We start from the raw sequence: 144,179 nt of genomic DNA, 5'->3' as shown, positions 1-144,179 counted from the left end.
TAATCGTGCTAACGACAATTTGGCAAGTCATCTACCATCTTTAGAATTTAGCTCCAGGGTCATCTAGGTGGGGCGGGGAGGACAAAAGGGTGGGTGCATCATTTCCATATCGCTCTTCAGCCTGGGTCTTGAATATTTACATTTCCGATAAGAAGTGTGTTTGAATCGATTGTTAATTTGGTTGGTAAACCTATGGCAGTTGATCAAGAACAAAAACAGGCATTATGATTTGTTATCAGCCGTAGTAGCTAGCCATCTGTACACATTTGCAACTGCACCTGCACATAGTCACGAATACAGTCTATTCAAGGAGATCACCATGACAACGAGTCCACCCTGTGCCATGCCATTGTTCAGAGCAGAGATGGACACCCTCACTGAGAGAACAGAGCAGTTCAACATCTGTCTGCACTGGGAGAACATCTGGGTCTGCAGAGGACAAATTCATTAGACACAGGATCAGTCTGTTGAGGGGAGAGGGAGAAAAAGAGGGGAAAGGAGAGGGAGAAAAAGAGGGGAAATGGAACACCTTACAACACCAACAAATGATGATGTCCTGTGTGAAAGGCAGCTTAGTGCAGTTTAATATTCAGGGCAGTTTAAAATCAGCTAGCTCTGTACATTTCCATATCTGCCATGTTTGTTTCCACATCCCTGGAATCGCTGATCAGTTGTGGTGAAACACCATGCTGGCCCCTCACACTTACACCACTCTTCAGTTATACAGACTGTGCTATTAAAGCAGAGCTGTGTATTTCATGTTAATGGTCGCTGAGAACACGGTTACACAGACATAACATAGATGTACGGTAGAGCATCCATGGCTCCCTCCACCACCAGGCAGATTACTGCGATGCCTCCTGGAATAATCGGTCTCTGACACGTTCTTTTCCCCTCTTGACAATTCAGCCGCGTCTCCTGTGGATCTGATGTGGCACTCTAAACACTCCCAGCATGCCATCCAACACACCTTCACTAAGAGGCACATAAGGCTTTTATTCCTTGCTTTCTGGGGATGTGCCGATGCATGTGTATGCCTGTGTGTGTGCACAAGTGGGGGTAAGGATGATACATACATACTATTTTTAGCTGTTGTCAGTAAGAAAGGTTATGCTCCAGTCTGCTCTCCTTCCTCCCCTCCCCATTTGGGAAAGGATCAATCTCATCCAATATGGATTTCACAGCTTCTCCTGCCCCACAGATTCAGCATGGTTCAAATTCACAAACCATGCAAGGGACATTAATCTCAGCCCAGCATGCCAGAAGACAGACCTTGCTTATGTATGAGCACTGAGTATATCACTAAAGGGGAATCACTGAGGGTGATGCTTCTATTCTTCACAGATCCCTAGGATATAAAGGTTCAGCATAGTTCAAGTGTAAAGACCTTACACTCATGCTCCATTTGTACCTACTGTAATGACAGTCATTTGTTTGATATTTGCAAACACGGATGACCCCCTCAACACATGCAAGTACCATAAACCCAAATCTGAAATCTCACTACTGCTGCTACACCTGGGGGAGATGGTGGGTGATCGCAGAAGAAGAGTGATTGCCTGGAGATTTACAGAGCCATTCGAAGTTTGACGACAGATTTTTAAAAAATAAAACCATCCCATTACAGCAAGCTAAGCTCTCTGAAACTTCCACCTGAGAGCTCCATTTACTGCAGAGTACGGCAAAGCCGGAGAATCTTACCTGAGCTTGATGAGTAGAGGTATGAACTGACGGGGTGTGCAGCCCTATGGAGTCCTTCGAGGATGCAAACCTGTGCTGAACAATTTAATTTCAAACTTGTTCTCCAGATGTTCACTTGATTTGCTCTGTTGATCTCTGTTTAATGTTCAGTGTTCTAGCTCCACTAGGGAGAGCGCCTGCACCTTTGTGCAGCCTCTCTGATACAAGACTCAATGTGTCTTGGCCACCATGACAATTATGTTTTGTTGTTTTCTCCCTTTCTCTCACTCTTCCCTCCCTCCTGTGCCTGGTTGTCCAGGCGACAGTCAGTGAGAGTATCAGTTCTTTCACTCTCCCAGCAGCTCTTCTCTCATGGCTTTGTTCAGGCTTCTCTCCTGACTGGCATACCGAGGGGAGGGTTTGCACAGCCCTGGGCATCAAGGACACTACATGTGATGGGATACATCTCATCACAGCCAAACAGGTAATACACAAAGAGGGCTGACTCTGATTCCAGCTCTATTTGGCAGGAAACACGTGTCTAACGTGAAGGTTTTGCCAACAGACTGCAGCAGATTCCCCCTTGGCTTCGAGAGGAATTGGTTGGTATAGTCTGGCCGGGGCTCTGCAAGGAGGAAAGTGGGAGGGGGTAGTTCAGGAGGTTAATCAGAGAAACTGCATACAGTTGAAGACAAGGTGTAGGACATATCATTTCAACCCCAGGAGTCTGAGCCCATCAAGAATGTGTTATTTTTTGTTCCCCCAATCCCCCCCTGCATTCACATCTAATACATTTTGTTAAAGGGACTCAGAGCTATCATTATTCAACATGAAATGTGTAGTTATGATTGGATAATATGGTTAGATAGGGCTGCTTGTGGTCACATCACTTTGGTTCATTACGATACAGTGATGATTTGACATATTCTTCACTGTTTACACCCATTGTTCCATGGACCGATGTACTACACTGGGTGTAGACCTACAGTATTGCAATCTCCTTAATCATATTTCTGTCATGAATGAGTGGTTTGATAATGTTCTAGTCTTATTACATACACTCCTGTATTCTTTTTAATCAATCACTTCATCATCCATCTCAAGCTTTCAAAACTAATATACAGTAAGTCTTCGCTCAGCGTGTGCGTACGCACATACACACAAACATTCACACAAGAGACGACAGCCAATCCATCATTGCTAAATGGAAATATTTTAGATAAGGCTGAAATGTAAATTCCTGCTGGTTTTCTCAATTACAATGGGTGTTGTTACACTTACTAGGCAGGGAGAATGGGGTTGCAGACAGGGCCAGGAGTGTGAGTGCAAGTCAATCTGTCTCTGCAACATGCAGGCCACTTTGTCATTGTCCTGTTCAAGATGCTGCATAGGATACCATCTTACCTCAGAATAATCCTACATATCTACATTGATTTCAGCTCACCTGCTTAGTAGGAACAGAGGGAAATGACGACAGATACCAGACTGCTGTGAGTCATAGCAGCCATCTGGAGGACTGAATGGGGATGCATTGGACAACTCTGCAGATCTTAGCAATTATTGAGGACATCCTGCAAAGCAATCTCACAGAGACCAGACTGTTGTTGTTAGGGTTTAATGAGTCTATCGAATCTGAACAGACATCATTCCATCAACTTACATGTATCACAAATATTGGCATACAAGCACTTTCAGGCAGTTTGTAAAGTCGAACATGTACAGTTAAATAATAGGAACGCACACAAGCACATCCTCTCATTCAGATAGACATTCAGACATGTGTACATGCACACACACAGCCATACTGTCCCTTCCGAAAGACTGAACAGACACTGTGCTCTCCCTGATCACACAGAAGTTAGTGTTTCTGCTCAGATGGTGCTTGTTGCCTGTCTCTATAAGGCTAGTCTTTCAGAATAAACACCATCCTTTGGGAACTTTTCCATGACTTGTGGCTAACAGAACAGATGCGTACTTACAATGTCAATAATTAAGAGAAACTTTAGAATCGCTAATGCTAAATGGATGGAGGGTGGGGAAGATGCACTAACGTCACGCAATGCTATTAGTACCGAATCACAAATTAAGGGCTGCAGTTGTATGGGCATACTCCACTTGGGGATCTACATTAAAAAAATGAGAATACAATTACAGGTGCATGCATGAGTTCAATCAAAAACCATGTTAGTCTCTCACACCAACATCCCTGTCATCTGGGTAGGACTAGATCTAGACTTCTGAAACTGCCTCTATAAAACACTGCCTCTATGAGGCACATTGCATACATGGGGTCATTTTTACATGGGGTACAATATTTGAATGCATTCTGAGATATGGACGGTAAAGGACTGCCTAAGGACAGTAAAATCATTTTGCATAGTGGCTTTCTACACTTCATCGCTATACTCCTCAAATCAGTGTTGGACTCAACCATAACTATCCTGCATTTCCTGAAAAGCTAGCTGTACAACACACACACACACACACACACACACACACACACACACACACACACACACACACACACACACACACACACACACACACACACACACACACACACACAGTCTTTGTGTCTGCTACTCATAAATGATGTAGTCTCAGTTGTCCAACAACATGTGAAAGAAGAGCCTGACTAGTAACTTCATATTGAGAAAAGAAATGCTCTATTCTGTTGTGAACATACGACTTCGCTATGGGACTAATATATGCACAAACACAGTACAAATGTACAACTGGAATGATATGTAAACATGACACGCATCAAGAACACAAGCCTGCTCTAGCTCTAGCTCTAGCTCTAACTACTGTACCCCTCCACCCTATAGACCAGGTCAAACCAAACCTCTGCAGCATCCCTGAAGACCAGGATCATAGTGCATAATGTTTGGTCCTCTCCCGCTGTTCATCTTTACAGAATGTCACAAAGAAATAAAAAGGAGAAACCAATAAAAGGCTGATTATAGTTACTCGGCGCACATACTTTCAGAAACTGGGATCATGGTTTGAGATCACTCTTCCATAAATAGATACACCAATGGAAACAAACGTAGCAGTACATGCACAACCTGTGCCATGACGCAATAAAGACCCTAGAAAACAACTTAATACTGCACATTATAAAAACACATTTCCAACCACAACCAAAAGACCCAACAGACATTTAGACAGACGATTGTTGCACTTACTTTGTTTTTGATCATGGGTGTCTCACATTATGGCCAACTCAATACAATGGACCAGCTCTGCCTGAGACACAATGGTCAAAATCCTCCAGCCAAGAGGCCAGTGGACAGACAAAAATGTCAGCTGGATGTGCTATGGTCAGTGTGAGCTCAGTGGTATTGCCATACAGTACTTACATTCTCACCTACACTCTCAAAGACATGTGATCAGTGGGGAAAGGTCAGTTGCATTGGGCTACCACAGGTGTCTCCCGAATATCCGAGATGATGTTGTTGCTGTCTTTTTGGAGAGCTTGAGGAAAGAAATAAATAAAAAGAGGATACCAGTGTTAAAGGGAGAAACAGAAAGTACAATATAAAGTGCATGAAAGTCTACACCCAGTAAGTAGGGATTCTAGTAGCACCCATACAGTACCTCCAGCCACCTCTGTCCTCTGTTGTGCTGTATCCTGGGACTCGATGAGCAGCTCCTGCAGCAGGTTATGTTTGTACAGCTGGCCCACCAGCTCACTCTGCAGATGCTACTTCACAAAGTTCACCAGGAAGTGCATCACTGTCTTGGGCACACTGCAGACACACAAGTCCTAAGACACACAGTTAACTAACACACCAGGACAGGCAAGGCTCAACTCAACTCACCACTAACTGAATATATAAATAACACCCCTAGGTGCCCTGGTCTCTGAACGGTCCTGAATGCTCTTGCGGACGATGAGGAAGTAGCAGTTGATGAGGCGTTGGATGACCTCAGTCTCTCTGCTCCCGGGTACTCAGCTTGCGGGACGCCAGCACCGCCTGGCAAACAGAGAAGGGGTCAGATGTTACAAAATGTCACAGATTTAATTTGATACAGTGATGCTCTACAGGCTAGCGCTGGGTCAGTTCTGACTGCTGATTCCACTACTCACTGTGTCCAGGAGGTTGATGGCCTGGCCCTTCACAGGGCTGCTGAAACCTGCCACTTGTGCATTCTCCTCCGCCATTTTCTTATTCTTCCAGTACTTCTCTCCATCCTGCCAGCCCTAAAATAGGTGGAATGAGGGTTTCAATTCAGTTTGTCTGTTCTAGTAACATGTTAAAAGTCATTCAAGTAAATTTCACAACTGGCTTAGTGAAATTCCTTAAAAGTGAAGTCCATACTGGCATGAAAAGACAGCATCACACTCGTGCCCTCTGGTCAACATTAGGCTCATCTACATGCATGAAAGCAGAACATCTGCTTTCAGTTGAGACAGAATTCCCTGTTGACAGATGCAGAGACCTGAGCAGCATCAGTGAATTCTGGGTGCTTTGTGTTGATGTAAGCAAGCTCAATTTGAACCAAGTTGTGGACCTGCTCGGAATCATCCACAAACACCGACAGACGGCCAGTAAGGAATAGCATTAAATTGTAGAATAATTACATTCAGTAAGATCTGTATTCATTTTTTTTTAAAGTAAATCACAAAAATGAACTGTCTTACCATGTCATTAGTAATGGGCAAGCACTTCCAGAGTAAACTAGTCACCACCTCCACAATGGAGTCGTGCAGCTTGGGAAACCAAAGGAGCTCCTGACAAACACACAGCATGCCAGAATACAATTATATTACAATTTGCTTCAGGGTTGTCATAGCTTTAAGTGAATGTTTTGTAGTATGTGTTGTGCAGTGTGTAGCGTACCGGTGTGCTGTAGGAGGAGCAGTGCTGTATGATCCTCTGTAGCTCCTCGTGGACCAGCTCCACACAGCGCAGGCTGGGATCCTCCAGGCGCTTGATCTGCCTCTTCACTAGCAGCTCAAAGGAAATCTCAGGCACAAAGAAGGCCGGTTGCGGACCCTGAAGCACCATACACACAAAGCCCTCTGTTAACATAACTCATGTGCTTCTCTACATCCATTAGCTTTAATGGAAAACTATTCAAAAGATCTGTTTAACCTACACACAGACAATTCAATTGGAGCTGATATGAGATTGGAGCTGGTGGTTATTATTGCAGCATTGCGGATTGCAGTGAGAATGTCAAGCTCCGTTAAGCCTCCCAGGGGATCGATAGACTGAAGAGTGAGGCCAAAGGTCTCATGGAATATGTAGCAGATACGAGCCCCTCTGCACCTGACAAGAGAGGAGGACAGAGGAAGCTGTGTCAGTGGCGGTGTGTGAGGGATGTCAACTTCAGATGCAGTCAGTAAGACTGAGTCAATACTTGCTTCACATGCTTGAAGAAATCAATAAATCAGTGAGTGGTACAAGAGCTATTGAAATGAAGCTGCAAAATATGAAACGCCAATTCATGAACACCTACAAAGTTACAATGAGCCCAAAAAATACAATAAACGCCTGCAACATTTACCTGAAGCTAACTCTGCAGATAGCACTAATGGGTGATTTGAAAAGTCAGTCAATCGATCAATAATATAATAATACATTAAGTAAAAATATTTATTTAATTTATAATCTGTAGAAACTATGAGAGTAGAAAGGTTCAGAACTTTTGTGAAACAGCACAGCACAGTTGAACAAAACATGGCAAACAGAACTGGATGGTCTTCGGAGATAGACAGGAGGGGTTGAGAGTAGCTGAAGGATGGGATTAAAAACAAAACAAACGATAACTAGTGTAAAGTACATTGTGTCCATAAAATGTAGAATTTTAAGTATTGCTGTCCATTAGTTTACTCCAATTAGGGGAGGGGTAGTAGGGTCAGGGGAAAATAATAAAGGAAAATATATTATATACACACACAGTACCAGTCAAAAGGTTCGGACACATCTACTCATTCAAGGGTTTTTCTTTATTTTTACATTGTAGAATAGAAGACATCAAAACTATGAAATTACACATGGAATCATGTACAAAGCTGCCATCAAGGCAAAGGGTGACTACTTTGAAGAATCTCAAATATAAAATATATTTAGATTTGTTTAACATGTATTTGGTTACTATATGATTCTATATTATTGTATTATTATTCTATGTTATTTCATAGTTTTGATGCCTTCACTATTATTCTACAATGTAGTGTTAGGTTCTTATTTTTCAGAGTAAATAACTCACAGGCACTAGGGAAGCGTAACCAAGTTTAATTCTTACCAAAGGGTCTTAACAGCTGTAATTCAGACAACAAAACATTTCTCATCATCACAGGTACATACAGTTGAAGTCGGAAGTTTACATACACCTTAGCCAACTACATTTAAACTCAGGTTTTCACAATTCCTGACATTTAATCCTAGTAATAATTCCCCGTTTTAGGTCAGTTAGGATCACCACTTTATTTTAAGAATGTGAAATGTCAGAATAATAGTAGAGAGAATTATTTCTTTCAGCTTTAATTTCTTTCATCACATTCCCAGTGGGTCAGAAGTTTACATACACTCAATTAGTATTTGGTAGCATTGCCTTTAAATTGTTTATCTTGGGTCAAATGTTTCAGGTGGCCTTCCACAAGCTTCCCACAATAAGTTGGGTGAATTTTGGCCAATTCCTCCTGACAGCACTGGTGTAACTGAGTCAGGTGTGTAGGCCTCCTTGCTCTCAAACACTTTTTCAGTTCTGCCAACAAAATTTCTATAGGATTGAGGTCAGGGCTTTGTGATGGCCACTTCAATACCTTGATTTTGTAGTCCTTAAGCCATTTTGCCACAACTTTGGAAGTATGCTTGGGGTCATTGTCCATTTGGAAGACCCATTGGCGACCAAGCTTTAACTTCCTGACTGAGGTCTTGAGATGTTGCTTCAATAAATCCACATAATTCTCTTTCCTCATGATGCCATGTATTTTGTGAAGTGTACCAGTCCCTCCTGCACCAAAGCACCCCCACAACATGATGCTGCCACCCCCGTGTCAAGAATCCCGCCGAAGATGGTGCCTCTTCTTGTTCGGGTGGCGCTCGTCGTCGCCGGCCTACTAGCTGCCACCGATCCCCTTTTCTGTTTCATTTAGTGTTGTCTGATTAGTTGCACCTGTTTCTTGTTTAGGTTTTGGGCCATTTAAACCCGGTAGGCCCGCCGGCTTTTGTGCGGGCTTGTTTTTCTGTTATTGGTGTGTGTGATTTTTGTGGATTTTATTTCCCGAACCGTTTCGTCCTGTTTGTTTTACACTGGGTCTTTTAGCGCCCGTGTGTGTGGCGTTGACCGATACTCTGTTGATTTGGGAATAAATATATCCCTGTATCTAACTACCCTGCTCTCTGCGCCTGACTCCTCCACCCACTACATCTAGAAGTCCTGACACCCCATGCTTCATGGTTCTTCGGCTTGCAAGCCTCCCCCTTTTTCCTCCAAACATAACGGTGGTCATTATGGCCAAACAGTTCTATATTTGTTTCATCAAACCAGAGGACATTTCTCCAGAAAGTACGATCTTTGTCCCAATGTGCAGATGCAAACTGTAGTCTGTCTTTTTTATGGCTGTTTTGGAGCAGTGGCTTCTTCCTTGCTGATGTTTGTACAGATGAACGTGGTACCTTCAGGTGTTTGGAAATATTTTTTTCTGAGGTCTTGGCTGATTTCTTTAGATTTTCCCATGATGTCAAGCAAAGAGGCACTGAGTTTGAAGGTAGGCCTTGAAATGCATCCACAGGTACACCTCCAATTGACTCAAATGATGTCAATTAGCCTATCAGAAGCTTCTAAAGCCATGACATCATTTTCTGGAATTTTCCAAGCTGTTTAAAGGCAAAGTCAACTTAGTGTATGTAAACTTCTGACCCACTGGAATTGTGATACAGGGAATTATAAGTGAAATAATCTGTCTGTAAACAATTGTTGGAAAAATGACTTGTGTCATGCACAAAGTGGATGTCCTAACCGACTTGCCAAAACTATAGTTTGTTAACAAGAAATTTGTGGGAGTGGTTGAAAAACGAGTTTTAATGACTCCAACCTAAGTGTATGTAAACTTCCGACTTCAACTGTATATCCCATTTTAAGACACTCCTCCTTCTCTCCAATCCAACCCTTATTATTCCCTTCAGGGGATCTGACCTCACCTCCTGACCACAACCCCTCCCTCACCTAATCCACAGATGTCCATCTGCCTCCCCTATAGCAATCCTTTGATCTCCTCCCATGCACCCAGCACATTCCACAGCCACTCTGTCTTTCTACAGATCTCACTCCTTTATATACTATGCGTCTGATCTATCATGTCTTTAATATCTCAATGTTCAAAGTATCGAAGTATTGCAGCTGTGCAGCATCTAGATGGTTGCTAGATATTTGGTGGTCAATGATTGCGAGTCGCTCCAATACAATATAAAATACTGAAAGATGACTGCTGCCTGGATAAAGTAGCCTAAAGCAGTTGAACTACTCACAGCTCAGATGTCTGGATGTGCGTGGCGGTGCCCTCGATGGTGTTGCAATAGTCGCTGGCAAATTTGGTGACGATCTGCAGCAGGGTGGTGCTATGGTCCTCTACTGGCTGGCCGTAGCTGCTGAGCCAGGCCTGGTATTGGGCACCTAGCACGTAACACGGGTCTTCAACTCCGGCAGGCAGTCCCGGATGTGGAGCATGAGGAAGTAGCTCAGGGTGTGGGCCAGGTAGCGAGACCCGCAGCGGGAGGCCAGATACGGGTAGTGGCACTGGAGGAAGGCCTGCTCTTCCCACGCCATGTCCTCTATGCTCTTCTGGGTGTTGACATCATGCTGGCTCCTAGAGGGGAGAAACATGGAGAGTGACACCTGGAGTTAGAGAAGACTTCACAGTGGCTCTGCGTAATCAAATAGTCACCAGTTAGCTACAGCATAGCAGGAAATAATACACCTCAATTACAGGATGAAGCACTTTTGAAATGGCCGTTACTATATCTGTAACATTTCTTTAAAACACTAATCCTCAACACTCTGGGGGAGTGTGCTAGCCTACTGACTTCAGACAGCCTTCCCTGTGAGTTGCTATGATTGACTCAGCTCAGTGAAATTGCTTCTGAAAATGACTTAACATTTCAGCCTCTGAGAAGTGAATATGTCGTTTTTTGGGAATCTTGCAACCTTGGTGAAAAATCACTCACATAACTCATACATCAGCCCTGTGCTGGAATCCAATGAGCAAGACATGGAACACATATTTCAGCAGGATGTGTGAGAACCTAATATCGATCTCAAAGTGGGGAGACAGAAATCTTTAATTGCTGAATGATTGTTTGGCAGATGCAACTAAATTGAGCTGGTGAATAGCATTGGAACATTTGTTGTTTAAAGCTTTAAGGTCTGAGGGTACCAGAGTTAATTTAACGACACAAATGACTCAGATCCATCATACTCAGTCTGATAGATGTAGTACAATGATCACATTTTTATATGCCATCTTTCACTGCTATGGAGCTGTATCTTTTTAAGCATTGTGGTGACATCATCCAGTAAAAATGTTAGGCATATATGTTAGGCATATGATATAGACAAACCTGTTGACCACTCCCACAATTCCAAGCTGCATTGGAATGACCCGACACAGTAAGACCTCCAGAGCATCTGTCCCTGCGTCCATCAGGTCCAGCTTACTGAACACCAGCAGTGTTCTACGGCCTGCAAGACACACATGGGCACAAAAGCTGGGTAAAGACAAGCCCCTTTTGTCCATGGCTCTCATATACAGTGGGGAGAACAATTATTTGATACACTGTCGATTTTGCAGGTTTTCCTACTTACAAAGCAATGAGAGGTCTGTAATTTTTATCATAGGTACATTTCAACTGTGAGAGACGGAATCTAAAACAAAAATCCAGAAAATCACATTGTATGATTTTTAAGTAATTAATTTGCATTTTATTGCATGACATAAGTATTTGATCACCTACCAACCAATAAGAATTCCGGCTCTCACAGACCTGTTAGTTTTTCTTTAAGAAGCCCACCTGTTTTCCACTCATTACCTGTATTAACTGCACATGTTTGAACTCGTTACCTGTATAAAAGACACCTGTCCACACACTCAATCAAACAGACTCCAGCCTCTCCACAATGGCCAAGACCAGAGAGCTGTGTAAAGACATCAGGGCTAAATTGTAGACCTGCACAAGGCTGGGATGGACTACAGGACAATAGGCAAGCAGCTTGGTGAGAAGGCAACAACTGTTGGCGCAATTATTAGAAAATGGAAGAAGTTCAAGTTGACGGTCAATCACCCTCAGTCTGGGGCTCCATGCAAAATCTCACCTCGTGGGGCATCAATGATCATGAGGAAGGTGAGGGATCAGCCGAGAACTACACGGCAGGACCTGGTCAATGACCTGAAGAGAGCTGGGACCACAGTCTCAAAGAAAACCATTAGTTTAGTAGCATGGATTAAAATCCTGCAGCGCACACAAGGTCCCCCTGCTCAAGCCAACGCATGTCCAGGACCGTCTGAAGTTTGCCAATGACCATCTGGATGATCCAGAGGAGGAATGGGAGAAGGTCATGTGGTCTGATGAGACAAAAATAGAGCTTTTTGGTCTAAACTCCACTCGCCGTGTTTGGAGGAAGAAGAAGGATGAGTACAATCCCAAGAACACCATCCTAACTGTGAAGCATGGAGGTGGAAACATCATTCTTTGGGGATGCTTTTCTGCAAAGGGGACAGGGCGACTGCACCGTATTGAGAGGAGGATAGATGGGGCCATGTATCGCGAGATCTTGGCCAACAACCTCCTTCCCTCAGTAAGAGCATTGAAGATGGGTCGTGGCTGGGTCTTCCAGCATGACAACGACCCGAAACACACAGCCAGGGCAACTAAGGAGTGGCTCCGTAAGAAGCATCTCAAGGTCCTGGAGTGGCCTAGCCAGTCTCCAGACCTGAACCCAAAAGAAAATCTTTGGAGGGAGCTGAAAGTCCGTATTGCCCAGCGACAGCCCCGAAACCTGAAGGATCTGGAGAAGGTCTGTATGGAGGAGTGAGCCAAAATCCCTGCTGCAGTGTGTGCAAACCTGGTCAAGAACTACAGGAAACGTATGATCTCTGTAATTGCAGACAAAGGTTTCTGTACCAAATATTAAGGTCTGCTTTTCTGATGTATCAAATACTTATGTCCTGCAATAAAATGCTAATTAATTACTGAAAAATCATACAATGTGATTTCCGGGATTTTTGTTTTAGATTCCGTCTCTCACAGTTGAAGTGTACCTATGATAAAAGATTATAGACCTCTACATGCTTTGTAAGTAGGAAAACCTGCAAAATCGGCAGTGTATCAAATACTTGTTCTCCCCACTGTACATACATACCCACAATATTTGAATGGCAGTTCATTATGTCCTCTAAAATGTGTTGTGCATTTAGGAGTCACTTATCTTAAAGTTCACTGAGGTCAAACCTAAAAAGTAACATTGACCAGGTTTACTGATATTTATTTCAATGAACAAACAATACATATACACTGAAAAGACATGCAATGAGAAATGAAGCAGCATAAGTGTACAGTACGTATGCCTCAGCATCTGGGTCGACCTCGCTTTGCCAATTTAATGGCATCAGAGGTGGCCAAGTCAGAGTTGGCAGGAGACACAGAGGATAAGGGAGTTGGGATTGGAGATGAAGGATAGAATCATGTCTTGGACTTGAGCTTCTGTCCTCTGGCTAGTCTCCAACTGGAACCTTGTACATCAACAATAAATAACTCTACAATAATGTAAATAAATATACATATGTATTTGTTTTCTATGAGTAATGGTATTTATTTTACCATGAAGAACATCATAGTTCTGCATATTCAAGTAAGTGGGATTAATACACTGGTTGGTATTACCTTGGTTATTCCTGGCAAATCAACCAGTGTGAGATTGAGGACATGAGGAGAGAAAATCTTCAAATAGATGAGCTCAGGGCTGATTCCCTAGGGGTCACAAGAGGAAATACAGATGGCGATAGAGAAGCAGAGAAATTAAATCAGTAGCTCATAAACTAGAAATAAGCCATATTTACCCACAACTATTTATCCAAATCATGTTGCCTCTCAAGCTACGTTCAGTCTCTTCTTCAATCTCCAATCTCCTTGCGAATCTATAATTCAAACAGAGAGATGGAATACTGAAATATCGACTTCACCAACACCCCTAGAAGCATGACATTAGGAGATACAGTGTGTTTGAGACCACCTAAAGCGAGACCGATTCAAGACCAAGACCGGAGCAAATCGAGTCCGAGTCAAGACCAAGACCGGAGGGGGACAAGGGTCTGAGACCGAGTCAAGATCGAGACCAGAAAAATGCGAGTCCATTTCGAGACCATGATTGTAATTGTCAAATCACCACCATAATTAAGAGTTCAAAATGTCCAGTATTTCTGTGTTCATATTTCAGAACAACATATGGATTCTTTAGACATTCAGAAAAGTGAAAAAAAATGCATACTGAGGGAAATGATTACTAACCCAAAACACAGTGGGGAACAACGGGTCTTCAACGTCTTCAGAGAGGGGCTAAGGATTTATAAAATAATGATTATAATAATAATAATCATTAATTTTCAAAGATTTTTTGATTGAACCCTTTCCAACAAAAACTGAAGCGATTAACACTGAAGAGAAGAAAAATATCTAATCAAGGTTTTTCTTTGCTGGTCTCTGGGGAGATAGCTCGCTAGATTTAAGTTAGCCATTGGCTAGGTCATCAGAAGCTAGATAAAGGCATCTTCCATTGAACTGCATTTAGGGCCAAATGTTGAGTGACAGTTGAATCAACCAATCACATGTTGACTTAATGTCTGCCTTCTTGAAGGCCAACATGTCACTGCACAACAGCAAGCAGTAGTTATCCCACAGTCTACCTAGCTAGCTTTTGTTGTCGACTAGTATTTTCCCAACAATGCTTTAGTGTATGTCATGGAACGTTGATTCAAATATAACTTATTTTTAAAACCTCTTATAAAGTTGGTTTTGTAGTGTAAACTGGGAATTTAATATTTTTTGACTGATATTATGATTTTGTGTTTAATTTTTTCAAAGTAGTTCATTATTATGTCCGAGTTCATGGTCTACTTATCGTTTAAGATCATGCTGTGTGTGACTGCTGCCTTTCCATCAGCCCTATGCAGTGGTGCCTGGAGAAGTGGGTATACTTTAATTTAGGCAAAAAGTTCCCACCAAGCAAAGGAAAAGAACCCTGTGTGAAAACTCCTGTTTCCCTATGAGTTCTCCTACAGATTTTCACTCTCAAACATTTTTTTAAATAGACAAAATACCTAACTTTGATGATCTAAGTATACAACAATGCTTAAACCACATCAATATAATGGGGTGGGCCTGCCAGGGTAACCCAGTGAGTGGGCCTCTGTCCACCCACGCCCATCCATGTCTACGCCCCTGATGCAAACAGGCATGATGACAATTGCGCATTACAAATAGCCTACTAACCAACACTTCGGACAAGGCCTTCCGAGTGGTGCAGCAGTCTAAGGCAATGCATCGCAGTGCTTGAGGCGTCACGACAGAGTCGGGTTCGATCTCGGGGTATGTCGCAGCAGGCCGCAACCCGGAGACGGCGCACAATTGGCTCAGCGTCGTATGGGTTAGGGGAGGGTTTGGCTGGCCGGGATGTCCTTGTCCCATCACGCTCTAGCGACTCCTCGCAGTGGCATGCACACTGACACAGTCGCCAGTTGTACGGTGTTTCCTCCGACACAATGGTGTGGCTGGCTTCCAGGTTATGCGAGCAGTGCGGCTTGGCTGTGTCGTGTTTCAGAGCATGCATGGCTCTCTACCAATTGGATATCACAAAATTGGGGAGAAAAAGGGGTAAAACATTTTTTATGTGTTATTTATTCTTTATAAATAAATAAATACAAAACTTTTTCAATACCTTGTTTGCATACCCTAGAATTTACTGGTAGATATCAAAAATTGAAACGTCTTTATTACCCTACCGGCTACGGATGTCATTCTTCTGTGAGCTGCTCCATGTCAAAACCAGTTGAGAGCTGCACACTCTGATATTCCGCTGAAACTAAACTGTGTGGCGCACATGTGAATATATTTCACCTGCTTTGCGACTGTGTAGGCTACTGTGCATGTTCTCTATTGTACTATATCATTGATACTGTTAAGTCATATACTGCTACTACACTACTCAAATGAACTTTGATACACATCAGTAGAAATTAAGGAGTATAAGCAATGCCCACTGAAAAACAAGTGGGTATACGGTTTTTAACTGCATATACCCTACACGGCATAACTGGCCCTTTGTGTTTCACAAAAAGTACACTCTCCTACATAAATGCACTGGTCTTACAGTTGCTGTCCTTTCAGAATCACAAACTTGTCACACTGCGCAAACATGTCTATAATAAACGCTGTTAAGATAACCATGTTTCAAGAAAGCAGTGTATATATTTAGCCTGGCGAAGCGGTTTTATGTGCTGACTGGAAGCTGATAATTTAGTTTTTTACTCCACTGTTCTCGGGAAGAAATTACGAGTCCTCACTGTCCGAGAACGAGTCAAGACGGAGTACAACTATATTCGACAAGACCGAGATGCTCAATATGTGATTGAACCTTTGGTCTCGAGACCTGTCTAGAGTACTACAACACTGGACATACAAGTACCAAGACTTTCTAGAGTACTACAACACTGGACATACAAGTACCAAGACTCTCAGACAATGCAATGCTGTTCTACAAATATGGAAACCCTCACAATGTGCATTGCAAAACAGCTAAATAGACGTGCATAGCGAATGATGGTGTCACATACCTGGTTCTTGCTGTGAAGGAATGTGCCCCATTCCTCAGCCTTGATACCTTGACAAAATATAAGGGAATGAGTGTAAAATAATGTGCAAACAAAGGAAATATTCATATCACATATAAAACATAGACTTGGATGGGTTTATCAGTAAAGAAGGCAATATGACAGAGACAGAGTTTGTTAGTTGATGTGATGATTAGACAGAGTAAATGAAAAATGATGAGGATCACAAGATGATATTAAGACGAATGACAACACAACAGGTCCATGCAGATAAACTATGGAATTAAAGACCTGGGTAGGTGTTTGCGTTTAGTTTTACCCCATTTCCTGAGAAAAGCAGTGAAGGGAAAGTAAATATAATGTTAAAAAAGAGAAACAAAATCTCTGAAAGATTTTTATCCAGTGAGTAAAACTACATGCATGCGAGATAGAAAAGAGCAGAAGTGTGGAACCTAACCGTTCAGACCACAGTCCTACCTACATACAGGTTATGGACAATTTGCTCTTTTAGTTTGCCCAGTAAGTTTCTTCTAGGAGAAAGCAACAACTACTAGCCACTTTAAACAATGCCACTTAATATAATGTTTACATACCCTACATTACTCATCTCATATGTACATACTGTACTCTATACCATCTACTGCATCTTGCCATCTTTATGTAATACATGTATCACTAGCCACTTTAAACAATGCCACTTAATATAATGTTTACATACCCTACATTACTCATCTCATATGTACATACTGTACTCTATACCATCTACTGCATCTTGCCATCTTTATCTACTTTAAACAATGCCATTAATATAATGTTTACATACCCTACATTACTCATCTCATATGTATATACTGTACCATCATCTCATTCATACCATCACTCATTCATATATTTTTATGTACATATTCTTATTCATTCCTTTACACTTGTGTTTATAAGGTAGTTGTTGTGAAATTGTTAGGTTAAATTACTCATTGGTTATTACTGCATTGTCAGAACTAGAAGCACAAGCATTTCGCTACACTCGCATTAACATCTGCTAACCATGTGTATGTGACAAATAACATTTGATTTGATTTGATAATATTGAAATTAATTGAATACATGTCAACTGGACTGGGTTTGGTTTGAGGAAGTGTGTCCAGTGTACTGTATGCCTGCTAGAAGTAACACGAGATTGGGTTTAAAGTTACAGTCAGGTCTCTGTTCTGTGTCAAATCCATATCCTTTTTCTTGCAGAATCCTCTCCATCAATGGGGGCACATTAACCAGCTGTAACACTAGGGGTCGCCGTGTGACTATCCCTGTTCCCCGAGGCAAAAAAAAATCCCTTCCAACCAGACTCTCGAACACAGAACTCTTGGCGCTGCTCTGTAATGGGAAGAGAGGAGATTGATTTTAGAAAGGCTTTGACACTTTGCTACATTAATGATTGATTGCTATTATTTATGCTTTTTTCATCTCCCTGGACATTGATCTGTTCATTTCAACAATAGCACAATTCTCCAGTGTCACAGGTAACAGTTGATTCTTGCATTTTGATTATGTAATGACCTGAGATCCAACCACCACTATCTGAGGCAGCTGTATGATCTCTGCCCCCATTGTCATGAAGACTTCCTGGAGCCGGTTGATGATGGGAATTAGAGCCTCCATCGCTCAGGACTGGACACTATAGTTGGTAATAGAAAATGAAAGAAGCAATGGTGAGATTAAACACAATATTGTACTCATCAGTCTCTGTATTCCCCTACAAAACCAAAAACAAGAGACCTCTTACAGATATTAGATAAGCCTGTGTACAGGACCAAGCAATAAACACGTAATAGCTTAGTGTTTATTGTTGTGATTCATAAGCTCTCGTGATTATAGCCAACACATTACATAAGAAGGGTAGTCAGATATTGAAAGGGAAAGGAAAGGAATTCAGGCCCTAATGAGAGAAAACTGGAATCGTTTGGAGTTGACTGTTGATTTAGTGGCCACATATAGCTTGCTTGCTAGCTACTGTAGCTAGCTTTGAAGATAGCATATATAGTCTAGCTAATTAGTTAAGGGATCCGTCCCCTATTCCCCCCAATTTTCGCATAAAATGACATACCCAAATCTAACTGCCTGTAGCTCAGGCCCTGAAGCAAGGATATGCATATTATGTGTACCATTTGACAGGGAACACTTTTAGGTTTGTGGAAATGTGAAAGGAATGTAGGAGAATATAACACAATAGATCTGGTAAAAGATAATACGAAGAAAAAAAACATTATTTTGTCGTTTTTTTGTACCATCGTCTTTGAAATGCAAGAGAAAGGCCATAATGTATTATTCCAGCCCAGGTGTAATTTAGATGTTGGCCACTAGATGGCAGCAATGTATGTGCAAAGTTGTAGACTTATCCAATGAACCATTGCATTTCTGTTCAAAATGCTGTATCAAGACTGCCCAAATGTGCCTAATTTCTTTATTAATAACTTTTCATGTTCAAAATTGTGCACTCTCCTCAAACAATAGCATTGTATTATTTCACTGTAATAGCTACTGTAAATTGGACAGTGCAGTTAGATTAACAAGAATTTAAGCTTTCTGCAAATATCAGATATGTCTATGTCCTGGGAAATGTTTTTGTTACTTACAACTTCATGCTAATTGCATTAGCCTACGTTAGCTCAAACGTCCAGTGGAAGGGACACCGATCCTTTACCCAGCTTGCTTGTGAACCTCTGTGACCCTATCATGCAATAATGTAACGTTAGGCCTCATTTCACAAGCTAGACAGATTTTAAGCATGGCCAAGTCTGCATATCTTTCGCAACATGATTTTGCTATGAAGGGGAACAAACAAAGATGCTGCTGGACGGACGTCCTACTAGCTTAGCCGAATCAGGCCAAGATGCTCTGTCATGAGGAAGCAAGGAAAGTGGTTAGCTAGCTGTTTCCTTACCGGAGGAGGACACGGTGAAGGCTTTCCTCCAAATCCAAGAACGTTCTACTTCATACTGTAATGATAACTACAGCAACTGAAGTTGTGTATTATCTACTATTTAGCGCTGTCTGCATTTTCAGCGACAACAAACCGGTTTGTATTCAAGGAGTGATAGACAATTGGGTGTTCTCGCGTAATTTTAAAAAGAGTTGATTGGTCATACAACGTGTTTCGTATACATTTATTTCTTAGCTGATTGGTTTAAATAAAGATCTCATCATTTTTGACAACGCCCTCCACACTTTTTTTTTAAAGAGGAATTTAAAAAATGTAAACAACGGGTGCATTTGTAAATTCACTCTGGAGTGCCAAAGAGCGCTCTGGGCGTTCGTAAATTCAGAGCTTTGTCAGATTGTCCGTTCGTAAATTCAGAGCATTTAGAGCGCACACTGGACGCTCTGGCGGAGGAGCAGGGTTGATCCGAGCGTTCTGACCTCTCAACGTCAGTCAAGCACCCAAGCTAACTGGCTAAAGTTAGCTACCTTGCTAGTTACAGTACTTCCAGACATAAATGAGAGAACACATCACTCTGGCCATTTTACTTGCCCTAGCAGAGCTGGTTAGGCTGTTTTCATGTTATACAGAGGGTTGGTGACTAACTGTGCTGCTGGTAACAATTTAATTAAGCTTTTTTGCCAATGTTTACTGACACCGGCCATATTCAACTGGGTGTTGAGCTTTCGTAAACTCGTCAGTTATTCTGAGCTCAAGCACTCTGAAAATAGAGTAGATAGCCAGGGTGAATTTACGAACACGCCCTGTATAGAACAGAGTATACAAACAGTCAGGGGAATACAGACAATACATTATATATAAGACCTTGTATGGCAGTTCTATCTTTGCGGAAAATGTTATAGTTAGGGATGGAAATTTCAGGGTTTTTGGTGGTTTTCCTAAACCAGGATTCAGACACGGCTAAGACATTCGGGTTGGCAGAATATGCTAAAGCAGTGAATAAAACAAACTTAGGGAGTAGGCTTCTAATGTTAACATGCATGAAACCAAGGCTTTTACGGTTACAGAAGTCCACAAATGAGAGCACCTGGGGAGTAGGATTAGAGCTAAGCACTGCAGGTCCTGGATTAACCTCTACATCACCAGAGGAGAAGTAGGATAAAGGTACGGCTAAAGGCTATAAGAACTGGCCGTCTAGCACGTTCGGAACAGAGAAAAGGGAGCAGTTTTCCGGGCACAATAGCATAGATTCAAGGCATAATGTACAGACAAAGGTATGGTAAGAAGAGAGTACATTGGAGGTAAACCTAGGCATTGAGTAATGAAGAGAGAGATATAGTCTTTAGAGACGTTTAAACCAGGTGATGTCATTCCATATGTGGGAGGTGGAACAACATGGTTGGTCATTTCATCTCGAGTGTTCCACTTATTCAATATTTTAAATAATGTGCAGATGTATAATGTGCAGCAACCCAACAGGCACAAAATGTACTTGGCAGCAACTGAAGAATGAAATATGAAAATATACTTCAAAAAGGTAAGGCATAATTTCATTACAAGCAATTGTGATGTTTAGCCTACCCTACCTAATTAAACAGCATTCAGCGGCTATATTCAACATGTGATATATTTAAGTAGTTTAAGTAAGCTTTTTTTCTTAGAAAATTTCACTTTCAGCCATCCCAACACTACCCGTATTTAATATGGTCTATTTGAAAGTAACACCTGAATGCCTTTGTACATACAAATCTCCAAATTTGTGCTTATTGGACATGTTCAAATTTGACCTCCATTATAGCCAATAGAACAAGTCTGAGGGTCAAAAAACAACTCAGAGGCTGAAGAGATGGCCCTCAGTCAAAATAGTGGGTGACCTATTGCTGAAGGCATCTCTGGAGGAAGCTCATCTGAAACAACTACCCCCCTAGGACAAAGGGCCTACATAAAAGGTTAGTTATTGAAATTAATGATATATGTATGTACAGACAAAGGTATGGTAAGAAGTACATTGGAGGTAAACCTAGGCATTGAGTAATGAAGAGAGAGATATAGTCTCTAGAGACGTTTAAACCAGGTCATTCCATATGTGGGAGGTGGAACAACATGGTTGGTCATTTCATCTCGAGTGTTCCACTTATTCAATATTTTATATAATGTGCAGATGTATAATGTGCAGCAACCCAACAGAAACAAAATGTACTTGGCAGCAACTGAAGAATGAAATATGAAAATATACTTCAAAAAGGTAAGGCATAATTTCATTACAAGCAATTGTGATGTTTAGCCTACCCTACCTAATTAAACAGCATTCAGTGGCTATGTTCAACATGTGATATATTTAAAAACAACTCAGAGGCTGAAGAGATGGCCCTCAGTCAAAATAGTGGGTGAACTATTACTGAAGGCATCTCTGGAGGAAGCTCATCTGAAACAACTCAAGTGATCTTAGACACAACTTGGCACACTGATTTTCTTGTAGCGGTACAATTCTTTGTAGTTGACTGTTACTTTTTCAGATTCTTAGTTGTCCTTCAGACATCAATCTATTTTAAGGTGACTCAGAGTTATATATTTGAATAATTGTGACATGGCCTGCACACTGTTGTAAAAACATGTGGGACACTTTTCTGAGTATAATAAGTTATAATTGAACTGTCTAATCTTCATCTTCTACCAGTTACTGATGGTGTAATCTGTCTGGTGGCGCCTTCTGCCATAGGACTTCCATGCAGTTGTAAGTACTCTTAGTACTAATTTTTCATAATGGGTTAGAGTAGAACACCTAAATTGTTCATTTTCATTACAGGAGGATGATGAAGACGCCTTGTCAGCTGCCACAGAGAGGGTAGAGAGGCCTATTGAGGTTTACACCTTAAAAATAACATCTAACAGTTGATAGTGTTGTGCCATAATAAAATGTGCACATTTTTCTCTAACAGAGCAATGCTAGAAATTACAATGAAGAGGGTCCATCCACCTCCAAAGCACAACTTACAGCATTAGCCCATGAATTACAATGAAACTAAGTTGAACTTGCACTGTGAAATTCAATGTAAGTTATACTTGCAGGAAATAAAGACTTCATAAAAAGGCATATTGTGTCTATTTGACATGGGGGAGGTGATGGGTGAATCAGAAATGATGGTAGCATATTGTCTCTAACTGCTCTTCCATCTCGTGAGTCAGTGTGTGGTCAGGATTGTTATCAGGATCGTTCACTGCTTGAGTAGGACATTGTTCTCCTCTAATTGTGGCAATGTTGTGGAGAATCACACATGCCACAATAATGTCACATGCCCTTTCTGGGGTGACCCTGAGCCTACGAAGACACTGGAACCGGGCCTTGAGCATCCTAATGGTCATCTCTACCCTGGTTTGTGTCCTGCAGTGAGCCAAGTTATGTTTCTGCGGGTCGGGATCAGGATAAGGGGTCAGCAATTAGGGCTGCCAGGGGTACCCTCTGTCACCGAGCAGGTAACCATTGAACTCTCCTATTATTTTTTTATTTTACCTTTATTTAACCAGGTAGGCCAGTTAAGAACAAGTTATCATTTACAACTATGACCTGGCCAAGATAAAGCAAAGCAGTGTGACACAAACAACACAGAGTTACACATGGAATAAACAAACGTACAGTCAATAACACAATAGAAAAGTCTATATACATGATCATTTGATTACACAGTTAACATTTTCAGTTGCAATAGACGGAAACAAAATATTGATTATAATAGGATATATATAAACTCACCACAGGCAAATTTAGCGCTCAGTGTACTCATGAAAAATGTGCGAGTCATGCACAGACCTGGGCCACTTACAGTAGCTTCCACGTTGCTGATGATGTGGGCTGCATCACATATGATCTTCACAGTGCAAAACAGTAATTAGCTGTATTGTGAAATATCTTTCACTTGGAATGCTAAAGACTACTATTTAGGTCTACCTGCACATTATTACTGTGGAAAGACTTCCTATTGACAATCTCCTTCATTTACTGATAGGAATATGAGTGCAATCTATGCAGCCAATCACACCTGGAAACCCTCAAATATATCAAATTAACTTATTAGTGCTTCAAGTCTCAAAGCTTCATACTAATATCAATTATTGCTTAGACTGATACCTGCAATTCTGTGGAATTATTTGATGAGTCTTGTTGGTCTGTGACTGGGGAACACCACAAAAGTGTACAGTAAATGTTTCAGTGGATAAGCCACATTTCTGACAGCCCGATGATATATAGAAAACTCCTGTTGGCAAAAAAACGAAGTGCAACACATAATTTGTTCCGAACTGAGAGCATGTCCACAATGCGTCATATGAACGTTATGAGGGCTGAGAATATTGTTCAGATGAATGATCGATTGTGCAGAAAAACGGAAACACTCAAACAGAATCACCAGGGAATGATAAATCATCAAAGTTGGGTCTGATCACCCTCTCCCAACAGAGATTTCTGTGGAGTATTTGTGCTTCAATATCAACTGGCTCTTCAAGAAAAGGACACACCATGTCTGACACCTGCTTCAGTCTGCAGGCTTCAGCTAAAGAGGAGAAACTCAAGGTTATTTGAAAACCTGCCAGCGAGCAGGTTAGCTTCACTGAGTATGTTGCCATAGTAACTGACTCAGAGTTAAGCTGAACTGGCTTTGTGAAACCAAAAACCCAGTTTCCTTCAACTCTGAGTCAACTAACTCTGAGTTTTCACTAACCCGCTTCCTGAAACAGGGCCCTGTTGATTAAAAAAATAAAAATAGGAGAGGATTGTGTATAGACAGACAATCCTAATCTACCAATTTCTAATCAAAGTAGTTAGCTAGTTAATGACAAATAATTATTTGAGAGAACAACAGTTTCTGTGTCGGTTAACGTTATGTGTTACGAACACCCTTTGCCCAGCAGTCTAGGGGGGATGGAAACGAGACCCATAACATATCTCATGCAAATCATAACAGTGAAAAGGAACAGTGGGAACTAAAAGAAATCCACAGACAACTTAAACCTACCGTCAAACACTTTGGGTTTATTTTAAACACATGGCAATGGGGTGGGGAAAACAGGCTGAGCTGGACCCAAGGAAAGAAATAATAAATATCCAAAAACCCTAAGCTAGTCTTACTTGCTTCAAGCACAGCTAGCTAACTAACCAATAAAATACAGTGGGTGGTTAGCCCAGTTCTAACTAGGGTATTTAGACAATGTTTTCCTACGGGTAATGTATTTCCATGGGTGACTTGGTATCCCCTTTTCCCACCAACAAACAGTCATACACCACAACAATACATGCTCACAGGATAACGGACAATGTGAGATGTGTGTGTGTGTGTGTGTGTGTGTGGGGGGGAGAGTGAGAGGAGGTCAAAGCCTGTCACACATCCCAAGCATCCTGCATAGACTTATTCTCTCATCAACACATAGCGTCTTGGAGGATGCTACTTAAGGTGATAATCCTTGGAGACTCGGGTGAGTGGAAAACTTGCAGTGTGAAGCCTGTTCATTCCAAAGTATCCTTCCCACAGATCAGTTTTACTTCTTTCATGTATAGTACAAGTCAAACGTTTGGACACACCTACTCATTCAAGGGTTTTTCTTTATTTCTACTATTTTCTACATTGTAGAATAATAGTGAAAACATCAAAACTATGAAATAATGGAATGGAATCATGTAGTATGGAATCGTGTAGTAACCAAAAAAGTGTTAAATATATCAAAATATATTTTATATTTGAGATTCTTCAAAGTAGCCACCCTTTGCTTTGGTGACAACTTTGCACACTTTTGGCATTCTCTCAACCAGTTTCATGAGGAATGCTTTTCCAACAGCGATTTCCCACATATGCTGAGCACTTGTTGGCTGTTTTCCCTTCACTCTGCGGTCTAACTCATCCCAAACCATCTCATTTGGGTTGAGGTCAGCTGATTGTGGAGACCAGGTCATCTGATGCAGCACTCCAATCCTTCTTGGTCAAATAGCTCTTACACAGCCTGGAGGTGTGTTGGGTCATTGTCCTGTTAAAAAAATGAATTCTAAATAAATCACTGACAGTGTCACCAGCAAAGCATCCCCCATACCATCGCACCTCCTCCTCCATGCTTCACGGTGGGAACCACACATGCGAAGATGATCCGTTCACCTACTCCGCATCTCACAATGACACGGCGGTTGGAACCAAAAATCTCATCAGACCAAAGGACAGATTTCCACCGGTCTAATGTCCATTGCTTGTGTTTCTTCACTCAAGCAAGTTCTTATTGGTGTCCTTTAGTAGTTGTTTCTTTGCAGCAATTCGACCATGAAGGCCTGATTCACGTAGTCTCCTCTGAACAGTTGATGTTGAGATGTGTCTGTTACTTGAACTCTGTGAAGCATTTATTTGGACTGCAATTTCTAAGGCTGGTAACTCCTAATGAACTTATCCTCTGCAGCAGAGGTAACTCTGGATCTTTCTTTCCTGTGGTGGTCCTCATGAGAGCCAGTTTCATCATAGTGCTTGATGATTTTTGTGACTGCACTTGAAGAAACTTTCAAAGTTCTTGAAATGTTCCGCACTGACTGACCTTCATGTCTTAAAGTAATGATGGACTGTTGTTTCTCTTTGCTTATTTGAGCTGTTCTTGCAATAATATGGACTTGGTCTTTTACCAAATAGGGATATCTTCTGTATAAGACCCCTACATTGTCACAACACAACTGATTGGCTCAAATGTTTTAAGAAGGAAATAAATTCCAGAAATTAACTTAACAAGGCACACGTGTTATATGAAATGCCTTCCAGGTGACAACCCCATGAATATGGTTGAGAGAATGCCAAGAGTGTGCAAAGCTGTCAAGGCAATGGGTGGCTACTTTGAAGAACCTCAAATATCAAATATATTTAGATTTGCTTAAAAGAAAATGGTCACTACATAATTCCAAATGTGTTATTTCATAGTTTTGATGTCTTCACTATTATTCTACAGTGTAGAAAAGAGTAAAAAATAAAGAAAAACCTTGGAATGAGTAGGTGTCTAAACTTTTGACTGGTACTGTAGCTCTAAGTATAAGCAAGTGCAAGCAAATGAGCTGCGATGAGGTAGGCCTATTCGTTCAGCACTTTCTAAACGGACAGCGACAAATAGAGAGATGTTAGTTCAGATAAATTTTGCAAGATGTTGAGGCCTTAACTTTACTCTTTTTTAAAGACACTAACACAGAGAGAGAGAGAGAGAGAGAGAGAGAGAGAGAGAGAGAGAGAGAGCGATGTGGAGTCAGAGGTTAGCCTACCATTTGACATTTTTTATTATGTGGTCTAAAAAGAAAGGAAAATCCACTTTTATAGACAATATACCGATGCACAGACAACGCTTTGCGCAAACAAAACAACCCTCGCCATATCAACTGGAATTACAGGGGTCTATTACTGAACCTTTTGTTGAAAAACAATATTTGAATGGGAAGAGACTGTCAAACATGTTTACAGACCCAACAACACTATATAGTATCCCCTCCCCGTGAAAAAAAGCACACACTAATAATAATAGTAAGCAAAACAATGAAATGCACCATTCTAACATTGCATAAAATGATGAATGAGATGGACCTATATAAGCAATATAACAATGGAGGTGTACAAACAATGGCATAAGGGAACGATGCGCGGTTGAGAGGCAAGCTGTAATTTCGATTAAGACATCAGCAAGCTGAGGCGGACGAGCCTAATGTATATGCCTATTCGTTGGGCACTTTTCAAATGGACAGCGACAGAATTCAGAAAATGGGCCGTTTTTACAGTATTCTCTCAGTATACCAAGTCAGAACCGCAGGATAAATAACGGGGGCACATAAGCAGACAATGAAAGCTCTTACAATATTCGATGACTACATTTCTCTTAACAGCTATAGGCTACATGTGCACCACCAAGTCAGAACAGTAGGCTAAGTTCTGAGGGGGAGAGGATTTGTAGCTCAATTGGTAGAGTATGGCACTAGTAACGGCAGGGTAGTGGGTTCGATTCCCGGGACCACCCATATATTGAGATGGACAAAATTCTTAGGGTGAGACACATAGGCTACTAACAGCTTACTACACAACATACACTTAGTATTACTTTCTTAGCTAGAGTATACATATCTCCCTTGCATATTACATCACTTATGCAGCAGCATAAAATAAATATTTTTCGACTCACTGTTGTTGTCCTGTACTCACTTGTACAGGAAGATGGCATGGTGGTCCACCTTGTAGACAAACTTGTGACACAGCCCTGCAGTGCTGTCTCACAATTGCCACTCAATTTAATGTGTGCTATAATTTTGGCAAGCACGTACCTATTCTCCTTTGTTTATTGGTTGTGAAGGTTGGGGCTTGTCTATACGCAGTGTCTAGCTGAGCCACAATTTTCCCCAGTAATCCCAGTTTAAAGGCCCTGAACAGCCATTCTGAAAAGTATTTTTTCTCTCATGGCTAACTATCGGGAAGTTTGAAAAGACAGGCTGAGTTGCCCGGAAGTTTATATTAATGAGTTGACTGACGGCTCTTTCAAACGTCTATGTCAAGCAACATGGATGCACTCAAAGAAACCAAGTTTGTATTCTGCTGTATTAACTCAAGTAATTTTTGCTCAAAGCTGACCTGTTTTGCATACCCTACCCTACCATGAGACATCCATGTCTTCATCACTGGAAAAGATAAATGGTTGAGTTTGATAAAATTAACAAATAGGGTTGTCAAACTATTAAAACATATCTTGAATGAAACATTAAAAGAAATTGTTTACATTATTTTACCTTTAACATCTAAAAACATGAACGCTTTCGCGTATGTTGTAGCTTAGACCCTATTTGACATAACCTGAGGTATTTGTGTTGTGCCCGCCATCGGTTGAGAGACGGCATACTCTTGAATGCAGTGTGGGTCTCATTTCAATCATAGACTGTACATATCCCTTCAGACCATTGCAATTTAGCTGGTACATCATTTACATTTTCACTTCCAATTACTACCATAACGATGGCTGTCGGTCAACCCACAAATGTTAATGTATATTTGATTTATTATTTCAAAAGGTTTTCTTTGTAAGATTGACAGTATAATTTAAAACTACTAATATTCCCATTCAAGTCAAAATGTTCTGTTGTGTGGACCTCCAAACATGTTTGCGCTACCTTTTACATTTTATTCCCATTTCAGTACATTTATCAGCCAAAACATGACACCCACATGCTGTGTGTCAACCAATGGCAGACACAACACAAACACATGATGTAAAATAGAGTTTAACCTAAAATATATGCAGAAATTGTAGTTTGTGCTTTTTAAACACATTTCTGGGAAATTATAAAATAGTTTGACAACCCTGTGATTGTAAGCTTTTAAATTATTATTTTAAATCAAACTCAACAGTTTATATTTTCCAGTGATGAAGGAATATGTCTCATTGGTGGGGTATCTAAAACAGGTCAACTTTGAGCACACCTCTCCCCTAAATGTTTTGGCATTCAGGTCCAAAAAGTTACTTTCTGACCACTTCTACCATGTATGGAAAGTTTCATTCAAATCAAAGGGGTGCGGTTAAAAAGGGATTGAAATCAAATGGAACAACCCTACAACTAAACCGTTTAGACTGTGCTTACACAGGCAGCCCAATTCTGATCCATTTGCCCAATTATTGCCAAAAGTCCAAAGAACAATAATTGGCAAAAGGTTCAAATTGGGCTGTTTGTGTAAACAGCATAAGGCATTCCTTTCTCTATTATGTAACATGGTCCCTTTGGTTGTCTCGAGGTGCATGTAGTGGTGAGTTTACAGTTGTTGCAAATTTCATCCTTTTTTTTTTACTAGATCTGGGACACCGCACGGCAGGAGAAATTCCAGTTGTTGGGAGTTGCTTTCTATCAAGGTGCAAACTGTTGTGTCCTTGTGTACGATATTACCGCTCCCAACACCTTCAAACTCTTGAAAGCTGGCAAGATGAGTTTCTGATTCAAGTCAGCCCTCGTGACCCAGAGAACCTCCCCTTTGTTGTGCTCTGCAACAAAATCGACTTGGAGAACAGCCAGGTCTGTGCATTTGCCCAGATGTGTGAATTATGCGAAGTTGTGCCATGTTGCATAGTTACCTCAGTTTTTGGTTTGCTGTGTGAAATGTCATTTATAAATATAATATTGTTGACCAGGTGATAACCAATCAAGCCCAGGCATGGTGTACAAGTAAGATCAGTACACCTCCTTCGAGATAAGTCCGAAGGAGGCCAATGTTGATCAAGCCTTCCAGACTATTTGCCTAAATGCTCTCAAACAGGTAGCCATATGCTGATTGAATTTAGATGTTAAACTAATGACAACTTTCACAATCGAACACTTGATTGATACAGATACAAACATGCATTCAAAGCTTTTTTTCCTTCCATTTCTAGGAATCAGAAGTAGAGACTTATGATTTCCCAGATCAGACAGAGGGATGACACACCAGCCTCCTCCAGTGATGGCTACAGCTGTTGAAGGGAGGAAAAAGGATGAATATACACAATGATGTTTGATTGAGGGGGGTGAGACTACAAACATGTACATTCCTAGCATTTTATGTCTTCCCATACGTGAGATATCAGATGAAAATGCAAATCTCCCTGTTTTTCCTCTTTGAAGTTTTTTTTTCTCCCCATGTGACATGAACGGAACATCAGTTACATCAATTTCAGTCTTTTCACCAAGACAACTGGTTTTGTATTTGATATTCATCAGTAATGCCATAACCTATGTTATGTCGGGGAGACATCCAATGCAGATTCTACCTTATCAACGTGCCTTCCATTTTAGTTGTGTTTTCTGTGCTAGCTCACTGTGTTTGTCATGGCAGTCATAACTACCATTCTTCCTCTTTAAAGAACTTGGTGTCACATTGTCATTCTCACTTATCTGCACTACTATTGTATTTACTATTAAAGGAGGTTAATAATTACGTACAGCATAATTGCATGAACAATAGAGAAGAATTGGAAGACAGTTCTGAGCTGCTGATTTGAGTGTAGAAATGGAACTCAAGTGTGACAGTAGTTGGTGGGAGAGAGGAGACAACTCTCACTTGGAAATCCATTATGATCAGCAATTTGTGCTGTATCTCTCTAATATGGACAATGCAGTCAGAGGCAAATTCCTGTTATCAAGTCACATTGATTATACAAAACTGGACATCTTGTTAGATGTGAGCTGAAATAGCTTTTCCTAGCTAAGAATGTTCAATATGCAGGCCAATGTGCACCCTGCTACCATAGATAAGGCAGACCGTCTCTCTCACACACAGACTTTATGTTTTGATATTTTTTAAACCATCCATGGGTATATATACACAAACACTGCATAGTTATGCAGGTCCTCATCAAGTCTATATACAAAATGTATAAGGTTGTAAGTAGAAGTTAAATACCCCTATAGATTTAATATAAATTGCTAAATAACGTCCTGATAAAGTTGAATAAAAAGGTGCAATTATGACAGCACTATTTGAGGTAGATTGTGCTTTCTTTCATACTAGGGCCAGGCCTATTGAGTTGTACTGTATTTAGAATTTAGGGAAAACAGTTACTTTCTTTTTTAATGCTTGTATAAACACAATATTTACAAAACATACAATGGCTGCCAATGGCTGAACAGACAGGCACCACTCACCTTCTTACAGATAGTTTACAGAAAACATACCATCACTCATTTCAAACACATTGCTTATAAATAAGAACTTCCATAATTACTCAGTGTCCTCTTGTAGCATGATGTAGCAGCCACAGAACTTTAGACCAACAGTCAAAAGGGATTGGCTCTCATTGCAGTCTTGATTTGATCAAGTGAAAATATCCTATTAATTGAACTGGAATGACTGAAGAAAACAAAGAAAATAATAATTAAGCCAGGCTGTAATGTGGAAGCTTTGCAATAAGACTATAGTCAACAGTTCATTTTATCCCCATACAATTAAACCTTTATCAGGCTGACACTGGGGATTCTCAGCATGAAGTCAATTTACACTGCAGCTTCCCTGCCATAATCTGTCAAAATTGACCCACCGCTCCTCTGGGAATGGCCAGAATACTGTCATGTCAGATAAGTAGGCCTTCAATCCATGTACGATGTGTCCATACCCTCACTGTCTGGGTGAAGCAGTCGCCCAGCCAGGCGTTCAATGTCATCCATGCTGAGTTGCCTAAGTGAACGTTCATAATCCTTAAAGAGAAAGCAGTGTTAATCAATAGCTAGAGAAATACACTGCTCAAAAAAATGAAGGGAACACTTAAACAACACAATGTAACTCCAAGTCAATCACACTTCTGTGAAATCAAACTGTCCACTTAGGAAGCAACACTGATTGACAATAAATTTCACATGCTGTTGTGCAAATGGAATAGACAACAGGTGGAAATTATAGGCAATTAGCAAGACACCCCCAATAAAGGAGTGGTTCTGCAGGTGGGGACCACAGACCACTTCTCAGTTCCTGGCTGATGGCTGATGTTTTGGTCACTTTTGAATGCTGGCGGTGCTTTCACTCTAGTGGTAGCATGAGACGAAGTCTACAACCCACACAAGTGGCTCAGGTAGTGCAGCTCATCCAGGATGGCACATCAATGCGGGCTGTGGCAAGAAGGTTTGCTGTGTCTGTCAGTGTAGTGTCCAGAGCATGGAGGCGCTACCAGGAGACAGGCCAGTACATCAGGAGACATGGAGGAGGCCGTAGGAGGGCAACAACCCAGCAGCAGGACCGCTACCTCCGCCTTTGTGCAAGGAGGAGCACTGCCAGAGCCCTGCAAAATGACCTCCAGCAGGCCACAAATGTGCATGTGTCTGCTCAAACGGTCAGAAACAGACTCCATGAGGGTGGTATGAGGCCCCGACGTCCACAGGTGGGGGTTGTGCTTATAGCCCAACACCGTGCAGGACGTTTTTAATTTGCCAGAGAACACCGTGATTAGCAAATTCGCCACTGGCGCGCTGTGCTCTTCACAGATGAAAGCAGGTTCACACTGAGCACATGTGACCGACGTGACAAAGTCTGGAGACGCCGTGGAGAACGTTCTGCTGCCTGCAACATCCACCAGCATGACCGGTTTGGCGGAGGGTCAGTCATGGTGTGGGGTGGCATTTCTTTGGGGGGCTGCACAGCCCTTCATGTGCTTGCCAGAGGTAGCCTGACTGCCATTAGGTACCGAGATGAGATCCTCAGACCCCTTGTGAAACCATATGCTGGTGCGGTTGGCCCTGGGTTCCTCCTAATGCAAGACAATGCTAGACCTCATGTGGCTGGAGTGTGTCAGCAGTTCCTGCAAGAGGAAGGCATTGATGCTATGGACTGGCCCACCTGTTCCCCAGACCTGAATCCAATTGAGCACATCTGGGACATCATGTCTCACTCCATCCACCAACGCCACGTTGCACCACAGACTGTCCAGGAGTTGGCGGATGCTTTAGTCCAGGTCTGGGAGGAGATCCCTCAGGAGACCATCCGCCACCTCATCAGGAGCATACCCAGGCGTTGTAGGGAGGTCATACAGGCACGTGGAGGCCACACACACTACTGAGCCTAATTTTGACTTGTTTTAAGGACATTACATCAAAGTTGGATCAGCCTGTAGTGCAGTTTTCCACTTTAATTTTGAGTGTGACTCCAAATCCAGACCTCCATGGGTTGATAAATTTGATTTCCATTGATAATTTGTGTGATTTTGTTGTCAGCACATTCAACTATGTAAAGAAAAAAGGTTTTAATAAGAATATTTCATTCATTCAGATCTAGGATGTGTTATTTTAGTGTTCCCTTTATTTTTTTGAGCAGTGTATGCAATAATTCATACAGTACAAAAGTTGTTGTAACTACACAAGTCTCAGGTGAAAACATTCAGTGAATTATGTACTTCAGCGAAAGTACAGAGGGATCTTTTTAAACACTTCATTGGTAATTATTGTAGCGTAGAAACAGCATTCATTGGGTGTGCATGAAAAGCAGCTGAAATACTACGAAATTAGAATAATGCATTTCCTGAGTGTTTTGTTGGTGAGCATGATAAGACCTATGGATATGGACCAACAACGGCCTACTCTTGTTAATGGAAATACTGTACCTTGACAAGCTGTTCTTGCACTTTAGCTGCATCTGCAGGGCTGAAATGTTTCACCAGGACAGTGGACAGAGTCTGCCACACCCCACCAACAGCACTGCTACTGCTAGCCATCCCAGCCACACCACTCCTCTCCCCCGCAGGACGAACCACCAAATTTAACTTGGCCTCTGGCCCAATGGAATAATCACTCAATCGGTGTTCATCTGAAAGGAAAATTGACAAAGATGTGTATAGCTTTGTAATATACATTGAGCATACAAACATTAAGAACACCTACTCTTTCCATGACAGACTGACCAGGTGAAAGTTATGATCCCTTATTAAATCCACTTCAAATCAGTGTAGATGAAGGGGAGGGGACAGGTTAAATCATTTTTAAGCCTTGAAACATGGATTGTGTATGTGTGGCATTCAGAGGGTGAATGGACAAGACCAATTATTTAAGTGCCTTTGAACAGGGTTTGGTAGTAGGTGTAATGGTGCAGACGGTTTGTGTCAAGAACTGGTTGTCATCAAGGCAAAGGGTGGCTTGCTGCTGGATTTTTCACACAACAGTTTCCTGCATGTACCAAAAATGGTCCACCACCCAAAGGACATCCATCCAATTTGACACAACTGTGGGAAGTATTGGCGTAAACATGGGCCAGCATCCCTGTGGACGCTTTCAACACCTTGTCAAGTCCAGGACCTGGCGAATTGAGGCTGCTCTGAGGGGAAAAGTTGGGCATGCAACTCAATATTAGGAAGGTGTTCCTAAAGTTTGGTATACTCAATGTATGTACAGGTATGGATGTTACAAAGAGTATTCAAACATGCAGCGGGTCAATCTGTAGCTTGGTAGATTCAGTGACTTGAGATCATCATACACAGTTGTCTACAACACCCCAGCTGTGTATGATTGTCATATGGCAGAGTCTAGGTAACTGGACTTTTCCGTTAACTACTAGCTATGGTAGTTGGTGTAGGTACCTGCAAGGGCTTTCCCTTTGTAAAGCAATCGCTGCTGATTTGCAGGTATATTCAGACGTTCAGACACCAGTTCTTTTACAGTGGATACTTTTTCATCTTCTGTGACCTGAAATTGTGACAGATTAAACAACTGACATTTAATATTCGTGACTATATTGATGAGCTACTGCACAATTTTTAGAATTGAACAAGTCTTCCTGACTTGAACGCGCACTAACGCCCTGAACCAGAACTACAACGTTAGCTAGCGGTCTTCACTACTAGTACGAACAAGAAATCTACAGTAACTAGTTAGCTAGCTGACGCTACATTTGTAGCCAGCTAGCTATCATTTCATTAAGTTACAGCCCTGTTGTGAACAAGACAGTCCGTAGCTAACGTTAGCTAGCTACATTACAAAAAAAATACACATTTCTTTAAAAATGCTAACTAGCTAGTTTCCTAACTGTAACCTGTACTGAAGCCCGTGTTGCAGGAAAACAACATTTGCAGCTAAGCTAGCCAAACATAGCCACCGGCTCTGGGCTGACTTTCGCTCTGCTTACCTGTACGTTGCACTCCTTTCCTTGAAGTGGTTTTACAGTTAAAATCATTGTATTGACTGTTTAATTAAGAGCGATTCGAAGTTATTATATCAGGTTTGTTGTTTCTTCCAACAGGCCGAACCTTATCAACAATCCATGTTCTAGTTACTTCCCTACTGCTTTTACTACTCAATATGTGCGTGCTGCCCCCTATTGTGTGGAGTATGTTCGACCGGTCACTTATTTTTTTAAATTTTTTTTATTTCACCTTTATTTAACCAGGTAGGCTAGTTGAGAACAAGTTCTCATTTGCAACTGCGACCTGGCCAAGATAAAGCATAGCAGTGTGAACAGACAACACAGAGTTACACATGGAGTAAACAATTAACAAGTCAATAACACAATAGAAAAAAAAGGGGAGTCTATATACATTGTGTGCAAAAGGCATGAGGAGGTAGGCGAATAATTACAATTTTGCAGATTAATAACACTGGAGTGATAAATGATCAGATGGTCATGTACAGGTAGAGATATTGGTGTGCAAAAGAGCAGAAAAGTAAATAAATAAAAACAGTATGGGGATGAGGTAGGTAAAAATGGGTGGGCTGTTTACCGATAGACTATGTACAGCTGCAGCGATTGGTTAACTGCTCAGATAGCAGATGTTTGAAGTTGGTGAGGGATATAAAAGTCTCCAACTTCAGTGATTTTTGCAATTCGTTCCAGTCACAGGCAGCAGAGAACTGGAACGAAAGGCGGCCAAAGGAGGTGTTGGCTTTAGGGATGATCAGTGAGATACACCTGCTGGAGCGCGTGCTACGGATGGGTGTTGCCATCGTGACCAGTGAACTGAGATAAGGCGGAGCTTTAACTAGCATGGACTTGTAGATGACCTGGAGCCAGTGGGTCTGGCGACGAATATGTAGCGAGGGCCAGCCGACTAGAGCATACAAGTCGCAGTGGTGGGTGGTATAAGGTGCTTTAGTGACAAAACGGATGGCACTGTGATAAACTGCATCCAGTTTGCTGAGTAGAGTGTTGGAAGCAATTTTGTAGATGACATCGCCGAAGTCGAGGATCGGTAGGATAGTCAGTTTTACTAGGGTAAGTTTGGTGGCGTGAGTGAAGGAGGCTTTGTTGCGGAATAAAAAGCCGATTCTTGATTTGATTTTCGATTGGAGATGTTTGATATGAGTCTGGAAGGAGAGTTTACAGTCTAGCCAGACACCTAGGTACTTATAGATGTCCACATATTCAAGGTCGGAACCATCAAGGGTTGGTGATGCTGGTCAGGCGTGCGGGTGCAGGCAGCGAACGGTTGAAAAGCATGCATTTGGTTTTACTAGCGTTTAAGAGCAGTTGGAGGCCACGGAAGGAGTGTTGTATGGCATTGAAGCTCGTTTGGAGGTTAGATAGCACAGTGTCCAAGGACGGGCCGGAAGTATATAGAATGGTGTCGTCTGCATAGAGGTGGATCAGGGAATCGCCCGCAGCAAGAGCAACATCATTGATATATACAGAGAAAAGAGTCGGCCCGAGGATTGAACTCTGTGGCACCCCCGTAGAGACTGCCAGAGGGCCGGACAGCATGCCCTCCAATTTGACACACTGAACTCTGTCTGCAAAGTAATTGGTGAACCAGGCAAGGCAGTCATCCGAAAAACCGAGACTACTGATTCTGCCGATAAGAATATGGTGATTGACAGAGTCGAAAGCCTTGGCAAGGTCGATGAAGACGGCTGCACAGTACTGTCTTTTATCGATGGCGGTTATGATATCGTTTAGTACCTTGAGCGTGGCTGAGGTGCACCCGTGACCGGCTCGGAAACCAGATTGCACAGCGGAGAAGGTACGGTGGGATTCGAGATGGTCAGTGACCTGTTTGTTGACTTGGCTTTCGAAGACCTTAGATAGGCAGGGCAGGATGGATATAGGTCTGTAACAGTTTGGGTCCAGGGTGTCTCCCCTTTGAAGAGGGGGATGACTGCGGCAGCTTTCCAATCCTTGGGGATCTCAGACGATATGAAAGAGAGGTTGAACAGGCTGGTAATAGGGGTTGCGACAATGGCGGCGGATAGTTTCAGAAATAGAGGGTCCAGATTGTCAAGCCCAGCTGATTTGTACGGGTCCAGGTTTTGCAGCTCTTTCAGAACATCTGCTATCTGGATTTGGGTAAAGGAGAACCTGGAGAGGCTTGGGCGAGTAGCTGCGGGGGGGCGGAGCTGTTGGCCGAGGTTGGAGTAGCCAGGCAGAAGGCATGGCCAGCTGTTGAGAAATGCTTGTTGAAGTTTTCGATAATCATGGATTTATCAGTGGTGACCGTGTTACCTAGCCTCAGTGCAGTGGGTAGCTGGGAGGAGGTGCTCTTGTTCTCCATGGACTTCACAGTGTCCCAGAACTTTTTGGAGTTGGAGCTACAGGATGCAAACTTCTGCCTGAAGAAGCTGGCCTTAGCTTTCCTGACTGACTGCGTGTATTGGTTCCTGACTTCCCTGAACAGTTGAATATCGCGGGGACTATTCGATGCTATTGTAGTCCGCCACAGGATATTTTTGTGCTGGTCGAGGGCAGTCAGGTCTGGAGTGAACCAAGGGCTGTATCTGTTCTTAGTTCTGCATTTTTTGAATGGAGCATGCTTATCTAAAATGGTGAGGAAGTTACTTGTAAAGAATGACCAGGCATCCTCAACTGACGGGATGAGGTCAATGTCCTTCCAGGATACCCGGGCCAGGTCTATTAGAAAGGCCTGCTCACAGAAGTGTTTTAGGGAGCGTTTGACAGTGATGAGGGGTGGTCGTTTGACTGCGGCTCCGTAGCAGATACAGGCAATGAGGCAGTGATCGCTGAGATCCTGGTTGAAGACAGCGGAGGTGTATTTGGAGGGCCAGTTGGTCAGGATGACGTCTATGAGGGTGCCCTTGTTTACAGATTTAAGGTTGTACCTGGTGGGTTCCTTGATGATTTGTGTGAGATTGAGGGCATCTAGCTTAGATTGTAGGACTGCCAAGGTGTTAAGCATATCCCAGTTTAGGTCACCTAACAGAACAAACTCTGAAGCTAGATGGGGGGCGATCAATTCACAAATGGTGTCCAGGGCACAGCTGGGAGCTGAGGGGGGTCGGTAGCAGGCGGCAACAGTGAGAGACTTATTTCTGGAGAGAGTAATTTTCAAAATTAGTAGTTCGAACTGTTTGGGTATGGACCTGGAAAGTATGACATTACTTTGCAGGCTATCTCTGCAGTAAACTGCAACTCCAAAATGTTATAGTTGGGTATGGAAATCTCAGAATTTTTGGTGGCCTTCCTGAGCCAGGATTCAGACACGGCAAGGACATCAGGGTTAGCAGAGTGTGCTAAAGCAGTGAGTAAAACAAACTTAGGGAGGAGGCTTCTGATGTTGACATGCATGAAACCAAGGCTTTTTCGATCACAGAAGTCAACAAATGAGGGCGCCTGGGGACATGCAGGGCCTGGGTTTACCTCCACATCACCCGCGGAACAGAGGAGGAGTAGAATGAGGGTGCGGGGCTGGAGAAATGTTACTCTCAAATGCATAGATGGAACTATTGGTGCAAGGATAATTTGTGCATGATGATATTAAAATTGTTTTAAAAAATGTCATTGTGATAATTTTGTTTTCGAGATAATTACACAAATGTAATAGTATTTATTTATGTTATCGAGAGTATTACACAATTGTAATAGTATTTATTTATAACATTAGGTTATTAGAAATGTTGAACCTGCTCATCAAATTCAGGAAAAAAATCCTTAGATATAGCCTTTTTGCAATAGGGCTATGTGTACCACGATGCCAATTTGTAATATGATGACATGACATGCACGATTTTACCTACAAGAAACTTTGGTGAACAAACACCCCCTTACTATTGAGCGAGTCATTTAGGCTAATTAGGTACGAAAAACACTGAAAGAAGTGTGTCCCAATTAGGTACGAGAGCAATGTTGCGCGACGCGAGAGAACAGGGAATCTGAGAGCCAAGAGTAGCCTACTGGCGAGAGCGTTCAGGCGTCATCTATCCATCGTCTTTCTGTAGCTACAAACATCCAATCTTCACTGACAGTATTGCAAGTGCCTGTGCTGCACCTGTCCATTATTTTAAATCGAGCGAAAACAGAATCGAAAACAGTCAGTGACAGATAGACTATACTGCAGGCATTCGATTCTCAGACTTTCTTGCTGATGTCCTTCAGGTAGGTAAATTATTTTACTTTGATTTTTTTTTTTTTGCTGTGAAGTTAAAGCTGAATGCATGTATACTCTTAACAATTTGACATATTTTGTTGCGTACTATGCCTATTATTTCATCAACTGCAGCCTTAGTAAGAAATTCGTTTTTGAGCTGTCTTTTCAATCAAATACAGACTAATTAGAATGTTCTGGAAATGGCAACAAATAAAACATTTGCAATGTAACACACACTCTAAGTATCTCATAATTCCCTTGCCGATCAGCTCTGCACCGCTCTACAGAGGCAATGGGTACACTTCGAGACTTGCAGTTTGCCCTGCAACTGAAGATTGAGGAGCTTCGCCAGAGGGATACACTCATTGATGAGCTGGAGCTGGAGTTGGATGCCAAGGACGACTTGATTCGGAGGCTGCAGGGTGAACTGGACCGCTACAGGGCCACCATCACTCCCCCAGAGTCTTCTGGAGCTATTGAAGGTAAAACATTATGCAAAAAGTATATCCACATTTCAGGCAATGTTTTTCTTTTATGCTCTTATACATCTTATTTATCACATACAGTGCCTTCAGAAAGTATTCACACCCCTTTACTTTTTCCACATTTTGTTGTGTTACAGTCTGAAATTAAAATGGATGAATTTGAGATTTTGTGGCACAGGCCTACTTATACAGATTATTTAAAAATGAAAAGCTGAAAGGTCTTGAGTCAATAAGTAACCAACCCCTTTGTTATGGCAAGCCTAAATAAGTTCAGGAGTAGAATTGTAAGTTGCATGGACTCACTCTGTGTGCAATAATAGCATGGTTTTTGAATGACTACCTAATCTCCACACATACAATTATCTGTATGGTCCCTTAATCGAGCAGTGAATTTTAAACACAGATTCAACCACAAAGACCTGGGAGGTTTTCCGATGCTCCACTTGAGGCGGCAAGGTAGCCTAGTGGTTAGAGCGTTGGACTAATAACCAGAAGGTTGCAAGTTCCCTGAGCTGACAAGGTACAAATCTGTTGTTCTGCCCCTGAACAGGCAGTTAACCTACTGTTCCTAGGTTGTCATTGAAAATAAGAATTTGTTCTTAACTGACTTGCCTAGTTAAATAAAGGTAAAATAAACAAAGAAGGGCACCTATTGGTAGATGTGTAAAAAAAAACAGACATCAAATATCCCTTTGAGCATGGTGAAGTTATTCATTACACTTTGGATGGTCTATCAATACACCCAGTCACTACAAAGATACAGGTGTCCTTTTTAACTCAGTTGCCGGAGAAGAAGGAATCAGATTTCACCATGAGGCCAATGGTGACTTTAAAACAGTTACAGAGTTTAATGGCTGTGATAGGAGAAAACATTGTAGTTACTCCAAAGAAGGAAGCCTGTACAGAACTAAAACAACAACAAAATTGACAAAGAAATGAACTTTATGTCCTAAATACAAAGCATTATGTTTGGGGAAAATCTAAGATGTAAAATGGGTGTCTAGTAATGATGAACAACCAACTTGACAGAGCTTGAAGAATAAAACAAATAATAATGTGCAAATATTGTACAATCCTGCTGAGCAAAGCTCTTGAAGACTTACCCAGAAAGACACTGCCAAACGTGATTCTAGCATGTATTGACTCAGGGGTGTGAATTCTTATGTAAATTAGATATTTCATTTTCGATACATTTGCCAAAAACATTTCAGGTTGTCATTATGGGGTAGTGTGTGTAGATGGGTGAGAAAATAAGTCAAGGGGTATGAATACTTTCTGAAGGCACTGTATTTCTATATGTGCCGACACAGGATACATTGTATTGAGTGTCTGAATATTATGATTTAAAAAATAATAATTCTTTATTTAACTAGGCAAGTCAGTTAAGAACAAATTCTTATTTACAATGACGGCCTATCGGGGAATAGTGGGTTAACTGCCTTGTTCAGGGGCAGAACGACAGACTTTTACCTTGCCAGCTCGGGAATTCGATCCAGCAACGCTCTAACCACTAGGCTACCTGCAAATACTCTACATTTGGCTATTTGTTGTTTTTAGACTTAAATTGTGCTCCTTATATGTTACACAAAGAAAGTGAGCAGAGAAATATATTTATTTGCCTGTTTCAGGGCATTCTGCACAGTGTGAAGAGATCCAGAGAACCAGAAGAAAGACCATATTGTCAAAGCCCCTCACTCAGGATCCAAGGCAACGTGCTTTGGCCACCTTGAAAAGCTACAACAAAAGCCAACAGTGAGAGAACACACTAAAGACACCGTTAGCCTTGGCAACATTCTCTTTTAACTGTTCCACTTGAGAAATGTGCTCCTAAAGGCCCTTAAGGCTGATCAAGTGGTACCTGCACAGACACAAACGTCAATAAGGATTTTCATTGATTTATACACACTGTATGAAACTTGGCTCAAGGCTTTAGAGCCTTTGTTGTCAAACACTAGCCACAGTGAAATTACTTATTGATTGCCTCACACACTCTTTACTCCTTCAGGTCACAGGAGCTGATCCAGACCTCCTTTTTAGAGAATGACTTTCTAAAGAACCTGGAAAGTGGGCAAATCCTGGCTATAATGGACTGTATGTACCCCACCACGGTCAACCAAGGCTGCTGCGTCATTCAAGAGGGAGACAGTGGAACTCTTGCCTATGTTCTAGAAGGTAACAAGTTAAATCAACAGTGATTTAAAAGTGGTGAGTATAGTGTGGATTGACAATACAGTCACTTCAAGGTCCAAACCCTGTTGTCTTCTTGAATTTCCATGCATAGCCCCACTCTCAAAAAGAGGACTTAAGTATACCCAAAGTTCCCATGGTATAGTAATTGCTCAAGGTGTTTTGGTGAATGATTCTTTGAGCACTTGGTTCCACAATCTAAGAGCAGGCAGCTCTTGGTCTTTAATGTATGTTGGTTGTTCGTTTTTTAAAGTTTGCTCAGAGATATGCCCAGTAAATGTTACTCAAGTACACATCTCCCCCTCCTCATTTCCTCCTCCCTCTGGCTCAAGTTGAGTTGGTATGCTTCTCTGTTAGTGCCGGCACTGCTTTCTGGCGCAAAGAGGGGGAATGTTAGAATGACCTGTTTCTGGAAGGAGAGAGGGAGAGATGGTGTTGTGCATGATAAGCGGCATACAAAATGTTTAATGTCAGACAGGGACAGGGCAAGAGGCCCATTCATGATCGGCCCTGGTTTGCAATGCTCATTGATGCTGGAGCTCAGGCATTTCTCCTGCTACCCTCATATCTGATGTGACAGGCAATCGGGCATGGTTGTCCAATTTGCTTTTCTTGTTACCTGAGCCCTAGACTGTTTCTGTTTCTGCTGTGCTGTTGTAGATGAAAGTGTCTCTACCTGACACATGGCATATCTCAGACAGCTGCGTTCATCTGATTGTGTCAGTCACACTCTCTGCAGCTGGGTGAGGGGGGCTGAGCTAACGTGTGGTCACACCTCCTCAGCTGCCACCCTTCTGTTTGTATGGACGCCTCAGACTGCCATCACCATTCTTTACCATCCTCCTCTGAAGGAGATCAAACAGCAACTGCACTGTCATACACACACACATGCAAACATAAACATGCACAAAGGTAAACACATACATGCATTCTTAAACACAAGGATGCCACATATTGCTGCAACATCACTGGTGCACTTTGATTTTAAGCATTTGTAATCTGTTGATAACAATATATTCTGTATTTGCTGCATTGCGTATTTGTGTTTAAATGGGCATTTAACAGAGGGGAAGATGGAGATGACCAAGGATGCCAAGAAGCTTCTCACAATTGAACCAGGAAAAGTGTTTGGAGAATTGGCACTCCTGTACAGCTGCACCTACACCTACACTATATCAGGTACTGGAGCGTTGTGCATGGAGTGCTGTGTAGTGTGGTTGTTCTATTCCTTTTGTAACAACAGCTGAAGTGAATGCAAAACATGTTGTCTTGAAATCTTTTCACAATTCTGCTGTGCTTGGATTGATTTTTCATTGGCCTAAAAAAAATATTGTTCAAGAGAGCATCACCATCACAGACCAGCCTATTCATCACAGCTGTGTAGATTTGGTGTTAGATTGGGAAGTTCTGTAGAATTTCATATCAAAATAACTTTTTCAAACACTACATCACAGCTTCAAACACTCCTCTCCTCTGAGATGTGCGGAATAAGAGAACACATATTTGGCTCATAAATTACCTGACTGCCTAACTCATCTCCTTTCTCAGCTCTCCTACTATTTATACCGTTTACTTGGAAATGGAAATTAACATACGCACATATGTATAATGATATATCAAAACAACACATTTTATTTGGTTATACATGTTCTCTTTATTGATTTCACTGCATTTTTCCTCATGACTGACCAAATATCCTCTCTACAAGACCTATTATTGCTCAGTGACTTGCAGTTGATTTTCTCAATGGAAAATTAAATGTGTGCTATCGTCTTTACACTGTCTGTGCCCATAGCCCACTGGGAAATGCAGCCACTGCTGCTCACATCTGACCTGCTTTCACAAAGAAATAGGTTGACGGAATGGACAGAATCAGTGCAAATGAAAAAAAAAAGTTCATTTCTCCCCCTCTTATAATGTTTCCTTTGTCATCCTCCTGTCCTCTTTTCCACTGTGCCACCATGTCCATTTTCTCTTTCAGGGCATTGCCGGTTTCCTGTTTAATTGTATAGTACATTTATCTTTCAGTCAATCTCCCTCTCCCTATCTGTTCTCACAGCAACATATACATTTATGTTCCTGGCCTTTTCTCTTTCTTCTGTATGCACTCTTCCCAACCCATTCCCTGGTTCTCCTGGCTGAATTACTTTTTCTCTTTGTTGCCATCAAAGAACATCAATAAAGCTTTCTATCCTGTAGTCTAAAATCACTGTAACAGTAAGAGGTTTAGGTAAAAAAAATGTGTTCCCTGATTTGACATTCATGGTCACACAGGATGTTCTTCCCAGAAAATGGCAAAGAGTATGACATTTAAAAGGGTTAGACTAATATCTGACATTCCAATTTTAGACTCAAATATACACGTTACAATTCCCACCAAGTGGGTTAACCCTATGGGCACGATAGGGTGTTTGCCTTTTCACGTCAGTGACATCGCTTCCCTGCCTGTCTGCCCTGCCGTTCGGTACATTGGTGTCAGAAGTGGGATGGCAGTTGTCGAGACCATCGGAACACATGATCAGACGCGTGAGGGGGCTGCGGTAGTGATGAAGCACGGGGACGTGCCTTCCCTTTCGAAGGCAGCAGTGTAGTGACCCTTGCTATATGAGCCACGTTAGAATTCCCACCAAGTGGGATAACCCTACTGGGGCAATGCGTAGACCAGCGACCCGGGTTCACTTCCCTGCAGTTCGCTACAATAGTAACCATATAAAGATAACAATGGCATGTTGATTTCCCACCGTGCTTTCATTACCAACTTAAATAATGGCATGATTGGGAGGGGAAGGACTAGATAGATTGGAGTTGTATGGCCAGTACAGGACGGAGCCTCCTGTTCGCACAAAGCCCTGCTGAATCAATTAATCTGGATCATTATTAATTTACAACATCTCTATCAGAGTTCCATTACTGTCTGCCCACAGAGCAGACAAAGGAAGAGAGGAAGGCTGCATGGGGAATGTAATCTAGAATCTGTCCTCCTTATTCTTTTATCCACAAGACTTTCAGAGAAAGGAACACAAACACTCAGACATTCCTTTTAAGAGTACAGGAAACATTTATAGTAGTGTTATGTAACTGTGTTTCTAGGAGTAAATCGTTTGCAAACCCGGCCTTGACATCTATTTATAGAGATGAAAATGTTGTGAAATACAAGACATTTGCTAAGTCCCATAGTCCCCTCTGTTATATTACAATGTAAGGCTATCTATAATACTAACAAACTGTAAGGGTAAGAATTAAAATTTCCACTCAACACACATACGGTATACTCACAGAATACATTCATCCCTAAAGAGATTTCTGTTTCTTCCTACCACTGCTCTTGACATTGTGTGATTTGGAAGATCTTCTTTACCATTCCCTGTCTTTCTCTGCAGCCCTAAAACACAGCATGTTGTGGGTTATTGACCGGCAGAGCTTTCAGACCATCATGGTGCAGAGTGGCCTCAGCAGACTGGCCGAGTTCAGAGAGCTCCTCTGCAGGTCAATACCACCCTCATCACTACACAAGGAAAATGCATATCTGTGTAAAATTGAAAATACATATTTGTGTAGAATTGACACTAATCTACAATCTACGCGACTATAGTAGAATTGTTAAAATGTAATATGTTGTGAGTCAGTCGTCCTGCTGTTTGTGTGTTTGTCTGGCTGCAGAGTACCCTTCCTGCGCTCGCTGCCAGAGGATGTGCTCATGAAAGTGTCTGATATTCTGGAAGAGGTACAGAACATGAATCTATTATACACATTCACTCCTCAGATTCACTAACCAAACATGCTGTAGAAAAGCCATGCTCCACAAACAGAATCTAGCTAGCTAATCATTTTTGTATGTCTTCAAAATAATTATTACCCATCTGCTATGCATTCTCTGTTGACAGTTTACAGGCGTATTTGCATTGCATTGGCGGCCTAATCAGGTTGGCACACCGACAAAATATCTGTGTTGATTGGTTGGTGATGTACACATGATAGGATTCTCAACATCTCACATGCTACATATTCCTTCTCCCCCTGCCGTCATACTTTTATTTCTAACTCCCGTTGCTCATTTTCCCACCTATCCACCATCTCTCACCTGTCTGTCTCAACAGAGTCGCTACAGTGAAGGTGATTATATTATTCGCCAGGGTGCCACAGGGGACACGTTCTACATCATCAGTAGTGGCCAGGTAAGGATGAGGATGGCTGAACCTTACCTTGAACTCAATAAACAAGCTTCAACTAGTGGAGGACAGAAATAGGCATCTGCAGGGGTTAGTCTGACACAACAACTGTACTGGCACAGATGGTGCTAATTAATCCGTGCATCGCCACATTTCAAAGATGGCGTGAAAGAGACAAGACAGACAAGCAGTCTCTACCCCCTCTATCTGCCTCCCGACCTAGGTGAAGGTGACAGAGAACAAGTCAGCCGATGAAGAGGCAGTACTCCTGTCAACTCTCTCTGAGGGCCATTGGTTTGGAGAGAAAGCACTGAGGGGGTGAGAAACAGTAATACATCATGTGCTTTTATCCAAATGTCTGTTATACAGCAGCTTACATTCCTACACATTACATGGCTTGATATACATTGACATACTAGCTCTCTCGTATCACAAATCTCAATAACCACTAGACAGTTGTAGTTACAGAGTAATAGAACATACATACCATTATACTATATGTATAATTCAGCTATTACTAAGCCAACATTGTCCAAGTTTGATTGACGGAATCATCTGGGCAATGAGACGTACTCTCCCTATGTGATTGCATTTTGCTCATCATGTTGTCCCTCATAATCAACTACAATCATTAGGACAGCGTGAGCTAGTGACAATATGCAAATTCATAATGGAACTATCGAGGTCAATGGATTCGAGAAAATGATAGTAATAAAAGCAACACGGGGTCTCACAGATTTCAAGAGAATATTCTGAGCGATAACATTTTCTGTCTGCATGGTGTCAGTGCTGTTGTCATTTATTGCAATGCCATTTTGATAACCTTTCAATTACAAACCTTTTGTTCGATTTCCAGAGAGGATGTGCGGACAGTGAATGTCATTGCTGCTGGTGATGTCACATGCCTGGTTGTGGATAGAGAGTAAGTGATTTGTTTAGACTATGGCATGGTTATTTGAGAATGTTGGATATTCTGCTTCAATCTTATTTGTAGAATTATGAAGTACAGATCTCCAACATGCACACAATGCCCCACCACAGTGACCCCCAAGCACACAGTGCCAGTATAGTTTTTATAAGCCACTTTGTTATGATGTGAAAATTGTTAAAAATGTTTTAAGTGACCTAAGACCATATCATCTTTCATCAGGTCTTTCAAAAAGATCATAGGTTTGGTAGAGGACAGTCATAATGTGCACAAGAGCAGCGAACTCAAAGCCCAGTAAGTAGCAACTGAAACTATAGGTAACACTTTCCAGCCAACAGGTATATTGCGTTTGTACTTGTTATAAGCATGGTATAAACCTTTATAATGTCTTATCATAAGGCTTACATGTTTTGTCTCTCTAGCTCTCTGTTTATATTTTAATGAGCCTTGATCCAAATGAACCATTTTTATGGATTTAACCTTTATTTAGAACAAGTAAAGCAACATTGGCTAATTAATCTTTTCCATGTGTGCAGGTCAGAGGAAGATTCAGCTCTCCTATCCAATGCCTCTCTCAGAGATTTCCAGGTCATCTGTAACCTAGGAGAGGGAGAAACAGGTCATTCAGAGCTGGTGAGTTGTATTAGTAGTATGTACGGGATATGCATGGAATACATCATCCAAGGAAATGCTTACTTGCAGGTTCCTTCTTGACAATGCAACAACAATAAAAAATAATAAAAGATAAGAATACAAAGTAAATGGCAGTGGAATAGAATAAACATTTTGGCATAAGTATTATACAGGAAGGCACAATTTATAGTCCAATATTTACACGTGTATTGGGGAAGGGGGACAGTGTATAAACTGAGCCATATAATAAGAGTCTGTTAGCAGCAGTTGTGTGTGTGTGTGTAGCATGAATGTATATGCGTGTGTGTATGTCTGTCTGGGTGTGTGCATGACTGAGGGAATGTGTGCTAAGGTGCGGAGAGTCAGAGCAGATGGTCAGTCCAATTCAAGTGTTCAGCAGTCTGATGGCTTGTAGATAGAAACTGTCTCTGAACCTGTTGGTATCAGACCTCATGCTCCGATACCGTCCTGTTGATGTGGATCAGGTCAACAATCAACTCCTTTGTTTTTCTGACGTTGAGGTCTTTGTCATGTCACCATAATGCCAGTTCACTTACCTCCACCCCATAGGGTGAATTGTCGTTGTTGGTTATCAGCAAACTTGATGATAGAGTTGGTGTCGTGCAAAGCCACGCAGTTGTGGGTGAACAGGGAGTACAGCAGAGGACTGAGGACACACACCTGGGGGGGCCCTGTGTTAAGAGAGTGTAATCACTTGGGCGTCCGGAGCAGTGAGAGTATTCCTGGATGGTTGGGTATTGTCTGCCTCGAAGCGAGCATAGAATGTGTTAAGCTTGTCTGTGAGGGAGACTTCGGTGGGCAACGTACAGCTAGAGTTGCCATTGTGACACGAGTCTGTGTTGTCGACCATCAATTCAAGTTTGAGTCTGTATTGTCGTTTTGCGTCCCGAAGGTATTGAGCTCGTACCTGCTTGTCTTGTACGCGCTATGCACAACCGAGTCATCGGGGTTCGTTCTGCTGACATTGAATGCTGAAATACGGGCTCTCAGCATTGTACGGATATCGCTGTTCCTCCATGGTTTTTGGTTGGGGTATGTCCGGATTATTATTGTGGGTACAACATCATCAACACATATCCTAATGAAGCCTGTGACTGACGATGTATATTAATGTTGATGGATGAGTCCTGGGTGGATGAATCTTTTGAACATATTCCAAGCATTATTCTTAAAACAGTCATGCAGCATTGAGTCTGCCTCCTCTGTCCAGCGCCTCACTATTCTCTGTGTTGGTGACTCCCTCTTGAGTTCCTGCTTGTAGGCAGGGAGTAGGAATACCGACGTGGTCTAATTGGCCGAAGTTGGGAGTAAGTAGTGGGTCAAGCTTGAAACTGTGTCAGTAAATCCCAGTGCATTATTGTCTGGTTTCCATGTTGCTTTTAATGGATTAACCTACATGTTGATGTTTTTGCATTCCTTCTAGGTACAGCTTAAGACCAACGTCAACTGCCCGTTCACCATGAGGGTGTTGAGGAAGCATCAGATCCTAAGCACTGCTCAACAGGAGTGCATCCTGAGGGAAAGACACATCCTCATGGCAGCTCATAGTCCATTCATCGTCAGGTGTGCTGTGCACCCAACCACCAGCCAAACATACCTAGGCCGGGATTCAATCCTATCGCGGTTTATAGGCATTGCGGCTTAGGCCATGTTCGCGGAGATCCCATTCACTGTATAAACGCTGCATATTTCAGCTCAATTTCTTTTTTAAAACTCAACGCCTATCACCTGTGATCGGACTGAATCCTTGCACTAATCTTAGACTGGTTGACTCACTATATGCTTATCAACTGGACAACACTTGTGTCTTCTTTGCCACTCCTAGGTTACACCGTACCTTCCGAGATGCAAAGTGCCTGTACATGCTGACAGAAGCTTGTTTAGGTGGTGAGCTCTGGAATCTACTGAAAGACAGGTACTGCTAACTTCACTAGTGTCTACTACATGTTGTTTTTTATATTTTACAGTATTGATTTTATAACTGAATTGATAGCGTTTGAATTCTTATTTTTAGGGCACAACATCAGTATGTCCCACTTTCTAATCCCTATTGTGCTTTTGCTCCTACATTTCAGAGGCTCGTTTGATGACAGTAGCACACGTTTTTACACTGCCTGTGTTGTTGAGGCCCTTATCTTCCTGCACCACAACAATATCACATACAGGGATCTGAAGCCTGAGAATGTAGTTCTTGACCAGCGTGGATATGCCAAAGTGGTAACATGACGAGCTCCTTTCACTGCATTTCAAACCCACACAAGATGGAGGGGTACATTCTTAGAATATATTATAGAAATTGTCAATTTTGCACAAGGTTACACAAAGAAATACAGTACTTTCAAAGGTTACATTTACAGTGCATTCGGAAAGTATTCAGACCCCTAGACTTTTTCCACATTTTGTTACGTTACAGCCTTATTCTAAAATTGATTAAATAGTTTCCCCCCCTAATCAATCTACACACAATACCTGGCCACTCTACCATCAGGGAGGTGACCAAGAACCTGATGGTCTCTCTGACAGAGGTCCAGAATTCATCTGCGAAGATGGGAGAACATTCCAGAAGGACAACCATCTCTGAAGCACGCCACCAATCAGGCCCTAATGGTAGAGTGGCCCACTTGGAGTTTGCCAAAAGACACAAAGACTCTCAGACCATGAGAAACAAGATTCTCTGGTCTGATGAAACCAAGATTGAACTCTTTGGCCTGAATGCCAAGCGTCACATCTGGAGGAAACCTGGCACCATCCCTACGGTGAAGCATGGTGTTGGCAGCATCATGCGGTGGAGATGTTTTTCAGCTGCAGAGACTGGGAGATTAGTGAGGATCGAGGGAAAGATGAACGGAGCAAAGTACAGAGATCCTTGATGAAAACCTGCTCCATAGCGCTCAAGACCTCAGACTGGGGCGAAATTTCACCTTCCAACAGGACAACGACCCTAAGCACACAGCCAACACAATGCAGGAGTGGCTTCGGGACAAGTCTCTGAATGTCCTTGAGTGACCCAGCCAGAGCCCGGGCTTGAACTCGATCGAACATCTCTGGAGAGACCTGAAAATAGCTGTGCCATCCGACCTGACGGAGCTTGAGAGTATCTGCAGAGAATAATGGGAGAAACTTCCCAAATACAGGTGTGCCAAGCTTGTAGCGTCATACCCAAGAAGACACAGGGCTGTAATCACTACCAATGGTGCTTCAACAAAGAACTGAGTAAAGGGTCTGAATACTTATGTAAATGTCATATTTCCGTTTTTGTTTTTATACATTTTCAAACAATTCTAAAAACCTGTTTTTTCTTTGTCATGATGGGGTATTGTGTGTAGATTGCTGAAGAAAAAAAACAATATAATCCATTTTAGAATAAGGCTGTAACGTAACAAAATGGAGGGAAAAATCAAGGAGTCTGAATAATCTATGGAAAATATCACTTTGGAAAATATATGTTATGGATCCATTGAGATACTGAACATCCATATTCATGACTTAACTGTGCTACTATTCCTAGGTGGGGTTTGGTTGTGCTAAAAAAGTGGGCTTGGGTAAGAAAACGTGGACTTTCTGTGGCACACCTGACTATGTGGCCCCTGAGATAATCCTGAACAAGGGGCACAGTGTGTCTGCAGATCTCTGGTCTCTAGGCGTCTTCGTGTTTGAACTGCTGAGTGGAAGGTGCGATTATAAGACAGTCCATTGCTCTCCAGAGTTCCATTTTTTTTGTTCTTGTCTCTGTCAGTCATTCTCGTAGATGTCTCTTCCCAATCTTTACCTTTCCAGTCTCCCATTCTGTGGCCCTGATCCTATGAAGACTTTCACAGCCACCATCCGTGGGATTGACCTTGTTGAATTCCCAAAAACCATCAGTAAGAGTGCCTCAAGCCTGATCAAGAAGCTCTGCAGGTGTGACACATTTAGAAATGTCTGAAAACAGACCTTCATTGTATCACACTTCCTCAGTTATTAGTTGTGTGTCATGATGACTCTCTGTCCTGGTCTCTCAGGAACAACCCTGCAGAGAGACTGGGGAACCAGAGAAACGGGGCCAAGGACATCCAGAAGCACAAGTAAGATGAAAGGCTGAGATGAAAACATCAGACTGTGTCACTGTCATCTATATAGCAGCAGCGTATAGTCTGTTAACTTGTTATTTCTTTCAGATGGTTTGAAGGTTTCAACTGGGAAGGACTTCGCAAAGGCACTTTGTCTTCCCCAATCATACCGAAAGTAAGTACTTGGCAGAGCTACAGTTGAAGTCGGAAGTCTATAGACCTTAACCAAATACATTTAAACTCAGTTTTTCACAATTCCTGACATTTAATCCTAGTAAAAATTCCCTGTCTTAGGTCAGTTAGGATCACCACTTTATTTTAAGAATGTGAAATGTCAGAATAATAGTAGAGAGAATGATTTATTTCAGCTTTTATTTATTTCATCACATTCCCAGTAGGTCAGAGGTTTACATACACTCATTAGTATTTGGTAGCATTGCCTTTAAATTGTTGAACTTGGCTCAAACGTTTCAGGTAGCCTTCCACAAGCTTTCCACAATAAGTTGGGTGAATTTTGGCCCATTCCTCCTGACAGAGCTGGTGTAACTGAGTCAGGATTGTAGTCCTCCTTGCTCGCACACATTTTTTCAGTTCTGCCCACAACTTTTCTATGGGATTGAGGTCAGGGCTTTGTGATGGCCACTCCAATACCTTGACTTTGTTGTCAATAAGCCATTTTGCCACAACTTTGGAAGTATGCTTTGGGTCATTGTCCATTTGGAAGACCTATTTGATGCGATATAGCTTCAATATATCCACATAATTTTCCTCCCACATGATGCCATCTATTTTGTGAAGTCTGAAAGGTGCAAATCAATTCCAGAACAACAGCAAAGGACCTTGTGAAGATTCTGGAGGAAACGGGTACAAAAGTATCTATATCCACAGTAAAACAAGTCCTATATCAACATAACCTGAAAGGCCACACAGCAAGGAAGAAGCCACTGCTCCAAAACCGCCATGAAAATGCCAGACTATGGTTTGCAACTGCACATGGGGACAAAGATCATACTTTTTGTCCTCTGGTCTGATGAAACAAAAATAGAACTGTTTTCCGTAATGACCATCGTAATGTTTGGAGGAAAAAGTGGGAGGCTTGCAAGCTGAAGAACACCATCCCAACCATGAAGCATGGGGGTGGCAGCATCATGTGTGGGGGTGCTTTGGGCAGGAGGGACTGGTGCACTTCACAAAATAGATGGCATCATGAGAATGGAAAAATCAGTCAGAAAGTTAATGCTTGGTCACAAATAGGTCTTCCAAATGGACAATGACCCCAAGCACACTTCCAAAGTTGTGGCAAAATGGCTTAAAGACAACAAAATCAAGGTATTGGAGTGGCAATCACAAAGCCCTGACCTCAATTCCATAGAAAATTTGTTGGTAGAACTGAAAACTTCTGTGCGAGCAAGGAGGCCTACAAACCTGACTCAGTTACACCAACTCTGTCAGGTTGAATGGGCCAAAATTCACCCAACTTATTGTGGGAAGCTTGTGGAAGGCTACCCAAAACATGTGACCCAAGTTCAACAATTTAAAGACAATGCTACCAAATACTAATTGAGTGTATGTAAACTTCTGACCCACTGGGCATATGAAAGAAATAAAAGCTGAAATAAATAATTCTCTCTACTATTATTCTGACATTTCACATTCTTAAAATAAAGTGGTGATCCTAAGACAAGGAATTTTTACTAGGATTAAATGTCAGGAATTGTAACGATTGTTGTCCTCCTCGGATGAGGAATAGGAAGGATCAGACCAAAACGCAGCGTGGTAAGTGTCCATGTTAATTTTAATAAATGAACACGAGACAGAGCATGTGAACAAAACAGTTCTGTAAGGTGAAGACACAGAAAACAACTACCCACAAACACAGGTGGGAACAGGCTACCTAAGTATGGTTCTCAGAGACAACGATAGACAGCTGCCTCTGATTGGGAACCATACCAGGCCAGACACAGAAATACAAAACATAGAATGCCCACCCCATCTCACGCCCTGACCAAACCAAAAATAGAGACATAAAAAAGGAACTAAGGTCAGGACGTGACAGGAATTGAGAAAGCCAAATACATTTAAACTTAGTTAAGGTATATGTAAACTTCCGACTTCAACTCTATATAGTACTAGTCAAAAGTTTGGACACACCTACTCATTCCAGGGTTTTCATCATTTTTACTATTTTTTACATTGTAGAATAATAGTGAAGACATCAAAACTATGAAATAACACATCTGGAATCATGTAGTAACCAAAAAAGTGTTAAACAAATGAAAATATTTTATATTTGAGATTCTTCAAAGTAGCCACCCTTTGCCTTGATGACAGCTTTGCACACTCTTGGCATTTTCTCAACCAGCTTCATGAGGTAGTCACCTGGAATGCATTTCAATTAACAGGTGTGCCTGGTTAAAAGTTAATTTGTGGAATTTCTTTACTTAATGCGTTTGAGCCAATCAGTTGTGTTGTGACAAGCTAGGTGTGTTATACAGAAGATAGCCCTATTTGGTAAAAGACCAAGTCCATATTATGGTAAGAACAGATCAATTAAGCAAAGAGAAATGACAGTCCATCATTACTTTAAGACATGAAGGTCAGAGTCAATCCGGAAAATGTCAAGAACTTTTAAAGTTTCTTCAAGTGCAGTTGCAAAAACCATCAAGCGCTATGATGAACCTGGCTCTCATGAAGATCGCCACAGGAAAGGAAGACTCAGAGTTACCTCTGCTGCAGGGGATAAGTTCATTAGAGTTACCAGCCTCAGAAATTGCCAAATAAACGCTTCACAGAATTTAAGTTACAGACACATCTCAACATCAACTGTTCAGAGGAGACTGCGTGAATCAGGCCTTTGTGGTCTAATTGCTGCAAGGAACCACTACTAAAGGACACCAACAATAAGAAGAGACTTGCTTGGGCCAAGAAACACAAGCAATGGACATTAGATCGGTGGAAATCTGTCCTTTGATCTGATGAGAACATATTTGAGATTTTTGGTTCCAACTGCCGTGTCTTTCAGAGACGCAGAGTAGGTGAACGGATGATCTCTGCATGTGTGAGTCCCACTGTGAAGCATGGCGGAGGAGGTGTGGGGGTGCTTTGCTGGTGACACTGTCTGTGATTTATTTTGAATTCAAGGCACACTTAACCAGCATGGCTACCACAGCATTCTGCAGCAATACACCATCCCATCTGGTTTGCACTTAGTCCCACTATCATTTGTTTTTCAACAGGACAATGACCCAACACACCTCCAGGCTGTGTAAGGGCTATGTGACCAAGAAGGAGAGTGATGGAGTGCTTCATCAGATGACCTGGCCTCCACAATCACCCGACCTCAACCCAATTGAGATGGTTTGAGATGAGTTGGACCACAGAGTGAAGGAAAAGCAGCCAACAAGTGCTCAGCATGTCGGGAACTCCTTCAAGACTGCTGGAAAAGCATTCCAGGTGAAGCTGGTTGAGAGAATGCCAAGTGTGTGCAAAGCTGTCATCAAGGGTGGCTACTTTGAAGAATCTAAAATATTTTTGATTCCATATGTGTTATTTCACAGTTTTGATGTCTTCCCTATTAATCTACAATGTCAAAAATAGTAAAAAGAATGAAAAACCCTTGAATGAGTAAGCGTGTCCAAAATTTTGACTGGTACTAAAATAATCATATGTTGACTATATATATACTTGCATATTGTATTTTACCATTAAAAATATTATTTTTTCAGTTCATCAGTCACTTGGAGGACAGCAAATTGGACCCCTTCACTGACATCCTTGAGGACTCACCAGCTGTTGAGAACTCAGACTGGGACATAGATTTCTGATTGAACAATATAATGCTGATCTGGGTTGAATCCTACACATGATCTGATACGAAAATAGTTCTTGGTACTGGAAATAAATTAAACCGAAGAGACAGAGCAATGTAATGCAATTGTGTTCAGCGTTCTTTTATTTCAACGGGTTAGAATATTTTGTAATGACCATATTTTGTGAACTAGCAAAGAAGTGAATGTTGTTAGCTGTTCCTGTATTATCATGTGATATTTCTTACTTTGTATTATTGTTTTACCAAAAGTGTTATGTAGGCATTTTCAATTCATAAACATATGAGTCAACATCTGAATATTTGTAAGTAAATAAACAAACAAATAATAATCTTTATCATGTGAATGTATTCAATAACTGGTTGTTAAATCATAGGGTGTTATAAAACACTTTCATGTTTTTTTAATCACCTCCAGCATTTGTTGAGTTGAGATATGAAGTGCTTTACGAATTCAATAGCTTTTTTTTCTCTCATTATCATTTATTTCAAGAGCAATAGACTAGCTGCAGACCTCATCTCTCAGGCCCCTCTCTATGCTGCCACATATTGGAGACCTCATCTCTCAGGTCCTTCTCATCGCTCAGGCCCCTCAGTGACGAACCGCCCAGGAAAAACGAATCCCCTCTTTCAAAAGGCTGTTGGATGTGTAACAGCATAACTTTAGACCGTCCCCTCGCCCATACCCGGGCGCAAACCAGGGACCCTCTGCACACACCAACAACAGTCACCCTCAAAGCATCGTTACCCATCGCTCCACAAAAGCCGCTGCCCTTGCAGAGCAAGGGGAACCACTACTTCAAAGTCTCAGAGCAAGTGACGTCACCGATTGAAACGCTATTTATCGCGCACCACCGCTAACTAGCTAGCCGTTTCACATCCGTTACAGATGCTTATCTATTGGCTCGTGACTACTTTCTCGTTCTATGGGTCGCAGTGGCAGCCATTTTTTGACAGGCTACTGTTCCTGATTTATATGCTCATTTGTAAGTATTTTATTAATGGAATGCCTTTCATGTCGCTATCCCAATTGTTTCATTGACGTGTTTGTTTCATTCTATTTGGGAGACAACAAATTGAACCCTATTTTGTATTATTGAAGAATTGTGAATTATGTTGGATGATGACGATAATCCTGTCTGACATGTAGAGTTCAGTTCTATGACAATCTCTGATAGATGAGAGGTGCCTGAGGATGAGGGTATGAGACATGAGGGGCCTGAGAGATCTCCAATAGGTGGCATTATAGAGACGAGCCTGAGAGATGAGGTCTCCAGTAGGTGGCGGTATAAAGAGGGGCCTGAGGGATGAGGTCTGCAGCTGTACCCCTCTCAAGAAGAGGGGGGTTAAGGGTTACACTTTGGTATGTTTGGTGTCGGTTGGTGATTTCGCTACTCTTGCCGAAGTAGAAGAACACAATTTGAAGAAAATTGGGTGACCTAGATTTCGTTTAGGTAAGAGTCGGTTGCCTCGAAACTATTTCTTTAAACTGTGGGGAAAGTTCTCTACTAGGTACAAATGAGCTAGAGTAGGTCATTGTAACACACTGGTAGTGGCACTATTGGATACAAGCGAGTGTACTCATCGTGGGGCATTAAGTGCAATACACTTAAAACCTGTTTACAATTTCCATTCGATACAAGCTTTGAAACAGGTAACGTTACAGTACATTTCTGACGATTTTGAGTTGTCCTACATAATTATGTCAACGGAGAAAGAGAGGCGTGTGTCTTTTCTAAAGATGATGCATTTTAAGTTATGTATTGGTCATGAATGGGACATAAATAAGATTTTCGAGCTCGATATTCTAAACTTTGCAATGCATGGTAAGAAATTGTCAGCTGCCATAACAGTAGGTTATCAGTTTCAAGTAAGGATATATTTCAAATAGTTCTTTATACTTGTAATTCTAGCATATGAGGTGAAAACACCCATTGCAGAATTATGTGGTCCTTCTTTTTCTCCAAACAAAGGTAATTGCTATATGGCTTGAAACCCATTGTATTTGGCCAGCTGGACCAAACACATGTATAGCTTGAGTTCTTTGGAATTCCTCCAATTGCAATTCATGCTGTACAGACATAATGTCTGGCTGCATGTACCCATGTGTCTGCATTGAGTTTGTTTTTGCAGGGGCTTTGTGCCTTTGCATTAATATTGAAGTCTATGTCTGTCTATGGAAACCACAGGCAACGTGTTTAAAAGTTGTCCATGTTGCTGGAATGCAGTCTGGGCAGGGCTGAGTTGGCATACTGTTGTGTTGCTGGTACAGTCAGATAGTGGCGGTATAGTAACACTGGGTAAAAGTGACACCTTGGACAGCTGAAGTTTGAGTGTCCATTTATGCATAGTGGGCTGTGCTGCTTTAGTGCACAAACACACATTCAAGACAGGCCCTCCTAATCAATACCATGGGAGTCTAATGATGGTGGTAGGAGTTCTGCAAATAACTCCTGTGTTCTCTGAGTGTGTGTTGACTCGAGTGATGCTGCCCTGTCTGCTCCTGGACAGTTAATCTTCCCAGCAGCCATCACCGTGACGCATACCGTGCCATCTTTCTTCCTCTCCGCCGCCTTTCCCATCCCAAAACACTAATTGTGACTATGTCTGTGTTTTTCACGCTTCATTTGGGAATCACAGCTGAAAAACGACCGTGCATTTCACTCGTTCTCCCCCTTACTCTGCCACTTACTCTGTCACTTCACTAACCTCACGTGTCCCCAGTGCTCTTCCCATCTCCATTCAGAGAACCGTTTGGTGTAGTGCTAGGCTATGCTGCCACTCAGTCCTTCCTCTCACCACCTGTAGTTTTCTGGGTCAGAGAATAACACGCCATTTGTCTTTCATCAGGGATGGTCTTCGAAGCCAACATGCCATTTGCTCACACGCGTAATGAGATTTATGTAGTGTGGTGGCTTTTGATCACTGGAAATCTGGAAAATACTGACTCTCTGCTTGGTGAAGAAATCCCTTGTCAACCACATTCCCCCATACACCTCTCTCCTGTGGAACATAGATCCAGGCCTGCAGTGACATGGGTACCCATGTTATTTTAGTACAGAGACAATGAGGATACAGATAGTGGATGCAATACTGCTCCTGATCCTCATTATTTTCCATTGGAGAGAATGACACGTGGTTTCTGCTTTGGTCTTAGTATTGCTCTGTTTTTTAATCTCTGTTTCTGCCTGCCAGCAGGAGTGAATATGCACAGACATGCAAACTGCCCTTGGGTGTCTTGTTAAATATTTGTCACTTTTGAAACTCTTAGCTGGTGCTTTATGCTACCCTTTAATGCCTGTCTTACTGAGCAGTATAGGTGATTCATTCCAGATTGTTGCGTTTAATCTATACGTTACAACACAGCAAATATATGTTAGAGGCCTACAATGGGTGTATTTAATCCTTCTTAGATATTTCATTTGCTTAGTAACTGTTTCACATGTCTCCATTATTCCCTTTGTCTCATCTCTGTTTGGGAGTAAGTGACAGGGAAGCACAATAGTCCCTGTCTGGCTCTGACAATAGACATAATGAATGGGACTGAGGGAGGAAGGGAGATAATGCTACATTCTAGTCTAGATAAAGAGAAATAGGGGAACATAGGGGGATATTCTTCTTAGCAAGCCATTTGTTATGTGTCATATATGAAAGACCATTTATTTTGTCTTTGTATACATCAATGGAGCCATGGGGACCTTCCAAACTCAGACTGCCAGTTTTCAGCAGGTGTTGGCTCGTAACTGTAGTGCAACGCTTAAGACAATTGTAGCCATATGTATTATTTTATCAGCTAAAATAATTGTAATTATTATAAATGCTGGGCACAGTAGGAATTATGTGACCACTCCAACATGCCATTTTATTTGAGTTCAGGGCAATGTATTCTGGCTAGATATTGTGCATTTGGAGAGGTCCTAGAACTTTCAAAGAACTTGAAGAAAAAGTAATGAGAAAAAGAATGATGGATCTTTGGTAATTATTTTCTCCAGGGGAGCGAACTGGGACATAGTTGGCCTGGTTCAAATACTGAAGGAGAGGGGGGTGACCACCCTTTATCCCCTTCACTTTTGAAAGAAGGGGGGAGAAAGTGGGTGAGAGGTTGAGGGGTATAGGGGAGGGGGATTTATTTGGTGATGTGAATTCCATGTGCATAAGCAGAGAAAGTGGAACTGTGGGCAAACTCATAGTTTGGAAGGACATATGAGATTTAAAAGACAGGAGGGTGTGAGAACAATGTTTTCGTAGATGTATGTTTGTTTCACATTTGATTTGGTTAACATATTGAGTCCATGTTTCTTTCTCGTACTCTGGTTTGGTTATGAGCAATTACAGACTGGCAGGGAAACATGAGGGTGGACCTACAGGCCATCACGCTGTCCCTCCCATCTCGCCACCAAACTCTGTTACTGTATGCATCTACTCTCTCCCTCACTCGCTCCCTCTTTATTATCTCCTCCCTGTAGCTCCATCTATGTTCGTAGACACAGAATTGACTAAGAGTAACCTAAGCGCATGTTTCTGGTTAGCCAATCATGATTACTTCCGAATCCCTCTCCCCTATACACCCCAGCCCATTCATTCTCTCCTCAGTCCCCTTGTCTGTCTGCTGAGCTGGAGGGCCAGTGTGATTCGGCTGGGCTTTTTAAAAATAGTGGACGTTGCATTATTTAGTTTTGGTCACCAAGTTTGTTTGTAATTTTGCTTTATTCATTTTGGGCTGCATAGGATTTGTCAGTCTCATTCCTAATTGTTCCATAAACATTTACCCGCCCCCAGCCTCTCTTATCCCTGAAACTGACATGTACAGTCGTGGCCAAAAGTTTTGAGAATGAAACAAATATAAATTTTCAGTCTGCTGCCTCAGTTTGTATGATGGCAATTTGCATATACTCCCTTCATAACAGAATGTTATGAAGGGTGATCAGAAGAATTGCAATTAATTGCAAAGTCCCTCTTTGCCATGCAAATGAACTGAATCCCCCAAAAACATTTCCACTGCATTTCAGCCCTGCCACAAAAGGACCAGCTGACATCATTTCAGTGATTCTCCCATTAACACAGGTGTGAGTGTTGACGAGGACAAGGCTGGAGATCACTCTGTCATGCTAATTGAGTTTGAATAACAGACTGGAAGCTTCAAAAGGAGGGTGGTGCTTGGAATCATTGTTCTTCCTCTGTCAACCATAATTACCTGAAAGGAAACACATGCCGTCATCATTGCTTTGCACAAAAAGGGCTTCACAGGCAAGGATATTGCTGCCAGTAAGATTGCACCTAAATCAACCATTTATCGGATCATCAAGAACTTCAAAGAGAGTGGTTCAATTGTTGTGAAGAAGGCTTCAGGGCACCCAAGAAAGTCCAGCAAGTGCCAGGAGCGTCTCCTAAAGTTGATTCAGCTGCGGGATCAGGGCACCACCAGTACAGAGCTTGCTCAGGAATGGCAGCAGGCAGGTGTGAGTGCATCTGCACGCACAGTGAGGCATAGACTTTTGGAGGATGGTCTGGTGTCAAGAAGGGCAGCAGAGAAGCCACTTCTCTCCAGGAAAAACATCAGGGACAGATTGATATTCTGCACAAGGTACAGGGATTGGACTGCTGAGGACTGGGGTAAAGTCATTTTCTCTGAATCCCCTTTCCGATTGTTTGGGGCATCCGGAAAGAAGCTTGTCTGGAGAAGACAAGGTGAGCGCTACCATCAGTCCTGTGTCATGCCAACAGTAAAGCATCCTGAGACCATTCATTTGTGGGGTTGCTTCTCAGCCAAAGGAGTGGGCTCACTCACGATTTTGCCTAAGAACACAGCCATGAATAGAGAATGGTACCAACACATCCTCCGAGAGCAACTTCTCCCAACCATCCAGGAACAGTTTGGTGATGAACAATGCCTTTGCCAGCATGATGGAGCACCTTGCCATAAGGAAAAAGTGATAAGTGGACCGGGGAACAAAACATCAATATTTTGGGTCCATAACCAGGAAACTACCCAGACCTTAATCCCATTGAGAACTTGTGGTCAATCCTCAAGAGGCAGGTGGACAAACAAAACTCCACAAATTCTGACAAACTCCAAGCATTGATTATGCGAGAATGGGCAGCCATCAGTCTGGATGTGGCCCAGAAGTTATTTGACCGCATGCCAGGCCGGATTGCAGAAGTCTTGAAAAAGAAGGATCAACACTGCAAATATTGACTCTTTGTATCAACTTCATGTAATTGTCAATGAAAGCCTTTGACACTTATGAAATGCTTGTAAAAATATCTAAAGACACTGAAGCAGAACCCTTTGAAAATTAATATTTGTCATTCTCAAAACTTTTGGCCACGACTGTGGAATACTATTGTATAAGGGAGATGAACTCCTCTTTCTTGCATACAGCACATGCTTTATGTTCTGTTTCTAAAGTACAATAGCACCTGGATGTCTTTTCACAAGTTTGTAGAGAATTCCTGGATGTATTTGCTTTCACTTTTGACTCATTATATTTCTCTCTCATTAATTCAGGCAAATACTCTCTCTCTCTCTCTCTCAGCTATGCATTTTCAGGAGTGGTTACAATCCCTTCGTACCAGTGGGGGGGTTCGAGGACCTGAAAACAAAGACTTCTGGAGCCTTGTCCCCTCTCTCCCTTTGTCGTCCTCTTTCTCCTTCTCCTCCCTCTCTCTATCCCCGTCCTCTCTGCTGGGTATAGGGGCTCTGGCCTCCTTCACTGCATACTGGCTGGTGACTCGCCCTCGGCCCATGCGCCCCCCTTGTGATCTGAATGCCCAGTCTATCCCTGTACAGGTGAGAGTATTGTGTTCTGGAAGCTTCAAGGAGCACATGAGTGTTAGTAAGAGTAATATTTATTCAGAACAGTCATGTTTGTGTGAGTAATAGTAGTTGTATTTATCGCTGTATTTTGGTTTGTAGTTATACTACTACATTAACGTTGATTACATTAAAGAGCTGAAGAGGGAGAGTTTTATGGAGTCTGTGTTTTGCAGGGAGAGCCCAATTGGAGGCGTTCAGCTTTGCTCAAGGATGATGTTCTGTTGGAGTTCTACTATGATGACACCAGGACAGCCTATGACATGTTCCAGAGAGGACTGAGAGTGGCAGGTGAGCTGGCCAGACACAGTGAACTAATGAGCTAGTTAGGAGCACTGACAACTTACCAGACATGCCAGAGTGTACCTGACTAGATTGTGTTGATGCACAGGGGATGGCCCATGCCTTGGCTTCAGGAAACCTGGGGAACCTTACCAGTGGATATCCTACACTGAGGTCTGTGGAGTGTGGATCTTTTGGTCTTTGATTATTATTACCAAGTAATGACATTTATACGGTATGCTCCGGCTCTATTAATTGATTTGAATTATTGTTGCTGTCTGATTGTCCTGTTTTAGGTGGCTGAACAGGCACAGGTGCTGGGCTCTGGGCTTTTGGGCAAAGGCTGCCAACCAAACCCTGATCAGTTAGTTGGAATATTTGCTCAGAACAGGCCAGAGGTACAGAAGGCTACACATTCCTTCCCTGCTATTCTACGTAGTGAGATGCCATGATGTTTAATCCTAAGATGTCCCTGTCTGTTAGAGCACTAATGTAGTGACCAAGCATCAGTTAGGAAGGAGTCTGAGCTCTGTCTTTCTAATAGTGATGCTCTGTCTCCCTCTGTTGGTGGCAGTGGATCATTTCAGAGCTGGCCTGCTACACCTTCTCAATGGCTGTGGTGCCCCTGTATGACACACTTGGAGAGGAGGCCATGGTGCATATCCTCAACCTGGGTAAGGCTGGAATACTCTGTTACAACATATATATATTAGTACCAGTCAAAAGTTGACAGACCTGCTCATTCCAGGGTTTTTCTTTATTTTTACTATTTTAATAGTGAATACATCAAAGCTATTAAATAACACATCTGGAAGGATGTAGTAACCAAAAAAAAGTGTTAAACAAATCAAAATATGTTTTATATTTGAGACTTCAAAGTAGCCACCCTTTGCCTTGATGACAACTTTGCACACTCTTGGCATTCTCTCAACCAGCTTCATGAGGTAGTCACCTGGAATGCATTTCAAGGAACAGGTGTTCCTTGTTAAAAGTTAATTTGTGGAATTTCTTTCCTTAATGTGTTTGAGCCAATAAGTTGTGTGGTGACAAGGTACGGGTGGTATACAGAAGATGGCCCTATTTGGTAAAAGACCCAAGTCCATATTATGGCAAGAACAGCTCAGATAAGAAAAGAGAAATGACAGTCCATCCACCATGAAGGTCAGTCAATCCGGAAAATGTCACAAACTTTGAAAGTTTCTTCAAGTGCAGTCGCAAAAACCATCAAGCGCTACGATGAGGACCGCCACAGGAAAGGAAGACCCAGAGTTACCTCTGCTGCAGATGATTAGAGTTACCAGCCTCAGCAATCGGCAATTAACTGCACCTCAGATTGCAGCCCAAAAAAATGCTTCACAAAGTTCAGGTAACAGACACATCTCAACATCAACTGTTCAGAGGAGACTGCGTGAATCAGGCTTTCCTGGTTGAATTGCTGCAAAGAAACCTCTACTAAAGACACCAATAAGAAGAAGACTTGCTTGGGCCAAGAAACACGAGCAATGGACATTAGACTGGTGGAAATCTTTCCTTTTGGTCTGATGTCCAAATTTGAGATTTTCAGATGCAACCGCCGTGTCTTTGTGAGATGCAGAGTAGGTGAACAGATCTCCGCATGTGTGGATCCCCTCATGAAGCATGGTGGTGTGGGTGTGCTTTGCTGTTGACCCTGTCTGTGATTTATTTCGAAATCAAGGCACACATAACCAGCATGGCTACCACAGCATTCTGCAGCAATACGCCATCCCATCTGGTTTGCACTTAGTGGGACTATCATTTGTTTTTCAACAGGACAATAACCCAACACACCTCAAGGCTGTGTAAGGGATATTTGACCAAGAAGGAGAGTGATGGAGTGCTGCATCAGATGACCTGGCCTCCACAATCACCAAACCTCAACTAAATTGAGATGCATTGGGATGAGTTGGACCGCAGATTGAAGGAAAAGCAGCCACAAGTGCTCAGCATATGTGGGACCTCCTTCAAGACTGTTGGAAAAGCATTCCAGGTGAAGCTGGTTGAGAGAATGCTGAGTGTGCATCAAGGCAAAGGGTGGATACTTTGAAGAATCTCAAATATAAAATATATTTTGATTTGTTTAACACTTTTTTTTGGTTACTCCATCATTCCATATGTGTTTAATAGTTTTGATGTCTTCACTATTATTCTACAATGTAGAAAATAGTAAAAGTTAACAAAAACCCTGGAATGAGTAAGTGTGGCCAAACTTTTGACTCGTACTATGTATATAATATACAGTTGAAGTCGGAAGTTTACATGCACCCAGGTTGGAGTCATTAAAACTCGTTTTTCAACCACTCCACAAATTTCTTGTTAAGTAACAAACTGTAGTTTTTGCAAGTTGGTTAGGACATCTACTTTGCATGACACAAGTCATTTTTCCAACAATTGGTGGAATAATTCACTTTCACAATTCCAGTGGGTCAGAAGTTTACATACACTAAGTAGACTGTGCCTTTAAACAGTTTGGAAAATTCCAGAAAATTATGTCATGGCTTTAGAAGCTTCTGATACGCTAATTGACATCATTTCAGTCAATTGGAGGTGTACCTGTGGATATATTACAAGGCCTACCATCAAACTCAGTGCCTCTTTGCTTGACATCATGGGAAAATTAAAAGAAATCAGCCAAGACAAGTCTGGTTGATCCTTGAGAGAAATTTCCAAACACCTGAATGTACCACGTTCATCTGTACAAACAGTAGTATGCAAGTATAAACACCATGCAGCCTTCATACCACTCAGGAAGGAGAAGCGCTCTGTCTCCTAGAGATGAACGTACTTTGGTGCGAACAGTGCAAATCAATCCCAGAACAACAGGAAAGGACCTTGTGAAGATGCTGGAGGAAACGGGTACAAAATGTGTCTATATCCACAGTAAAACGATTCCTATTTAGACAGAACCTGAAGGCCCCTCAGGAAGGAAGAAGCCACTGCTCCAAAACCACCATTTTAAAAAGGCCAGACTACAGTTTGCAATTGCACATGGGGACAAAGGTCGTACTTTTTGGAGAAATGTCCTCTGGTCTGATGAAACAAAAATAGAACTGTTTGGCCATAATGACCATCGTTATGTTTGGAAGAAAAAGGGGGAGGCTTGCAAGCCGAAGAACACCATCCCAACCGTGAAGCATGGGGGTGCTTTGCTGCAGGAGGGACTGGTGCACTTCACAAAATAGATGGCATCATGAGGGAGGAAAATTACGTGGATATATTGAAGCAACAACTCAAGACATCAGTCAGGAAGTTAAAGCTTGGTCGCAAATGGGTCTTCCAAATGGACAATGACTCCAAGCATACTTCCAAAGTTGTGGCAAAATGGCTTAAGGACAACAAAGTCAAGGTATTGGAGTGACCATCACAAGCCCTGACCTCAATCCCATAGAAAATGTGTAGGCAGAACTTAAAAAGTATGTGTGTGTGAGCAAGGAGGCCTGCAAACCTGACTCGGTTATACCAGCTCTGTCAGGAGGGATGGGCCAAAATTCACCCAACTTATTGTGGGAAGCTTGTGGAAGGCTACTCAAAACGTTTGACCCAAGTTCAACAATTTAAAGGCAATGCTACCAAATACTAATTGAGTGAATGTAAACTTCTGACCCACTGGGAATATGAAAGAAATAAAAACTGAAATAAATCATTCTCTCTACTATTATTCTGACATTTCACATTCTTAAAATAAAGTGGTGATCCTAACTGATCTAAGACCAGGAATTTGTACTATGACTAAATGTCAGGAATTGTGAAAAACTGAGTTTAAATGTATTTGGCTACGTTGTGTATATAAACTTCCGACTTCAACTGTGTGTGTATTTATTTATTGGTCCACTCCTATACCACTGTCCTTTTAATCTTCATGTTAATTTTGGCTGTTTCACCTCCTAGCTGAGATCTCCCTGGTGATCTGTGACAAGGAGGAGAAGGCAGAGTCCCTTCTGGGGAATAAGGAGAAGGGTGTGACGCCTACTCTCTCCTGTCTGGTGCTCTTCAATCCCTGCAGTGATGCCATAGTGGAGAGAGGGAAGAACTGTGGAGTGGAGATTCTTGAACTCACACAGCTCATGGTGGGAGGAGGGTAGATGTATAAAATGTAAAGAGGATGAATTGATAGAATAGATGCCTGCTTCTTTGGTTGTGATACTGGATCAACATCACAAACAAAAGATCCCATCACACACCCTGTCGCTGGGGTTAGAAGTCACCTTGAGTACCCTAGACATGACCGTGGGGGGTGTGTGTGTGTGTGTGTGTATTGCAGGAACTTGGACGACAGAACCTCAAAGATCCTGCGGTGAGTTTTTCTCTGGTAAATGTCGATTGGGTCACAATTACAGTTTTTGCTGCTTCCCTACTGTTTTTGATCCTGTTGTCATTCATCCGTGTCTGTTTGTTGCAGCCACCCCAACCCCAGGACCTGGCAGTCGTGTGCTTCACCAGTGGAACCACAGGTACCATGTGTTTTTATAGATCTCTGTGTGAGTCCTCAAGTACCCCCACTACCCTGCATGTTAATCATATACTTAAGCATTTACCCACGCTACTAGGAATGTGCCCATGGGGGCCCACTGACAACCTCTCATTAAGTTATGAGATAAATTCTGGTGTTACACAGAGCCGTGCAGTGATGCCCTCCTCCAAACTAAACTGTGTTCTGTTTATTTGACCAGGAAAGCCCAAGGGAGCCATGATCACCCACGGCAACATCGCCTCCAATTCCTCCTCTGTTATTAAGATCCTGGAGGTCTGTTCTGGCTCCCACCTCCGTCTTGAATTCAGAAGGAGTTTCATGGCTAGCTACATTTTCTCTATTTGTCTCACTCCATCCCTCGTTCCATCTCTCTCTCTGTTCTTCTCCCTGTAGTGTTTTAAGAGATGATAAATGGGATGTTTAATAGCCCTTGTGAATGCGAAATAGTTTACCCATAATTGTCCTTGTAAAATATACATCGCTGTTGTAAAATCTAGATTGCATATTTTAATTGGTTGCATGTCATATCTATTATCCACTGTGTAACTTTTTTTTAATGCGTCAATTATATCCCTCCATTACAGGGGTCATTTGTAATTCAGCAAGAGGACGTGTCAATATCTTACCTGCCTCTTGCCCACATGTTTGAGAGGATGATTCAGGTAGCTCACCCTCTTATGATTACAATAATACTTTTCTATGTCTGTCTTGGTGACTATACATGTTAGACAGTGCTCTAAATGCTCCTGTCTGCCTCAGGTGTCCATGCTATGTCATGGGGCCAGGGTAGGATTCTACCAGGGGGATATCTCCCTGCTCATGGATGATATTAAGACTCTGAAACCCACCTTCTTCCCAGTGGTGCCTCGCCTACTCAACCGCATCTACGACAAGGTCAGCAGATGAGTGCAAATCCTATGATACTGTACCAACCATACAATTGGTATTTGTTTATGTGGCCTGTACCAACCATACAATTGGTATTTGTTTATGTGGCCTTACTTCAAATTTTTTCTATGCTCTCTTCTGTGTGCATGCATGTCTGTGTGTAGATCTTAGGCTCTGTGACGTCCCCATTGCGCCGGGCAGTGCTGCACTATGCAGTGAGGAGGAAGAAGGCTGAGCTCAGCAGTGGGGTGGTACGTAACAACAGTCTGTGGGACAGGCTGGTGTTCAACAGGATTCAGGTACGTCACTGAACACATACAGTGCATTCTGAAGTATTCAGACCCCTTCCTTTTTTCCACATTTTGGTATGTTACAGCCTTATTCTAAAATTAATTAAATATGTTTTTTCTCTCATCACACAATACCCCATAATGACAGAGTGAAATCAGGTTTTTAGACATTTTTGCAAATCTATTAAAAATAAATACCTTAAGTATTCAGACCCTTTGCTATGAGACTCAGAATTTAAGCTCAGGTACATCCTGTTTCCATTGATCATCCTTGAGACACCTGTTTATATAAGGTCCCACAGTTGACCTTGCATGTCAGAGCAAAAACCAAGCCATGAGGTTGAAGGAATTGTCCATAAAGCTCTGAGACAGGATTGTGTCGAGGCACAGATCTGGGGAAGGGTACCAAACCATTTCTGTAGTATTGAAGGTCCTCAAGAACACAGTGGCTTCCATCATTCTTAAATGGAAGAAGTTTGGAACCACCAAGACTCTTACTAGAGCTGGCCGCCCGGCCAAACTGAGTAATCGGGGGGGGAAAGGGCCTTGGTCAGGAAGGTGATTAAGAACCCTATGATCACTTTGACAGAGCAGAGTTCCTCTGCGGAGATGGAAGAACCTTCCAGAAGGACAACCATCTCTGCAGCACTCCAACAATCAGGTATTTTTGGTAGTGGCAGCATCATGCTGTAGGGTTGTTTTTCAGGGACTGGGAGACTAGTCAGAATCAAGAAAAAGATGAACGGAGCAAAGTACAGAGAGTCTTGGTGAAAATCTGCTCCAGAGCGTTAGGTCCTTAGACTGGGGTGAAGGTTCAACTTCCAACAGGACAATGACCCTAAGCACACAAGCAAGACAATGCAGGAGTGGCTTCAGGACAAGTTTCTGAGTGGCCCAGCCAGAGCCTGGACTTGAACCCTCTGGAGAGACCTGAAAATAGCTGTGCCCCGACGCTCCCCATCCAACATGACAGAGCTTGAGAGGATCTGCAGAGAAGAATGGGAGAAATTCCCCAAATAAAGTTGTGCCAAGATTATAGCGTCCATACCAAAGAAGACTCAATATTGTAATCGCTGCCAAAGGTGCCTCAACAAAGTTGAGGCGGCAGGTTAGAGCGTTGGACTAGTAACCCAAAGGTTGCAAGATCGAATCCCCGAGCTGACAAGGTACAAATCTGTCATTCTGCCCCTGAACAAGGTAGTTAACCCACTGTTCCTAGGTTGTCATTGAAAATAAGAATTAGTTCTTAATTGACTTACCTAGTTAAATAAATAAAAGTACTGAGTAAAGGGTCTGAATACTTATGTATATTATTTTTCAGTTTTTTAAATTTTATATTGCAAAAATGTCTAACCTGTTTTTGCTTTGTTATTATGGGCTATTATGTATAGATTTGATGGAAAAACTATTTAATACATTTTAGAATAAGGCTGTATGGTAACAAAATGTGGAAAAAGTCAAGGGGTCTGAATACTTTCTTAATGCACTGTTAAGTCTCCCTTTTCAGAAAACTGTATTTGTTGGATGTAATTGGATTCTCGTTGTTTCTTTTTGTGTTTCAGGCTAATTTAGGAGGTAATCTGAGGTTCATCCTGACCGCCTCGGCCCCAATCTCCCCCACCGTGCTCTCCTTCCTCAGGGCCACCCTCGGCTGTCTGGTGAGAATACCTGCCTGGAGCTCAGACTAAATATGTGGGTTTATTTCAGATGGGGGTGTGAGGTTTAGTGATGTGGAATGTGCCTGCTGCTCTGTGCAGATCTTTGAGGGCTACGGTCAGACTGAATGCACAGCAGGCTGCACCTTCTCCATGCCAGGTGACTGGAGTGCAGGTAAGGGCTGACTCTGACTATGGGAAACTATGTACTTCATATCTGGAGACGACTAGTCACTGATCCCAGTAGCTGCGTGTTGGTTATACTCTGGTACTGTGTGTGTGTCTCTCAGGCCATGTTGGTGCTCCATTGCCCTGTGCCATGGTGAAGTTGATTGACATTCCTGATATGAACTATTATGCCAAGAACGGAGAAGGAGAGGTGAGGTGGTAACAAAGCATCATGGTGTTATTGTACAACATACCCAGAAAAAATGTATCCCTCTGGCTGTTGTGCATCATATGCTGTTCCTATATTAACACTGTTCCTACCTTTCTGCTGAGTTAGATCTGTATCCGTGGCCACAGTGTGTTCCGGGGATACCTGAAAGATGAGGAGAAAACAACGGAGGCCCTGGACCGTGATGGCTGGCTGCACAGTGGAGACGTGGGCCAGTGGCTACCGGTGAGCTGGGTTACAGTAGAGGACAATGATCAGTAGATCCTCCAGTCACGTAGATTTTTATGTGAATGTGTGTCGGTATGTTTTCCTGTTAGAATGGGACACTTCGCATCATCGACAGGAAGAAGCACATCTTCAAGCTGTCCCAGGGAGAGTACATTGCCCCTGAGAAGATTGAGAATGTCTACATGCGTTGTGTCCCTGTGCTACAGGTCTTTGTGCATGGAGACAGCCTACAGGTATGTGATATTCTGGTACTCTTATATTCACTCTCAGAGAATAGTCCCTTTTCTAAGAATCAGTCATTCTTTCTAACACTGTTTTATGTTTTGTTTCTTCTGTGTGAATGTCCTGTTTCCAGTCTCACCTGATCGGTATTGTTGTGCCAGACCCAGAAGTGTTCATTGACTGGGTTAAGAAGAGGGGAATCGTTGGATCCTATGAGGAACTCTGCCAGAATCCAGTATGTGACGTCACCCTGGTTCACTCAATAGGCCATCTGCACCTTTACAATGTTTGCTGTTGTTGGATTGTATCAATTCTGAAGGTACTGATTTGAAATCTTCTCTCACTACAGGATGTGAAGAAAGAAGTGCTAGAAGACATGACAGCCGTGGGGAAGGAAGCTGGGCTGAAGTCATTTGAGCAGGTGAGGAATCTTCAACATGAATACAGGCATACATTGACTTCATATTTGTAACAAATGGTGCCATGGTATATGAAGACCTAAAACATGGTGTAACAGGAAACTGAATGCAACATAAAGACATGAGTCTGATCCTTTTGCCATCTCTTTCCTCACTGTCAGGTGAAGGACCTGCACCTGCATCCAGAGATGTTCAGTGTGAGCAACGGTCTCCTCACCCCCACTCTGAAGACCAGACGAGTGGACATCCACAGGGTCTTCCAGGAACAGATCACAAACATGTATAGCACAACAGCCATCTAGAAGACCTCTATCCACTGTAACATGCTCACACACACTCATGACATTTACAGTTGAAGTCGGGAAGTTTACATAAACTTAGGTTGGAGTCATTAAAACTTGTTTTTCAACCACTCCACAAATGTGTTAACAAACTATAGTTCTGGCAAGTCTGTTAGGGCATCTAAGTAATTTTTCCAACAATTGTTTAGACAGATTATTTCACTTATAATTCACTTTCACAATTCCAGTGGGTCAGAAGTTTACATACACTAAGTTGACTGCCTTTAAACAGCTTGGAAAATTCCATAAAATGATGTCATGGTTTTAGAAGCTTCTGATAGGGTAAATGACATAATCTGAGTCAATTGGAGGTGTACCTGTGGATGTATTTCAAGGCCTACCTTCAAACTCTGTGCCTCTTTGCTTGACATGGGAAAATCGAAAGAAATCAGCCAAGACCTCAGATTTTTTTTTTTTAAACCTCCACAAGTCTGGTTGATCCTTGGGAGCAATTTCCAAACACCTGAAGGTACAACGTTCATCTGTACAGACAATAGTACGCAAGTATAAACACCATGGGACCATGCAGCCGTCATACCGCTCAGGAAGGAGACGCGTTCTGTCTACTAGAGATGAGCGTACTTTGGTTCGAAAAGTGCAAATCCATCCCAGAACAACAGCAAAGGACCCTGTGAAGATGCTGGAGGAAACGGTTACAAAAGTATCTATATCCACAGTAAAACGAGTCCTATATAGACAGAACCTGAAAGGCCACTCAGGAAGGAAGCAGCTACTGCTCCAAAACTGCCATAAAAAAGCCAGAATACGGTTTGCAACTGCATATGGGGACAAAGATCATACTTTTTTGGAGAAATGTCCTCTGGTCTGATGAAACAAAAATAGAACTGTTTGGGCATAATGACCATTGTTATGTTTGTAGGAAAAAGGGGGAGGCTTGCAAGCCAAAGTACACCATCCCAACCGTGAAGCATGGGGGTGCTTTGCTGCAGGAGGGACTGGTACACTTCACAAAGTAGATGGATCATGAGGGAGGAAAATTTACGTGGATATATTGACATAACATCTCAAGACATCAGTCAGGAAGTTAAAGCTTGGTTGCAAATGGGTCTTACAAATGGACAATGACCCCAAGCATACTTCCAAAGTTGTGGCAAAATGGCTTAAGGACAACAAAGTCAAGGTATTGGAGTGGCCATCAAAGCCCTGAACTCAATCCCATAGAAAATTTGTGGGCAGAACTGAAAAAGCGTGTGTGAACAAGGAGGCCTACATACCTGACTCCGTTACACCAGCTCTGTCAGCAGGAATGGGCCAAAATTCACCCAACTTATTGTGGAAAGCTTGTAGAAGGCTACCCAAAACGTTTGACCCAAGTTAAACAATTTAAAGGCAATGCTACCAAATACTAATTGAGTGTATGTAAACTTCTGACCCACTGGGAATGTGAAGTAAATCATTCTACTATTATTCTGACATTTCACATTCTTTAAACAAAGTGGTGACCCTAACTGACCTAAGACAGGGCATTTTTACTAGGATTAGTTTAAATGTATTTGGCTAAGGTGTATGTAAACTTCTGACTTCAACTGTACATGAACTGTCTGCATATCTTTGTCCAGTTACAGAAAACAGTTTGTTGGATCTCACTATAGCACTAAAAACTGAGCATGTAGCCATGCCAATAGAGGTTATTGCTACAGTACACCGCTCAATACGATCAAACACAATTGGTATGGTTTTCAGGGGATTCCATACTTTTTAGATCTTTGGACATACATCAGTATGTCAAATGTATTTTCATTGTTTAAATATCATAGACAGTAGGAACAACATTAAATGGGACCAAACTATTTTCCTTGCAGAAAACCTGGCCATTTTTTAAAATGGTAGAGTGAGTGGGTAAGTAGACATTAGGTGAGCCTGATATTGCCCCCCTGGACCACACTTCCATCCTTCTGACCAATACGTAGCATCTAAACCTCGGGAAGCTGTTTCTTACAGTGCAAAATAATTAATATTCACTTGTGTATTCTCTGATTCTAGAGATGATTTAGTGTTCTCAGTGAAGCTGTGGCTGAGATACAGTAGCTTTGAACAAGATATCTGCAATAAATCATTCCCATTTACTGACCACTGTCCTTTCTCCAAAGTTATATAAGGGATTCAACTGAAACATTACCCTTAAAGTTCTGGAGCATGTCTTTTTTTTAAACCTCCCGCTTTGGGCTGGGTGTGTCAATGTGTAGTTCATACGACGAGCAGAATTACCATCTTCTCAATTAGCCATTACATCCTTAGTTTGAAAGGGTTTGTGCTGTGTCGTTTTCCCCACATGGGCCAGCCCCTAGCAATTCAACATGTAGTCAATGAGCTTCGGCCCCTCGCCATTTGGGTGACCGCTAGAAAGATGCATACACAGTAGAGCCCGAGAAAACACAATGACGTGGTGCACATATGGCATAACATTTTCGGGGACTATTTTTAAAACTACTGGCAAGACATTATACAAAAGTACTGGAGAATCTCTAATATAATTTATGCAGTTGCCATTAAATAGTGAATTTGTAAATGGGAAGAACAAACTGAATATTGATGAGATATGTTCACTGGACACTATTTTGACTAATTCCCAACAATGTAGAAATATTATTGTATGTTCCTTAATAAAGAAACTGATTATCAGTCAATTTCATTTAGTTGAAGTGTATGACAAGGCAGATCACTGAAGGAGACTCTTCTTACATCCATTTATTGCATGGTTGTTCATAGAAAATGACAATGGAAGAAGCTTTACTGAAAACAATGTCTAAACAGGATGGTAAGTAAGAGCTACAAAATAAACAGCTTCATAAAGACCATTAACATAACAGATTACAAGTCATGTTTCTCACTCAATAATAATGGTAAATAAGTTGAACTAGAACTATTTTTTGGATAAGATTTTTTTTTTTTTTAAATACACATTTAGTCAATAATGCATTTTGTACATAGCTGTCCACAAAGAAAAGGCACATTCATTGCATTGTTCATAGAAAAACAGTAAACTTGTCATGTTGAGGGAATTCTAAGGAAGCATTTTCCATTAATAAATATGCAACAAATGTGGGTATAATAGTTAAGTGATGTACTTAAATCATATGCATGACCTCACCTTAAGGCAATAACTGATAGTCCTCTCCTAGTTTTATTTGATCTGTTATGTAGTAGGAACATTTACTGGAGAGTTTAAATCAATAATTCATCTGAGGACAAACAATGGAACAAAGAACCACTTCGATAACGGTCAAATGAAGGAAAGCTATGGGAACAATGAACAGTAAGTGTCACTAGAGGGAGCAAGAGCGTTGCTTTTGAAAGGCAAGTACTCTAGCTCGACTTGTAAACCTACTGTACGTGAAGAAGAACAAGAGAAGGGTACAAGGACTATCTGTCAGATTTAGTAGGGGACGATTAGGGAACAAACAAACATTTTGACACGTTTTATACAGTCACCATCAGAGGTCTGGAGTTGAGAGTTTGACATATATCCATAGCCGGGAAGCTGGAGTGGCTAGTGTTAAATATTACTTTCAATATATCATTTTTTTACCCCAACAAATAAGCTCCTGGACCACAATGCACAGGCTAGATCACTGTGCATAAACCCTGAGGGAGGGAGAAATACAGAGATTCAAATGAATGTAGCTTTCTGACCTATACTTCCTCTAGTCCGATAACATTTAAATACTAGTGTTCAATACAGTACCACCAATTTGTTACAATAAATTCCATATTGGTACGTACCTTGATTTGGAAAAGATTACAAAACTCAAATGATCAAAAACAAGTATGCAGCTTTGAGAAGAAATTGTGATCCACAGATATCCTACACATCTATAGTTCTATGTGTAATTCTATGGTGTGACCCACAAATGAGTTCTTAGAACGGTTTCATTCCATCGTTTAAAAAAATATATACATATTGGCTTATGATAATAGCACTTGGCTGATGGCTTGGCGGCAGGTAAAATGCTTGGAGTTGCTATCAGTGTTTCTTTAGACGTGAGGAAAGGGTCAGATGAGAGATGTGAGAGAGGTGGGAAGATGAGTGCAAGAAACAGTTGATGATTAGGATATGACCAAAGCTGTCCATTTGCACAGTGAGAAGGATTCTGAAGAGCAATCCATTCACTGAGGTTTGAAAGGAGTCAAGGCCAGAGGTATAGAGCGAGCCCTTCCTCTCCTTGGTGTTCTCTCCCTCTCTCAGTCATCAGCGACAAAGGACAGAGCACGCAGCTCACTCAGCTTGGCTTCATTCTTCCTCTCCCTCTGCTCATCACTCAGCCCTGCCTGGTCGATCTGATCCGTCAACTCACTGAAAATATTGTGCATCTCCGTGAAGTACACCACCTGAAAGAGAGAAGGAAAGATAATGGTGAATTTACTGGGGTGGAAAACTTTAAGACGATGAGGGTCTTACGGAAAGAGAGCAGTTAAAGTTCAAATCAGAACCCTGCCCAGTCCACCCCCACAATCTAGCTACAGTTTACTTACAACATGCAGAGGCTCATGGTCCTATAGCCCTTCACCTACACTAATGAGAAGCCATTCAGAAGTAAAGGAGCGAGCCCGTAGAAATCAAACAACTAAAACAAAGCCCAAACCCCAGCTCTTCAGTGGGTAGTGACCCTGCCTTTTCTCTCCCAATCTGAACATGAGATAGAGAGTGTTCGCTGAAAGCTTTCTTGACACATCCCACCCCTGCTTCTTCCCCCAGTTCATGAGTCAGGATCCCAGGAGAGATGCTTTGATGATTAATAGACTTTAATCACATTACAAGACTCCAGAAGAGTGGGCCGAGAATGAAAGTACTGGGAAATACAACCCCTTGAAACCCACACACATTTCAATATTTATTCATGCAGCGATGCATACGCTACAGTGCACTTTAGGGGGCATTTCAGACTTATTTGGAAATGCACACGTGTGTTCTGCATAGCGGCTGGAATAAAAGAAGAGCTGCTGGCAGATCAAGGCATTGAAGAATAGAGAGACAGGCCATTTCAGATAGGAAAATGAAGATCTCTCTCTTGGGTAGGGAGAACATGCAACTATAAGAGATTTGTCACAGGATGCATGCTGGTAGAGAAATGATCATGTAGCCATTTTCAAAGAATTACATTTAAACTGTGATTAACTATCCAAATGTCTATTCCACATGACGTGTTCCAGCTTCAGTCCAGTTATATTAACAGAAGCTAATTGGTATACCCAGTGAACCCAGTTTGAAAAGCCTCTGTGTTTATACCGAACTCTGTCACCTAGACCACATGAGTGGGCCATGAGTATTGGGTTACCAGTGTATGTGGGGGCAAAGCGGATATTTTTCATTTAAAAAATGGCTTGGTGAAAAAGCTATGGGATACATGTCAGTTATAATGTACACCAGATCACTGTGTCCGGTCTGGGGTGAACATCCTTTATGTCATCCAATCTCTACAATTAGCCCAGTAATCATGTGCCATAAACTCCACGGACCACCTATGAAAAGGAGCCAATGGCCAAATGCATAATTATTTATATTACCTTTTTTAAAATATATATATTTTTTAATACAAATAACCAAATACACACCCTCGTCAACCTGGCCCTGATGACTAAATATTTATTTAGACAGAGAGCTACACCGACTCATCTGACCTCAACTCTTTATTTCACTAACAATATTTAAAAAACATACAGTACATGAGATCATTTTTTGGGGCATCCAATAAGATCCCATCTCTATCAATCTGGTCTATCAATTGCCTCAGGAGAAGTGCAATATAACTAAATCATTATGACAGTAGCGTGTCAAAAGAACACATTTCTTTCTGCTAGTACAAGCAGTACAGAACACCCTAACCAAGAACAACCACAGGGAATCCACACTCAGACAATGTCTCAATTATCCAGCATCTGTACAGGTGGACAGGCACATCCGATCACAGCAGAGCATTGCGTCCCATTCATAGCCATTTCATGAAACTCCTGCTAGTGGTGCTAGAGCTCAGAACAAAGGGAGGCATTGTGAGGGCGCCCTGGGAGCCATGCAGCAGGTCCGGGGGAGTGGGAGTCCAGACCGTGCATGGGCTGCTGTGCTGACTGACCACCCAGGAGCGGCTGTGTTGGAGGAGTGGGTGTGTAGAACAGCCCAGCACTGGAGTCTGTCCCTCTGGCCCAACTGCGCACCCCCCGCCTCCATTCACAGTGTTCTGGAGTTAGAGATGAGCTTTTGAATTTGAGTCATCAGCGCTTTGCCTTCAGAGGGCCCTCATTACTGTTTCAAGTCATTCTTTGCAGATGACTGAGTACAGACCTGCTCCAATGTCCATAGAGGACAGAGCACTGAAAAAGGGACACTAACAGTGGGAAGGCCCAAAATCTTCACCCAATAGTTTTATATCCACAACCGGTCTTTATTAAATCCTTATCTTACAGGGCATTGGATCCATGTTTCTACAATCATCATTCTAGGGAGAGGTGATGTCCAGTGTTACATAACAGAGCTACTATGGAGGAGATAATCCTGATCAATTAACAAGATTACCAGAGACCTAATGGCAGCTGCCAAGTTTATTCAGACTGCCTCCAGTGACACCATCTCCTGAGCTGTGCAGATCAGGCTACGCTGCTGTTACACAAGTCTGTCTTTACTCAGCCAGCCCAGGAGGGCTCCATTCACTTCCAGTCTTCCAGTAACAGTCATCACATGCAAGCCTACCCTCTTGTTGTAATCTAACAGAAACACAGAGAAAGTAAAGAACTCTGTCACGGAAGACAGAACTATGGATAGATCAAAGGGCGCAAATATCAACTTCCTTTGAACCCCCTCTGGGCTTGCCTGGTTGTATCAATGACTAAATGTTGTTTGAGTCTGATAGGCAGCTTTCGGTCTGTCAGTGTGTTTGGGGGTGGGGTGCCAGCCTGGCCTAGTGCCAGCCTGGCCTAGTGACATGGCCACTACTCAATCTGATTAGGCGTGTGCCAGTCTCTATCCCAAAAACAAAATGACATGGCTGGTGTGCGGGGGGGTAGGCGTGGGTGACGGTTGAGGGTGCCCGGCTCAGCTGCTAGTCTGGTTAAAGCGAGACGGGCTTGCAGGTTAGAGGGGCTGGAGCCAGACAGATAGACGGACAGACCTGGGCCTCCTGGGCTAATCAGGGAGGCGTGGGGGGTTAATCACATTAAGACTATGTGGAGGGAGACAGGAAGGATTACACTCTCTCTCCACTCCACTACCACCCTCTCTGCTGTTGGTCAACAGACAGCTGGGGGCAACACAACACTACAGATCAACAATCTACTAAAATTACGAATAAAACCCATTGGAAACTTTTCGGCCAGATGTGAACAAGTTTTGTGTATCAACTGAATGCTCATACATACCTAGGCCTAATAATTCATAACTGTGCATGTATATATGCATTACAAAGATGGCTCACGGGAGTAAAACTGGGTACGTGTGCACCCAGCCACACTATAGCTCACCTGTGCCCGGATGAGTGACTCAAAGCTGGGCTGAAAGTAGTCGATGCGGCTGTGGTAGAACTTGGGCATCTCATCCAGCAGCTGTTTGTTCTTGGCTTCAAAGTCCTCCCTGACTGGTCTCAGCTCCTCCCTGGCCTGGCCGGGGGCAAACAGAAGACAGGTCAACACTTCAACAAAAACACACATCATTACTATGGAGTCTCAACAATCACATTCCAGCTTCGTTCTCAGGAATGTCATCTGTCAATAACCATGAAAAACAATAGGAGAATGAAAATGTGTTCTGACGCAGAACAATAGAGAAAAAAAAGAAAAAGACTAATCACGACCACAAGTGAAGAGGAGTGGGTTATGTGGGAAGACTTGGCTGTGTGCAGACCACACCACCGCTGATCAGGATGATGTGTGATGTATTAGTACGTAGTCTATTGGTGGGCATAAAGAAATTATATCTCAACGAATATGTATGATTTAGAGTGCATGATGTGTGTGTATGTTCGTGGGGGGGGTGTAACAGCATCACCTGTGAGCACTCATGTTTATCTTGAGAATCTACTCTGTGTGTCCGTCCTTAGTGAGTCTGTTAAAATGGTGTGGTAGTGTTTTGTCAAGATCATTTCTCTAAGAGCTGTGAGATTCAAAGACCAAGGAGATAGGGGGCCTGTTTAGGCTTTGTGCCCCTGACAATGCTTTTTTCAATGTGTGTGGGTGGGCAGCCATGTGAGGGTGTGAGCCCAGGCAGCACTGCATTGATATCTGTGAATGTGTGTGTGCTGCTGAAGAGGTCTCTGTGAGTGTGTCTACAATACTCAATTACGTGCCTGTATATGTGCAGCAGTGTCTTTTCTAAAGGCTATACTTCTAAAGCCTGGTAGCTTGTGTGGGTGAACAGAGAGCACATGTACAGTATGCATTGCGCTCAACTATTTTTGTTCACAGCCAGTCAACATTTGTACCTTGTTCACTTCTTGATTGTATTGAACACACTGACATCATACTAGGACTTCTGCTGCCCAACAGAGAGATGGAGTGAGAGATGAAGTGGCAACACGTGCCAGCAGAAGCTGTTTAGCACTGTTCCGTTACATTGAAAGAGCAGCGTACCTGGTGCAGTTTGACCATGGTGGGGCCCGTCTTCTCCTTCTCTTCATACTTCTTTACTTTTGACTGTAACCACTTGTAGTCCTGTAGAGCTTGCTCCCTTCGTTTCACAGCAATGTTGAGGCTGGGGAACACACTGCTGTACCTGAGACGCACAGACAGAGACACAGTGAATCAGAACTGACACACAGAGGCAGACCTTGAGACACAGAGAGACAGAGCGACAGATACCAAAGAGCCAAAGTGACTGCTTTGTACATGAGATGTGGACATAACGAGACATGACATTGCTCTGTGTACATGGACATACAGACAAGAGCCTGTCAGAGGAACAGCTGCCTATTGACAATATGAATGAAACTTCCTACATATTGCAAAGTGCCCGCAATTCAGACCAATAAATCTAAACAAATCATGCAAAAATGAACCAAAGTTGTCTTAAAATAATAAACGTGCATTGAAAAAAGTATTGCACTTTAAAATCGAAAGTAAACTAGACAAGAAAGAATAAGCTTTCTCTAAACCACTGACAACTTGTTGAAGTGCTCATGTGAGGTCTCGTGGATCGATAGCATGCAGCACAGAAAAGTGCTCTCAAGTAGGAGACATCTTAGTGTAGACTGGAGTCACTTTCAAACAACCAAGGAGGCCAATTTTCGGTCAAACCGACTCCAATTTTTATTTAACTACTATAGCGCAAATGGCATGAAACAATTCAATTGTTTTCAATGATTTTATTCAAAATGAAAATACAATCTTTCCGAAAGAATCCTTGTCTCAGGTACTAAAAATAGGAAACACATTTGTAACTTAGCAACAGGAGTCCGTGCCTCATCCTGGGACTTACTTTGCTCCAACACACTGGTTCTGTACGTTCTGTTTTTATGGGAAATACAGTACAGAAATGCAGCTACACCACTTAATTTGCAAAAGATTTACATTTTTCAAACTAGAAAACTAAAACGGTTGCAAACCTGTTTAGTCAGAAAATCTTACCATTATAGACTAACCATTAAGTCAATGGTGGAGATGTATAACTAGACATCTGGATTTTCACACATTTGAGAGCACTTTAATGTACTTTGTATGATTCTATATAGGCACAGTAAGTCAGGTGTCACATTCATCATGCATGTTTACCCAGGTCCAAGTTTCATAACCTGATGACAATTCTTAGCTTTTCTATGATTCATCTGGGAGGATTCCATACAGGCTGCAGCTAGCTATAGCCTAGTTCCTTGAACGTCTGCTACTCTCACTAGTGTGCAGTGTGCCAGTGATTCATTTTTTCCTCAAACAATGAGCCAATTCTCCTGGTCCTCTTCTTAATATACCACAGGTGAGGGGAATCCACAATGGACCTGACAAGAGGTTGCGAAATCCAGTCTGCCTCAACAAAGAGTAGAATAAGCCCTGTGAGGGGGTGGCCAGCTGGGGTGGGGGGAGTTGGGCAGCGTGACGTGACCTGGGCTCAGCCTAAGACAAGCTGTAGATTGTTTCCCACAGGAAGTTTAGAAGGGAGCGGCCCTGTATCGTTTTGGCGACGTCACAGAGCCCAGCCCCACGACCCACGCTCTCCCTCTATTTATAAAACAACACTTTGGCCCAGTTTACGGCAGGCAGCCAGGCTGGGTGGATGCCTTCCTCTAGTAATTTACGATCTGTCTCTTGCTCCAGTGTAGTGTATACATACTTCAAGTGCCAGGGGATTACACAACCGCCCCCTAAGCATGAATGCACTCCGACACGATTCCATTGGCCCATGACAACAATACACACCACACTGACTCATTAAAGACATAAAGGCTGACCGCATTCTCCTCCTCCAGAGCACCTCACTTCACACCACCTCTGCACGGCATCATGAGGTGCCATGTGATCAGATGCTCTCACTTCAGACTACATCACAATAGAGTAGTAATGATAACATCTGGGTCACTCACACATGATCACATTGTAGGTAGGAGGTTTCCGACAGTCAGGAAGACCACCACTTCCTTTCTCTTAATGATGTGACTGAGAGAACACCTGTGTGAGCCGATATTAGGAGGTCACTGTTCTAATGCTGTCATACCTAGAGGATGCCAATGTGTCTGTTGTGCTCAGACTATCTAAAGAGTAGCTCTGTGGGAGCCTGGCTGACTCAGCTGACAGTGGCTGTGTTTGAAAGTCACTGTACACACTGCGTAATGATAGTTTGGGATCGCTGGCTGGGCTGGACATTTCCCTAGATGTCTGTGGTCTGACTTCCACAAACTGACAAGTCGGCTCCAGACCAGCCTATATTTAATCCGGCCTCGTCTAGGCCTAAGCTCTGCTGGACCAAGGGCGCACCACCACTGTCTGTGTGACAGGTCAGTCAGGGTGTGGTGGCTGGCTGGATGGAAAAAGCAGCTGGACGAGAGCTTGTTTATGACAAGTTGATCCACAGCCGGACCGACACAACCAGACAGCCAGCCAGACAAGCCCAAGTCTGGACCAACCAGCCCTGCCGGAGCAGAGACAGTAGTCTGGCAGGTTGACTGACCGGTCCACTGAACACTGTCACATGACAAAAGGCCTCTCTAAGAACATGTTCACCTTCCGTGTCTCATTGTCTATGAAATGAGGAAGTAACACAATGAAAGCCAAGTTTACGCAATCACATAAGGCATTATTTATGTGTAATGAAAATACAAAGTCACTGAGAGGCTAAGTGTTGCGTGAAAGCTAGAGTGCCAACAGAACCTCTGTTTTGATAGGGAAGGTTTGCTCTGCCGCAACATGCCTGATGCTTTGTCTCTGTTGATCGAAAGTGGGAGGACGACTCACGCAAGCTAGATAGATACCTGATACACCAGATATTAAAAAATATATGGTTTTATTGTCACATTCACCAGATAGGTGAAATGTGTTGTTTTACAGGGTCAGCTATAAGGCAAGAGCAGAAAAAAAATGTCTAAAATAACTTAAATAAAAAACATTTCTGTGAACTAAAATGTAGGCTAGTTTATAGGCTACATAATTTTGAGACACCCCCGTAAAACACATCTAATTGCTTCAATCTGACAGTGACAGAAAACAAAACAGCACCTTGAGTAACTCCCAAAGTAGACTAAATGAACCAGAGTGTCAGGGGCAGTCACTTTCTTCCCTAACCCCAGGTCTTACAACAGGGCTGCATTCTGTCTCACCTAAAAGAGCAACGAAGCAGAAAGGGTTAGGATAGGAGGCCTCATACCCACTCACTCCCCCTTGGGTATGAGCATCGAGTCTTCAAACGGACATCAAAGCTTGATCTTTAACCAGAAATCACTTCTTTTTTTTTTTATACTGTAAAACTATTTGGTGGAATGTGCTTTGTGGCTGCCAGAACGGGCAAGTGAAATTTTGTCTTGAAGACAAAGGTAATTTGCTTTGACTCTAATGTTCCATTTGTACATGCGCCTTTCCAAGGAACAACAAAAAAGAAAACAAGTCCAGCATCACACTGTTCTCCTTAAATTCCCTTTCCCCTCCATATCTCATTCACTCAATTGAATTCCGACTCCTCCCTCCACACACGCGTTCTGAGTGCGCACACAAGCTCCTTATACCCGGACTATACCAATCGCATTGCGTGCGCGAGCGTTGCAAAATAAATGTTGGAATATATGTTATTCAATTATTGCGCCAACGAGCGTCTGCGTTGCCAAGGGCTAAAATAGAAGTCATTCCTATTTCTGACGCAGATCACGCTGCAAGTCCTGCCTCTCCCATCCCCTCATTGGTTTATAGAAGCAGATACCCACGTGCCATCTCCTCATTGGCTATACCCACGTGGCTGATTGAAAGACAAACTGTTTTGCCGGTCGTCGTGGTAATACTATGAAAGTGTAGATGCCAATCACCATATAAAGTTCAAAGATGAAAAAGTCTGGAAGGAGGAGAGATGAGTAGAAACGATTCGGTTGACCGTTTTATGTGTGGATTAATTGTCAGAGGACCTTGTGCATTTCAGGTAAAATAACAACAGAATGTTTATATCCCAGGACAAATTAGTTAGCAACAGCAAGCTAGCTAAATAGGACAAATTAGCTAGCAAGTGCAAGCTAACTAGCTAAATTGAATGTTTAATGCTTTTCGACCTGTCCCCAAATTAATGTCATTGGTTCAGAGTTTGTTTTGATATTTTAACCTGCGTGTCGTGATCGCGTTTGGTGTAGGGGGACAAAATACATTTATGCACGATGGCGCACACGCGCAGCCGGTTTGGGTTCCATGTTAGGCTTACAGAAATACAAGTCTATAAAACAAATATGATGGGATACACAAGATATATTCCATGTCAAATTTTATCACAAATTCAAAATGGACTGTTTGATTGAAGTAGGAAAATATGTGTTCCAACAATGAGCTACAGTTTGGAATAATTGCGTCCTGTCTAGTTCTTGCTTATGCTACTTTGCAAACTGCTAGTGCCATTTAGAATTGGTTAGCCTAGGGCCCTAGGCTATAACCCCCCCTAAACATTGACAGGTTCCACACTGAAAATATGCAAAAATGGTTTGAGAAAAGACAAAGAGTGTACTTTCATCAGAATCAGTGAGCATAGGCCTACTCACCAAACTGATGTCGTGGCTGTAATTCATCACCATACAATGTCCAATGTGGAAATGTTCATCCACTTAAATTCCAGAGAACAGGCAGAATAAACTAAATTGAACATCTGTATATCGAAAAGAAGACAGATTTTGGTTTGTAACTCAGATTTTGTTATATTTCAACTGGCCAAATTGAGCCAGGTTTCAAATGATCACTCTTTGAAAATAACTGTTCCAGGCACGAGATGTGAATTACTTCACAATGGCAACTTTTTACATTTGGAAAAAAAATAATGTTATATTTTATTCTGTTATATTACATTTCTTTACAATGAAATAGGCGTGTCTTGACTATGATAAGGGCTCGAGAAATAAGAACATCTTGTCTGCTAAATAAATAAAAAAACAAGACATTTTTTTTATTTTTAAACAAGGATTCTAGAAGCAAGCACCACTGCTGAGGTTACTGCCTTTTTAAAGATTGTGTTCCACAATGTAATATAAACAGTTGATATTACGGTTTCAATAAATTAATTAACATTTTATTGACGGAATATATATGGGGCAATTTAGCAATTAGGATTTGTTATCTGTAATGGTTATGATAAATTAAGCATTGTTGTGGTCTGTTGGCATATAGATAAAATGTGCAATATTTATTTTCCAGTGCGGGCCTTGAGTTCTAAAAATAGATTTGCTTTTCCATTCGAGTACTCGAAAAAAAATAATGCGGGTACTTGAACAGTCAAAGAATGTCAAATGCCCATCCCTACATATAAATACACTGATGTCATTCACTGTCTCCCCCCCCCCTGAGTAGATGGATTTCACAGCTGTGTGTGAGTGAGTGAGTGAGTGAGTGAGTGAGTGAGTGAGTGAGTGAGTGAGTGAGTGAGTGAGTGAGTGAGTGAGTGAGTGAGTGAGTGAGTGAGTGAGTGAGTGAGTGAGTGAGTGAGCGAGCGAGCGAGTGAGTGAGCGAGCACAGAGAGCTGGTAGTCCCATCCACCAAACTACCAGGTTTGAAACTGGGAAGAGACTCAGGGGGTATGCTAATTTGGTATATAGGTGACCTAACCCACTCTATTAAATTAGTCAAAACAGGAACATTTGGCAAGAAATGAATAAGGACATTATCTCAACAGAGAAAAATGTCCTCATGTGTGCTACCTATATCCCCCCAGTAGAATCCCCATACTTTAATGATGACAGCTTCTCCATCCTAGAGGGGGAGATCAACGATTTCCAGGCCCAGGGGGCATGTACTAGTCTGTGGCGACCTAAATGCCAGAACTGGACAAGAACCTGACACCCTCAGCACACAGGGGGACAAACACCTACCTGGGAGGTGACAGCATTCCCTCTGCCATATGCCCCACTAGACACAACTGCGACAACATAACTAACAAAAACGGGTCACAACTCCTGCAGCTCGGTCGGACCCTGGGTATGTACATAGTCAATGGTAGGCTTTGCGGGGACTCCTATGGTAGGTACACCTATAGCTAAAGTAGTACTGTAGTCTACTTTATTACTGACCTCAACCCAGTCTCTTAGAGCATTCACAGTCAGCCCACAGACACCCCTATCAGATCACAGCAAAATCAGTCTACTTGAATGGAGCTTTGCTCAATCATGAGGCATCAAAGCCAAAGGAACTGAATACTATTAAGAAATACTATAGATGGAAGGAAAGTAGTGTGGAAATCTACCAAAAAACAATTAGGCAACAAATTCAATCCATTCTAGACAATTTCCTGGACAAAACATTTCCCTGTAATAGTGAAGGTGTAAACTTGGCAGTAAAAAACCTAAACAGTACATTTGACCTCTCAGCTTCCCTATCAAATCTAAACATTTCAAGCAGACAACCTAAGAACATTAACAACAATGACAAATGATTTGATGAAGAATGCAAAAACCTCAGAAAGAAATTGAGAAACCTAACCAATGGAAAACATAGAGACCCAGAAGACTGGAGCCTACGCCTTCACTAAGGTGAATCACAAAAACAATACAGAAATACACTTCGGAAAAAGAAGGAACAGCATGTCAGAAATCAGCTCAATGTAATTGAAGAATCCATATAATCGAACCACTTCTGGGAAAATTGGAAAACTCTAAACAAACAACAACACGAAGAGTTATCTATCCAAAACAGAGATGTATGGATAAACCACTTCTATAACAAAGAACAAACAGCAAAAACATATACAAATCTTAGAATCAACTATTAAAGACTACCAGAACCCACTGGACTATCCAATTACATTGAATGTAATTAAACAACAGGACACAATACAAACCCTCCAACCCCAAAAGGCATGTGGTGTTGATGGTATTCTAAATGTCTAAATGTCTAAATTATAAAATATACAGACCACAACTTCCAATTGGCTATACTTAAACACTTTAACATCATCCTCAGCTCTGGTATATTCCCCAATATGTGGAACCAAGGACTGATCACCCCAATCCACAAAAGTGGAGACAAATTTGACCCCAATAACTACCGTGGGATAGACTCGTACATTTCCTCAGCGAAAACAATGTACTGAGCAAATGTCAAATTGGCTTTTTACCATATTACTGTACGACAGACCACGTATTCACCATGCACACCCTAATTGACAAACAAACCAAAATATAGGCAAAGTCTTCAAAAAAGCTTTCGACTCAATTTGGCATGAGGGCCTGATATACAAATTGATGGAAAGTGGTGTTGGGGGGAAAATATACAACATTATAAAATCCATGTACACAAACAGCAAGTGTGCGGTTACAATTGGCAAAAAACACACACATTTCTTTCCACGGGGCCTGGGGGTGAGACAGGGTACCAGCTTAAGCCCCACTCTCTTCAACATATATATCAACTAATTGGTGAGGGCACTAGAACAGTCTGCAACACCCAGCCTCACCCTACTAGAATCTGAAGTCAAATGACTCGTGTTTGCTGATGATCGAGTGCTTCTCTCCCCAACCAAGGAGGGCCTACAGCAGCACCTAGATCTTCTGCACAGATTCTGGGCCCTGACTGGGCCCTGACAGTAAATATCAGTAAGACAAAAATAATGGTGTTCCAAAAAATGTCCAGTTGCCAGGAACACGAATACAAATTCCATCTAGACACCATTGCCCTAGAGCGCACAAAAAAACAATATACCTCGGCCTAAATATCAGCGCCACAGGTAACTTCCACAAAGCTGTGAACAATCTTATAGACAAGGCAAGGGCCTTCTATACCATTGAAAGGAACATAAAATTCGACATACAAATTAGGATCTGGCCAAAAATACTTGAATCAGTTATAGAAACCATTGTCCTTTATGGTTGTGAGGTCTGGGGTCCGCTCACCATCCAAGATTTCACAAAATGAGACAAACACCAAATAGAGACTCTGCATGCAGAATTCTGCTAAATATCCTCTGTGTACAAAGTAAAACACCAAATAATGTATGCAGAGCAGAAAGGCCAATATCAGCTAATTATCCAAATTCAGAAAAGAGACTTTAAATTCTACAACCACCTAAAAGGAAGCGATTCCCAAACCTTCCATTACAAAGCCATCACCTACAGAGAAATTAAGCTGGTGAAGAGCACCCTAAGCAAGCTGGTCCTGGGGCTATGTTCACAAACAGACCCCACAGAGAGCCAGGACAGCAACACAATTCGACCCAACCAAATCATGAGAAAAAAAGATACTTGACACATGGGAAAGAATTAACAAAAAAACCTGAGCAAACTTGAACTCTATTTGGCCCTAAACAGAGAGTACACAGTGGCAGAATACCTGACCAACGTGACTGACCCAAAATTAAGGAAATATTTGACTATGTACAGACTCACTGAGCATAGCCTTGCTATTGAGAAATGCCGCCGAAGGCAGTCCCCGCTCTCAAGAGAAGACAGGCTACAGTATGTGCACACTTCCCACAAAATGAGGTGGAAACTGAGCTACACTTCCTAACCTCGTGCCAAATGTATGACCATATTAGAGAGACATATTTCCCTCAGATACACAGACCCACAAAGAATTAGAAAACAATCCGTTTGTGACCTGTTGCCACAAGAAAAGCGCAACCAGTGAAGAACAAACACCATTGTAAATACAACCTATATTTAATGTTTATTTATTTTCCCTTTTGTACTTTAACATCATTACAACACTGTATATAGACATATGACATTTGAAATGTCTATTATTTTGGAACGTTTGTAAGTGTAATGTTTACTGTTAATCTTTTATTGTTTATTATCTAGTTCACTTGCTTTGGCAATGTTAACATATGTTTCCTATGCCAATAAAGCCCTTAAATTGAATGGAGAGAGGGAGTGACAGAAAAAGGGAGAGACAGAGAAAGGGAGAGCACATTTTCATGCTCATCATTTCCTGGATGTTGGTGGGTGCTTATATTTGTCCTAATACAGTGAGTGTTAATTACCCAACTAAGTGTAGCCTACATTTGAATACACATACTCTGGCACATACACAGCCCATTGAAGTGACAAATAAAAAAAACTCCATTAACACTGTCCAGGCTCAGGCCATTCTCGGCTCTATTTAAGATTCCACACATTTTCTTACAGATCGACACAAAAACATCAAGACTATTGAGACTTCAGAAACAATGATTAACATTCGGTTACTGGTGGACTAATGGCATTTTATTTCTAATGGAAGCTTAATGTATGGTGGCTTAATAGAGCAGTCCTCTACTTTGATGTCTAATTACAATATGCGGAGCTTCAACGCCATATACAGCAACAGGACTGACGGCTTGTTTTCCTCGTCCTAAAATAGTGGTCACCAACCTTTTGAGTCAAGATCACTTTCCGAGTTAAAATGCAAGCCGAGCTCTACCGCTCAGATTTTAATATATATATATATATATTTTAAAATATATATTTTAAAACATCTTCAAAAATGTAAGCCTGTAACAGTTCTGTAGAAATAAGGTTTGTTCAGTAGGCTACAGGCCCAAAATATTACACTGCATATTGGCACAGTGTGTTTGGGATCATTGTCATGCTGAAAGACCCAGCCACGTTTCATCTTCAACGCCCTTGCTGATGGAAGGAGGTTTTCACTCAAAATCTCACGATACATGGCCCCATTCATTCTTTCCTTTACACGGGATCAGTTGTCCTGGTCCCTTTGCAGAAAAACAGCCCCAAAGCATGATGTCTCCACCCCATGCTTCACAGTAGGTATGGTGTTCTTTGGATGCAACTCAGCATTCTTTGTCCTCCAAACACGACGAGTTGAGTTTTTACCAAAAAGTTATATTTTGGTTTCATCTGACCATATGACATTCTCCCAATCTTCTTCTGGATCATCCAAATGCTCTCTAGCAAACTTCAGACGGGCCTGGACATGTACTGGCTTAAGCAGGGGGACACGTCTGGCACTGCAGGATTTGAGTCCCTGGCGGCGTAGTGTGTTACTGATGGTAGGCTTTGTTACTTTGGTCCCAGCTCTCTGCAGGTCATTCACTAGGTCCCCCGTGTGGTTCTGGGATTTTTGCTCACCGTTCTTGTGATCATTTTGACCCCACGGGGTGAGATCTTGCGTGGAGCCCCAGATCGAGGGAGATTATCAGTGGTCTTGTATGTCTTCCATTTCCTAATAATTGCTCCCACAGTTGATTTCTTCAAACCAAGCTGCTTACCTATTGCAGATTCAGTCTTCCCAGCCTGGTGCAGGTCTACAATTTTGTTTCTGGTGTCCTTTGACAGCTCTTTGGTCTTGGCCATAGTGGAGTTTGGAGTGTGACTGTTTGAGGTTGAGGACAGGTGTCTTTTATACTGATAACAAGTTCAAACAGGTGACATTAATACAGGTAACGAGTGGAGGACAGAGGAGCCTCTTAAAGAAGAAGTTACAGGTCTGTGAGAGCCAGAAATCTTGCTTGTTTGTAGGTGACCAAATACTTATTTTCTACCATAATTTTCAAATAAATTCATTAAAAATCCTACAAATGTGGTGATTTTCTGGATTTTTTTTTCTCATTTTGTCTGTCATAGTTGAAGTGTACCTATGATGAAAATTACAGGCCTCTCACATCTTTTTAAGTGGGAGAACTTGCACAATTGGTGGCTGACTAAATACTTTTTTCCCCCACTGTATATGATCACACAGATAATGGATCATTTGTTGTGTTACTTGTGAGGTACAGCTGAGTGAGCTTAATAATTTGCTTTTTTTAACTGGACAGATGGGCCTGCATCTGATGGTCAGTTGGAGAGGGAGGGATGGATGGAGGGAGCAGCGTTGAGGCTGCCTCTCACCCATCCCTCCGCCCTCCGCTGAGAAAAGGTGACATAGTCTTCCAGCTGATGGTGAAACTCAAGTCATGCACCTCATGCACCAATTCATGTTGTTACTCCTATGACCAGAGAAAGTGAAATATTCCTTGATATTAAAGAAGACACACCGGCTGCAAATAATAACAATGCAGGCTTATCGGAACACTTTGCTATACTCATTCATTGCAGCTGCAGTCCTGGTTGTAGCGTGTGGAACTAGGGATAATGTGCATTTTATGGCTAATAAAGAAAGGTGTTGAACAAAAAATGTTTACAGTGCTGAATAACAATTTAAACATGAACATACACAAAAACAGCAGCTCTTTGCTGTATTCGTTGAGTCTCTCTAGTCATGGTTTTAAAACTTTTGAAAATCACAGTATCAACTTTGCTGTGTGTTCTAGGTTTTTTTTCCCAGTCTAATGCTCGAAGAAACTGTGCAGACACAGTGATCTGAGCTATCTGATTGGTCAGCGGTGGGCCTATAGGTGCACTTGATTTGCTCTCTGGGCCTGCCGGGTAGGCGGAGTTCTACCTTCAGTTAAAAATGGGAACATTTTGCCTTCCCGGCGCTAGGGCTGCTGAATCAAGAGTGCCTACCACCAACAGTGCAAAACTAATTTTAAAAAATAGGAAAGCAAAGCTGTCACAAAATTGGGGAGAAAAAAGAGTAAAAAAAAAAAAGAAAAAAAAAATACATTTCAAAATAAACGTTTGGTGATAAACTAGGAATGCCTAAGAGATCAACCAGTCTCTCCCCACAAAGTGTTCGTCCAATGCAGTGTATGTTTGTGTACTGTCCTGAGACAGTCCTGCTCTCCAGCCAATCCCCTGCCCCTGGCCCAGGAAGCTGGGCCCTCTGCCATATTCAGAGCCTGCCCACACATCCGCCTGCCGCCCACCAGGAAGAGGAAATTAGAACCATTCCATCCTGTCACAGCTCTGCTACCAGAACACACGAGGAGACAAATAGTGCATGCACACAATCACTAACTAGTGCATTCATATGTTCCATCAAAGTTAATTTTTCCAGGGGTTTGACATGACAAGATCAGGAATTTCAGACAGATTTTTTTGTTATAAAAAAAAAGTTAACACACACAAATTCACCAGACAACAAACACATTGAGTCTCTCTCTCTCAAACACACACCCCACTCCAAAAAGCAGCCTCTGGGGGAGGGGCCAGCAGGAGGAAGCAGGACCTTAACAAGCACTACGGAAGACGGATGGGATCCCTGCTCCCAAGCCTGGCCACTCCCTCTACCGCCTCTGCACTCTGTGTGTGTGTGTGTGTGTGTGTGTGTGTGTGTGTGTGTGTGTGTGTGTGGCTTCAGGAATGGAATAGCACTCACTGCGTGCTCGGACGGACGGGGGCGAGTATAGGGAATTAAACTTTAAACTTTCTTCCAGACACACTACCACAGCAGCCCCATTCCCTCCCCTGTCCAGTTCAGTTTTACTATCTGCTATGCTTTATTACAGCGCCTTCTGGAGCTAATGCTACGTACCAACTCCCCTTGTGTGTGCGCTCCTTCCCACTCTACAGACACAGCAGCTGTGGCTTGTGATGTATTAAAAACATGCGGACAATGGGAGAGGTGCAGGTCTAGATAGACACATACTTTTTAAGAGGATCGATCACCGTCTTCGAAATCTGGTTCACCTGTGGACAAACAGACATGGGTCAAAGTTAGATTTTTTTTTTTTTTAAGTACAGTACTTCTCTTAATATGAATGTCTTTATGAATTAAAATTTGTTGTCAAAGTGGATTACATCAAGTTGAACATAATAGTTTCTCCAAGTCTCTCCCTCCACGCAAACAATCAACAATTGTGTATTTTCAAACAGAGCACTCAAGACAGAGGGGAGGGAGGTGAGGCGGGTTGCAAAGAAACTTTTGTGACGTTGACTGTTTTATTGTACACAAGCCCCGAGGAGAAATCCCTGAATATTCATTGAGCTCAACAATACAAAAGGATACAACTGTCAGGGGACGGACATGAAAGCAAAGCCCCACTGATTTCAAATCCTGCGGAGGGTGGGTTGCTTTACAAGATGAAAGTTCTTTGCAAACAAACATTTTAACAATAACAGTTTATATTTTCCTGCATTCTCCTTCTCGTTGCCAGAGCCGACAGGGGAAGGGAGGGAGGGGGAATTTGTTAAATGGAAGTAAATTAACATCTCATCTTGAGGCCTCCAGCCCTGACGCCAAAGTCCCATCAATAGAAGTTGGCACACAATTAACAACATGTCCAGTGTCATTTATATTGCATAGTCAAAATGAATGCTAGATCTCTGACAGAACGCTAAGTTAACCTGGCAAACAACTCCAGTGAACAACATCGCTAAGAACATTTCATGAGAAATAAAAGTGGCAAGACAACTCCATAAAGAGACAGCTCCATGTGAACAGTGAGCCTAGTACAAGTAATTACTTGCTCACTAGTTATTGGAAGGATAGTCAATCACAGAATATAAGAAACAAATACTGTAAAACAGCAGAGCTTTCTGAATGCCCTGACCATCTCTGAGAAGACACACACACATCAACACTGCTTCGCTAAAACAAGTACATAACACAAATGAATTTGGTTTGAGGGAAAACAAGAGAACCAATAACAAATAAGTACATGGGAATTTACATTTTCCTCTGTTTTACATATTCACACCATCCCCGCCTCCCTGGGAGAGAGAAAAGTCTGGAGCTGCGCTGCTGCTGAGGTGAGTGCATGCAGTAAGCGGGGAGAACAACAACAGCACATTTGCTTAAGCATGCTGGTGCCCTCTACCCTCTGCCCCTTCTCACAGAGGGGGGCAGGACTATTCCACTGAGGCCCAGCAGTGCCTGGGGCCAGCGCTCTAGCAGCAGTCTCCATGAGTGAGTCACGGGGCAGAGGCCATCCCGGCACACAGGCCTCCCAAAAATACACGCAGATCGCAGAGGAAATCAATATCCCTCCAAACGGAGCATCCTCTACTGCTCAGCCGCCATTTTCACTGGGGCTCGGCTTCAGCAGCAGTGTGCCGGGGGGGCTGTGCGCCCTCCTCAGCCCCAGAAATAAACACACAGGCCTGGGCCACTGCTGCCTTCATTATCCCTGCACATTTTATCTGCTCGCTCTCTCACTCACAGCCCGCGGCAGAACATCTTCTCTCAACACCAAAGAGAGCAAAGGGTGGTTGCTTTTGTGTCTGTTTTGCTTGAGCAGTTGAGTTGTTGGTGGTGCCGTCAGAAGGAAGGAACAGCCAGCTTGGAGGGAGAGCTGGTGGAGTATGATTCTGGAGAGCTGCGCTGGGCTTTAACAACTCTGGACTCCTGAGGTGATATTCAAAAAAATATTGAAGCAACTGACCAACCAAGGACCTAGAAACGCTTTGCTTGTGCGTCAGCTCTCAACCAGTTAACCGAATGCCAAGCTATGCGGCTCAGAGACATACTGTAGCAGAACACGGCCATGTCAAACATCTTATCGACTGAGACTGTCTGAAAAGGAGGCCTCTAAACTCAAGCACCAACTTGTGATAACAGAAGGGTTGCATGTCAAAATACTGTGAAGGCCACCTAACTACCAGGCTCAATATAATGGAGAATAATGTATTTTGGTTTTTGTATTTTCTAACTTGCTTCACTTCCATAAGTAAGAAGGTATACTTGGCTCCATGCTGCCTGGCTGGAGAACTGTCCAGTAGACCATGGCCATGGAGCCAAGCAGGGAAATTATACCCTATGGAGCCAGCCAACGCCTCCAATCCTACGCACTGTACAGCAAACCTGCACCTTTGTTACGGACCTGCAAAACGCCAGTGATGTAAAAATACAATACCACATAGACATCTTGCTGTTCCTGACCATATGACTCAAAGCAGCTCAAAACCGATTCGAGATGATTTCGAAAGCTCAAGTAGAGTCCAGCAAGACGAGTGCTGTGTAGTGCAGAGCTGGCCTCCCATATTTGTCAGAGGTGAAGGTTACGAGGGTTATTAGCATAGCCAGAGGGAAGAGGACTCAGAGGAGAACAGTAAGAGATGTTAACTACACTTCAGGGTTCTGACACACTGTTTAACTAAGAGGAAAGTGGAGAAGGAAAGAGAAAAGCAGACTGAAAATGGATAATCACAAATACATTTGCCTTGGACATTTTCATAGAAATTGGGTAGAGAATATTGACTACTCTTCATCTTTTGCAAGGGTTCCAGATTTTAAGGGGAGAATAACTCTTGTTCTGATGTAAAAATGTTACTCATTTCCAATCTTCAGAAGAATGAGAAGACATTTCATCTTAAATACAGTCAAAATGGAAGGACTGGTCTTGGCAGACCACCAAGCCAAACTCTTGAAAAGACCTACCATAGGTCACAAGCTGTGAACCACAAGCACAGTCACCACACATCTTTGTCCAGTCATTCCAAATGGCTACTGTAAAACTTGATCTGAGCACACTGTGTGTTTTACGTCCAGTCTTTGCTGGAAGAATGCCTGAATGCCTTGTTGAGTGCTTGAAAGGAATTCACAGAGATCTTCAGAATATGTACAGAGAGGGACATTGTTACTCAAGGTAAGGCCACAAGACACATAAAAGGACGCAGGGAAAACCAGTCTAAAGCACACTCATGGAAAAAGCACTCTTCTAAAATTGTAGTAGAATCAGGTCTTGTACATATTTGTTTTTCTGCATTCTTGATGATCAGTGTGATTCCCTGTTGACTTCTCTCTCTCTTAACAGAGATGTCTCTCACAGTGCAATGCCCTGAAGAAACACACATGCAATGCCATCCCTATGATTACCTGCAGCGATGATTTTAATCAAATATGTGATGTACACATGGCAAATAATATAAAGGAGCTGAGAACAGAAGCAGCATTCCTCACATAGAGATACTGTGGAAGATCATGCAGAGAACAAATCCCATTAAAACAGCCTGTGACATTTCCAAGTGAAGCTATTCCATAGTACGAGTTATTTTAAACACTAGTGAGTCACAAATGCATCCGATCTACAGCTCTCTGATATTCGACAAAGACGAGCAGCTAATAGACCAGTGTGCTGCTGGAGACGCTCTCAAAAGACAAGATAAGAAAAGAGATCCTGAGTGAGTTTTTTCTTCTCGTTCACACAATATTGACAAAGATGAAAATACACTTAGGAAAACCAAACCCTTTTGGTTTCAGCCGTTTGAGTGTTTGAAGAGAGGGGAGCGTATGAGGCATACCTGTCAGAATTCTGAATCAAATGCTCATAGGTAGAGCTGTGAAAGCTAGGCTGGGGGAGGGTTTCTTCTACCATTGTATAGGCCCCCTGCCTAAAAGAGTATACAGTTTATTGGCCCCCTGCCTAGAAGAGTATATTGTATATTTTGGTTTCAATAGACCATTTCGATGCAAGAGGACCTGACCTAGATGTTGCTCTGGGGTTTTTGCAATTGCACCCCACCTGGAAAATAATCTAGGGGAATGACACGGCTGTGGTGTGAGGCTGAGGAAGAGCACAGACAGTACCTGACCTTCTCCTGATTGAAGGAGTCCATCCTCTCATGGCTGTGTCCAGAGCAGTCATGGACTCCAGAAAAGCCTGGTCCTGTACACACAGTGGGTTACTGAGCAAGTCCCCTGAGATCTTCACTGCTGCCTTGGACATGGCTGAGAGACAAATATAGAACACGAAAGGAATATTGTTATTACCATGTTAAAACTGAGCCTGAGAAGAGAAAGGAGGGAGGGAGGGAAATTATTATTATTTTTTTTTAAATGCCATAACCAAATAGATATGGCAGAACGGAGAAACATCACCATGCCAACATACAATCTGTGTTATTAATTGTTGGCCTGGTTTGACTATTTGGCCCAGACATGGGGTGGCAGGGTAGCCTAGTGGTTAGAGTGTTGGGCTAGTAACCGGAAGGTTTCAAGTTCAAATCTCCAAGCTGACAAGGTTCAAATCTGTTGTTCTGCCCCTGAACAGGCAGTTAACCCACTGTTCCTAGGCAGTCATTGAAAATAAGAATTTGTTCTTAACTGACTTGAATAGTTAAATGAAAGGTAAAATAAAAAATGCTTGGTGGGCATGGCTAGCAGCAGAGGTTAGCACTATGCCAAGACTGACACAGCGGGAGGGGTTCAAAAGTTTGAGCTTTTCGTGTAATAAACTAAAAGGAAAAGTAGGATAGAGCAGCACAGCATCAGTTGAGGGTGTGGTGGGCTCGGCTGCTCTCATGAATATTCACAAAAGCACTGGGAATCTGTGCAAATGTTTCTACAGTGCCAGCGCCAATTACTGTTAATCTGCACCCTTGACACTTTATCTTTAGACCTAGAGTGCATATCGAATCACAGCATCACAATCAAAATAAATGAGCTGCACTGGGGACAGAAAAGAAGTTGATAAGGCAGGAAGTAAAAAAAGAAAAACATCAGATTCAACGTAGGACTCATTCAAACACTCTTAGGATCAGGTAAAGACCCATTTACTGTCAATCAAACATATGCAGGTGGAGTTTCTGGTTTTGTAATAACAGGTTGAGCCTGCCCTAACCTGGCATTCACATGATAATGTCTATGTGGGTAAAACAAGCCACGTTGATTTAGTGGTTATGAAACGGACTAAAAGGCCCTTTCTCACCAAGTTCTTTATTTTTGTCCGAATAATTTAGACTGAAAAAATAAATAGAGCACGTCTTGTTAATGACACCTTTCACACTAATTGCGAAATATCCTGCCGTAATCAGTCAATTATTTAGTTTTGGCCCAGGTTCGATTTTTGCGTCTTTTCGCAAGTGAAAATAAACTGTTGACCAATAGAAATTGTTATCTGGGATACTCCCACTGACACGCCGCGCACTACCCCTGACAGGTCAGTGTTCTTCGTGCGAATTAATTCATTTATATTTGCCTGGTTTTCTGCGTTTACAATTAATCAATGATGCAATGTATCAATTTAGCCAACGTGATCACATCACACCAGAGCTACACGTCACTCTCGCCATTAAAACTTCTCCGCCAGTTCATTGCCAACGCTGTAACCTATTTCATTGTCATTCAGCAAGCAAGAGGTTCGATCGATGCTACTCTTCTCAAATAGGCCTCATAGTTTAACCCCCTAGAGTCAATGTCCGCGCCCCTGCAAAAATAAAATTAGCATAATAAAAATAGCTTGAAATATATTTGAAACAATATTGCTGTTCATTGTCTATCTATAAGTTACTCGTTCGAGACCTAGAGGGGAAAGAAAGAGGCCAATGGCTTTGCTAGCAGAGATACGTGAATTGCGCAAGAAGGGAACAGTGAAGACGGAGATCAGTTAGAAGTTAATATATTAACGAATCGTTCATATAGCCTATATATTAGGCTATGTATTATAGGCCTGCTAAAGTGTGATATAGACAACCCTAAAATACAGACCAAAAAATATCTGCTGGAATTTACCCTTTGCGAAGATTTAGAACTCACTCAAGATTTAGCACTCACTCAAAATAAAATGTAGGCCTAGTGTAAACATAATCACCCGTTGCTTCACTAAAATTGATTAACGGCTGTTTGGCTATGGACAGGTTGTGTGCATGTGTTCCTATTTTATAATGGTTGTCATTTTAATCCTGATATAGCCTAGGCTTATATCACAGCTGTCTCGATATCTTCCCCTTACAACCTTCATCAAATGATATGATAGGCTACATTGATTTAGCATTATCCTTTAATGTAGAGTGGTTTTTGATATCCTACAGAAAGGATTTAAAGACAATGTTTTTAATACGTTTTGTTTTGGGGAAATGAGAACTGTGATTTGCTTATGTGTCTGTGGGATGCGCTGCAGGCTGCTTTGATTGACGGGTCCTTTTAGGTGGGTGGGTATGCGTGTATGAGTTCGCTAATTATCCATGTCCATTCAGGAAGTTTCCTAAAATAGGTCTAGCCTGTCTGGACTTCACCTCTTTAATCAGATAAAAAGAAAACTATTGGCAGCAAGCATCATGGTCAGTTTATGTGCGTGGAATGACGACAGTTCCCAGTTTTGCTTTTAACTGAATGAATCGCAGCCAAGCTGAACAACATATTGCCACAGATAATGACTGCGGCATTGTTGGTGGCGTTATGCATTTTTCCCCCCGAAAAAGTAGAGGGTAAAACGTATTGGCTAGCGTGTCAAAATCGGATTGTGTATTTCTTCTGAATTCGGACAAAAAGATTGCACTGCAGTTAGTGAGCAAAGATCTTAAACATGGTTGTCAAGCTCCAGAAAGTCTAACTGTTAAATTCCATTGTATCAGGTAATGAATAAACCGTTTGTGTTGCCAATGGAGAACCTGACTCAGCTTTTCTGCTTGCAGTCAAACAGATTGAAAAAAATGGCTCCTGGCCAGTGATATACCGACTCAGTAAAGATTTCTCTCTAAAGGCTTATGGACTTGCCTCAGAAGAGCCCACAATTTCATCGTCTTACTTTAAATAGACTAGACAAATGATTGTGTTATGAAAAGCTGTGTGGAGCACACTGTGTGCTAACATATTGTGCAGGCAGGTCTACTCTTTGTTTGGTTGCTGTTGGTGGAGAAAGGACCTGTGCAACAGATGGAATCCATTAATTCTAATGAGACATTGACAGCTCTGATACTTTGATGAGGCATCATCCCATATTCCAGAGCACAAAGCAGAGGAAATGAAGCCCCACACTCCCCCAGCCTTCCCCTCTCCACCCTCAGAGTAGCTATCTACCAGGGGCACATTCTGCTACTGCTCCTCCCAAAGATACCCATTTCCATCTCCAAAAGAGCCAACCAAAAATATAGATTTCTTCTGCGCAGAAATACACAAGCTATGAGTAGGAAGCATGTGAGAAATGTTGCTAATCTTTAAGGGCTACTGAATAAAACCTCACATTCAAAAAATTCATTTTTCCAAAAATGCATAACAGACATGCCCCTGAAAAACCTGACAGGGACAACAATTAAGGCGTCAGTAAATGTATGCCTAGCGTGTGAAAGAGATGAGATGAATGAGAGCAAGTTAATGTACATAAAAAAGTACATAAAAGATGATCAGTGGGAAATAAATTTTTTGGCCAAAATATACAACACTGGGTCAACAACAAACCTATATCAGCCTCTGTGCTTTTCTTCATGTCTTTGTGGAGCTTCTTTGTCTGATCTTCCAACCTGTAAAGGAAGGGATTTTTTTTTTCAGGTGTACCTTGGATATCACAATAATACAATAATAATAATAATAATAATAATATGACATTTGGTAAGCATCTGTCCAAGTACAGTTGGGCATCAACAGAGCAAATTGACAGTAGGATCATGTTTTTACATTTAGCAGTTAGAGTAGGGAGAGAGGGAGAGTACTGAAAAAGGGTGGACTGTGTCCATCCTGATCAAACCCCTCTAATCTCTATAAAGCATTCACTGACACAGTCTTAATGGGATATCTCAGTCCAGCCAGCATGTTACAAATAAACACCTACAAGTCACTATGGACTGGGACATTCAATAGGATTACAAAAATGCATTGATTTAATATAAAACACATTATTATGACTTCCCTTTTGCTAATTAAAAATACTGGGATTGCTTTTTGTTACCGTCAACTAAATTCTGGCATAAAAGCATTTATGTCTTCAATCATCCCTCTGCATTCATTTAAATGATGGGTGTTAAAATGGCAATTACGAGACTACGGAGGCTGAATCGTGTGCCGTTCATTATATCAATTAAGGGAAACGAGGGGCTGTTTAGCAACTCCCAGGAGAATGCTGTCACATCAGTTTTCAGGGTTTCATTAAGGGAGGGGGGAGGAGAAGGGGACTGAAAAAACAACAGTTTTCCTATTTCCATCTTCATTCTCCAATCTGTGTGAACTGACGGGAGGCAGGAGAATGCGAGGGCTGAGGAGGGCTCTTCTGGATGTGGGCCAGAAGTCCGTTTCTACAAGGTGTTAATGGAGGCCTGCTGGAGCAGCTGCTACTCCTCGCTCCTGTGTGCCCCAACAGTTTGCCCTTTACTGCCGCCAACAGCCAGCCTCTCTACACTCCCAGATGCTGCGATATAATGCCGTAGGAGTATGGATTTAGAAGCTGATCTCAGGTAGACAAATACTGCTATGGGATTATAGATGCTAGACTTACTGTGGAAGGCATTGGATGATGAAATAATTTGCTAAATTTGACCCGACCTGTCTTTCAAATGACACTAGGTATATTTCCACACAAATTAATAGATTATTGAATTCAACAACAGTTCAAAGAGCTAGATGGCAGATTTATGTTCACTAAGAGTTAACGATATGTAACAGAGGGGAGTGCTAAGACGTCTGTACATGCCTGCTCCTCTTACTCATCATGTGTAAGAAATGTGTATTGTGGTGCCATGTCTCCTACTCAACAAAACCTAAATGTGAAGTGCTCTCACTCAGTCTGCAGGCCCCTCGGGGAGTCTCTTTAACCTCACACACAACAGGGGAGGGCCTCCTATGTGCTAGCTCACAGAAGGTCTTGGGCAAGAGAATGCTTCTCACACAAACCATCTACACTGAAGAAAAAGATAAATGCAACATGCAACAATGTCAAAGATTTTTACTGAGCGACAGTTCATATAAGGAAATCAGTTAATTTTAATTAATTAATTAGGCCCTAATCTATGGCTTTCACATGACTGGGAATACAGATATGCATCTGTTGGTCACAACTTTAAAAATAAAAATAAATAAAAACTAGGGGCATGGATCAGAAAACCCGTCAGTATCTGATATGACCACTATTTGCCTCATGTAACGTGACATTTCTCCTTCACATAGAGTTGATCAGGCTGTTGATTGTGGAATGTTGTCCCACTCCTCTTCAATGGCTGAGCAAAGTTGCTGGATATTAGCGGGAACTGGAACACACTGTCATACACGTAGATCCAGAGTCTCCCAAACATGCTTAATGGGTGACATATCTGGTGAGTATGCAGGCCGTGGAAGAACTGGGACATTTTCAGCTTCCAGAAGTTGTGTACCGATTCTTGCGACATGGGGCCGTGCATTATCATGCTGAAACATAAGGTGATGGCAGCGGATGAATGCCACCACAATTGATTTCTGGATCTGGTCTCTGTATCTCTGTGCATTCAAATTTCCATCGATAAAATGCAATTGTGTTCATTGTCTGTAGCTTATGCCTGCCCATACCATAACCCCACCGCCACCATGGGGCACTCTGTTCACAACGTTGACATCTGCACAATACATTTGAAACCGGGATTAATCCGTAAATAGCACACCTCCACTGAAGTCGGTCACGACGACGAACTGCAGTTAGGTCAAGACTCTGGCGAGGACAACGAGCACGCAGATGAGCTTCCCTGACAGTTTGTGCAGAGGTTTTTAGGGGGAAGGCAAACCCAGTTTCATCAGCTGTCTGGGTGGCTGGTCTCAGACGATCCCGCAGGTGAATAAGCCCGATGTGGAGATTCTGGGCTGGCGTAGCTACACGTGGTCTGCGGTTGTGAAGCCAGGTTCAACGTACTGCCAAATTCTGTAAAACAGCATTGGCAGCTTATGGTAGAGAATTAATCAATTATCTGTCGACAGCTCAGGTAAACATTCCTGTAGTCAGCATGCCAATTGCATGCTCGCTCAAAACTTGAGACATCTGTGGCATTGCGTTGTGACAAAACTGCACATTTAATTGTGTCCTTTTGTCCCCAGCACAAGGTGTACCTGTGTAATTATCACGCTGTTTAATCCACTTCTTGATATGCTACATCTGTCAGGTGGATAGATTATTTTAGCAAAGCTGAAATGCTCACTAACAGGGATGCAAACAAATTTGTGCACAACATTTGAGAGAAATAAGCTTTTTGTGTGTATGGAAACAAGGGACCAACACTTCACATGTTGCGTTTATATTTTAGTTCAGTGTATATTGTGTAACCTAACTCACTTCAGCATTGGGTCAGAAGAGAGAGGTGAAAGATTCTAACATGGTATTTCCCATGAAAATAATTATTTCAAGGTAAAATGTTGAGAACAGGCATGTGTGTTCACCTCTAAAAATCAATGGAAAACTTACACTTAAAATAGCACTCGTTATGTTTTCTAGTCTGTCAACTCCGGGTTCATCTGCAATGAGGGTTTTTGCTGCACTAATGATGCAGAGTCAATACATACAGTATGTAAAACGGAGTACAAATGACAAATGAAGTCATCTCCAGCACAACAACAGTGTCTACATATGTAAAAATGGCACATTTCTATGATCGGTGGTTAAAAAGAGAGAAAAAAGGTCTTAAAAATGCCTCTCTGTGACATCACATAGTAGGATTAAAAGATAGCTATTTTTAAGGGTATTTTCTTGCTGCCCACAAATCTCATAGTATTTGAAGATCAGTTCATCGGGTAGAACTTAACGTTTTTTTTCTACAAAATGTAGAAATGTGCCGTTTTCACATATGTAGACACGGGTTTGGTGCTGGAGATAATGAATATGAGTTTGAAAAGAGGAGTTCCCCTTTAACATTAGTGGCAACAAACCTACTTTTGGAGCTTGTTATATTCTCATTCAAAGTCTCTTTCAACCTGTAAAAACACATTGAAACTCATTGTTAGATACAACATTGTCATCTTTGTGTTCATGTTTGTTCATTCAATGATGTTACCTTCGATTATGGTCCTAACATGTGCTTGATGAATACGGAATATCCCTACTATTGGAGAGCCAATAAAGCCATATCCTGAGCACAGCCTGGCTCCCCCTAATTTGCTTCATGTTGTTAGTTCTAAAGGTCTGGTTGACAGCCCCCACCCACCCCCTCCCTGCTCCTCCTCAGATCAGACTGGACTGATTGAACAGGCCAGCACTGGTTATGGAGGTAGCAGGGGTTCCTGTCTTGTGGTTCTGTGGGCTTCTGGATAAACAAATAAACAGTGAGGGAGGCAGCTGCCTGTCTGTCAGTGGAGGCAGGGTTGTCCACTGGGCTCCCTGTACTGTAGCCCACTCCCTGGGTCTGGCCTGGGATGTCACAGGAAGCTGCCTGGGAGCCGGTTCTGACTGTCTGCCACTGCCGGACCACAGAGACAGACAGATTACTGTGGAAGTGGTTTTCCCCAAAGGAAGGCACCCACTCACCGGCACTTCAAGGCAGCCACCTCTGCCCCCTCACATGGTTTGGACAAATTGGCACCCCACAGGCCCATGCTCATTGATGAGAGTGCAGTCACTTGTCTGACAATTTGCTGTTGGTTACCTCTAGTACACTATGTTCATTTTGTGAATAGACTAGTATGCCTTATACAATAAAGATATTTCAGAAAACCAAAGAGATGTTAGTTAGAGATGCAGTTGGTTAGGATGAGGGACTTCATTTGGGTTTCCTTCTTATCTTTAAACTGAAATTCTGATTACAGGCTCTTTTGGAGGTCAATGATTGGATGTAAAAGCTGTATAACTCTTGTCCATTCAGTTCTGAAAACAACCATGCTGTGAGACCTGGTACATTGAGGTTTGTGTGATTCTCTCCACAGGCCAAACAGACATGCATTAACTCCTTCACTGTCCAGTGTGTGGACAGAGGTGCTCTGCTCCCCCAAGTCTAAATCCAAGGTTTCAGAGAAAATATTGACAGGTTAAGACAAATGTCCTCTTCCATAGCCACCACAGGGCTTTGATCTTTTAGCATACAATTTGAACAACAAAATGCAACCAAATATTTTTATTAGTTGGGCCAGACTTAGCCTAGCCTTCCCCTATAAAAGAGGTAAAAATATCTAGCTTGTATTTCTGCAGTCTGAAAGTCTCTAACTCATCTGTAACAAAGTGAGGAGTCGTAAGATCCCAGTATGCTTCCATATACACTACATGGCTGAAAGTGTTTGGCCACCCCTTCAAATTAGTGGGATTGGCTATTTCAGCCACACCCGTTGCTGACCGGTGTACAACATCGAGCACACAGCCATGCAATCTCCATAGACAAACATTAGCAGTAGAATGGCCTTACTGAGGAGCTCAGTGACTTTCAACATGGCACAGTAATAGGATGCCACCTTTCCAACAAGTCAGTTCCTCAAATTTCTGCCCTGCTAGAGTTGCTCCGGTCAACTTTAAGTGCTGTTATTGTGAAGTGGAAACGTCTAGGAGCAACAATGGCTCAGCCACGAAGTGGTAGACCACCAAGTGCTGAAGCCTTAGCGCGTAGCAATTCTCTCCACATTTGCAACACTCACTACCGAGTTTCAATCTGCCTCTGGAAGCAATGTCAGCACAATAACTGTTCGTTGGGAGCTTCATGAAATGGGCTTCTATGGCCAAGCAGCCGCACACAACACTAAGATCACCATGTGCAATGCTAAGTGTCGGCTGGAGTTGCCGCCATTGGAGCAGTAGAAACGCGTTCTCTGGAGTGATGAATCATGCTTCACCAGCTGGCAGTCCGACAGACAAACCTCGATTTGGCAGATGCCAGGAGAACGCTACCTGCCCCAATGCATAGTGCAAACTGTAAAGTTTGGTGGAGGAGGAATAATGGTCTGGGGCTGTTTTTCATGGTTCGGGCTAGGCCTCAGTTTCAGTGAAGGGAAATCTTAGCGCTACAACATACAATGACATTCTAGACAATTCTGTGCTTCCAACTTTGTGGAAACAGTTTGGGGAAGGCCATTTTCTGTTTCAGCATGATAATGCCCTCGTGCACAAAACGAGCTTCATACAGAAATGGTTTGTTGAGATTAGTGTGGAAAAACTTGACTTGCCTGCATAGAGCCCTGACCTCAACCCCATCAAACACCTTTGGGATGAATCTGAACACCGACTGCAAGCTAGGCCTAATCACCCAACATCAGTACCCGCCCTCACTAATGCACTTGTGGCTGAATGGAAGCAAGTCCCCACAGCAATGTTCCAACATCTAGTCGAAAGCCTTCACAGAAGAGTGAAGGCTGTTATAGCAGCAAATAGGGGACCAACGCCATATTAATGTCCATGATTTTGGAATGAGATGTTCAACGAGCATCTGTCCACATATTTTTGGCCATGTAGTGTAACAACCATACAACAACACACTAAATAAAGCCTGGTAGCGAATGTCTAGTGAAATTAGACACTTAATTATGTATTGTCTAGTTTCATAGGTGTTGCAACACAAATAATGGAAGACCTTATGTTGGCACAGTCTTTTTTGGGGGGGGGGTGACAGAAGACTGAACACTTACCGTTTTGGAAACAATCTGCTTTTTTGGTTGTCCAATCTTGAAGGGCATCCTAGAAGTAGACAAAATTATAAATTGGTGGGACAGACCACATTCCGCACATCGCAAATACAATCTAACACATCCAAACAGGCATTTAACTGAAATGAGGCATTTTTAAGGGGCTGGCAGACAGGTACTCTGACTGGTAGGTAATAATGTGTTGCGAGGTGAGTACAAGTGAACAAGTGAATCCTTTAGCTCAGTCACAGCTAGCCAAATCCAAATGCTGTTAACCCCTGGCCTTCTGGAGTGTGCTTCAGGAGCCCTGTGCATTGACTTCCTGTCATCACACGCCACATCTGGCTTCCATTACTGGTGGATATCACTAATTAGAAGTGGCTGTCCCCTCTGCTCTGTGTGGCTTTCCTGCAACCCCCCAGTCAAACACAGGCCCACATGTTGTACTGGCCATGGCCTGACAGATTGCTGTGAATGGAGACTGCAGCATGGTAGTTCACAATGCATCACTCTGCACCCCTTACAGAATCCAGTCTGCCTACACCCTAAGCCTACAGTGCATTCAGGAAAGTATTCAGAGCCCTTGACTTTTTCCACATTGTTACGTTACAGCCCTACTCTAAAATTGATTAAATTGTTGTTTTTCCCCTCAATCTACATACAAAACCCCATAATGACAAAGTGAAAAGTTTATTTTTGCACATTGATTCAAAATAAAAACTGAAATACCTTATTTACATAAGTATTCAGACCCTTTGCTATGATACTTGAAATTGCATCCTGTTTCCATTGATCATCCTTGAGATGTTTCTACAACTTGATTGGAGTTCACCTGTGGTAAATTCAATTGATTGGACATGATTTGGAAAGGCACAAACCTGTCTATATAAGATCCCACAGTAGACAGTGCATGTCAGAGCAAAAAACCAAGCCATGAGATTGAGGGAATTGTCCGTAGAGCCGTAAAAATGTAAAAATGTCTGCAGCATTGAAGGTTCCCAAGAGCACAGTGGCCTCCATCTTAAATGGAAAAAGTTTGGAACCACCAAGACTCTTCCTAGAGCTGGCCGCCCAGCCAAACTGAGCAATCGGGGGAGAAGGGCTTTGGTCAGGGAGGTGACTAAGAACCCGTCACTCTGACAGAGCTCTAACGTTTGACTGTGGAGATGGGATAACCTTCCAGAAGGACAACCATCTCTGCAGTACTCCACCAATCAGGCCTATATGGTAGAGTGGCCAGACGGAAGCCATTCCTCAGTAAAAGGCACAGGACAGCCCGCTTGGAGTTTGCCAAAAAAACATCTAAAGGAGTCTCAGACCAGGAGAAACATATTTCTCTGGTCTGATGAAACCAAGATTGAACTCTTTGGCCTGAATGCCAAGCACCATGTCTGGAGGAAACCTGGCACCATCCCTATGATGAAGCATGGTGGTGGCAGCATCATGCTGTGGGGATGTTTTCAGCGGCAGGGAGACTAGTCAGAATCAAGGGAAAGATGAGCGGCAAAAAGTACAGAAATCCTTGAAGAAAACCTGCTCCAGAGCACTCAGGACCTCAGACTGGGGGCGAAGGTTCACCTTCCAACAGGACAATGACCCGAAGCACACAGTCAATATAAAAATGTGTATGTGTGTAGAGTCAGTATAAATATGTGTGTGTGTTATGTGCGAGTGAGCAAATTAACTGTGTGTTGGTGCCTGTTGGTGTCAGACATCTTGCTCTGGTACCGCTTGCCATGTGGAAGCAGAGAGAATAGTCTATGGCTTTAACAAATTTTCCGGACCTTACTCTCACACTGCCTGATCTAAGAGGTCCTGGATGGCAGGGAGCTGTGATGTACTGGGCTGTCCGCACCACCCTCTGTAGCACCATGCAATCGAGGGCGGTGCAGTTGCCATACCAAACAGTTATGTAGCCAGTCCAGAGGGCCCCTGCCAAATCTTTTCAAAATCCTGAGGGGAAAGAGGCACTGAGTGTGTGTGGACTAATTTAAGTCTTTAGTGATTTGGACACCGAGGAACTTGAAGCTCTCAACCCGCTGCACTGGATGGGGCTTGCTCACCCACCCGTTTTATGTAGTTCATGATCAGCTGCTTGGTCTTACTGACGTTGAGGGAGAAGTTGTCCTGGCACCACACTGCCAGGTCACTGACCTCCTCCCTGTAGACAAGGGTTCCCCAACTGGTGGCATGTAAGCTGAATTTGGCCTGCAGGTAGTTTTATTTGGCCACCCAAGTAATAAATATATATATACACAGTGGGGAGAACAAGTATTTGATAACCTGCAAAATCGACAGTGTTTCCTACTTACAAAGCATGTAGAGGTCTGTAATTTTTATCATAGGTACACTTCAACTGTGAGAGAAGGAATCTAAAACAAAAATCCAGAAAATCACATTGTATCATTTTTAAGTAATTAATATGCTCCATCCACCAATGCCACGTTGCACCACAGACTGTCCAGGAGTTGGCGGATGCTTTAGTCCAGGTCGGGGAGGAGATCTCTCAGGAGACCATCCGCCACCTCATCAGGAGCATGCCCATGCGTTGTAGGGAGGTCATACAGGCACGTGGAGGCCACACACACTACTGAGGACTTGTTTTAAGGACATTACATCAAAGTTGGATCAGCCTGTAGTGTGGTTTTCCACTTTAATTTTGAGTGTGACTCCAAATCCAGACCTCCATGGGTTGATACATTTGATTTCTATTGATAATTTGTGTGATTTTGTTGTCAGCACATTCAACTATGTAAAGAAAAAAGTATTTAATAAGAATATTTCATTCATTCAGATCTAGAATGTGTTATTTTAGTGTTCCCTTAATTTTTTTGAGCAGATATATACACACACACACACAGTTGGAGTTGTAAGTTTACATACACTTAGGTTGGAGTCATTAAAACTCCACTCCACAAATTTCTTGTTAACAAACTATAGTTTTGGCAAGTTGGTTAGGACATCTACTTTGTGCATGACAAGTAATTTTTCCAATAATTGTTTACGGATTATTTCACTTAATCACATTCCAGTGGGTCAGAATTTTCTATACACTAAATTGACTGTGCCTTTAAACAGCTCGGAAAATTCCAGAAAATGATGTCAAGGCTTTAGAAGCTTCTGCTAGGCTAATTGACATCATTTGAGTCAATTGGAGGTGAACCTGTGGATGTATTTCAAGGCCTACCTTCAAACGCAGTGCCTCTTTGCTTGACATCATGGGAAAATCAAATGTTATCAGCCAAGACCTCAGAAAAAACACTGTAGACCTCCACAAGTCTGGTTCATGCTTGGGAGCAATTTCGAAACACCTGAAGGTACCACGTTCATCTGTACAAACAATAGTACGCAAGTATAAACATCATGGGACCATGCAGCCATCAAACCGCTCAGGAAGGAGATGCGTTCTGTCTCCTAGAGATGAACGTACTTTGGTGTGAAAAGTGCAAATCAATCCCAGAACAACAGCAAAGGACCTTGTGAAGATTCTGGAGGAAACAGGGACAAAAGTATCTATATCCACAGTAAAACGAGTCCTATGTCGACATAACCTGAAAGGCCGCTCAGCAAGAAAGAAGCCACTGCTCCAAAACCGCCATAAACAAATCCAGACTATGGTTTGCAACTGCACATGGGGACAAAGATCATACTTTTTGGAGAAATGTCCTCTGGTCTGATGAAACAAAAATAGAACTGTTTGGCCATAATGACCATCGTTATGTTTGGAGGAAAAAGGGGGAGGCTTGCAAGCCGAAGAACACCATCCCAACCGTGAAGCACAGGGGTGGCAGCATCATGTTGTAGGGGTGCTTTGCTGCAGGAGGGACTGGTACACTTCACAAAATAAATGATCTCATGAGGAAAAATAATTATGTGGATATATTGAAGCAACATCTAAAGACATCAGTCAGGAAGTTAAAGCTTGGTTGCAAATGGGTCTTCCAAATGGGCAATGACCCCAAGCATACTGGCTTAAGGACAACAAAGTCAAGGTATTGGAGTGGCCATCACAAAGCCCTGACCTCAATCCATTAGAAAATTTGTTAGCAGAACTGAAAAAGGGTGTGTGAGCAAAGAGGCCTACAAACCTGACTCAGTTACACCAGCTCTGTCAGGAGGAATAGGCCAAAATTCACCCAACTTATTGTGGGAAGCTTGTGGAAGGCTACCCGAAATGTTTGACCCAAGTTAAACAATTTGAAGGCAATGCTAACAAATACTAATTGAGTTTACCTAAACTTCTGACCCACTGGGAATGTGATGAAAGAAATACAAGCTTAAATAAATCACTCTACTATTATTCTGACATTTCACATTCTTAAAATAAAGTGGTGATCCTAACTGACCTAGGACAGGGAATTTTTACTAGGATTAAATGTCAGGAAATTGGGAAAACTGAGTATAAATGTATTTGTAAGGTGTATGTAAACTTCCGACTCCAACTGTATAAATATATTTCACTGTTGGACATGAAAGACTAAATAACCAGGAAATCAGCTCCAAGTGATTTACATTTTGGAAATATATGTTCCCACGTAATCCCACACATAATAGATATGTAAGGTTTGAAATTATTATGTTTTAGTCAAATATTGTATCTGTTTGAGCTTCTTGTGGTCAATTTGCAGTCTACAATTTTTTTGTAATTATAATCAGGCCATTTGATCAATAAAGAAAAAAAATTGTCCTGTGGTTGGATCTCGTTGATGATCCCTATTGTAGGCTGTCTTATTGTCAACGGTGATGAGGCCTACCACTGTCATGTTGTCAGCAAACTTGATGATGGTGTAGGAGTTTTGCGTGGCCACGTAATCGTTGGTGAACAAGAAGTACAGGAGGGAACTAAGCACACACCCCTGTAGGGCCCCCGTGTTGAGGGTCAGCGTGGCAGAGGAAATGTTGCCTTCCCTCAACACCTGGGGTTGGCCCGTCAGGAAGTCCAGGATCCTGCTGCAGAGGGTGGTGTTCAGTCCTAGGGTCCAAAGCTTGGTGACGAGCTTGGAGGGGACTATGGTGTTGAACGCTGACCTGTAGTAAATGAACAGCATTCTCACATAGGTGTTCATTCCTCTTATTTAGGTGAATGGGAGCAGTGTGGACTGCAATTGAGATTGCATCGTCTATGGATCTGTTGGAGCGGTATACGAATTTGAATGGGTCTAGGGTTTCTGGGATGATGGGAGTTGATGTGTGCCATAACCTTTCAAAGCACGATTACAGATGTGTGCTACAGGGTGGTAGTCATTGTGGCAGGTAGGCTTAAAGTTCTTGGGAACAGGAATGATGGTGGTCAGCTTGAGATGTGGGAATTACTGACTGGGACAAGGAAAGGTTGAAAATGACCGTGAATATGCCTGCCAGCTGTTCTCCGCATGCTCTGAGAACACACCCTGGAATACCACCCGGCCTCGCGGCGTTAAGCGTGTTTACCTTTTTAAAAACCTTACGACAGCCTCGGAGTAGCGACATCAACCAGTCCCCTGGGTCAGCGGGGGCCCTCGTTCCCGGCTCAGTGTTATTTTTTGTCAAATAGTGCATAAAATACATTGAGTTCGTCTAGTAGAGATGCATCGTTGGCAGACCACAGCTGGGTCTTCCTTTGTAATTCGTAATGGACTGTAGCCTCTTCTTAATGCATTGGAGCCTATGTAATAGGATTCCACCTTGTTCCTATATTGCCCTTTTGCTTGTTTGACGGCTCTGCGGAGGTCGTAGCGGGACTTCATGCACTTGTTTGTGTCTTCAGCCGTAGTCTCCGGGTTGGCTGCGATAGCCCTGTGAACAGCCCCCTGTTCTTTAGCTTAGAGCCAACCTCTGTGTTAATCCTGGGCTTTTGATTGGGGAAGCAGCGAACCTTCTCTTTAGGGACAACGTTGTGATGCATTTCCTAATGAAGCCGGTGACGGAGGTGGTTAGCTTGTCGATGCTATTGGCAGAGTCATGGGACATATTCCAGTCAGCGCAAGCAAAGCGGTTTTGTAGCATAGCATCGGAAACAGAGGACCATTTCTCAATGGAGCGCATCAAGGGTACTTCCTGTTTGAGCTTCTACTTGTGACATCTTATGATAGTTTTGATAGGTAACAACTTATTTTCTTAATGCCGTCCGTCTTTTATCTGCCTGAATCCAACTTTCTAAACCATGTCTTGCTACATAAGTTGTGATGGAGAATCCATGAGAAAGAAAACACTTCTTATTGCTACTACACATGGCTGTAGGTTGACATTGACGTGACACTAATAACATCCAAGGAACATGATGGACGTTTGCCGTTGACAGGCACAGTGAGACAACAGCTGCGTCAAAAGAAAGGTGTGTAAACTAATGAGATGGAAAGATGAGGGTGTGAGGCAGGGCCGTGTTGTATAACCAGGGAACACTACTGATGTGTGTGTGTGTGGCAGTTCCCTTTGATAACAGCTCAATCAGAAAACCCAACACAGCCAAGAGAGGCAACAGGAAAATGGGCTTAATCCAAATTACAACAGAAAGGAAGCTTTCACTGGCAGGAGGGAGTATTAAGTCCCTATCAAACTAACCCTGGTGAAGCGCTGGGAAAAATGTTCTTTGATTCCCCTTTTGACTCCTAGAGATAAGCAGTGTTGTAACAACATGGATGCATCCCATTCATAAATCACTGACTCATATCAGATCAAGATCTACGGTCAAAATGGCTGATTCAGGAGGAAAAGTTTCACATGTCATACTTTTGGTGAGCCAACACCATCATGGAAAACTACATTTCGTCACCCACTGAAATTCCTGAGGTCCACGGGGTGAATCATCTTACTACCCATGCAACGCATCACAAGAACACTACGGCAGTAACTGGGCCTAGCCTACCTATCTGAGCAGTGATCACATAAGACTTGGCAAGGACTGTACGATATGTCAACGGTTTGTTAAACACGCAGTAACTTTCCAAGAAAGAAGGTAGGATCATAAAGGTGGCAAAGACTGCTAGAATCTGTGCAAAACACTACGACTCTATATCTTTGGCCCAATACAAAAGATCTTGGCCCAGCAGAACATACAATCGAGCCCCACAGTCACAAAGTCAACAGTGCATTCGGAAAGTATTCAGACCCCTTTACTTTTTCCACGTTTTGTTACGTTACAGCCTCTAAAATGGATTAAATAAAGAATCCTCATCAATCTACACATAATATCCCACAATGACAAAGCAAAAACAGGTTTTTATAGAGTACCACTCCAAAGTTTGGACACACCTACTCATTCAAGGGTTTTTCTATCTTTTTACTATTTCATACATTGTAGAATAATATTGAAGACATAAACTTTGAAATAACACATATGGAATGACATAGTAACTAAGAAAGTGTTAAACCAAACAAATTATATTTGAGATTCTTGAAAGCAGCCACCCTTTGCCTTGATGACAGCTTTGCACACTCTTGCCATTCTCTCAACCAGCATCATGAGGTGGAATTTCTTTCATTCTCAATGCATTTGAGCCAATCAGTTGTGTTGTGACAAGATTGGGGTGGTATACGGAAGATAGCCCTATTTGGTAAAAGATCAAGTCCATATTATGGCGAGAACAGCTCAAATAAGCGTAGAGAAACGACAGACCATCTTTACTTTAAGAAATGAAGGTCAGTCAATCCGGAAAACTATAAAGAACTTTGAAAGTTCCTTCAAGTGCAGTCGCAAAAACCATCAAGCGCTATGATGAAACTAGCTCTCATGGGGACCACCATGGGAAAGGAAGACCAAGAGTTACCTCTTGTGCAGAGGAAAAGTTCAATAGAGTTACCAGCCTCAAATTGCAGCCCAAATAAATGCTTCACAGTGTTCAAGTAACAGACACATCTCAACAACTGTTCAGAGGAGACTGCATGAATCAGGCCTTCATGGTCGAATTGCTGCAAAGAAACCACTACTAAAGGACATGGGCCATGAAACACAAGCAATGGACATTAGACCGGTGGAAATCTGTTCTTTGGGCTGATGAGTCCAAATTTGAGTTTTTTGGTTCCAAACGACGTGTCTTTGTGAGACGCAGAGATGGTGAACAAATGATCTCTGCATGTGTGGATCCCACTGTGAAGCACAGAGGTGGTGGTGTGATGGTGTGGGGGTGCTTTGCTGGTGACACTGCCAGTGATTTACTTTTAAAAAATGAACCAGTATGGCTGCCACAGCATTCTGCAGTGATATGCCATCCCATCTGGTTTGCGCTTAGTAGGACTATCATTTGTTTTTCAACAGGACAATGACCCAACACACCTCCAGGCTGTGTAAGGGCTATTTGACCAATAAGGAGAGTGATGGAGTGCTGCATCAGATGACCTGGCCTCCACAAATCACTCGACCTCAACCCAATTGCGATGGTTTGGGATGAGTTGGACCGCAGAGGGAAGGAAAAGCAGCCAACAAGTGCTCAACATATGTGGGAACTCCTTCAAAACTGTTGGAAAAGCATTCCAGATGAAGCTGGTTGAGAGAATGCCAAGGGTGTGCAAAGCTGTCATCAAGGTTGGCTACTTCGAAAAACCTAAAATACAAAATATATTGATTGACACTTTTTTGATTAATACATGATTCCATGTGTGTTCAATAATTGTCTTCACTACAATGTAGAAAATAGTCAAAATAAACAAAACCCTTGAATGAATAGGTGGGTCAAAATTTGACTGGTACTGTACATTTTTGCAAATGTATTAAAAATAAAATAGAGAAATACCTTATTTACATAAGTATTCAGACACTTTGCTATGATACTCGAAATTGAACTCAGGTGCATCCTGTTTCCATTGATCATCCTTGAGATGTTTCTACAACTTGATTGGAGTCCACCTGTGGCAAATTCAATTGAATGTACATGATTTGGAAAGGCACACACCTGTCTATATAAGGTCCCACAGTTGACAGTGCATGTCAGAGCAAAAAACCAAGCCATGAGGTTGAAGGAATTGTACATAGAGCTCCCGAGACAGGATTGTGTCGAGGCACAGATCCGGGGAAGGGTACCAAAAAATGTCTGCAGCATTGAAGGTCCCCAAGAACACAGTGGCAGCCATCATTCTTAAATGGAAGAAGTTTGGAACCACCAAGACTCTTCCTCGAGTTGGCCACCTGGCCAAACTGAGCAATCGGGGAGAAGGGCCTTGGTCAGGGAGGCGACCAAGAACCCGATGGTCACTCTGACAGAGCTCCAGAGTTCCTCTGTGGAGATGGGAGAACCTTCCAGAAAGCCAACCAGCTCTGCAGCACTCCACCAATCAGACCTTTATGGTAGAGTGACCAGACAGAAGACACTCCTCAGTAAAAAGGCACATGACAGCCCGCTTGGAGTTTGCCAAAAGGCACCTAAAGGAGTCTCAGACCATGAGAAACAACATTCTCTGGTCTGATGAAAACAAGATTGAACTATTTGGCCTGAATGCCAAGCTTCACATCTGGAGGAAACCTGGCAACAACCCTACAGTGAAGCATGGTGGTGGCAACATCATGCTGTGGGGATGTTCTTCCAGAGGTAGTGACTGGGAGACTAGTCCGGATTGAGGGAAAGATGAACGGAGCAAAGTACAGAGAGATCCTTGATGAAAACCTGCTCCAGAGTGCTCAGCACCTCAGACTGGGGCAAGGGATCACCTTCCAACAGGACAACAACCCTAAGCACACAGCCAAGACAACGCAGAAGTGGCTTCGGGACTAATCTCTGAATGTCTTTGAATGGCCCAGCCAGAGCCCGGACTTGAACCCGATCAGCCATCCCTGGAAAGACCTGAAAATAGCTGTGCAGCGACTCTCCCCATCCAACCTGACAGAGCTTGAAAGGATCTGCAAAGAAGAATGGGAGAAACTCCCCAAATACAGGTGTACCAAGCTTGTAGCATCATACCCGAGAAGACTCAGTTTTTAATTTTTAATACATTCACAAAAATGTCTGTTTTTGCTTTGTCATTATTGGGTATTGGGTTTAGATTGATGAAAATATAATTGTATCAATTTTATAATAAGGCTGTAACATAACAAAATGTGGAAAAGGTCAAGGGGTCTGAATACTTTTGAATACACTGTACTTAGCTAACAGCCTGTGGACACTGCCTTATATGCTCAAATCCCAAAGAGATCCAAAGAGAATGGTAGGCTAGAGGGGTAGAGGAAGGAGGATGGTCTATGCTGTGGGAATCGTTTGTTATGTTTCTTCACACACAGTGGCATTTCAGTAGAGGCCTGTACATTTAGAAACTTTGGTTAGTCTGTAAGCCCTGATCCCATGACCTGCTCAACGAAGGGCAGGAAAGACAGAGAGTGCACAGAGCATGTTACATTTGGTAAATAAAGAGCACAACCTTCTCTTCTATGGACAGACTTACAACTTAAGCTATTAGTCAAAGTGAACACTACACAGGGGTTACAGTGAACCAAGCACAATAGCACTACATTGTACTCAAACTACAATAGGTTAGATGTCAGGTTCATCGACTGTATGGATAAGTATGGATAAATTGTTAAACTGCATTGTTGCTTAAGGGCTTGTAAGTAAGCATTTCACAGTAAAGCTGACAATTTTTGACAAGGAGCATGTGTGCACCTACGTTGAAAAATGTAGGCGCACACAAATAAACTTAGGAGCACAATGCCAAATGTTTTAGGTAATAACACTAGAATCCTTATTTTTCTAGGCGCAGTGATGTTCCTAAATACAAATTCCAGGTCGCACAGCAAAATATTTAAGCACATATGTGAGTAAAATTGTCTCACTGTAGAGCCTAACTTAGCCTATAGGACAATATCCTTGATATATCCTGGACCTATTCTGAATTATGTTAAAAGTAATAGCATTATAGTATATGAGGCTATATTGCATGGTGTTGTTGTTTAAGGCAGGGCAATTCCATGCCAGCGTAGACAAACATTTTTGGTATCTCAGATGGTTCTGGCAAATCTCACATAGTAACTTCATTGGGAGGAAAGACTCTCGAGATGCTTTTTACTTGTATGACAAACACTGTGTCTTTATGAGACACAGAGTAGGTGAATGGATGATCTCCGCAAGTGTGGTTCCCACCGTGAAGCATGGAGGAGGTGGTATGGGGGTGCTTTGCTGGTGACCCTGTCTGTGATTTATTTAGAATTCAAGGCACACTTAACCAGCATGGCTACCACAGCATTCTTCTGCAACACGCCATCCCATCTAGTTTGTGCTTAGTGGGACTATCATTTGTTTTTCAACAGGACAATGACCCAACACACCTCCAGGCTGTGTAAGGAGAGTGATGGTGCTGCATCAGATGACCTTGCCTCCACAATCACCAAATCTCAACCCAATTGAAATGTACTGGTACAAGATGGACCACAGAGTGAAGGAAAAGCAGCCAACAAGTCTTCAGCAAAGCTGTCATCAAGGCAAAGGGTGGCTAGTTTCAAGAATCTAAAATATGTTGATTTGGTTTAACACTTTTTTGTTACTACACGATTCCATATGTGTTATTTCATGTTTGATGTCTTCACTCTTATTCTACAATATAGAAAATAGTAAAAATAAAGTAAAATCCTTGAATGAGTAGGCGTCCAAACTTTTGACTGGTACTATACTTTTAAAATCATTAACATGTACAGTGGCTTGCGAAAGTATTCACCCCCTTGGCATTTTTCCTATTTTGCTGCCTAACAACTTGGAATTAAAGTGGATTTTGGGGGGGGTTTGTATCATTTCATTTACACAACATGCCTACCATTTTGAAGATGCAAAAAAACTTTTTGGGGTGAAAGAAACAAGAAATAACAAGAAAACTTGAGCGTGCATAACTATTCACCCCCCCAAAGTCAATACTTTGTAGAGCCACCTTTTGCAGCAATTACAGCTGCAAGTCTCTTAGGACGTCTCTATAAGCTTGGCACATCTAGCCACTGAGATTTTTGCAAAACTGCTCCAGCTCCTTCAAGTTGGATGGGTTCTGTTGTTGTACAGCATCTTTAAGTCATACCACAGATTCTTAATTGGATTGAGGTCTGGGCTTTGACTAGGCCATTCCAAGACATTTAAATGTTTCCCCTTAAACCACTCAAGTGTTGCTTTAGCAATAAGCTTAGGGTCATTGTCCTGCTGGAAGGTGAACCTCTGTCCCAGACTCAAATCTCTGGAAGACAAACAGGTTTCCCTCAAGAATTTCCCTGTATTTAGCGCCATCCATCATTCCTTCAATTCTGGCCAGTTTCCCAGTCCCTGGCGATGAAAAACATCCCCACAGCATGATGCTGCCACCACCATGCTTCACTGTGGAGATGGTGTTCTCGGGGTGATGGGAGGCGTTGGGTTTGCGCCAGACATAGTATTTTCCTTGATTGCCAAAAAGCTAATCTGACCAGAGTACCTTCTTCCATATGGTTGGGTAGTCTCCCACATGCCTTTTGGCGGACACCAAACGTGTTTGCTTATTTTTTCTTTAAGCAATGGCTTTTTTTCTGGACACTCTTCTGTAAAGCCCAGCTCTGTGGAGTGTACGGCTTAAAGTGGTCCTATGGACAGATACTCCAATCTCCGCTGTGGAGCTTTGCAGCTCCTTCAGGGTTATCTTTGGTCTCTTTGTTGCCTCTCTGATTAATGCCCTCCTTGCCTGGTCTGTGAGTTTTGGTGGGCGGCCCTCTCTTGGCAGGTTGTTTGTGTTGCCATATTCTTTCCATGTTTTAATAATGGATTTAATAGTGCTCTGTGGGATGCTCAAAGTTTCTGATATTTTTTATAACCCTACCCTGATCTGTACTTCTCCACAACTTTGTCCCTGACCTGTTTGGAGAGATCCTTGGTCTTCATGGTACCCCTTACTTAGTGGTGTTGCAGACTCTGGGGCCTTTCAGAACAGGTGTATATATACTGAGATCATGTGACAGATCATGTTATACTTAGACTTTATTTAACTAATTATGTGACTTCTGAAGGTAATTGGTTGCACCAGATCTTATTAGGGGCTTCATAGCAAAGGGGGTGAATACATATGAACCAACCACTTTTCCATTTAACTTTTTATTTTATTTTTTTTTAAACATTTTTTGAAACAAGTTAGCTTTTTCATTTAACTTCACCAATTTGGACTATTTTGTGTATGTCCATTACATGAAATCCAAATAAAAATATATTTATATTACAGGTTGTAATGCAACAAAATAGGAAAAATGCCAAGGGGGATGAATACTTTTGCAAGGCACTGTAGTGTGCATCTATCAGGTACACATACATGTTAGTACATACACACAACAATAGGAGAGGCGTTGCTTTATTAGTTTTTTGAACGCAGGTTTGCTGTTCACTTGCGCTATCCTATATGAAATGGGAGTTCTGTGCAATCATGGCTTTGTAAAATACTGTACATTTCCTTGAATTTGTTCTGGACCTGGGGAATGTGATAAGACCCCTGGAGGCATGTCTGGTGGGGTAAGTGTGATAGTCAGCTTACACACACAGCATTGACAATGCAAACAATTTGGAATCTCCAACACATTAAATGTTTCTTATAAAAACAAGAAGTGATTCCGTCAGTCTTTCCTCAACTCTTAGCCAAGAGAGACTTGCATGCATAGTATTGATATTAGCCCTCTGACTGTAATAAAGAGCAAAGTGTGCTGCCCTGTTCTGGGCCAGCTGCAGCTTAACTAGGTCTTTCTTTGCAGCACTTGACCATATGACAGGACAGAAATCAAGATAAGACTAGAGCATGCAGGAATTTAGTTCCTTGTTGCAAACTGTATTCATCTTTTGGAGTATTTGTATTCTGTACAGGCTTCCTTTTCACTCTGTCAATTAGGTTGGTATTGTGGAATAATTACAATGTTGTTGATCAATCCTCTTGTCACCTATCACAGCCATTAAACTCAGTTTTAAAGTCAACATTGCCCTCATGGTGAAATCCCTGAGGTTTCCATCCTCTCCGGCAACTGAGTTACGAGAGACACCTGTATCTTTAGTGACTGGGTGTATTGATACACCATTAAAAGGTGTAATTAATAACTTCACCATACTCAGAGGGATATTCCATGTCTGCTTTTTCTATTTTTACCCATCTACCGATAGGTGCCCTTCTTCACGAGGCATTGGAAAACCTTCTTGGTCTTTGTGGTTGAATCTTTGTTTGAAATTCACTGCTTAACTGAGGGACCATACAGATTATTGTATTTGTGGGGTACAGAGATGAGGTACCTATTCAAACACTATTATTGCACACAGTGTGAGTCCATGCAACTTATTATGTGACTTGTTAAGCAAATATTTACTCCTGAAATTATTTAGGATTGTCATAATAGGGTTGAATACTTGCCACAAGACATTTCAGCCTTTAATATTTGTAAAAACATAATTCCACTTTTGACATTATGGGGTATTGTGTGTAGGCCAGTGAAAATCTAAACCATTTTAAATTCACACAACAAAATGTGGAAAAAGTCAAGGTGTGTGAATACTTTCTGAAGGCACCGTAATTATCAGCGAGCCCATTCTGGAAAATGTACTTGTAGAGTATATTGTTCCAAACAAAAGCCTGTCTTACAATTTAATATATTAAAATGTTCAATAAGATTGTTTTATTTCAGCAACAAGACTTGCTCCATATTTTAGAGCACACTATAAGGAGTATAATGACACCAAGATTTCTATACGATTTACATGTACAGTTGACAGATGTCTGTACGATTTACATGTAAGGTTCACAGATCCTTTTTTTCTTGTAAAAATGTAGCTAATGAGAGCAAGGCATAAACCCTAATTTGCCCCGAGTTCAACACAACAATATGGCTCTTGGTGTAGGCCTAAGTAATGTAGGTAAGGCTCACTGTTTTAGCTGTCAGCAAACTGCTGTGCCCGGTTTTACATTCCCTAAAACATAGTGACTCATGTTAAAACCAACAGTTTAACACCCCTGCTCTCCCCCTTGACCAAACCTTTAGAACTAAGCTGTTTCCTTATGGACGTCACTCTACTCTAGTCTAGACGTATGCATGCTCAGAGAAACAACAGTCTTATTTACCAGCATAGCCATTAGCTCTGCATGATAAAAATACAGAAATGATGCGGCTACAGGAAGAACCAATGACTACGTTGGAACTATAAATGTGTGCGCCATTGGCAAGGGGATAACATATCACTTCAATTGGGGCTATTGCCTGGAGTACAGAGGGCTGGTTGAGGACATTAGGAGTGCAATTGTTCGGATGACCCCTGAGTCAAATCTCTCACGTCACAGAAGCAAGAGTGAGGGCCTGACTGGAATGAGTTGGTCAGCATAGTTGATAAAGGGCTCTTTCACTGGACAGGCACCACACATTTGACCTTGTGCTTGGCTGTGCGTAGAGCCCTGCACGGGCATGAATTTTAAGCCTGAGCCCTACCCATACCAGCAACCATTAAGCCCTACCCTACACAGGCCCGATTGCTTCTGCAAAATTTAAGGCACCCCACATTTGACCCTGTGCTTGGCTGTGCGTAGATCCCTGCACGAGCATAAATTTTAAGCCCAAACCCTACCCATGCCCCGATTGTTTCTGCCAAATTTAAGGCCCGGACCAAAGGCCAAAATAACTTCAATCATTAGCATCCATTAGCTGCTGGTCTCTGTCTGTCCTCCTCCCTGCAGTGCTCACACAGCATGCACTCTGTTGCTAGTCTGTCACCCTCAGTGGGGCTGTAAAAAAACAGGATGCTGTCCGGTTTTCAGGATGCGACTTCCGCTTTTGGACGTCAACAAGGCAACACTCAATCTTAACTCCGCCACAACATTTAATGGATTGGTTGAACAGTGCAGAAGAGAACCTTCCTTGATAGTTTGTTTTTCTCTCATCGGGACCAGAAAGAGACACTGCTCAAGTGTTTCTTTAAAGCCTGCTACGTTAGGTTAATAGTCTGCCTGTGTGAGTATCCAGAGCAATGGCTCCGCCTCGGGCTGCTCAAAGATGAGACAAGTTTTTGTCACTCTAAACTCGGGAACAGTTATTTTCTGTGAAATAATCTGTCCTGTGGACTCGGACAATGTTCTGGTCGTATATTTCACGTGGTTGAAGCACGTCTGACACCATGTTATGATCTTAGTAGGTTATGACTGTAGGCTAGCCTACTGCGCAGCAGAGCAAATGGCTCAGCTGCAGAATGCTTGATCAATTTAGTCATATACAAGCCCTGCCCGTACCCTAGTAATTGATGAAAAAAACAGGCCCAAACCCAATAAAGGTGTGTAGTAATTGAACCCCCCAGTGACTCTTATCAAAACTCCAGCAGCTTCTATGAGTGGGTTAAATCCTACCTAAGCAGGTAACGTGAGTTAGCTAAAAATGGCAACCTGGCTAGCTAACTAAGAATTTAACTCCACTACAACGTAACATTGAAGTTAAATCCTAAGGTTAGTGCCAGGTAACTATTAGCTCTATTTGCTAGACAGTTGGTTAGTTAGCTAGCGTTGCTACTTAACGCGTTAACTGGCAAGCCAACATGTCATAAGTTGTTGTTTATGGTCACTATGCTAACGTTAGCTAGGGTGCTAACTATCTAGCTAATGTAAATAACAGCTCTCAAGCTACGCTCAGGATGCTAGCCTTTTAAAGTTAGTTGACGAGTTTAAGGCAAATGACACCGTACTGTAAGCTATACATTACATGTGTATAATATTTCTAAACTGCTTGGCCAGTTCTAGACACCGTTAACTTACTGAAAGCTAAGCCAATGACTAAGTTCGCTAGCTAACCCCACAATTTCACTAGTCGAGTCAAACCGTTAGCTTGTTGAAGACGATTAATGTGTCTAGCTGTCTTATCAAAATACATACCAGCTCATTTTGTCTGAATTTCTCATCCAGTTTCAATGGGAAGATTTTCCTCTTCAGAAAACCTCATCCCCTTTCACATAAAATAATTGCTAGCTAGATAAAGTAACCAGGAAGTGGCTACAGCAGTAGCACAGATAAATGAGAACATATTTGGTAGTATATGGGGGGGTTAAACTACGGAAAGCAGAAAGGCCTGCATGGCGCACTGGGTTAGTGAGAGGGAGACGAAGTATAGATCCAACTATTTATGTGGGCTTGCCTGTTCAGCAATGTCATTTTTGGAGTTTGAAATGTAATATTATAGCTTAGAAAATTGTTACTGACAGATGAGCTCGCATCAAGGAAAGATCAGAAATAAAAGAGATCCTGGACATTCAGGATTTCATGCTGATATCTCTTGATTTCAGCCCAGAGGTGGAAGCATGGATATGGATGGAGTAGAATGCCATGCCATTAAGTGTGTAGGCAGATCACATTTTCCAAACTTCTTTAAAAGCTGTGTGTCTAACTATATGCTATTTCATAACATAATGCACCTGTTGATAGGCATAACATAATGTTTGAGGACTATTCCTCTAATAAATCTAATCTAATTTGAGAAGTCTGTATAGGCATCAGGCTGGGGAACACACCATCCACATCGTTCATTATTTTTCCATAGAACATATACTGTAACCCCTCATTGATTATTCCTTACATACTTATATACAGTACCAGTCAAAAGTTTGGACACATACTCATTCAAGGGTTTTTCTTTATTTGTACTATTTTCTATATTGTCAAATAAAATAAAATTGTATTAGTCACGCGTGCCAAATATAACAAGTGTAGACCTTACAGTGAAAATCTTACTTGCGAGCCCCTAACCAACAATGCAGTTTAAAAATATAAAAAATCATATATAAAACATTTGAATAGAAGATAAAAGTAACAAGTAAATAAGGAGCAGCAGTAAAATAACAATAGCAAGACTATATACAGGGGGGTATCAGTACAGAGTCAATGTGCGGGGGCACTGGTTAGTCGAGGTAATATGTACATTTAGATAGAGTTATTAAAGTGAATATGCATAGATGATAACAACAGAGAGTAGTAGCTGTGTAAAAAGGGGGGGGCAATGTAAATAGTCTGGGTAGCTATTTGATTAGATGTTCAGGAGTCTTATGGCTTGGGGGTAGAAGCTGTTTTAGAAGCCTCTTGAACCTAGACTTGGCGCTCCGGTACCACTTGCCATGCGGTAGCAGAGAGAACAGCCTATGACTATGGTGGCTGGAGTCTTTGACAATTTTTAGGATCTTCCTCTGACACCGCCTGGTATAGAGGTCCTGGATGGCAGGATGCTTTGCCCCAGTGATGTAATGGGCCGTACGCACTACCCTCTGTAGTGCCTTGTGATCGGAGGCCGAGCAGTTGCTATACCAGGCAGTGAGGCAACCAGTCAGGATGCTCTTGATGGTGCAGCTGTAGAACATGTTGAGGATCTGAGGACCCATGCCAAATATTTTCATAATAGGTTTTGTCGTGCCAGCTTTACGACTGTCTTGGACCATGGTAGTTTGTTGGTGATGTGGACACCAAGGAACTTGAAGCTCTTAACCTGCTCCACTACAGCCCTGTCCTGTAGTCCACAATCATCTCCTTTGTCTTGATCACGTGGAGGGAAATGTTGTTGTCCTGGTACCACACGGCCAGGTCTCTGATGTCCTCCCTATAGGCTGTCTCGTTGTTGTCGGTGATCAGGCCTACCACTGTTGTGTCATCGGCAAACTTAATGATGGTGTTGGAGTCAGCGTGCAGTCATGAGTGAACGGAGTACAGGAGGGGACTGAGCACGCACCCGTGAGGGTCCCCTGTTTTGAGGATCAACGTGGCGGATGTGTTGTTACCTACCCTTATCACCTGGGGGCGGCCCATCAGGAAGTCCAGGATCCAGTTGCAGGGAGGTGTTTAGTCCCACGATCCTTAGCTTATTCATGAGCTTTGAGGGCACTATGGTGTTGAACACTGAGCTGCAGTCAATGAATAGCATTCTCACTTAGGTGTTCATTTTGTACCGGTGAGAAAGGAAAGTGTGGAGTGCAATAGAGTGCATCATTTCTGGATCTGTTAGGGCGGTATGCAAATTGGAATGGGTCTAGAGTTTCTGGGATAATGGTGTTGATGTGAGCCATGACCAGCCTTTCAAAGCACTTAATGGCTACAGATGTGAGTGCTATGGGTCGGTAGTCATTTAGGCAAGTTACCTTAGTGTTCTTGGGCACAGGTAGTTTGCTTAAACTATGTTGGTATTACAGACTCGGATAGGGAGAGGTTGAACATTTCAGTGAAGTCACTTGCCAGTTGGTCAGCGCAAGCTCGCAATACACGTCCTGGTAATCCGTTTGGCCCTGCGGCCTTGTGAAAGTTGACCTGTTTAAAGGTCTTACTTACATCGGCTGTAGAGAGCGTGATCACACAGTCTTCCGGAACAGCTGGTGCTCTCATGCATGTTTCAGTGTTCTTTTCCTCGAAGCGAGCATAGAAGTAGTTTAGCTCATCTGGTAGGCTCGTGTCACTGGGCAGCTCTCGGCTGTGCTTCCCTTTGTAGTCTGTAATGGATTGCGAGCACTGCCACCTCCGACGAACATCCGAGCCGGTGTAGTACAATTTGATCTTAGTCTCTATTGACACATTTCCTGTTTGATGGTTCGTTGGAGGGCATAGTGGGATTTCTTATAAGCTTCCGGGTTAGAGTCCCGCTCCTTGATAGTGGCAGCTCTAGCTTTTAGCTCATTGCGGATGTTGCCTGTAATCCAAGGATTCTGGTTGGGGTATGTACGTACCGTCACTGTGGGGACGATGTCATCGATGCACTTATTGATGAAGCCAATGACTGTTGTGGTGCACTCCTCAATGCCCTCAGAGGAATCCCAGAACATATTCCTGTCTGTGCTAGCAAAACAGTCCCGTAGCTTAGCATCTGCTTCATCTGACCACTTTTTTAATGATGGAATCACTGGTGTTTCCTGCTTTAATTTTTGTTTGTAAGCAGGAATCAGGAGGATAGAATTATGGTCAGATTTTCCAAATGGAGGGTGAGGGAGGGCTTTGCTCTGTGTGTGGAGTAAAGGTAGTCCAGAGTTCTTTTTACCCCTGGTTGCACATTTAACAGAAATTTGGTAAGACTTATTTAAGTTTCTCTGCATTAAAGTCCCCAGCCAGTAGGAGTGCCGCCTCTGGGTGAGCATTTTCCTGTTTGCTTATGGCGGAATACAGCTCATTGAGTGCAGTCTTATTGCCAGCTTCAGTTTGTGGTGGTGTGTAGATAGCCACGAAAAATACAGATGAAAACTCTCTAGGTAGATAGTGTGGTCTACAGCTTATCATGAGCTACTCTACCTCAGGCGAGCAAAACCTTGAGACTTCCTTAGATATCGTGCACCAGCTGTTATTTACAAAAATACATAGTCCGCCGCCCCTTGTCTTACCAGACGCCGCTGTTCTATCTTGCCGATACAGCATATAACCAGCCAGCTGTATGTTGACAATATCTTCATTCAGCCATGACTCCGTGAAGCATAAGATATTACAGTTTTGTATATCCCGTTGGTAGTTTAATTTTCTGCGTAGGTTATCGATTTTATTTTCCAAAGATTGTATGTTTGCTAGCAGAATGGAAGGGAGTGGGAGTTTATTCGATCGCATACGAATTCTCAGAAGGCAGCACGCCCTCCGGACTCTTTTTCATTACCTTCTCTTAATGCAAATGACGGGGATCTGGGCCTGTTCCTGGGAAAGCACTAAGTCATTCACGTCGGACTTGTTAAACGGAAAAAAAGGATTCTGACAGTTTATGGTGAGTAATCTCAGTGCTGATGTCCAGAAGTTATTTTCGGTCATAAGAGGTGGAAGCGGCAACATTATTTACAAAATAACTTACAAACAACGCAAAGAAATGAACAAAAAAAAACATTTGGATAGGAACACGTAAATATCAGCCTTCTTCTCTGGCACCATCTTAGCACCCGGAGAATAATAGTGAAGACATTAAATAACACATGGAATCATGTAGTAACCAAAAAAGTGTTAAACAAATCTAAATATATTTTAGATTTGAGTTTCTTGAAAGTAGCTACCCTTTGACTTGATGACAGCTTTGCACACTCTTGACATTATCTCAACCAGCTTCACCTGGAATGCTTTTCCAACAGTCTTGAAGGAGTTCACACATATGCTGAGCACTTGTTGGCTGCTTTTCCTTCATGAGGTAGTCACCTGGAATGCATTTCAATGAACAGGTGTGCCTTGTTAAATGTTAATTTTGTGGAATTTCTTTCTTTCTTAATGCGTTTGAGCCAATCAGTTTTGTTGTGACAAGGTAGGGGTGGTATACAGAAGATGGCCCTATTTGGTAGTCCATATTATGGCAAGAATAAGCAAAGAAAGACGAGACTCCATCAATACTTTAAGACATGAAGGTCAGTCAATTTCAAGAACTTTGCAAGTTTATTCGCGTGTAGTCGCAAAAAAACATCAAGAGCTTTGATGAAACTGGCTCTCATGAGGACCGCCACAGGAAGGGAAGACCCAGTGTTACCTCTGCTATAGAGGATAAGTTCATTAGAGTTACCAGCCTCAGAAATTGCAGCCCAAAAAACTATGTGAAGCATTTAAAGGAACAGTTATCTCAACATCAACTGTTTATCGGAGGCTGCGTGAATCAGGCCTTCATGGTTGAATTGCTGCAAGGACACCAATAAGAAGAGATTTGCTTGGGCCAAGACAACACGAGCAATGGACATTAGACCGGTGGAAATCTGTCCCATCTGGTTTGCGCTTAGTGGGGCTACCATTTGTTTTTCAACATGACAATGACCCAACACACCTCCAGGCTGTGTAAGGGCTACTTGACCAAGAAGGAGAGTGATGGAGTGCTGTATCAGATGACCTGGCCTCTACAATCACATGACCTCAGCTCAATTGAGATGGTTTGGGATGAGTTGGACTGCAAAGTGATGGAAAAGCAGCCAACAAGACTGTTGGAAAAGCATTCCATGTGAAACTGGTTGAGAGAATGCCAAGAGTGTGCAAAGCGGTCATCTATGCAAATTGGTGGCTTCATTGAAGAATCTAAAATATATTTTGATTAAAAAATGAATACATTCTTACTACATGATTCCATAATGTTATTTCATAGTTTTGATGTCTTCACTATTATTCTACAATGTAGAAAATAGTAAAAATAAATAAACACTTGAATGAGTAGGTGTCCAAACTCTTGACCTATACTGTATATATATCAGTATGTAAGGGATAATCAATGAGGGGCCACAGTATGCGTTCTATTGAAAATAATGAATGACATGGAAGGTGCGTGTCATGACACCCTAGCTGAGTGGAACTATTATTTTCAGAGTTGATTATCCCTTTTATACCATGGCTATAATTTACCAGATTTGCTGGTAGAAATCCACTAAAGTAGCTAGCAAGTTTACTGTAGTGCTACAGTAGCTGCCATGGTAACCAAACAACTAAGACTTGCTAGTTTAGCTAACCAAACCGTCAGTCCTACCTTGCCATTATGAAAATCGAATTCAACAAAGCCAACAAAAAAAATTCTATTCAACTTTTGCTTTCAAAAGCAGCTCAAAAATAGAAAATGTTAGAAGGAACTATAGGCATTGAATTCTAACATGCAAATATACAGTGCATTATTTAAGCAATAAGGCCAGAGGGGGTGTTGTAAATGGCCAATATACCCCGGCTAAGGGCTGTTAGCATGACGCAATGCGGTGTGCCTGGATACAGCCCTTAGCCGTGGTATATTGGCTATATACCACAAACCCCCGAGGTGCCTTATTAAGTGATAATGCCAGAGAAGCCGGTGTTTGGAGGATATATTGGCACGGGTGTTGTTAGGCCCGAGACTAAGACCTCCAAACAACGGCTTCAAGGAGCTGATCACTCAATAAGGCACCTCAGGGATTTGTGGTATATGGCTAATATACCATGGCTGGGTATCCTTTTCCTACGCATGCCTTTGCTATGCACTTCTCAGTAGGTGGTATTCAGACTTACCTTGTGCAGGTGCGTAACAGGCTTTGCATGCATGGTTTCCTTGCACGTGCTGAATACATTTAATTCAACCACTGAAAACCCTCTCAACAGATTTTCTCATGGAGTTTTCATTCAATAGGGTTTTCAGTACATTTATCTAAAGCCAAAAAGGTGTACCTTTTTCATTCGTATTTTCTTGACAGACTCACTAGAATTTATATGGAGAGAACGGTTCAGAATATTAAGGCTCAATGACAGAAAGCATGTAAATACTCATTCATCTCCTTTTCAGCACCAATTATATATTTAAAAATACTCTGGTCTTGTATATTATTTAGGGTTAGGAAAGTATTTATGCCAAATACTTTTTAAAAATGGTTTTGGAGAGCCTTTATGCACAAAATATAATGGTGAATAAAAAAATGCAGTTTGATTCATCCTGAAAGTTGTAATATTCAGTTGTTCAATACATGAAAAATTGGAAGGTGAGAAAAGTGTACAATAGGGGTTGAACAGTAGTCCTATAAATCTACCCGAATAATCCTCACTAATCATGAAACTGTGATGACAACGCTCCAGTCATCGTGAACTGTGCGCCAGGCTCCAGGGTTTAATTAAGTGATAATGTCCGTGAAGCCGGTGTTTGGAGGATATATTGCCACTGGTGTTGTGCTTTGAAGGCATTATCACTTTTATACAACGGGTTACCAACATATTCAAATAATGATTGACATATTTCATTAAAAACATTATTTTGTTTAATTTATTCATACTATTTCATCCTTCCACAATATATAGTCCCAACACAAATCTAGGTTTGCTACCCAAGCTGGCTGGTCGTTTGTTCTATCGGTTTAGTTGCCAGAGACGCGACCCAGTCGTTCAGTCTTTTTGTTCTGTATCTATGGAAGAGACCCAGTTGTTCGTTCTAAATGTTCCATTGCCATACTGGCTGGCAACGTTCATATCCCTTGCTTGCTAGCTAGCCAACTATGGCCAATTTACAGTCATGTCAAACAGTGCAGCCAGAATAACAACAGTAGATGCATTTTCATTTGTTTAAGCTGTTTTCTAGTGACATTTATTTAGACATATCCATATCATAACAGTGAACTTAATGAGGCGCGATTTCGCCTGGCATAGAAAATGTGTTTCTCGTCAGGGCACTGGTGTTCAGAGGAGCTAGCCAAAATCACAGCTAACGCAATCACTTCAAACTGAAGCTGTAAAGACTGCAAACTAGCTGCACTTCGTTTCGTTTTACCTTTTTTCAATTGACATGTCCATAAAAATGATGCCAGCTGATTTAATGATTTCGACTGGCTGAGAAACGCTGCGTGTCTGTCTTGTCCCGACTCCTGACATGTTTGTTACTATGGGACAGCTGGAGATCGAATTTGAATATTGAAACAATGCTGCAAATGTCGGAGATCCAGACAGCAAGGTTTATACAAATATCCGTTGTTGACAACTAAATGTTAGTCTAAAAGAAATATGAGATAATGTATAGATGCTTTTTATAGTAGAGCTCATGTTTATAAATTGTCTTGCTGGGCTGATGAGACAGTGGATTGCGCATAGTAAATGGGCATTTTAAAGTCATTGACTTAGCCAGTGGTAACTTGTGGAATAGATATGTAATGTGGTTTTAACCAATCAGCATTCAGGATTAGACCCACCCGTTGTGTAATTGCTATTATAAACTGGTTACCAACATAATTAGAGCAGTGAAAATAGATGTTTTGTCATACCCTTTGTATACCACGGTTTTTCAGCCAATCAGCATTAAGGACTTGAACCACCCAGTTTATAAAGGGAAATAATGCATTCTCTAGAATGCCCTTTAAGCCAATCAGAAAAAAGTATTCAACAACGCTATGGTATAAACATACAGTTGAAGTCGGAAGTTTACATACACTTAGGTTGTAGTCATTAAAACTTGTTTTTCAACCACTCCACAAATTTCTTGTTAACAAACTATAGTTTTGGCAAGTCGGTTAGGACATCTACTTTGTGCATGACACAAGTAATTATTCCAACAATTATTTACAGACAGATTATTTCACTTATAATTCACTGTATCACAATTCCAGTGGGTCAGAAGTTGACATACACTAACTAAGTTGACTGTGCCTTTAAACAGTTTGGAAAATTACAGAAAATTATGTCATGGCTTTAGAAGCTTCTGCTAGGCTAATTGACATATTTTGAGTCAATTGGAGGTGTACCTGTGGATGTATTTCAAGGCCTACCTTCAAACTCAGTGCCTCTTTGCTTGACATCATGTCAAAATCAAAAGAAATCAGCCCAAGACCTCAGAAAAACAATTGTAAACCTCCACAAGTCTGGTTCATCCTTGGGAGCAATTTCCAAACGCCTCAAGATACCACGTTCATCTGTACAAACAATAGTACGCAAGTATAAACATCATGGGACCACGCAGCCGTCAAACCGCTCAGGAAGGAGACACGTTCTGTCTCCTAGAGATGAACGTACTTTGGCGTGAAAAGTGCAAATCAATCCCAGAACAACAGCAAAGGACCTTGTGAAGATGCTGGAGGAAACAGGCACAAATGTATCTATATCCACAGTAAAACGAGTCCAATATCGACATAACCTGAAAGGCCGCTCAGCAAGGACGAAGCCACTGCTCCAAACCGCCATTAAAAAAAGCCAGACTATGGTTTGCAACTGCACATGGGGACAAAGTTCATACTTTTTGGAGAAATGTCCTCTGGTCTGATGAAACAAAAATAGAACTGTTTGGCCATAATGACCATCGTTATGTTTGGAGGAAAAAGGGGGAGGCTTGCAAGCCGAAGAACACCATCCCAACCGTGAAGCACGGGGGTGGCAGCATCATGTTGTAGGGGTGCTTTGCTGCAGAAGGGACTGATGCACTTGATGACATGAGGATGGAAAATTACGTGGATAAATTGAAGCAAATGGGTCTTCCAAATGGACAATGACCCCAAGCATACTTCCAAAGTTGTGGCAAAATGGCTTAAGGACAACAAAGTCAAGGTATTGGAGTGGCCATCACAAAGCCCTGACCTCAATCCCATAGAACATTTGTGGGCAGAACTGAAAAAGCGTGTGCAAGCAAGGAGGCCTACAAACCTGACTCAGTTACAACAGCTCTGTCAGGAGGAATAGGCCAAAATTCACCCAACTTATTGTGGGAAGCTTGTGGAAGGCTACCCGAAATGCTTTACCCAAGTTAAACAATTTAAAGGCAATGCTGCCAAATACTAATTGAGTGTATGTAAACTTCTGACCCACTGGGAATGTGATGAAAGAAATAAAAGCTGAAATAAATAATTCTCTCTACTATTATTCTGATGTCTCACATTCATAAAATAAAGTGGTGATCCTAACTGACCTAAGACAGGGCATTTTTTACTTGGAATAAATGTCAGGAATTGTGATAAACTGAGTTTAAAAGTATTTGGGTAAGGAGTATATAAATTTCCGACTTCAACGGTATATATAATAGTGCAAATGGTACACACACACATTTTCATTTTCTTTATTCAAGTACTTTACATAGAAATAACAAAAACAATTGCGTTACAACAAACTGAAGTGCCAAGTTAACAATGAGGGGAGTACATCTCCTCACCACAAATGGATAATACATTTCATTACAATATTCAAAATTTATATTAGGACCTTATTATAAGGTAATAGAAAAACATGAAGTAAGACAATCCACAACATTTTCAACAAGACCTCTTGTTTTCTTAAAAAAAAAAAAAAAAATCCCAGTGTGTTTTCCAAAATGTCCATATTTGTAGCTCCGCAGTTTGTCTGTCCCCTTTTACTTAAGTTTAATATTTTTGTTGTAATCATTATTTTCATGCATAATAAAATAATTTAGCACCACCTTTAGAACCTGAAGGTGGCTCTAAACATGTTTGGAACATTTTCGTGCACATGCAAACAAGAAGATATAATGAAAAGAAAACACAGGAGATAACAAAGAAACATTTTGCTAAAACATTTCAGTGCCATCTACCAAAGATGAACCTACACTAGTATGGACCACCTTGAAAATGTCTGGTACCATCCTCAAAATTAGCATTTAGGATAGAAATCTATCATCATTTTAAAAAATTTGAATTTTTTGGTTATTATTATGAGATGAGCTGCCAGTCATTTATCCTGGTACAAAAGTGGTCATAGAGGTTTTGTGTGGAATGTTTACTTCCAGTCTTTTATGACCTTGCACAAAGGCAGCTTTACAGGGAGTAAATTAATGAGTAAACACAGACATCAGCACAGGGACGCCTTGAGCTGTAAGCTGACTGAGGTCACATTTACATTTTGTTACTTTTGTGGAGTTCTCATCGCATATTGTTCCTAATCACCCAACCTTGCATCCCAATTTGGCCCAAACATGGCTGTTAAGGTTGGCTCGAGTCCAGGACTGAGCAGAGAACTATCAGGATGAGGAGGAGAAGATATGAAGGGAGATCTCTTATTTAAATCTCTTACACACTTAATGTATCCTCTAAAATCATTCCAGTTCAAGACAAATACAAAAAGGAAAACAGTCTTGATAGTACTGTGTTCTGATCAAATGGGACAAAGAAAGCACTATTGAATCATGATTCATGAGGACAGTTTTTGATTTCAGACCTTGTTACAGTGATTTTATATTTAACAGTAATGTGAAATAAAAATGTACAATTGTTAAATGTAATATAGACCATGCTTTTACACTGAACTTTGCATTAGTCAGAAATATGACAGATGACAACATCCCCTAGTAATTACGTCTTTGGGTGACAGATGGAAATAATGTTGGCGTATTCTCCTCTCTTCCGAGCAAAACTTCAACTCTTCTCACCGAGAGCTAGATAAACACAGTATTCTTTAAAACCAAACCTCATTCACCATAAACTTAACATTTGAACCCCCACATACGAGCATCAAATGCACAGGACTGCCATATGATCTCTGAAAACTGTCTTTGTCTTTGTTATTCTACTCTTACTACAAGGCTTTGTTGCTGAACCATGTTGGCTGAATGAAAAGGTACAGAATAAGTCTGAGGATATTTAGCTCATTATCGATGTGCCCTTAAAAACGAAGTCATGTTGGTCCCATGTTTCATGAGCTGAAATAAAAGATCCCAGAAATGTTCCATAAGCACAAAAATATATTTTTTTTCCAATTTTGTGCACAAATTTGTTTACATCCCTATTACTGAGCATTTCTCCTTTGCCAAGATAACCCATCCACCTGACAGGTGTGGTATATCAAAAAACTGATTGAACAGCATGATCATTACACAGGTGTACCTTGTGCTGGGGACAATAAAAGGCCACTCTAAAATGTGCAGTACACAATACCACAGATTTCTCAAGTTGAGGGAGCATGCAATTGGCATGCTGACTGCAGAAATGTCCATTAGAGCTGTTGCCAGGGCATTGCATGTTCATTTCTCTACCATAAGCCGCCTCCAACGTCATTTTAGAGAATTTATCAGTATGTCCAACCGGCCTCGCAACCGCAGACCACGTGTACCACACTAGCCCAGGACCGCCACATCCAGCTTCTTCACTTGCGGGATCATCTGAAACCAGCCACCCGGACAGCTGATGAAACAGAGGAGTATTTCTTTCTGTAATAAAGCCCTTTTGTGGGGGAAAACTCATTCTGATTGGCTGGGCCCGGAGCCTATGTCCTCCTAGGCCCACCCTTGGCTGCACCCCTGCCCAGTCATGTAAAATCCACAGATTCGGGCCTAATGAATTTATTTCAATTGGCTGATTTCCTTATATGAACTGTAACTCAGTAAAATTGTTGCATATTGCATTTATATATTTGTTCAGTATAGATTGTATTTGCCTTTTCCACCTGTGAGCCAATCCCATCTCAGCTGTTGAGAATTTCATCCCTTCAATTAACCAGAGAAGTTAAGATGGATACACTTGCTTATACACACACTTTTAACATTAAAGGCCATAACTGAATATTCCAAGCCATACATACAGTTTTCTACACTTCACTTAGCTTAAGGCAAATCCCACTTCAAATGATACATGTTTTGAATCAATACAGACCAGTGTTATTTGAGTATCATTATAGATGGACTGTAATCATCTACATTCCCCTTCTATATTGTTTATTTTTTCACTTACTACTATTCACTTGCTAACTAATCATGATCAGTGAACTATCCTTTTTAAAATCCTGCCATTCATCAAACTAGCTCAAGCAAAGTCCCGGAAATATTCATAATTGGCACCAGGAATACAACTGTCCTAAAATGCACTTCAGAAAGCAATTGATTTAAATAATAAGTGAGATGATACTGTATGTGTGAACTCACCAAGTCTGTCAGACAATGCAAGGGGTCTGTTCATTTACCCATTTACAGTAGATGAACTGGAGAAAGACACTCTGGGGCCAAATTAATTGGAAAATAAGTGGACACTTGCCAGGAAGCCTAGCAATGAAAACCAGTTTGCACAGGAAAGAGGAAATGTGGCCTTGGAAGCACATTGGAGAATGCTGTAATTTAGTGAGCAACGCATTTATAAATCCTTGTTTTTGACCTTTGTTGAAATTTTCAATCAAGAGCTGCTATGACAATAAGTAATCCATATCAAACACACAGAGAACACATTCGACTGTGGTGCATTAATTATCGCACACAGGGCCAGATGGGAGAGGAGGGGTAAAATAACTGCCCTTTCAGGGGAATCAGAGAAACGCCAAGACCAAAGCTGACTAGAGCATTGAGCACAGTGAAGACAACAATCAAATGTAGTGGATAAATTCCCAAACAGTTTGGATTTACATCCCTCAAATGATTTTGTAGTACATTATTACCTATACATTGTTATCATTAATGAAATTACAAGATTATATGATTTGACTTATTTGACTACTTGTTTAATGATTTTATATATTTGACACACATATGAGTGCATTTTTAAAATCAGTGACCCAAGATTATTGTAAGAAATGTATTTATCTGAATCTAAAGTAATTCAAGTAGCGTAGCCTTCAGTCAATGCCAGACTTGCCACTTGTAAGACTGTATATTGCATACTGATATTGCCTTACTGATCTAAAAATCCATGTGGACAGTGAAAAATGTTGCATACTGTGTACTAGGCTTCTTTTTTTCAATATATTTGTCTGAACTTTGGAATCCATACATTACAGGCTTGTTTGCAATTGAAATACTAAGATTTTTGTTCAGATTTTTGTTTATTTAGTTTAAGAACACATTTAGTGTTTCCTCAAACCACTTTCTGCTAAGAACCCTATAGTAGGTACAAATAATATTAGATCGTTTTGAAATGGAAGATAATGAACCCCATTTGGCACTGTCAATGCTCAAGTCTTGTGCAATGACTAGTTCACTAAACTTTCTGCATTATCATTACTTTACAAGAAGCATTTTAAGACCCCTTCTGCACAAGCATTCAGTCAATAAGAAATGTGTGTATGTATACATTTGTTTTTATATATTGTACTTCTACATACACATGCATACAAATGCACAATTTAATACTGAAGTATATGGTGCCTTTGACAGTCTGAGTATAAAAGTTGAAGTACCTGTATATATCTCTCACTATACAAAAAATAATAACCATTTTAAATTCAGGATCTCTCAAAATAGCAGGTGTAAACATGGCAATACCATGTAGATTCTATAGTATTTCTTAAAGATGTTGCTCATTGTAACAATATGCAAAACATTTTATTTTACAATATCTCTAATTACATGAATATAACTGGCAGGTCTCTCAGTGAATGCACAGATAAAAGGCCCTCTTCATCTCTGCTGTTATTCAGAAATGTTGACTTGTAGTATAGATGCAGGTATTTCAATGTTTCAGTCTTATTCTCTGCGCTCTTAGCATTTCACTTCAAGTTTGGTCGAGTGTGTCTTTAAATACACATATAAATGTGACCAAGGGGAACCCTTGGAAGATAGACGGTAATATATATATATTTTTTAAGAAACATAAGCACTAAACTTAAAATATAGATTTTTGTTTTATCTTGGGTATCTTGATAAGCTTTCTGTCATGGATTTGTGTAATTTGTAGTGAATATGTTACATTCTTCATCAGTTCATGAAGATTTAACATTAATGTTGCAATCCATTTTATTTAGTGTGCATCAGACGACAATAGATTACCACCAAAGACTGGTCCATTGAACACAGGATCGGGTTTGAATGGACAAAACCAATATTCATGTGGGTTTGTTTTATGCTGATGTTTTTGAGTTTATAGCAAAAGAATTTTGACCAACTGAGTTGTAACTGTGATACTTATAATTGCTCAAATTATAATAAAATAACAAGTTTTAGTATTTTGGGGCTAATGTTAACAATCTACCTTAAATCAACGTTGGAAACATAGTTTATGTATTTGTAATGTTTGGTTAATCCCAGGCACAATTAAGAAAACAAATTTAGCAGTATTATCCCAAAACGTTTGGCACATTCTTTTGAGAAACAATAATAATAATAAAAAATATGTGTAAAAAAGTATTTTACAACAAAAAGACAAGGCAATGGAAAGTGCAGCAAATAAGGTATCAACAACAGTACACAAATACAACCAATTGCACTTTTAAACAACCAGATGAAATAAATGCATACATCCCAAACATAGCTCACCTTATTCTACGCCCAGTTGTAATTCAATCTAAACCCAAATCATAATTTTTTTGGATCCCATCACATCCAAGATTTTTGGTGAATTTCTCAGAAAACACAATACATGATAAAGTATGACTTCAGAAACTTGAATTTCATTATCAAAGATATGCCATGTCCTCTTGGACAGCCGGTGCCATGATGCCCCTCTGCTTGCAAACATTCACACAGTTGCTGTCTCTCCCGTCTATGTCCTCTTCTTCCCATACTCTTACAAGATGACATCTCCAAATAGAGGAGGGAAATATTACATGGAAATAAAAATTTAAAGAGATGGAGTGTAAGAGAAAACGAGAGAGAAAGAGTCACCTATTTGTCTCATTGTGGATAGGATCCTTCCCTCCCCAGTCTTATGTTAGGGCATGGTGATGGTCCATCCTAAGCACAGGTAGTGACAGTCATGATGTTGCCACTGCTAGGCCCCCCACTGCCACCACAGGAATTGGGGGGTGAGCTGTGGCTGCCAGCCGCTCCACTCCCCTTGTCGGCCGGCTTCTTGTCCTTCTGCTTGAGGTGAACTTTGGCATGTCTCTTGCGCTCATCACTCCGGGCAAACTTGCGTCCACAGAATTCACAGGAGAAGGGCTTCTCGCCCGTGTGCGTGCGGATGTGGGTAGTCAGGTGGTCGCTTCGGCTGAAGGAGCGCATACATATGCGGCACTGGAAGGGTTTGTGACCCGTGTGGATGCGGAGGTGGCGTGTCAGTTCATCTGAACGGGAGAAGCGTCTGTCACAGTTTTCTGCTGGGCAGGCATGTGGCCGCTCATGCACAGGGGTTTTGCTGGGCCGGTTTGGGTACTTCCGTGGTCGGATTGGTTTGAGTGTTAGTGTCTGTGGTGGCTGGTGGTGCTGAGGAGCATGCTGCTGCCCGCCCATGAAACCTGGATGAATCTGCTTGTCTTTGAATGCGCGAATAGTCTCTAGTGGTGTGATGGGTGGGGGGTTGACACGAATGGGGTCCATGGACTGGAAAGGCTTGTGCTCCATCATGCCAACCTCACCCTGATGATGGAAGAGGTTATAGTCTGGGATCATAGAGAAAAGGCTCCCATCCATGGAGGGCTTGGAGGTGGTGTGGTAGTCATTGCTGGGGTAGCCGAGGGTAGTGCTGGTAGCAGGACTGTGGTGGAAGGAGACCTGATCCTGGTACAGCTCGCTGCAGGTGGAATAAGCAGGCAGTGGCGGACCATAGACCTGCTCCATATCTGAGGACTGGCCGCCCATGCTGGCTCCAGAGGACGATGTCTGTGTGGTGATAGTTCCAGGCGACGGGGAGACGCCCAAGATCCCAGCACTTACTAAACTAATGATATTGTTGTCTGAACACCAGCCAGAGCCCCCCATTCCACCCGACGGAGGAGTATCGAAGGCAAACTTCCCCAAATAGGTGACCGGCTGCCCGCTGCGGCTGGACTGGAAGCTAGAGCCGTACTGGATCTCTGAATTTCCCTTATCACTTCCCATCCCCAGATCCATGATATTATCTGGATGAAAGGGAAACAAATTGAAGTAGTGTCAATGAGTAGTTCACCCAGTTGCTATAACATGTTAGAAACCTGTTAGAAAAGAAACATACGTGAAAGTGTGCAGTACTACTAGTACAGAAAAGTTTGAGTCTAGAAGCTACTAGACTATGATAAATATGAACCTGCTTGATATTTCAGTCAGAGTCCTCGATTAGTCTGAAATTCAGCTTCTCTGCATATCTCTGCAAATAGTCTGCCAAGAAGAAATCTTAAAACAAAGCAGTCCAATCCAGTTCATTAGGAAAAAGTGAGCGGTGGTGTCAGACCTGCAAGTTTATCCACTGACTTGTGCATCTGAGACAATGTTCTCTCTCTCAGATCCCACAAGCTCTCATAAATCAAGACCTAAACACCCCCCTTTGATCCAGTCATTGTATGTCCCACAGGAGGACAGCCACAGTGAATGGCAAGATCTGATTCCCTCTCAACAGGGCGTAAGCCAGACACCACTGCCAGCACTCTCACAGATACATGTATGTCCACTGTACTGTAGCTGCATGGGTTTTAGCAGAACATGAAATCTACACAAAATGAGCAAATCGAACTGTAAAGTGTACTTCCTACTCAGATCACTTGGTCAGCTACAGTGTACGCATATTCGGCCATAGAAATGCACATTTCGTCTTCTAGCTAAATGTTATGTTCACAGTAACTTTCTTGTTTCTTTCACTTTTGTCAGGCTACTATAGCACTAGTAAAAAACACACTATCTTAGGTATATGTGGCAGCATTACAATTATTACATGTCATATCAGACACCTGCATTGAAAATATCCAAATGAATGGAGTTCTGAGATGGCACAGTTGCGTGCAGAGATTTTAACAGGTTTTGTGCAGACATTTTGAAAGAATTCATACATCATCAGACAGCCTATATCAGCCCATCATTCAAGTTGCAATAAATTATACACAGGGGTGCTTATATATTCAGTCCTAGTAATTACTGTCTGTTTACCAGAATTTGGCTAAGGGCAAAGCATGATGAAACAAACAAAACCAAAACTACATATGTTTCACACATCTATTGAACACATGATGTAAATTTAAAAAACTTTTGGCATATGTTTTAATTATTCTGGAGGTGAAGTTGAAGAAAACAAGCCTAAAAATAGCAAATGCTTAGGTGTGTGTGTTTTAGACATTAGGCTGTATGAATACAAGGCAGCCATTATATCTTGCTGTAATCTTCCTCAATATTTTGACTTGAACATTTCAGCAGTGTCACAGATATTGCTCTCAAGTGAGCTGGTGTTATTGCTTTGGTGGTGAATATTGTGAGAGAACACCACTTGCACACGGGACCTAACACCTGACTCTAGAGGTATCAAATAGGTACTTCAAAGTGTTACTCATCATAGTCAATAGTCATCAGAAACATATGTGATTTAAATGAGGATATGTAGTCAGATATTATATGTAATGAACATGTCACATTATAATTTATTGATGACTACCTGGTAAACACCTGGCTAACCTAATTGTGAGAAATGTAAAAGGGTTTCCATCTCTTTCATGACCTTTGTCAGAAATGTATTGATTAGCTATAAAAAGCATGCTGTTATCTCTGGAGTATCGAGAGGTGATACTTATATCAGAGCAAGTATAATTTTAAGGGATTGGCAAAACACTACTGTACTAAGTCACGGGGATGTGTAATGATAGAATATAGCTATATCCATATTATAATTAGAAGTGGTTGGTGCTGTGTTTTCAGACATTTGAAAGGTTGTTTACAATTTCTAATTATTAATCTACATTTACTTTGCAAATTAATAGGCCTTAACATATTGACAAATAACACATGTCCATAGATATTCGATTATCAATATAGATCATATTAGGACAATTTTAACCATACATTGATGAACCTCTAAAGCGCAATGACACTTCAGTTGGCTTTATACTTCTGTATAGTGAAATAATTAGACTACTTTACTGTACAATATTTAATTATTAAATATTGTATAGGCCTTTTTCTTTATCTTGTCGCTAACAACTCCAACAACAATTATTTAATGCCAAATATATTAATTTTAGTAGGCTACTATACAATTGTCATTCCTCACCTATTGATGTCCAAGAGGTCCAATTGAAATGTGCTACAGCTGTATATAGCCTACTGTCGGTTGTACATTTGAATAAAATCTGTTGGTGTGTCGGGAGCATATTGATCTGAAAACATGTATGTACAGCTATTGCTATCAAGGATCGTTTCAATGATTATATAAAAGTGATTCTTCTGAACTTCATTTTGAAATTGACAAACCCTTGCATTCAATTTAAACAGAATAAATTATAATTGTATGACACACATCTCTAAAAATGAAAGTTGCTGTCATCTGGAGACTTGCATTCAAGTGAGAGCAAACAAATAAATTATCTTCATAGATTTGTAGCTATATGTAGCCTAATCGTCGTAAAGCCTACAGTCTACTCGTTAGGCTATAGGCATGGGCAAGTTTGAAACGTCGGTCAAACTCCCACTTTAAAGTGAATGGCCATGCCACTCATAGTCCAATCCAAAAATAATCTCTAAATTGTCAATAAATAAACAAACAGTGGTGAATTAATTAATGTAATGTTAGCTAGAAATAATGAATGTCTTATGCACAGGCAATGTGTGCAATGTTGTTTTGGTTACAGTGGCACATTTATTTATAGCCTATCAACACAACTGTGGCTTTATCATGGTACAATTTAAGTAAACAAAAAATATGTAGGCCTATCCACATTAATTTATGTTTTTGTTTTGGTGATTACATTTTAATCTATGAATTTTCGCAAATTTGTGCGTTTTACTTTCACTTTAAAGACATGCCAATCATTTTGGGTAAGCTTTCACCAGGGCAGATAAATTCATGTTAGGCCTATTTACATTACATTACTGTTTGACCTTACTTGCAAATTTAAGGTCGTGAAAGTGTGACAGTAGCCAGGGAAACTCATAGGCTTGGACATTGTTACGCCTATTTCTGGCATAAAAGCTTGCCTCTTATAATATGGTTAACAGTTACAGCACTTGTTTTACATGTAATCGAAATAATAGTAGCCAACCATTGTGAAAAATGCTTTAAAAAACAAAGTATTCAATCGAGATCGATCATGTGCGTAACAGCCCGAAGCGCAAACAGGTGCCTGGGTGATGGTCGTTGCGCGCGCTCCAAGACAACTGTTGCGGTGCCTGCATGATCTCCACAGCTGAGACGCGCTGTAGTTACAGCAGAGTCTGGATAGAGCATAATCCAATCACATCCCACATAAAGTAAACTATGCTTACCTGTATTCATTTGCGAGTAGTGGTTTATAGAATCCGTATTGGTGAAAATGTTCATAGACGTCGGAATGTCCTCTTCTGGGTAAAGACTGTCAGGAATCGTGTTTATTAAACTGCTCATTGTAAGAGGGAGCTTGTCCGCCAGTTTCCCTGTCATAGCAGTTATTTAGTCTGACATAAATGGCAACGTGCAGGTATCCGAATAGAAAAATACACAGTAGATGATGATCTATAAGTGTTAGAGAGTGGAGAAAAAAAGATCCTAGATGTTGTATCCAAGTTCCCTTCAGAGACACCGTTGATATCTCTCCTTTGAGATATAGTAGAGCTTAACTGTCACAGGCAATTGTTATTAATATAGTTACAATGAGACCTGTCATTACCTTCTTGTTTGCATGTTGTGTGTTTAAAGTCTGTGAATCAATGAAACGGTGGTGGTGGTTTCACAAGAGTAGCGCTGCTCTGTATAGCTCGGATAGGGAACTCCAGCGCTTGCTGGTATTAAATAGGGGGACGGAACATTTATGTGACGTAGATGACCATTTATGGATACACAAAGCCAAACCGCACACAACACGTCACCAATGGAAGCACCTCATAGTGGAACATTATGCTGCATTCATAATCTAGGGGGAATGTGGTATTTACCATATATGACTAGGAAAAAACACTTGAAACACCTCCAACTAGTAGGCCTATTAGGAACTCCTTTATCATCCCTGACCTCCGACTTTTCCCACATGGTGAACTCTGACATAACCCACAAAGGAAATGACCGCGACAACAGCATTTTCGGCAGTTAAATGCGACTACAAAAAATATTTATAAATAGCAATCTATTAGTCCGGTTTTTGAACACAATTTGTGTGCGAGCACGATAGCTGTAGCCTATTTTTATTTATGGTTGACGCAGCTGGTTTGCCATTAGCTAATCAGCGTTTCTCAACGAGTTCAAAGCACGTGAATGCATCGAACTCGTATTTTATACTTGAAACTGGAAATTACCGCTTTCCCACTTGGTTAAAAACACAGCATTATAGTCCGTTGCAGGAAGACATGTTGAAGCGAAGGATGAGCTGTGTGGAGCGAAGCCTGTGTTGGGTCTGCTATGAGGCGGATCATGATTTCTTCATTGTGCAGTCGGCTACTTTGCTACCGGTTGACGAATTCACATTAATATAAAATGTTTGATATGAGGTATTGCATTCGTCTTGTCCTCGAGAACATATTTCACCTTTATCCTTTGTCATATTAGAACACACAACTGGACTACGCGTTAGAATCATGCTAGTCAAAATGACGTTGGAATCATCATCCATGTGTAAAGCTGCTTTTGCCGAATCATTGCAATTATTCCTTCTGAGATAAAAAGTTAAATATTCCGGCCTTTACCCACTCAACCACTTGAATCCATACACAATACTGGTGCCAGAGACAACTGTGCGTAAAAGTATGGAGAGGGCATGTCAGCTCTTCACTTGAAACCTGGAAATGTTTTAGCGTGATTTAAGTCATGAATAAAATGTATGTAGAGTGTTATACACATGTATTTCATTATTACACATGATAGTAAAATTAAAATAATGGCTTTATAGCCTACAATATCAGTATGGAGGCAAATAAAGATTTTAGGGATGTACAATACAATTCATACTTGATTATAGTGGGCTCAATGTCCCCAACGTGTGTC

General features: G+C 41.9%; 5 protein-coding genes and 2 pseudogenes across 13 annotated transcripts in view; 2 read left to right on the top strand and 5 right to left on the bottom strand.

The window, feature by feature from the left end:
- Positions 1-2,000, bottom strand: part of LOC112248465 (protein dispatched homolog 3-like) — a 10,238-nt gene extending 8,238 nt beyond the window's left edge. Inside the window, exon 1 of one of the 2 annotated variants that reach the window (XM_024417515.2) lies at positions 1,702-2,000. The gene's annotated coding sequence lies outside the window, so the exon portion shown is untranslated. Of the gene's footprint in view, positions 1-278; positions 1,679-1,701 lie in introns of those variants that run through there. The other variant, XM_042320558.1, reaches the window with a different exon arrangement.
- Positions 2,001-2,487: 487 nt separating this feature from the next.
- Positions 2,488-16,103, bottom strand: LOC112249493 (annotated as a pseudogene).
- A 14,903-nt stretch (positions 16,104-31,006) lies between these two features.
- On the bottom strand, positions 31,007-35,226 carry LOC112248464 (ubiquitin-like protein 4A-A). Of its 2 annotated transcripts, XM_024417514.2 has the most exons (5): positions 35,054-35,226; positions 34,509-34,614; positions 33,540-33,742; positions 31,491-31,647; positions 31,007-31,303 (listed from the first exon to the last, which is right to left on the bottom strand). In XM_024417514.2, the coding sequence occupies exons 1-4, from the start codon at positions 35,099-35,101 to the stop codon at positions 31,540-31,542; spliced, it is 465 nt and encodes a 154-aa protein (XP_024273282.1). In that variant the 5' UTR covers positions 35,102-35,226; the 3' UTR covers positions 31,007-31,303; positions 31,491-31,539. The 2 variants fall into 2 exon arrangements, with proteins under 2 accessions (XP_024273282.1, XP_024273281.1); XM_024417513.2 differs by having other exon boundaries at positions 31,007-31,647.
- Positions 35,227-38,888: 3,662 nt separating this feature from the next.
- On the top strand, positions 38,889-55,873 carry LOC112248463 (cGMP-dependent protein kinase 1-like). 4 transcript variants are annotated; one of them, XM_024417510.2, is made up of 21 exons: positions 38,891-39,247; positions 39,509-39,721; positions 41,353-41,476; positions 41,730-41,896; positions 42,977-43,090; positions 45,292-45,397; positions 45,572-45,635; positions 45,796-45,834; positions 46,009-46,086; positions 46,304-46,398; positions 46,937-47,002; positions 47,231-47,302; positions 47,545-47,641; positions 49,086-49,225; positions 49,488-49,577; positions 49,738-49,879; positions 51,171-51,334; positions 51,440-51,562; positions 51,664-51,726; positions 51,820-51,886; positions 54,948-54,987. In XM_024417510.2, the coding sequence occupies exons 2-21, from the start codon at positions 39,532-39,534 to the stop codon at positions 54,978-54,980; spliced, it is 2,034 nt and encodes a 677-aa protein (XP_024273278.1). In that variant the 5' UTR covers positions 38,891-39,247; positions 39,509-39,531; the 3' UTR covers positions 54,981-54,987. The 4 variants fall into 4 exon arrangements, 3 of the variants coding, with proteins under 3 accessions (XP_024273278.1, XP_024273276.1, XP_024273277.1); XM_024417508.2 differs by lacking the exon at positions 54,948-54,987 and adding an exon at positions 55,437-55,873 and having other exon boundaries at positions 38,892-39,247; XM_024417509.2 differs by lacking the exons at positions 45,796-45,834; positions 54,948-54,987 and adding an exon at positions 55,437-55,873 and having other exon boundaries at positions 38,892-39,247.
- Positions 55,874-56,838: 965 nt separating this feature from the next.
- LOC112249492 (long-chain-fatty-acid--CoA ligase 1-like) lies at positions 56,839-71,664 on the top strand. The gene is made up of 21 exons (XM_042320556.1): positions 56,839-56,991; positions 62,074-62,327; positions 62,528-62,642; positions 62,743-62,807; positions 62,930-63,031; positions 63,208-63,307; positions 66,540-66,718; positions 66,913-66,945; positions 67,051-67,102; positions 67,322-67,395; positions 67,707-67,784; positions 67,882-68,016; positions 68,175-68,309; positions 69,863-69,958; positions 70,058-70,130; positions 70,246-70,334; positions 70,461-70,577; positions 70,670-70,813; positions 70,936-71,037; positions 71,152-71,223; positions 71,383-71,664. The coding sequence occupies exons 2-21, from the start codon at positions 62,076-62,078 to the stop codon at positions 71,521-71,523; spliced, it is 2,154 nt and encodes a 717-aa protein (XP_042176490.1). The 5' UTR covers positions 56,839-56,991; positions 62,074-62,075; the 3' UTR covers positions 71,524-71,664.
- Positions 71,665-74,246: 2,582 nt separating this feature from the next.
- LOC112248462 lies at positions 74,247-123,121 on the bottom strand (annotated as a pseudogene).
- Positions 123,122-136,460: 13,339 nt separating this feature from the next.
- LOC112248461 (early growth response protein 3) lies at positions 136,461-142,960 on the bottom strand. 4 transcript variants are annotated; one of them, XM_024417503.1, is made up of 3 exons: positions 142,873-142,960; positions 142,493-142,639; positions 136,461-139,173 (listed from the first exon to the last, which is right to left on the bottom strand). In XM_024417503.1, exons 2-3 carry the CDS (start codon positions 142,608-142,610, stop codon positions 138,068-138,070), a joined length of 1,224 nt encoding a protein of 407 aa, XP_024273271.1. In that variant the 5' UTR covers positions 142,611-142,639; positions 142,873-142,960; the 3' UTR covers positions 136,461-138,067. The 4 variants fall into 4 exon arrangements, with proteins under 4 accessions (XP_024273271.1, XP_024273273.1, XP_024273270.1 ...); XM_024417505.2 differs by having other exon boundaries at positions 142,493-142,578; positions 142,873-142,958; XM_024417502.1 differs by having other exon boundaries at positions 142,493-142,959.
- Positions 142,961-144,179: the final 1,219 nt, after the last annotated feature.

The sequence above is a fragment of the Oncorhynchus tshawytscha genome, linkage group LG04 (genome assembly GCF_018296145.1).
Source record: "Oncorhynchus tshawytscha isolate Ot180627B linkage group LG04, Otsh_v2.0, whole genome shotgun sequence".
Taxonomy (NCBI): domain Eukaryota; kingdom Metazoa; phylum Chordata; class Actinopteri; order Salmoniformes; family Salmonidae; genus Oncorhynchus; species Oncorhynchus tshawytscha.
Note: the sequence above shows the minus strand (reverse complement) of the source record. Positions and strands in the feature narration are given on the sequence as shown.

Bases quoted from the DNA above. Each gene is read 5' to 3' on its own strand.
- LOC112248464 (XM_024417513.2), bottom strand. From the start codon at position 35,101: ATGATTTTAACTGTAAAACCACTTCAAGGAAAGGAGTGCAACGTACAG. The intron at 33,743-34,508 runs GTACCTACACCA...TTTTCCTTTCAG, and splicing joins CAAAGGGAAAGCCCTTGCAG to ATGAACACCGATTGAGTGAT. The intron at 31,648-33,539 runs GTACAGTATTTC...TTTCTCTTTAAG, and splicing joins TGCAAGAACAGCTTGTCAAG to GATTATGAACGTTCACTTAG.
- LOC112248463 (XM_024417508.2), top strand. From the start codon at position 39,532: ATGGGTACACTTCGAGACTTGCAGTTTGCCCTGCAACTGAAGATTGAG. The intron at 46,087-46,303 runs GTAAGGATGAGG...CTCCCGACCTAG, and splicing joins ACATCATCAGTAGTGGCCAG to GTGAAGGTGACAGAGAACAA. The intron at 51,727-51,819 runs GTAAGATGAAAG...TATTTCTTTCAG, and splicing joins AAGGACATCCAGAAGCACAA to ATGGTTTGAAGGTTTCAACT.
- LOC112249492 (XM_042320556.1), top strand. From the start codon at position 62,076: ATGCATTTTCAGGAGTGGTTACAATCCCTTCGTACCAGTGGGGGGGTT. The intron at 62,643-62,742 runs GTGAGCTGGCCA...GTTGATGCACAG, and splicing joins GAGAGGACTGAGAGTGGCAG to GGGATGGCCCATGCCTTGGC. The intron at 63,032-63,207 runs GTACAGAAGGCT...TGTTGGTGGCAG, and splicing joins TTGCTCAGAACAGGCCAGAG to TGGATCATTTCAGAGCTGGC.
- LOC112248461 (XM_024417502.1), bottom strand. From the start codon at position 142,646: ATGACAGGGAAACTGGCGGACAAGCTCCCTCTTACAATGAGCAGTTTA. The intron at 139,174-142,492 runs GTAAGCATAGTT...CCTTTCATCCAG, and splicing joins CTACTCGCAAATGAATACAG to ATAATATCATGGATCTGGGG.